Source organism: Carcharodon carcharias, chromosome 22 (assembly GCF_017639515.1).
Source record: "Carcharodon carcharias isolate sCarCar2 chromosome 22, sCarCar2.pri, whole genome shotgun sequence".
In the NCBI taxonomy this organism is placed as follows: domain Eukaryota; kingdom Metazoa; phylum Chordata; class Chondrichthyes; order Lamniformes; family Lamnidae; genus Carcharodon; species Carcharodon carcharias.
The window spans coordinates 44,531,130-44,675,308 of NC_054488.1; the positions used below are offsets into that span (position 1 = coordinate 44,531,130).

Below are 144,179 nucleotides of genomic sequence, written 5' to 3' on the forward strand. Positions count from 1 at the left end.
TCTGTCCTAAAAGGGCGACCCCTAATTTTAAAACAGTGCCCCCTAGTTCTGGACTCACCCACAACAGGAAACATTCATTCCACATCAACCTTGTCAAGGGCATTCAGGATCTTGTATACTTCCATCAAATCACCCCTCACTCTTCTAAACTCGAGTGGAAACAAGCCCAGTCTGTCCAACCTTTCCTCATAAGACAACTCACTCATTCCACGTATCCATCTAGTAAACCTCCTCTGAACTGCCTCCAATGCATCCTGAGAATGATCTGTTTATTCCTACTCTCTGCTTTCGGTCTGTTAACCAATTCTCAATCCATACTAGTGCATTACCCCAATCCCACGAGCTCTAATTTTATTTACAAACCTCCTGTGTGGGATCTTTGAAAATGCTTCTGAAAATCCAAATGCACCACATCCACTGGTTCTCCTTTATCAATATAGTATACATATATGCGCGGTGTTGAGTATGCATGGTATACAATATGCATGATTACACATAGATGCCAAATAACAATGGAATAGAAAGAAATAAAACAAGCAGAATCATTTTCTTATCTGGGTAGCCTAATGATGGGAAAATTAATCAAGACATCAGAAGTTGCATAACACTTGCAAAACAAACCTTCACAAAAATATCAGGCTTCTTTAGAAATAAGAACATCTCCATGGAAAGCAGAATGAGATTACTAAAATCCTACATCTGGTCAACATTACTCTATGGATGTGAAATATGGAATATAAGCAAGATAGTGGGAGTTAAATTAAGGGCAACAGAGATGTGAGGCTGCATATTACAGGGGCGCGGGAACGGCTGGAAGATGACCCGCTTCATGCCAGCTCACTCTACAGCCATAACGCATTGCGGGTGGGCTAAATTGCCTTACAGTGGGACTTCTGCCCCTCACTGGGGAGAAAGAACCACCCCCAGGAGTTGTCAGCCAATTGGATTGGCCGGCAGCTCCAGCGGTGCCAAGATCTCATCAGTGATGCGCTGCCGGGACTGCAACCAGTTCCAAGAAGAAGGCCAAATGGATCCCAGAGTGAGGTAAACCTGAAGTCTGAGAAGGGGAGGGTTTGGCCACCTTAGGGAGGTGGGAAAGGTTGTGGGTTTTGGAGAACAGGCAGGTAGGAAGAAAGTGGGGGTACTATCTTAGAGGGGGGGCGCCCCCCGATGCACCAAGAGCACCCCCCCACCACCCTTTGTTAGTACTCCCCTTCCTTCCCATTCTTTAAAAAACCTCTTAACAGAAATGGCCTGCCCACTCCCCCCTGAATGCCCATGCCAACTGTATTACGGCATGGGCAGTGTATTACCAGAGTCAATTCACTTGTTAACAAGCTCAATTCACCCTTGATTATTTATTTAAATATGGCAGGTAGACTGCCGATTTCGGTGCCCCCCACCTACTTTGTTGTGGGTTTGAGCTCGAGGATGGGCAAGAAACTGGTAGGGTGGGCACCGGCCCAAATTTTATGTGCCCCCCACTGAAAATATGCCCAACATGGGCACATAAAATCCAGCCCGTGGTTTCTGAGACGTATAATGATTAGTTGGACAACACACACAACTAATGAGGCCGCTTTGAGGAAAACAGGCACACAAGAAGAACTTTGGCAGATGATCACCAGGAGACAACTACAATTCTTTGGGAACGCACTTAGGAGAGAGAAACTAGAATACATAGCAGGGACTGGTGAAATTGAGGGTAGCAGAGCAAGAGACAAAGGAGGGAATTTACTGTCAGCTAAAGATGCAGAACAGGATTTGAGAACAACACCAAGATGTTGGCTACAATCAAGGCCAGAATTTTACACAGTGGGATTTTACATTCCCGTTGAAGTCAATGGAATGGCCGCCATGATGGAGCCATAAAATTACGGCCCAATGAACATGAAAGTCGGAGTGCCATGATTGCCGATGTTTAAAACATGGCACATGAAGGAGAAAGATGTTGAAAAATTCAAGCAAAACATGACAATAGCAGAGGGGCCACTGAGTGAAATTCACTCCAGTATGTCACCTGTATGGGATATTATTCCCATAAACTGTTTTACTTTCAAGTCATTTATATACACTCCTATATTATGGGTAAAAATTGTCATTTTATCAGTTCTCAGCCAGACCACTAGATGGTGGTTTCCACTATATGAAAGAGAAAGTAAACTAATTATACAGTAAGGGAAGGATTACAGTGACTGGCCCAGATTTTGCTGGGGGGTTGCTCCACTGAAGTGTGCATCTACAGCACACACAATGCGCATGAAAATAGGAATTGTGGAGTAAGTGACCCCATATTTTCCCAGAACCTTTCAGCCACTCCATCACTATCCTTGTCAAAGTTAGAAGGTGAGTATTTGGTGGTTTATAATTGCTTCTAGCCCCAGGCAGGGATTGTACCTGCAACTTCTGGTTTACAAGACGGATGCCCCCACACTCGGCCATCACATCACACAGGGTTAACACTGGCAACTGGGAGACCATTGCTGACAGCCATGACCTCTGGAGGCTGACTGTCTGGAAGGGCATTGGAACACATGAACAGAAACGATAAGCTCAGCTGGCTGAGAAGAGAGACCAGAGAAACAGAGGCCAGCAATACGTACACCTTCTCAGTCCACCTTCTCCCTCTGCAGTAAATGTGGCAGAGACTGCCACGCTAGAGTGTGGACCCTGAGCCACACCAGGAGATGCTTAACACTGAGATGGAAGACTGCCACCAGTGTAAAGAGGGTCATTAACATTAACACTGTCATGAAAAGCTGATTACCGCCACAAATTACTTACGGCATATTGAACCTTTTAAGGAAGACGGGTGTGTTTTTAAAGACATACAAGGAAGGACGTTGAGCAAAATATGGCTGATAATGTAAAGTTACCACTTTCTGGAAAATTCCTATGTGGATTATACTGACAGACTTGTCCTGAGAGAACATGGAATGTCACACCTGAAAAGGTATCATGGCCTTCTTCAAGCAGCTACACTTGACAGGGAGATAGGAAAGATACAAAAGACTGAACTTTGATCTCCTGTGGTTGTGAAGACAAAAGACTGATTTGCACATCTCTGAAGTCACCCAAAAATCCACCCCCTGTTGATTTATATCTCAGAATGTGTAAATAGTTCTGAGATGGATACAAGATGACTATTTTCCCTTATGGAATACACAGGGAAAATGGACTAAAAGATAGCTGCAGAGAAGTGCACTGTGTGCCGGTGTACTGTGAGAGTGACAGCACAGGAGGACCAAATAGTCACCCCTGCAGTTGCAGGCGAACTCTCTCTTTCTCTCTCTCGCTCACTGTTACTGGAGGCAAGGCTCAGCAGAAGCCACAATCAAAAAGGAAATAGGACAGCCTCTTCAGCTACCTTGCAGAACCGAGCGTCTCCAAACCAACTGCGAAACTGCCAAAGTCAGCTCTATTGGAATCATTCAACTTAACGGCCGCAACATATCCCTCAACGACAAGCCAAAGACTGATTCATATATATTTTTAAACTTTTATTTGGACTCTTAACTTCTTGTTTCTGATTTGTGTGTATGTGTGTTGCGTTTTTATTATTTTTCCCAGGTTTTAGTAACTAATAAACTTAGTATTTCTAAGTCTGGTTAAATTGGTTTCTTTTAAACAAATAAATACATTTGGGCTGGGGAAAGGTATCCAAGGGGAGAAGGGATCCATTTTAAATTAACCTTGTTGTGACCAACAAAAGGGGTTCAATTATGAAAGAGAACCAGCTCATTCCTCCTCATGGGGAGCATAACAAAATTGGGGTCCCATTTGGGAAATTAACAAATTGGGGGACCTCACCCAGGGACTGTCGTAACTGTAAGCCTCTGTTAAAATCAATGACCAGCATGAATTTTTTGCATGTAAGTCAGTTTTCATGCACCTGCTACTGAGAATGAAAAATAACAGCACTGGTCGTAGTCTGGCTGTGGCAGTGTTAAATGTGTTCTCCGATTGCATTTAAATGATGTGCTAATGTATTTGTTGATTGGGACTTGCTGAATGGCAGCTTTGCAAACCATTGCATTGTCACATCAATAAAAAAATGTATTTGCAGTTACTTGAATTTATATATTGCTTTCTCATGTTTCTCAGCAATACATCAAAGCACTTCACTGGCCTGGATCTCTTCCCGATTCACTGACTCTGTCTTGCTGGAAGCCAGAGCGATATTGATGTCCCTTGGTCAGTGATGTTGGTCTCTCTTCCATCGTTCAGTGATGTTAGTCTCTTGTCTGTTATTTAGTGAAGCTGGTTTTTCTCAAGTTGACCAATGATGCTGTTTATTGACTACTGTTGAGTAATTAAACCTGTGACATTCATTCAAGCCATCTAGCTGTAACATCCACTTTGAAAAGAAAAGATGACACCAACAGTAACAGCACTGTGTGAAACCAATATGAAAGCAACTTAAATCTTGAGCAATCATTTTAAAACAATTGCACATGAGCAGTTTCTCTGGCGTTACTAGTGCTGCATGATCCCTGTTGTATAAAAGAAGCAGGTATCATTTCCATGAGATGCAGCTTTGTAATATAAATGCAGCAGATGAATAGGCCATGAGTTGTATTAAATGATGTCTAGTTGCAGAGTCCTCTTGCGGGATATTCTCTTTTTCGTTCTGAGTCAAAAATTGCTTGGGAGCATAGAGCGTTGACTCCAGATGGCCTGCCAGAGGCCAGAAAAAAGCTCAAACAACAAACCATCACCAACAGAATAAAAAAAAATAGAAAGCGGATATAGAAAGGGGTCAAGATGGAGGACAGATTTCCTCCATCTTGTCCCCTTTTTGAATCCAATTTTTATTTATTTATTTATTTAAATTTTATTCTTTTATTTATTTGTCCATTTTTTAAAACCCTTTTTCCCCAACTCCCCTCCCCCACAGGGCCATCTGTCACTTGTTTCTATATTGTGCTTTCACAGAGCACTGACCCTTATTATGCTGTTAACACTTGCTGCTATCTTACCTTTATGCCACCATCAGCACTTTCTTTACTCTTTACTATTACCATTAACACTTCCTTTGTCTGGTGTCCATGACATCTCTGTCAATGTGTTCTTAGCTGTCACTTATCCCTGTCCTTCTATTTTGCTCCACCTGCGCCATCCCCTCTTAAACAGTATAATATCCATCACCTCAGGTTTCTACATTTCTTTGGCTCTGAAGAAGACTCGTATGGACTCGAAACATTAACTCCATTTCTCTCTCCACAGGTGCTGCCAGACCTGCTGAGTTTTACCAGCATTTTCTGTTTTTATATCTGCAGTATTTTGCTTTTATCTAACTATTTTTGTGATGTTGATTGAGGTATAAATATTGGCCAGGACACCAGCGATAGCTACCCTGGTCTTCAAAATAGCATCATGGGATCTTTCACATCTACCTTAGAGGGCCTTGGTTTAATATCTCATCTGAAAGGTGATTACTCCAATAATGCAGCACTCTCACAGTATTACACTGAAGTGTTCATACTTTATCAGGTAGGAAATGCAGTCTTGCACCCACAACCTTCAGATTCAGAGACAAGGGTGTAGCCAACTGACCTAATCACTAATGTTGGTGAACAGATTTCAGCCCATTTACCCCCAGCTCCATTCAAGGTTCTGATATGAGGAAAGCCTCTCATGCCTCCCCTAAGTACCAGGATCTGGTCCAAAATCATTTAAGCCTTTGCAATCACCATGCTAATTATTACTTCAATTAGCTACCTGGCTTTTGACCATTTGTCGCACAAGTATAAACAAACCTTCAATTCAAAATTAAAAACTCTTATTACAGCTGCAAATCTGAATTTCTTATAAGCTCCTTTACCTCACAATGACCACTTTACAACTATTGTCAGCTACTGGCAGTAGAAATGAAGCAATTTTAATAAAATAGCACACAAGGCTTTTGTACTGCAAGGTTTCAATTGAATTAACACATAATCTTAATAATGTCACTCCGAATTGGGAGACTCTGCATGTGGAAAACTAATATCGAGTGGAAGCAGCTTTGAAATGTGCAAAGTTGCTGGGGTTCTGGAATTGACTGTTTGCATTGTGAACGGTTTTTTTGAGCGCTGACGACAGAAAGAACTGCAAGATTACTCTTCCTCCACCTAGATCCAACTGTCTGAATTTTCCTCCCTAAGCCTCTCCACTTTTCTCTCTCCTCTTCAAAGACTGTCCTTATGACTGACCTGTCCTTCTGACCGAGCTGAAATCAGAACAGGCATATCTAGAGAAATTCAACAGGCCAGGCAGTATCCATCGAGAAAAGGGAAGTCAGTTGTTGTTTCAGAAACAAACTATAGTCAGGACAGTTTTGAGGAATGTTAGGAATGAGAAATATGCTGAGAGTAATCATATATTTAGTGGCCAGCTTGAAACAGGTAAAGAAATAGGCTAGTGCTGTAGGTTTCATTTTACTGGAAACTGCTGAAGATTTAATTTCTCTGGCAAGAAATCAGTGGGATGATTATTTATGGCTGATGACAGCTGTACCTAGTTCAGAAAGGGGCCATGGTCAGATAAGGCCTCAGCCATACTGGGAGTGCAACTGGAAAGATACTTAAAAACAAGCATATTACAAAATTGGGTTGGGCTTTTTGTTTAACCTTGCTTAATTGAGGTGCTTGCTAAAATACCTAAATGGAATAGAAGTTATCTTGCAGAACAATAGTCTGATAAGGAATTAGCATACATTGACCAGATAGCCATTATATTTAGCTCATCAACAGGCCTTATCAACAGCCTTAGACATAAAAACTGATGGTGGAACAGATAAATTAATGAGACTTTTTCAAGTTGTTCACGTGGAATGCCCCTTGGGAGGATGAAACTGGTCATGGGAGAACAGTTTGAGATGCGATAAGGACAGGATGAGGTAAGAGTGATTGATCAAGGACGATGCAAAGGCTCAAGAAGCTAATGACAGATGAATGACATGAAAGGAGACCTTTTCTACCCAAATTTTGGACTAAGAGCTCATCACCTTTTAGTGTATTTCATAATAAAGTAAATCTTCACAGGATGAAAAGACCTTGTCAATAATCTGTCCAGGCCAACCTCTGAAAAAGGCTATAGAATAAGAGACATTGGGAGACCTCAGTGAAGTGGGAGGTGGAGAGGAACTAATAAGGGAAGAGTCATGCTGACATTCTTGGGTAGTTTGAGAAATCGTGAAGACATGAGGCACCAAGCAGAGAAGAGGAAATAGAAGAGAAAGAGCTGTTCTCACATGCCAGCCACTCTGCCCGATCTGAACCAGTAAACACTCTTTATCACAGTCGTATGTTTTTGCTGTGTGACTAGCATGTTATGATCTGACATAAACTCTGATTAAACACAACATCCTACCATATTGGTTGCTGTCAATCCCCATTAGATAATTGATAACATGTCATTTTACTTTTTGAAAGATATTTTAACAGGAAGGATTCATAACCAAAATTTCATGTGACTCATATTTTCTTATCTGCTAAGACCTGGCCTAATGAATATCTCTACCAACAGCTTATATTTATGTAGCACCTTTAAGGTAATAAATGTTGCAGGGCAACTTACAGGAGCGCTATGAAACAAAATAATTCAGTTTTCCTGTTTTCATTTCAGAGTTCCAGTCTCTGCAGTGCTTGGCTCGTTGACCAAGTTTTTGATTATCCTTCCTGACCTCTCCTTTGACCTGGTGTCAGCTTTCCACCTGGCTCTTTTGCCAGAAGCAGGGACTGCCAACTTTTCTGGCACCTATCCTCAGGCAGCAACAGCTGTAGCATAAATGCATTGTACCTTTGTGTTAGGAATGTAGAAACAAAAGATCTGAGACTCCACTGTCAGTATAGCAACAAGACACTTAAGGGGAGATTTTCTGGGGCAGCGCCCATCCTCATTAGGTTGCCTGGGGTAAATCAACTAAGTTCTCTCATTGGTATGCACTCCAACCAGCCCAGTTTCCGAATATTAGCTATACTCAAACAACCCCAAGGAAACCTCTCATTAAATTCATGGCAATCCTAAAATTATAGAACATCTGCCAAGCCTATTAAAACTGGCATCTGCGTGCCTGCCCCAAGATGTTTTATCTTTCTAATGTCTTCCCCTCCGTTCCTGAAGGCACTGAGAGTACAATTGCAGAGGGATCATCAACCCTCTTGTACCTAGCTCACTTTGCGAAGTGTCAACAATTTCAGTCAGATCTGAATTGCAATATGCTTACCACGTGCTTTGGTTTCACACAAATGCATACTGATAGCTGCTCATTGTTGCCATCCATTCAGCCGAAGGTAAACTTAAAGACTCTCTTAAGCCCTGCAAAAACACCCTTCACAAGTGACTGCAATACGTCTTCAACCTTCAATAGGGACTGACAACCCTACTCGCGGATGTCTTGAAGTATTGAATCATTTCACATATAGCTGCACTCTTAAAAATTAATCCATTCTATGTTAAACGCTCTGGGATGTTCCTGGGAGAAATGAAAGCATTTTTCCTGACCAGAGTATTAATCTGGCTGGAAATCTTTCCTTGGAGAAGAGAAGACTGAGAAGAGATTTGATTAGAGGTATTCAAAATCATGAGGGGTCTGATCAGAGTAAATAGGGAGACACTGTTCCTATTGGTGGTTGGATCGAGACCAAGAGGAAACAGATTTAAGGTAATTGGCAAATGAAGCAATGGCACCATGAGGGACAGCTTTTTCAGGCAGCGAGTGATTAGGATCTGGACTGCAGTGCCTGAGAATGTGGAGGAGACAGGTTCAATCGAGGCATTCAAGAGGGAATTGGATTGTTATCTGAAAAGGAAGAATAGGCAGGGCTCTGGGGAGAAGGTGGAAGAGTCACCACCAGGTGAACTGCTCCTTTGGGGAGCCAGCACAGATACAACAGGCTGATGGCCTCCATCTGTGCTGTAACCGTTCTGTCATTCCGTGATTCTGTACTTCTGGGATAGGTTGGGCAGCTATGGGTTAAATCTTCACCCCAGGTTTTGAGCACATAATCTGAGGAAACATTGCAGGTTTGTAGCAGAAACTGTCCTTTGGATGAAATTTTAAATCAACAACTTGTTCTGGCGATCAAGAAGGAATGTTAGAAACCCCATGGCACTATTTGAAAAGCAGCAAATTGTTGTGGTTCCTCTCTCTCTTCAACCAAACACAATTAACTGGTTGTTAATTTCATTGCTGACATGACCAATCAGTGCATTTCAAAGTAATTCACTTTATGATGCATGCCTTCAGGACATAGTTAAGGAGTTATTCATCAGGAAGGTTTGGGAGAGGAGTTACATTCAAATGTAATTTAAAGATTTTTGGAATTGGATTTTTTGGAGCAAAGTGTAATCAAACAAGTTTTAAAAAGCACTGTTAACAACCTAGTCATTCTCCAAAGAATGAAAATAATATGCAATTTGTTATAAATAAAAACAGAAAATGCTTGAAAAACTCAGCAGGCCTCACAGCACCTGAGGAGAAAGAAAAGTTAACATTTTGAGTCCGTCTGACTCTTCTACAGAGGAAGCCTATTTGAAAAGAGTTCAGATTTTCAGCATCCATGGTGCCTTATTTTTATTTTAGATACAATTTGTTAGATTAAATTGGTAATTGATAAACCCCTCGGGATGTTTGTGGTCCCCAGTACTTAGCCATCATTGTCTGGCATTCTGGTTATGAACAACAAAGGAGAGAAAGCCTTGCATTTAAACAGCGCCTTTCACAGCTAATGGACATCTTGAAGTGCTTTACTGCCAATGACGTACTTTTGAATTTACTCACTGCTCTGGCATAGGAACCGCAGCCAATGTGGCTCTTAAAGTTGAATGACCGTCCAGGGAGGGAGAGAATGTGGTGAAAGATACTTGGTGCTTACCGATGCTGATTGCAAGGCATCAATAGCAATAGGGTAGTCCTGACAAACTTAATAAAGTTCTTGCGGAGTCTGGGATACAAAAACGGAGGTGCAGCAGAGTTGCCACATAGCAACAATGTGAAAGGGAAATGGTCTGCACCTGATGGACAGCTATGCAGAATGCTCTACGTTAGAAAGACTCCGTTCAAGAAGTAAGGCTCGCTTCGAGGGTATGAGAAATAAACATGGCTGAACTGGTAATGGGTAAACCAGCAGACAAACACCGGGAAGTAGTCAACGAGACATTTGGCACAATGCAAAACCAGTACCAGTACCCTGAAAGACAAAAAATCAATTTGCGCACCATGGTCAACAAATGAGGTAAGAGACAGTAGCCAGCCAAGAGAAAGGGTTTTCACAAATGCAGGAAGAATGGACATCCAGTTGATGCAAAGAGCTATGAAAGAAAGTAACGAGATGTGCAAAAAAATGACTATGAAAAGAAGCTTGCATGCAATATCGCAGTAAAAAGGAGAGGTTTTTATATAGGTGATGAGAATGTATGGTAACAGGGAAGTTGAAGACAGGTATGGCGAAAGTGTAAAGGACAATAAGAGAACTGCAGACTTGGGAAATGAATAGTTTATATCTGTTTTCACAGTAGGTGGGAGGAAAAAGTAAGGGAACCAAATATTATGTCAAGGGGGAGGACTTAACAGATATTTTTTTTTTGAAATTGCATTGAAGAAAATTATGGGACTTAACATAGATGAATTTCCAGGACCTGATGGTTTGCACCAATGTATTAAACGATATAGGTGAATAAATTGCAGATGTGGTAGTCAGAAGTTTCCTAAGCTCTGTAGAGTCAGGAAATGTGTTTCATGATTGGAAAATGACAAATGTTGTTTCATTATTGTTAAGAAGGGAGGGAGGGAGGAACCAGGAAACTACAGACTTGTCAGTATAAGATACTCTGGAGGATGTTACTGGAATCTATCATAAAGAACAGAGTGGATGAACATGAATATCTGAGGAGCAGATCATGTTAATTTTTAAGGTCACTAACATGATAAAAAATGGAGATTTATGGATGTTTTCTATCTGAACTTGCAGAAGGCATTTGTTAAGGGTCCGTCAAGGGATTATTAGCAAAAATAAAGCACACAGAATTTGTGACATGGGCTTCTGATTTGTTCGGAAGTAGGAGGCAATAATGGGAATGTTCCCTAATTAGCAAGATATGACAAGTGGTGTCCTCTAGGAATCTGAACTGGGAGTCTGGGACCTCAGGTTTTCACTAAATATATCAATTGCTTGGATGAAAGAATGAAGATATGTTCATCCAAGTTTGAAGATAGCACTATGTTATGTGGCACAGTAAATTGTGCAGTTGGGTGCAGGAAGTTGTGAAAGAATATAGACAGATCAAGTAAGTGGTAGATGAGAGTTCATTTGAGGTCATTTACTTTGGATGCAGGAACATTTTCTATCTGGCAAGAGATTGTGGAGGAATTAAATGATTGGATGTCCATGTACACAAATCACTAGAAGCTATCACTAACAGGTACAAAAAGGCTAATGCAATGTTGGCCATCTGTCCAGAGAAGCTTAATAAAGTCCGTGTGAAGTCTGGGCAGCTGGAATACAAAGTGGAGGAAATGATGCTTCAATTGTTTCGATCCTCAGTCAGATGCACATCTGGATAACTCCCTTCAACTTTAGGCACTGCACCTATAGTGGAAGGCTATATTAGACCTGGACAGGTTATTGGGCCTTAAAAGGATTTAATTATGAAACCAGATTGCATAAACTTGGCTTGTATTCCCTTGAGTTGAGAAGATTAAGAGATCATCTAATTGAGGGGTTAAAATAAAGGTACTTGATATAATAGATACAGAGAAACAATTCCCTCTGGCATGGGAATCCAGAACTGGGAGCACCATCTTAAAATTAGAGCTAGACCATTTGGAAATGAAATCAGGAAGGATTTTTTCACACAAAGCAAGATGGAAATCTCGAACTCACTCTAACAAAAGGCTCTGGGTCAACTGAAATTTTCAGGTCTGATATTGATAGATATTTGTTAGTTCAGTGTATTAAGGGATATGGATCAATGGCAGGTAATTGGTGTTGAGATACGGATGAGCCATGATCTGAACAAATTACATAACAGGTTTGTGGGGCTGAATGGCCTAATATTGTTTATGTATTCCAATCCCACGTGATTTAAGGTGAAATTGATTGTACCTTGGTGACCCAAGAGTTGTTTTGATACTCCAAAAAAATCTTTGTGCTTATTTGTTCGCAACCACTCTTTGACACGTATGGGTATAGTCCCTCAATTATATCCATTATGAAAGAGAAATCGGGGTTTCTTTGCCGCTGATTTTTGTTCCAATCAAGCTGCAAATCAGTTTGGAAAAATTACCAGTTTCAAGGTAACCAGATTTATTAGAGATCCATAGCAAACCACAGACAACTAGAGGTCCAAGGAGTTCATTACTAGTATTTGTAAAACAGAATGTAGCAGAAATACAAGGTTCTTTTGACTTGCAAATGACAAATGAGAGGAGGCATTGTTTTCTGGCGCTTTGTGCCTGATCTTACATACTGATGAATTCAGGTGTGGGGTTGGGGGATGTTTCAGGAATAACAGCTCAATGCTTCAGACATGTATGCTAAATGTCAGCATCGAAACCAACATCCAACCAATTATATCTCTACACAGGTACAGTCATCAGGTTATATTCTGACTAATAGTTGGGTGATGGAAATGGCAAAGGGGATATAGTTTAGCAGCCAGCTTATTTTCAGGTATGTGCAGTTAAAGCTGGCATTTAATGCGGTCCAAAACCTGACTGAAAAACACAGTCTTCCCTTTTTAGAATTAGCCAATGAACATACATCCCTTTGACAGACAAATAATTTAAAAGAAGCTGGTTTCATTCCAATGCAGTGAAATTTGCTGCTTAACTGGTGATGTCACAATAGCTAAAATAGACCATGTTTCCTTTTTTAGTCTGTCTAGAATTAGGGAAAGTGGTGTCACACTATAATAATAAAATAAAAAATTTATTAGCTTTTTACTTTATAACTTCTGGCATTTGGCATTTATTCTGTCTTCTCTCCTGAACGTGCTAATTCTGCTGGAATAAAGCTCCACATTCCCATTCCTCTCCCACAGGTCCATATGTGTAATGATATTATCAGAACTTTATTGAACTGAAAGAGCATCAACATTGAACCCGATAATGTCCATCTACAGTTTACACCAAAAGGCAGAAATCACTCATCCCTGTGTCTAGCCATTGTACTCCTTGTCAGGTCTGTTATCAGGAGTTTTATCAGGCAATATTTGACACTGAGCCATGTAAACAGACATTAAGGTAGGTGACCAAACGCTTGTTGAAAGAGGTAGGTTTTAAGAAGCATAGCAGAATCTTAAAATAGGCAAGGCAGAGAGGGAGAGGTCTTGAGTTCCAGAGCTTAGTGTCAATACAGCTGAAGGCACAGTTGCCAGTGATAGGGTGAAGGAAATCGGTGACACATGAAAGAGCAAGCTTCACAGATTTCTTGGAGGGTTCTATAGCTGGAGAACGATTCAGAGATAGGGGAGGGGGCAAAGCTGGGAAGTAATTTGAACACAAAGGTGACAATTTTAAAATCGGGGTGTTCCTGGATGGTGAGTCCATGTTGTTGCAGTGAGCACAGGGGCGATGGGTGAATGGGACTTGGTGCAATTTAGGATATAGGGGCAACGGAGTTTCAGATGTGCTCAAAATTAGAGTGGAAGATGGGAGGCCGACCAGAAGAGGAATCGTGGACTATGGAGATAAGAAGAGCATGGATGAGGGTTTTGGCAGCAGACAGACTAATGCACAGGCAAAATCAGGTAATATTACAAAGATGCAATTAGATGGTCTTGGTGAATGAGCGCATTTGGGGTTGAAAATTCAGCTGTCTGAGATTGCAAATAGTTATGATTAAGCTGGCTGAATATGAGTTTTTTTGTGCTTCATCAAGAGGTACAAGTAATAGTCAGAAATCCTGTTCAAAATAGGCCGCTGGCTTTGAAATGCCCAATACACATAGGTCACGCAATGCCACTTATTTCAATAGCTTGTTACTCCAGTAAAAGATTGGCTGGTCCTCCTCCTCTAGCTGATGTCATTGACAGTTTCCTCCTGCAAAACGTGAGAGCCAGAATAAGTGTCTCCTACAAAATGCATGTGTGGGGATTCTGCTTGTATTGGGGAGATGTTGAATGGAAAATAAGTAGTTGGGAGTGTGAAGTGAGGGAAGCGTATTCACAGAAGTTGTGCAAATGCAACCAGAATGTTGTTAGCTGTTGCTGTGAAGGGAGCAAGGAAGAGGTGACTACATTTGAAATGGTAAGTACTGTAATGGATATTGAAGTAATGGAGGGGAGGGAATAGATCAGAGTGCTGGGCCAGGGCGCTGAAGGACTCTTTGCAAATGTCACTGAGAAAGATGGAGAACTAAAGAGCTTTACTCACCCTTGTCATTTTGGGGGGATGGGTGGCCAGAGTCATTGAGGTGCTTCCAGCAGTTGATTTGGGTCCTGGGTTACACTCCTGATGCACATCACGATTGGGAACAGTCCTTCTACTATTAGGGTGTAGGACTTTCCTCTTCGCCCCCACGTTTTCCAACAGCATCTCTGAGAACTTATTTCCACTCCTTCCAGTTTCCAGACAGAATTTCTTCAGTCAGCGGATGATAAATCTTTGGAATTCTCTAACCCAGAAGGCTGTGCAGGTTCAGCATCGAAAATGTTCAAAGAGGTCGATAGATTTCTAGATACCAATGACATCAAAGGATACAGGGATAGTGCAGGAAGATGGTATTGAGGTAGATCAGCCATCATCTAGGTAAATTATGGAACAGGCTCGAGGGGCCAAATGGCCTGCTCGTACTCCTATGTTGCTAGAAGGGATTGCAACCTCCCATTATGTAGGCCCCGGATGGTCTGCTGCAAATTGTGCTTAAAAAGTGGACAGGTTTTCCATTCGGTCTCAAATTGGATGAGAAAACCAAGTATCTGATTTAAATGAGGCTTGGGAGAAAAACAACCAGGGTTTGAAATTTTCAACTGCACTTGCCCCTTGCCCTCTACCTACAGTTAAAATCGGCCTCCTCAAGCAATCCTGTTAATGTAGCACCCAATTATTTCTGTTTAAAACACATTGCGTAAAATACGAGTGTACATCTAACTGGAAAGTGAAGGGTCTTACAAAAGCCCTGTATCTCAGTATTTGTCAGCTGCAGCATATACAAAAATGGAGAGCAATTATTAACATCCCAGGAAGCACTGTCAAGAGCACAAAAAGGGAAAATTGTAAAGTATCCCTCCACAGAAATTCATTTGGCAAGTCTCTTTGCTACCTTTAGGAGGTAAAGCAAATTAGAGTTGAGAGGAGGGCAATGATGAGACCAGATTTAATTATCAAGAAGCTCCACTGTGAAGCTGGACAAAATTATTTAATTATTTGTAAAACATCTGTGAAAATCATATAATCAATGAGTCACTATAAATCTAATCAAATCAGGAAATGCAATTTGTTTTAACGAAGGAGTAGCCTAGCTACTGATGATTCTAAATATAATTTACCTCTGAGAAAGTGTGGGGCTTTGGCAGAGAGATTAAATGAAAATGCCATTTAGTTAAATTAACAGCAACAAAGCAGTCACATTTAGATTACCGTGGATCCAAGAAATTAGACAACTTCAAGCTTCCTACATCAAACACTTGAGAGTCTGTAAATCAGAATCAGATTTACAATCGCCCCATGCTCTTGCCATCTCACTTGGCTGTACTACGAATACCTTAGACAAAGCCATTTCTGATCACTACAGTTTAATCTCTCACCACTCACATCCTCCCAACGCTCCAAGTCCATTTCCTGCTGTCACTCCTTAAAAAGTTGACAACAGTCCTTTCAAACTAAAACAAAAATACCTGGAAAAACTCAGGTCTGGCAGCATCCACAGAGAGGGACACAGTTAATGTTTCGAGTCCATATGACTCTTCAACAGAACGGTCATACGGACTTGAAACGTTAACTGTGTTCCTCTCTGCAGATGCTGCCAGACCTACTGAGTTTTTCCAGGTATTTGTGTTTTGGATTTCCAGCATCCACAGTTTTTTGCTTTTATCTTAGTCCTTTCAGCTGCTTAGCCTTTGGCCCAGCCGTTCAGCATAATTTTACTGCTGTCAAACCATTGTCACCTCTGCCTTTTGTGTTACCTCCACAAAAAGCCTCCCTTGCGCTGGTCTTTGCTGTTAGTATGGCCCCCCCAGCTATAAATCCAAATGGCACAGACTTGAATACATTTAGAGGACAACTGATTTGTCTTTCAAGTGGCTAGACCACATTAAGCACCCTGTACTAAAACAGTTCACTACTCCAGGATCATTCTGGGAAACAAATGCAATTCTTGGGGACTTTCCTCTACTGCCAATATCCTCCTCGAAGCCCAGCCCTCAAGGGCAAAAAGCTTTCCAACTTGTCAGCAAGATTCATGCCACTTAAGAGGTTGCATCACTTCCCCTATCAAAAACCCCTGGCCTAGCCTTTTCACAAGCTTGGTTATTACCCCTCATGCCATGAGTTCACATCCTATTTATTAAGTCTCTTGGCCTGTTAACCCAATTCCCACTAAATTTTCCTTTCCAGATTTTACAAGCCAACCTAAATGGTTCTTGGTCTTAAGAGTGTGAGATGATATCTATGACGACCACCATAATGCCTTTAGGGGAAAAAAACCACCTTAGCCATATTTCACCCCATCTCTAACCTCTAAACAAACTTACAGCCATCTTTTCCAAAAATCCAGGCTCAAATCCTAATTGTGCTTTTGCCCTACCACTGAAACTGCCCCCCCAGTATCACCCTACAACTGAAGCAAATCCTTTTTGACTTGGTTGCAATCTTCGTCACTCAATTATGCAATGGAGTGCATTGGTTCTATGCTTACCTATCCAATCATACCCACAGCATCCTAGCAAGGGGCTCTTGCAGTTGCTCCACAGCAGAGGATGTAATTATCCTAAGGTTCACAGGAAGGTGAATGGCCCCACTATGTTACTTCCCACCAGTGCCTGGGCTCTGCCTCCTTACCTGCCATTCAAAACATTGGTTATTTTCTTCCCTGGCACAAATTCTGCACTCAGCAGATTAAATTTCTCTTCCTCTGTCTCAACTTTCCTTCAGCTTACTCCTGCTCCCCAAACTTTAGCCTCGTCTCACTCTCCTTACTCTACCATTGGCAGCCATGCCTTTCAAATCATTATCTTTAGCAACCTACTTTCCCCACCACCCCTTCTTTAAAAGGGCAGTCTTAAAACCCAGTTTTAACTAAGTGTTAGTCATCCTATTTAATTGGCTCAATTGTTGATTCCAATTACATTTATGAAGCACCTTGAGTGTTTTGACTAACAAGCAATAGGTTACCAATCTTAACTTTAGAAAATTCATTTTACATTAGTCACTATCCTTTATCCACTTCCAGCCATTACTTGGAAAATACCCCATGTAGGAATTACCAATCTACAATTGTAAAACTGAATACCCTACTCCGTTTTGTTAACCAGCAGTTGTTTGGTTGAAGAATGGAAACAGGCAACAAGAAAGACAAGACACTAAGTAGGTTTCTATAGTACTTTACTTGGTTTTCCCTCAAATGAAATGTCAGTTGGGCATTACAATTGTCAACATCCAGATGACTTACAAATTTTGGTTTTCAACTATGTGGAAATGAACATTAAGGCAACGTACAAAAAGAAATTTTACATAAATTAACTCAGATGCATAAATTTACAGGTGTAAATGCAACTTTTTTTTTGCAACTCAAGTTTCAGCCTCATGAACTGCTGAGAAACAATAGAACAGCAGGGTCGTAAGGCCTGAAATGCAATATGTTTCAAACCCTGCAAGAATGGCAGCAAGACAAAGTGATTATTCAACAATCCAACAGTGCTCCTTTCAAAACACTTCATACTAGCTTTCTGAAGGGGTGGTAATTTCTTTACAAGTAGGCTCTTTCTTCCAGTTTCTGAGGCTAGCATGAGGTGTAATTGCCTGGGCAAAAAAAAAAATTATTCTTCCTTTTCAGAGTTATGCATGCAGCAAACGCTATGCATCTGCTTGCAGTCCATTTAGAAGCATTTGCGGTGCACAATGGATGGGCCGGACTCATCGTATTCCTGCTTGCTGATCCACATCTGCTGGAAGGTGGACAGGGAAGCCAAGATGGAACCTCCAATCCAGACAGAGTATTTACGTTCGGGTGGAGCAATGATCTAATAAAAAGGAAACAATTGAAGATCAAATAAGTGAAAACTCCCAAGTATTAGATGCACAGATCCCTACCCCAACCATATAAAATTGCACGAATTAAATGGGAGAAGTAAGCTTTTAGTTTGCTCTCCATGTGTCCGGAATGGTTTGCACATCTTAATTTGCATGGAATTGCAAACAGAGGTATACTGTTCATCGCTTCCTCTCCCATCCAAAGCGAAAAATAAAATTAGTTGAACACAGCAGGCAGAAAAACCTTCAGACATTTACACTGGTGTAGTATTTTTAAATGATGATAAATGACCCTTAAAAACAAGCCACTGTTTGGGACTGCACCAACTACTAAGAGGAACATGTAGAAAACCTACCTTGATTTTCATGGTGCTGGGTGCAAGGGCTGTGATTTCTTTCTGCATTCTGTCAGCAATGCCAGGGTACATGGTGGTACCACCAGACAATACTGTGTTAGCATACAGGTCTTTACGGATATCAACGTCACACTTCATGATGGAGTTGAAAGTAGTTTCATGGATGCCACAAGATTCCATACCTGGAAGGCAAGAAAAATAAATTCTAGTTGAAATCATGTAAGAGTTGGGATCTGACTCAGGGATTCTGCTTATACAATGTTACATCAAAATTCAATTAAACTCATGTCAGCTTACCAATTTATTACAACATGTCAAGAGTGTAACAAGTCCCCATAGATGGCACCTCACTAGAGTTAAATGGTAGTACCAGAGGCCTGGGTTCTGATAGCTAAGTGGTTTGAACATTAAATTTGGCCTTTTAATACCTACCCAAGAAGGATGGCTGGAACAGGGCCTCAGGACATCTGAATCTCTCGTTGCCAATGGTGATGACCTGACCATCAGGCAGCTCGTAGCTCTTCTCCAGGGAAGAGGAGGAAGCAGCAGTGGCCATTTCTTGTTCGAAGTCCAGGGCTACATAGCACAGTTTTTCTTTGATGTCACGGACAATTTCCCTTTCTGCTGTGGTGGTGAAAGAGTACCCTCGCTCTGTCAGAATCTTCATGAGGTAGTCTGTCAGGTCACGACCAGCCAGATCCAGACGCAGAATAGCATGGGGAAGTGCATAACCCTCATAAATGGGCACAGTGTGGGTGACACCATCACCAGAGTCCATAACAATACCTGTGGTACGACCAGAGGCATACAGGGACAGCACAGCCTGAATGGCAACATACATGGCTGGGGTGTTGAAGGTCTCAAACATGATCTAAAAAGAAAGAGAAAAAGTGAATTTCATTGATACAAAGTAATCAACTCTTGCACACACTGAATTTGTTAGCATGCCAACATGCAGAATAAGAATGGAAAAAATGCAACTTAGAAGGTGGCAGACAGAAACCAAACACAAAGATGAAGCAGAAAAGAAACCTGGAGACTTCAGGGGAGAAATTCCAGAAGCAGAGGAGCATCCTGGAAATATTGAAACAATTATTAGGTTCAGGAGAATTTAAAAAGAAAGAAAATATACATGGAAAGGTTTATGAAATATATACACAAGGGTTTATTACTTAAATTACCTGTGTCATCTTTTCTCTGTTGGCTTTGGGGTTCAGGGGAGCTTCTGTGAGCAGGACAGGGTGTTCTTCTGGAGCAACACGGAGTTCATTGTAGAATGTGTGATGCCAAATCTTCTCCATGTCATCCCAATTAGTGACAATACCATGTTCAATGGGGTATTTCAAGGTAAGGATACCTCTCTTGCTCTGAGCCTCATCACCTACATAGCTGTCTTTCTGCCCCATGCCAACCATGACACCCTAGAAGCAGGAACAACCAGTTATCAGCAAGAGAATATCAAATCTAGGAGCTGCATAGCCTGACTATTTAATTGCTGAAGGCAATTCAGCCTAAATATAGGACATGCAAGTTAAAAGCAGAATCTAGTTCACACATTTCTATATCAGTGCATTTAATGCATCGAATGTGCCTTTGTAAAGCTTACCTGATGTCTTGGGCGTCCAACAATGGAGGGGAACACAGCACGGGGAGCATCATCACCAGCAAACCCAGCCTTGCACATACCAGAGCCATTGTCTATGACGAGTGCTGCAATCTCATCATCTGCCATTTTGACTATAATAAAAAGAGAAAAATAATTGTGATTAGTCTCACTGAGATGGAATATGTACAGCAGGCAAACTGGATTCTACAGACCTCTTCCCACAAGTTCAACTCACTAAGAGGTCTTGAAGGGAAAAAAAGTGCACAAAAAGGACTAAAATAGTTGCTTAAAATTTACTTTTATCATGAGTACAGCACAATTAATTTCTGCAAAGCTCATTAGTGGACAAATTTTCCTCATCCAATTCTGTGCCATGGTCTGCTAGATAGAGAACAATGTCATACATGGCTCAGCTAATCAGACTGAACACTTCCATAAAAGGATATGGTTTGAGTCTAGTAAGGATTGACCCCACCCCCTCAAGCAGCCTCAACTTTACTAAGTGTCAGTTAACACATCCCAATTCCAAACCCCTCCCATTCACTGAAGAGATCCCAGTACCTGTCCTTTGTTCCACTGCAGCACTTTCAGACTAGATTCAAATAATGCTGTGCATGGCAAGTGTCCCTTTCTTCTTGCTTATATGCCACACCTTTCTACTCTCATTGCCACTTTCCATTTTCAAGAATAAAGCCCAAGTACCGGCCCCACCCAAGCCACCACACCACTGGTTAAACATGAAGAAGAATTTCACCCCAGCTAAAAATCAAGTTATCCATCTTTTTGGAGAGGCTTTTTCAACATTTTTAAATCAAGAGCTAGCCAAGGCTCGGTACATGAGCACACACAAAGGGAACAACCTAACATACACATATTCGGCAGCTAATAGATTTTAATTCAGGAGCAGAATTCTGAAGAGATGCTCACAAGTTACCACAAAGGGAGTCTTGGCTGCAGGATCAATAGCCCAAGAATATTACCATTTCAATATTAAAAATTCAGCCTCCAGTTATGATTTTAAGCACTATTCTCCCATGACAATAGGTTCTTCCACTGATCCTCACCATTTTAGCCTAGTTTCTCACACAGCCACCATTTTAAATTCTCTCCCCTTCCCAAACTCCCATTTTAAAAAGATCCTCTTACAACACCAGCTACCTTCCTTTTAAAAAAAGTTACAAGCCCAAGAAAGGTCACAACATGCAAAATTAGGGTAAAAAAAATTATTCATTCATCATTAAATTAATTTCCCAGGCTACTTGCAACAATTTAAACACACACATTTCAAGTTAAACATGAAATCACACTAGATACAATTAGATACGTGTAGAATTCAAAATTTTTTAAAAATCTGAAGAAAAAAGCCATATTACTCAAATAAGACTCAAATATTTAAGAGAAATCCCTCCCATTCTGCATAAATAACTTATTTAACGTTTTTGTTCCCCCTTCTAATACCTTACAACATTCCTTTTTACCTGTTAGGTTGTTCTCAGGTCGACCACTGCTAAACACGTCCTCTCCCTGGAGCTGCCGGAGTGACTGTGACCGTCCTCACCCTCGCCCCACTCTCTAATGGAACGAGACCCCGCCCCCCCGAACGGCCGCGCGCACACTGCACAGACATACCCATATTTGGGTATCTTTCACCAGCTCGTGCTGCCATTGGCCGAGACCCCGATGCACGCGCCCTGCCAGCCGAGTGCCGTCGCGCCCCGCCGGCTTCATCACTCAGCCCCTCGCCGCCCCTCATTGGTCAGTCGGCGGCGCTGGCGCGTGCGTCACACGTCGTTCAGGCCCTGCAGTGCGAATACCCAGAGAACGGGTGGTAGGTTTGGTAACGGTCGAAACCAGCGAGCTGCCGTCCCCGCCCCGGAACCTGAATATGTCACACAGTCTGCCCAACGCCGATGTTGAACGTGCTTTCATAAACCACGGTCCGGGGCTCCGCATTTTGGACTCGGCCCGGTAATCTGATTATGAAATAATTGTAATACGTTTGTTAACGTTATGTTATGTGGTATGCAGCCTCTGGGGATCCTGGCATTTTTTTTCTCTGGCTCCCATAGCATTGCTTTTTCAAAAGATATAAGTCCTAGAAAAATGAAATATTGGAAAATCTTTAAGAGTAGGAATCAGACGATGCCAATTATTGTGCCCTGGTTCAATTAGTAATATGGTCCTGACTCCCTGTATTAGCCGGGTAGATAACAGCAGAAGCAGGGAGAGTGGTCACAATCTGCTTTTATCCCTTTGGCATATTGTGGCAAGTGAGGAGCTGTAATTTACCATCGCAGGGACAATGCACACACATATACTTGCCTGAAAAATGAGTGAAAATATCCATAGTGTGGTGAGGCTGAGCAGCAGCTTTTGTGACCATATTTGGACTTTTCCAGAGTATCAGATGGGAGTGTCAACAAAATGAATTTCAGCCCAATACACACACCTAACCTTTAAAACAGCCAGGGCATGCCATTGAAACTAATCTAAGATGTATATCATATAATTTAATAGCCTCGGATGAACATTGATAATGTTCAGTGTGGAAGCTAAATGCTGCAAGCAGTAAAAGCAGAAAGCAAAATGTGTTTTGAAAAACATCCAATAATTACAATCAAATTGAAAACTGACCTCTGTCTCCTGTGTACACACAGTATTATCTTACCTAATTGTAACTCTGAGCTATATTGAAGGCTGAGTCTTTTTTAAAAAAACACATCGAACTTGAATGCAGAAAACTGGGACAAAGCACAATGGCACATTGTGTTCATGTTCAGATGTGCTTTGGTCACAGCACGGTAGGATATAGGTTACACATGTCACCCATTGCTTAGAGCTTCAGGACAACCCCACAAAGATGTAGGGAAGTCCAAACATGGAATACCATGACTAATTAGCAAAGGCATGGAGACAAATCACTTATTTGCTCTTGTAGACAGGGATTGGTGTGGTGCAATAAAATCAAAAGAAAGAAAAGGAAGTCCATATATAAGAGAATTTTTGCCTCATAAAATAAATTTTTGCTGGAGTTTTGGGTAATATACTGCATGGCGTTTTCAAGTGAATCCTGGAAGAGACCAGTCTCCAGGCACACTTGGGTTATAGGAACCAGCAATGAGTATTCAGCAGTAAAATCTAATCTCTGGACCCTAATCCCAAGGCTCAACTAATACTGTATTTTTTAAAATGTGCATACAACTAGATCCCACTCTCTAAACTCCCATTTTATTTAATAAGATTGCTAGCATTACACTCCAGCCATCAGCCATGCACACATGCATTACACTACTATTACACTGCCTGCATTTCACCAATCCAGGTCTCACTCTGTAACAATGTACTGTCCTGTGGGATTCATATCTTCCTAAATGTGTTTACAAGTCTCAACTGAATTTGTTTACTCGTGCTGGTCTAACATAGACTTGCATGAGGACAAATGTGAACACAATGAAAACAGTATGAAAAACTGGTGTTTAATGGGTGTCCACAAGAATTTTGTATGCCAGACATAAGACCCCAGAATATTAATTTTTCACATTTTATTTTCATTTTGACATTCACATTTGCTCACATGCTTTTCATGCATGCAGACTTTCTTAGCTCCTCTTGTGCACCAATACCTATTTGGTGCCTCTTTTTTGCTTACATCTGCCCTCCTTTCTGTTATCTGTTACTTTACGCTCTTGGTTCTTTACGTCTTTCTCAATTTCTGCTATTATTTTCCCCCTTTCCTGCCTCAATAGCTTGCTCACAGTCATTACCCTCACATCTTATCACTTTGACTTACCATTTCATCACCAATATACACAATTAAAGAGACTAGAAGCAAACAAACTACCCATTGGTACAATATAAACATTAACTTTCTCCATAATGATAGTATTACAATCAGCAGTAAACCATAGAAGGCCCATGCTAAATTCACTAATTTTGTATGGTTATGATTGCTGCCTAGGATTGAGCTTTACACTTATTTTATCCATAATCAAAAAGCTTGTCAACATTCTTACATTCAGTATAACTGAGTTGCCAGCCAGTTACCAGAACCTGTGCAATTATAATCCAGAAGAGACTGTCTTTCAGAAGATGAGGAGGGGCGTTGGGCAGAAAAAATGTAAACATATCTAAATATAATTATAAAAGAAAGTGCTTATTCTATAGAAGGCCGGCTAGCACTGTTTTTACACCCCATTCTTTAGTCTTTTTTCAGGTTATGTGGAGGTGAGATCCAGAGTGTTTATCATGCCCATAGTGTTCACACCACTGCTCCAAGGAACTGTTAATCCAGCTAATTAAGAGGCTGTGCCATTTGGTTGTGTTGAGATAAGTGTCACCACAGCAGCATCCCTTTTGTTTCAGAGATGAAAGATCAAAATCTCGCCCTGTGTCATTCTAGTCCATTTGTTCACACACGTGACTTCTTGTTACAAATTTCTTTCAGCTGTACTACAGCATTCAGCCTGGCCAGAATAAATCAAAGGGTCAACAGTGAAACCCAGACTGATAAAATAAGATATTACTTATCTGTGATTCATAGTGTGGGATTTTATTTCAACATTTATTGTTTTATTGTACATGATTTTCAACTTTTCGTAACCATATGGAATAAGACTGCAGTACATCCTGATTTCCCTTGTTTCTTCGCCATATTCTGAACAACTCAGAATCTTCACCTCCCCCCCTCGCTGAGCCACTGCCTTGTCACTGAATTCATCATCCGGCTGTCAGCCTTCAAACTCTGAATTGAAAGAATTCTTTTCTTTGGTGATTTCAACCTCCAACTACTCAGTAACTTCCAGCACAACTGCCTTCCACAGCACCACTGTCCAAACTGACTTTGCCAGCCACCTATTCATGGACAACCCTGTTTGACCATGTAATTCCATGATTTCTAATGTCTCAATCCCAAACAAGGTCTCTGCAATTTCCTCCACTACTTCTTTCTTTTATACATGCCCTAAATCTAAGCACTATCTCTTACTGCGTCAGATAAAACTATTCCCTAACTTCCTCGATCATGCCCTCTCACGTGTCAGTCTCTGCCAATTCTGCCTACTCTCGATCAACACCCTTAGCTGCATGTGTACAAAACCATTGGGACCTGCTGTTCTGACTCCATCTTCGCTGGACCCTCCTGTTTCCCCTGATCAGTCAATCAAAGCCCCCACTTCTCTTTATTTGTTTTTCCTCCACCTGCCTCCCCCAGTAAATTTATCTCATAAAACCCACCACGTTCTCCCTCAATTTCTCCTCTCACAGATCCTGATTAACCAGTTTTCCTTCTCAGTCTATGCTTGTCAAATTCATCAATCTGTCTCTATCCTCTGACATGGCCCCCACTTTCAATCACTTCATTCTGCCCAAATTCTAACCCATCTCCAACCTTCATTTCTACCTGAGGTCCTGGAACAAAGTAATTGCCTTGCATTTACACTCCCACGTCTCCCTGTTTATAGCCCTATAGTCAGCTTTCAATCGCTACTCACAGCAAAGAGATGGCACTGGTTGAAGCTACCACAGCAAGCTGTGGAACTATGATGACAACCCACTGTCCTTTATCATCCCCTACAAACACTCCGCTGCCTTTGAAACATTAAGACTTGGATGAGCCAAAATTTCCTTCTGATAAATGTAGGCAAAATCAAAGACATCCTCTTCAACTCTTATAACACCGACATACTTTCAAGCTCAACTCTATTAACCAACCCTGACTTCTATATTGGGCCAAGCTCAGGGCTGTGACTTATTATGTCCTGCTTTGTTCTTAAACTCTCCTTTCTTCTGCACTTCCAATCTACCACCATGACTTCCTGTGCCCCTGCTTGCCCCATTGCCGTGAAAACCCTAATCCTCACCTTTTGCACTTCAAAGCTGAAGGTTTTTGATTCTTTCCTTGCCAGGCTTCCTGCTTCAATGCCCCCATAAACCACATTTCCTGGACTGATGACATCAGCGGGAATAGATTCTCCATGTATGTATACAAGCTCACATTACAGAGTTCTCTCTCTGAACTCAGAAATGAATTTCTGAAATGGAGCCCTTTGCGGAGTTAAATTTGTTCGAGATCAGAAAATCTTCCCACAAAGGTAAGTATTGGCTTATTTGCAAATATGGGATTGCCATTGGAATTTTGTAAGCAGGTCTTAAAATAACAGACACCGCTTAATATTGTAGTTCCAGCAGCATTCAGTTAGACACAATGGGCCTGAAAATTCACTGGGCATGAACATATCCCAGCACAAGTGCCACCCAGAACTCCTTGCTGAGCATGGCAGACTTTCCAGGATTAAGGGTGTGGTTTCCTGTTTTGTATGAATATCGAAGAAGGCGACTGTACCATTGTGGATGCATCAGTGGTGACCACCCAATTTAAACATTTCCTTTTAAAAAATTGTCCTTCTGGGGGCTGCAGGTCTTAATCTCCGTCTATTCCTACTCCAGTCCTCGTCCCACATCTGTTCCTGTTGATAAAGTTTGCCTGGCCTACCAGACTCAACCTCTGCTGACCATAATCTGAGAGCTTGGGATGTGGGAACTCAGACATTCAGAGACAACTGTGTTCTCCCCGATCCTCCCTCCCTCCCTCTCTCTCTCTCTCTCTCTCTCTCTCTCTCTCTCCCCCCCCCCCCCCCCCCCCCCCACCCACCATCCCGATGACTGTTTTTATAAAACAAATGCACTGCCCTCAGCAGGCTGCTGTGGAAATTTTGGTACAAGGCTGTAATCCAGGATATCAGATTCTGGGTGAAGTTACAGTGAAAGTGTGCTGGAACAGCCACAAATTCTCAGGGCCGGAATCTTGCGGGGGCTTAAATAGAATATCAGCCGCGCATCAGCAGACAAACATAAAGGATAAATCATTACTTCTTCCAACGTACAGAAGCAATCTGTCCTTCACACTTAAGTGGCTGTTGGCGGTTAAAAACTAGAGGATAGCATGTGAACTGTACTTTAAACTGCCTCAAGTAAATCCATACATTTGCAACATCTTCCAACTCTCACTGACTGGGTTAAGCAAATGTAGGTTGCAATTTAAGGAAAATACCAGAGGCTTGCTGGAGCCCACGAACTCTTGCCAGAGTCAGCTACTTGAGGATGTGAAGAAAGAAAATAAAAATCATTCTACATTCCTTTTTCAGGAGTGTCTTTAAACTGAGAAAGACAGAACATGCCCATATTTGTGCCTAAAGTGCCATAAAACGTGTACTAGGGTAGCACACAAGATGACTTCCTTTGCCCAATCTCCAACCTTCAGTACTTCCTAACATTTGTGGACACCAATAATCGCTCCATTTTGATTCATTTTATTTCTCACTTGATCAGTACTTGATTTCCAGGATTCAGGACCAGTCTTGGTATCCAGCTCCCTTAACCTTTCTGTGTAATTTAAATTTCTGATAGCTATAATGATCTCCATTGCTTGCCTCTGCACCTACAGAATCTCAGCATGGTTACAGCACAGCAGGCCATTCAGCCCGTCATTTCTGTGCTAGGTCTCTGAAGGAGCAATTCACCTAGCGCCACACCCCTGTCTTCTCCCCGATTTCTACCTTATATTTCTGCAAGATTTCTTTGAATTTCAATTGTGGTGTAAAATATCCGGTTGCGATACCGAACCAACCATTGCTGAATCTAAAGGCATAATTTTTTTTTATAGGAACGTACCTCAGGTTTGATGATTATAAAAATGGCATGAAAGCAGAACTTACTAATGAAGGGAAAAAAACTTGCCAGGAGGACTGGTTGAAGTTCATATTTAAACAGTGGAAAATTATTTACCATCCTTCTGCTTGTGAAAAAAAACCTCTTCTTCCATTCAGCTGTGATGTACTATCAGAGTTATAAACCTCACAAGGGATGCGGAAAACCTCAAATTAAACTGTTGGAAATCCTCAGCAGGTCAGACAGCATCTGTGAAGAGAGAAAGAGTGAGAGTGTTTCAGGTCAAAGACCTTTCATCAGATCTGACGGGTTGTGCGCTTCCAGCTTTTTCTGTTTTCATTTCACACTTATCTGTGATTCAGGACAGCAACAAAAAAAATCACCAATCTGGGAAAGCAGGGGAACACCATTACACTTTGGTGGGGTCCATCAAGGAGAGTTGATGGCAAGGTCAGTCAGGGTCTAATGTCAATTTGCATCAGAAGGCCACCATATTGCATAGATTATTTTTTTTTTTACCTCTCCTGATTTTCTTGCTGGTGTTTGCCTACATGGATATCAGCAGCTCCCCAGTACCTTGTCAGAGTGGCTATTCTTTTTGGCATTGAGTTACAGTGGGGGATGTGATCATGAGATGAACATTGTCCTGTCCTCATTCATAAGCACTTCCTACATAGGTCAGTAGTTAGCAATTAGTAACTGGATCGCAGACTAATTTTCCTTCCTGTCTAGTCTAAGAGCATTAAAGGCAATTGTCACGCATCCACAGTTTAAAATCTGTGCTGTCTAGCACTTTACCTATACCTTGTGTAGGGCAACATTAATAAATTCTTAAAACACAACTCAATCATTGACTGAGTGGATAAATCAACCACTTAATCTGGTGCTCAGTCACTCAACCTTGCCCCCTTCCCTTTCCTTTTAGCTCATCCCAGCAGGAACACTAATGATAGAGGTGGTGGGCTTCAGTTTTTCTGAATTATGGAGGGGTAAAACAGCATCCTGCTCCTGAATGATATTGCTGGCACTAAATGGGTTTCCAATGGACTTGTCATATATACTACTAATTCTGGAGATGCTGAAAAACAGCAAAGTGAGAAAGAATGGAGTAATGGTTTCTGTCTGTTAAGAACTATATGTAGAGCCTTGACACATTGTCAAAATGTGTCTCAGTACTCTGCACCATGAAATACAGAGACTGTTATGTAGGCCTATGATAGTTTTACACAATTCCATGAATCTGTCAAGATGTCCTGGAGGAATCAAGAATCCTTCAGGTTAATTTTACAATGTTGCATGGGTCCTTGTCAAACGTTAGATGTTACTTCACCTATGAATTTATAAACATCACCCTTCCACATGTATAATATATCTTTTTTCAAGTCAACAACAGACTGGAGCAGAAAGTAGAATCCCTGTGATGCAGTGGAAGATTGTAAACATGTAGAACAAAAACTAAGAAGTCCCATGAGAGGGAAAACCTAACCTAAATACCCAAACTGGAAATCCTTCTTTATTATTTCTAATTACTAAAATGTAGGCTTTCCCTGGTGGTATCGCCAAGGAGGAAGAGGTCACACTGCACACAATCTTTCCATACTTTGTTTGCTCACTTCTGTTTCTTTTTATTAAAATTACAGTTTTGTGACTGAAGCACAAAGGATTAGACAAGTAGCAATTTGGCGTGAAACCTGATGGCCTGGCATTTTCTCTGGGTGGAGATTGTGCCCACATGCTGATAATGGATTAGTGCTGCGTTGGTGGACTAGATACAAAGACATTCTGAAAGTCAACCTCAGAGCCTGTAAGTTGGACCCGACTACATGGGTAAAATCAACCCTGGACAGATCCAAATGGAAAAGAGCTTGTCATTAAGCAATCTCAATATTTGAGGAGAACAGAGTTAGGTCCCTACAAGACAAGCAAGTATGCTGCAAAACAAGTGCCTTCATCCACCACTTCAAAAATGACTTCATATATAATAATTGCAATCAGATCAGCAAATCAAGATTTTGCTAAAAATCACACATGAGACAACACCAACCTAGAAAGTGAACAATTGATCTCCATGCATCGAAGCGATGAGAGAATCCATCAAATCCATCAGGTGGACTAGGATAATCAGAGGCTGCCTGAAGGAATTAGAATCCAATTATTTGCCTCTTAGTCAAATAACTGCAGTTTTGTTAACTCCTAATAAAATATGAATTACATTTTTACAAAATTGCATTCTATTGTCATTTAAAATTGTTTAAAATATATTCAATCTTTCTGTGTTTTTTCAAGGAACATTGGCCTAGAAATTGGATGCTAATATTGACAACGATAATTTCTAGGTGCATATTCTTCATGTGCTGCAGTTTTGGTATTTGTACTATGAGATAAATGGTTACAGGGCAAAATTTTGAGTTGCAGTATTTAAATCGAGGTGACATGAGATAGAGGGAAAGATTGAGACAACCACCAACCAAAGCGTACCACTAAATTGTCCTGGAAATGAAAACCTGTTCGGATGGGATGGAACTGTTTCTCGAGATGAGCAGGTAAGTTTGAAGACAGGATACTGCAGTTCCAATAAGCAACCACTAGACAGCACTGAGAAATTAGCTCTCTATCAGGATAATCTTTGAATACATTACCTTATCTTGGTGCTACCGCAGGGCAGCTTCTTTAGGAGGCAATGGAATTCTTTCTTAAGATTAAGGGCTGCAAAATTAGGCTCTGTACTGCTGTAGTTTCATTGCTACGGGTGCACCTTTGGTTCCAATCTGGCATCTGTACCATGTGTGCGCATTTCTGACATGACCGGCCTCAGATGCAATTTTAGGGAGGTAATTCATTAGGGGTGTGCACCTGAAATATGCAATTTAATTTCCCTGGGAGTGGCCTTAGAGGCTCCGGGGAACGTATAATTGGGCAGAAAGGTGGAGAGCCCATCACCCTCCTGAATCCAGTCAATTTTGTCAGAACAGGAGGAGTCAAGGACGACCTTCCTGCCCAGGGGCCAATTGATGCCCTTAAGTGGCCAATTAAAGGGACCAGGAGCTCTTCAGTCCCAGCAGAGCCACCAGGTGCATCGGCCACTGAATCATAGAATGGTTAGGCACAGAAGAAGGCATTCAGCCTGTCCGGGCCTCTAAAAGAGCTCAGCTAATCCCACTCTCCTGCCTTTTTCCCGTAGCCCTACAAATCTTTTCTCTTCCGATAATTATCCAATTCCATTTTGAACCTACCTCCACCACTCTCAGTGCATTCCAGATCCTAACTACTTTCTGCGTAAAACAAAAGTTTTACCTCATGTCACCCCTGGTTCTTTTATTAGTGCCATCTAATTTTCGACCCTTCCTTGATTAGGAACAGTTACTCTGTCCAGGCCCCTCATAATTCTGAACACCTCTATCAAATTTCCTCTCAACTTTCCCTTCTGTAAAGAGAAAAGTTCCAGCTTTACCAATCTATCCATGTAATTGAAACCTCCAAACCTGGAAACCATTCTCGTGAATCTTGAAGGCACAGCCCTCGCCACCAAAAACATGGCAAGCAGCTCCGGAGTTGGAGGAAGATGAGGATCAAGAGGGAAGGAGAAGGCAACCAACACAACCCCTTTCCAGCCTGGCTATCCGTGATAACATCTTGTTCAGCACTGGGCTGCATGTTACTACTATTTCAATGAGCAGGCAGCATGAGCCATGTTTAGAATCAGTAAAACAAAGCCGTAGTCAAGCTTAAATATTCAGCTTAACAAAGACACAGATCAAAAGCAAAATACTGCAGATGCCAAACGTCTGAAATTAAAACAGAGAATGCCTAAATATTCAGCAAATCAGGCAGTATTTCTAACTTTTGCCAGTTGACTGAAAATGTTAACTCATTCTCCAAAGAGCCAAAAGTCTTGTTTTAACAGATCTTAAGAAATGATATGTTACTGGTCAGCTCTCTGTGCCCAACAGCAGAGCAACTGGTTATTCATCTCATTGTTGTCAGTTGGACTCTGCTGTGTGAAAAATGGCTTCCATATTCGAACAACAGTGCCTACGCTTTAAATTAATTCATTGTATGTACTTGCTTTGCAATGTTTATGATAAGGTGCAGCATTGAAGCAAGTTCTTTTATTTAGTACAACATTCTATTAAAAGGGTTATTTACATTGGAGTTATTCACACGGGTACAAATGCTGCAGTAATCAAATATTTTCTGTATGGTTGATTGAATTTGAATAAAATGTAAAATGTTGTCTTAAAGCATATATTTTATGAGGCAGCCTAGTACAGAACTACAGATCATTGATCATTGTCACGTTTGAACCCATAATCCCCCATTTTACAGAGGGGTAGAGAGTCAAGGAAGGAGTGTATAGTGGGGCATAAACAGTGTGTAAAATAACTCAAATATGGGATGGTTGAAATAAATGAAGAAATAAGTTAAGTTGATGAATTGTCAAAATGTATTTGTGTTATGGGAATTATTGTGACATGGTTAATATAAGTGAGAGTAACATGCTATGTAAATATGATAAATACACCATCAAGCTCAATCTTTTCACATGAACGTTTAAAGATCAGCTGAAAGTGGTAGATCAGCCAGTTGTTTGGGATGACATTTGTGCAAATTGTTTTTTTTTAATTCATTCATGGGATGTGGGCATCGCTGGCTCGACCGGCATTTATTACCCATCCCCAACTGCCCTTGTTCAGAAGGTATTTAAGAATAAACCACATTGCTGTAGGTCTGGAGTCACATGTAGGCCAGGCCAGGTAAGGACGGCAGATTTCCTTCCCTAATGGGCATTAGTGAACCAGATGGTTTTTTTATGACAATCAGCAATGGTTTCATTGTCATCATTAGTTTTTTAATTTCAGATTTTTTTTTTATTGGATTCAAATTCCATCATCTGCCATGGTGGGATTCAAACCCCAGTCCCCAGAGCATTACCCCTAGGTTTCCAAATTACGGGTCCAGTAACAATAGCACCATGCCACCGCTTCCCCTTGCAGGGCTGTGAATCATCCTGAAAAATAGGGAAAGGCTCTATACACATTTGAAAAATGGGATTGTATTATTCATACTATTAGGATGTCTTGACACAAGACCTAACTTGCAGCAGGTCCTGTTCAGCCAGCTCATCTATGCTCGCTGACCTACATTGACTCCCACTCAAACACGATTTTAAAATATGTATCCTTGTTTTCAAGTCACGCCATGACCACGCCTCTCCCTACCTCTGTAATCTCTTCCAGTTACAACCCTCCAAGATCTCTGCACTCCTCCAATTCTTAAGGTTGGTGGGCAGGCCAGGAGCCCCGGCGACAAATAGGAAAAACATGACCTCATCCACTGGCGGGATGAGGTTTCATGTAGGGTTTTAAAAAGTTTTAAAAAGTTATTATGAACATGTCCCATCTCATGTTAGGGAATTTTTTTTTCTAATTTTTCAAACTGTAAGCGATCTCCCTGAGGCAGCACTTAGCCTCAGGGAGATGTGTGCTCTATTATGCATATCGTGAAAGAGCACACTCTCACTTTTGGGGAATCCCCCACCACCCCACCCCCACCCCCACCCGCACAAGGAGCGCATAGCGCTTCCTGCCGGGCGTCACACTGGGTGGGCCTTAATTGGCCTGCCCACATAAAATGGCAGCGGGCCCGCTTCTCCGTTGGGGATTGGCTCCCCGCCCACTGGAGATTGGGACGGGCCCACCCGCTCGACAGGCAGAAAATTCTGCCCATAGCGTGGTAACTGAGGGTATCCCTGCTGTCTTAAAGGGGGTCACACGATGTTCTGCTAAGGCTCCAACCAGTGAGCCCTAAGCGCAGGCAATCCGGGGGTGGAGCTTCCTGACAAGTGTCCTGATCGAGCATGTAGCACCTGAAAAGCTCTCCGTAATAAAGTTTAGTTGTTTCTTGTTGAAACCTGTCCGCCCTGTCAAGTCATTACACGTAGTTTGAAAAAAAATCATATAATAAGGTTAGTAAGGCTGGCTCACGGGCTGCGCTGCATTCAAAATACAGGTAGGGCAGCTCAGGCCAAGCTGGGTTGGGTGGGGTCAAATATCACTCAGACCATTTGGAGTGCAGGGAAAGACTGGCACATGAAGCCAGTGACTAGTCTGGCCTGCCCCCGTGCCAACGTGGCACCTATCCGAATTATCCCAGTAAGTTATTTTACTCATTTAATAAAAATTAAAACTGATGCATGGCAGCTTATAAAAACGTCCAGTTTTCGGACAACTCCAATTTTCAGATAGCCGGATTTGAGACATTCTACTGTACCTGTATTGAGTTAAGAGGAATAAATGCAATAGGTGGAGACAGAAAATGGCTTTCCAATATCAGTTCTGTTCACAACATAAATAATTAGGTACCTAAATGTAGTTCACTTCTCAATCTCTTGCATGGTGTTAAAAGATGCTCTAAAAACTGACCAAAGGACAAAAAAGCAAAATGTGACACTGAGAAAAATAAAGGATTGGAATCTTGGAAGCATCATATTCGGTAATATTCAAGAGAAGTGATCTTCATTTAAAGTTCAAATAATGATTTATATAGGCCTGAATCATGTGATTTTAAATAAAACATAGAAATATTTTGAGTACAGCATGCAGATTGTAGGTTAATGGTAGCAGATTGTTTAGTGCTACTATTATCAAACAATTGATTTAAATTATAACTAACACAGTTAGGATGGTTGAATTATGAATTAGGCATTTTGCTTAAATTCATATAAAAGCTAATCAATTGAAATGAATCCCTAGAGGTAGAGTTGTAACTAATGAATGCCACAGAGGAAATGCAACGGAGGTTCACCAGACTAACTCCTGGGATGGTGAGACTGCCCTAAGAGGAGAGATTGAGGAGAATGGGCCTATACTGTCTAGAGTTTAGGAGAATGAGAGTTGGTCTATTGAAACTTGCAAAATTCTTACAGGGCGTGACATGGTAGATATAGATAGGATGTTTTCCCTAGCTGGGGGTTATAGAACCAGGGAACAGTCTCAGAATAAGGGGCAAGCCATTTAGTACTGAGATGAGGAGGAATTTCTTCACTCAAAGGGTAGTGAATCTTTGGAATTCTTTGCCCCAGAGGGCTATGGAAGCTCAGTCATTGAGTATGTTCAAGACAGAAATCGATAGATTTTTAAATACTAATGCACATAAGGATATGGGGATAGCATGGTAAAGTGGCGTAAAGGTAAATGACCAGTCATGATCTAGTTGCATGGTGGAGCAGACTTGAGGGGCTGAATGGCCTACCCCTGTTCCTATGAATCACGATGGACTTTTTCAATGGAAGCTGGCCATCAACTTAGGTTTCTTGAGGAACCTAGGGAAGAATTAAGGATCTTAATGCAGAACACTATTAAGTCCAAAAGAGGCAGAAGAAAGGCAATGTAAATCAAGAAGTGTTGACTTGATGGGTACATTTTCCTCTGTAGGTAAAAAAGATCGACTATTTCTGGGCAAGTGCCATCCAAAAGTAACAGGGACACTGCACACCACAAAAGTGCTGTGCTTCAGGGAAGGAATTAGCACTCCTATGACGTTTCACTTCTATAATCTAAATAGGATTGCCAGACTGCCTTTCTCAATTCCTCCCATTCATCCGAGAGGGTGTTTGGTGCCCTTCTCCAAGATAAGCCAGTGCCTTCAGGAGAGAAGGGAAAACAATTACTTGTCCTTCTGATTGTAGATGCTTCTGTCAGAGAGTTAAAAGAGTTTCTAATTACCAGGATATAGAGAGACAAGATCGTTTATGTTGCTAAGATTTGTTTTCATGTCCAGTACGTTTTTGAATGAACTATCTCTCGAATTGATTAGGTAATAGATGCCTGACTGTAGTAGGAAAACCAAGTAAAGAAGAGCGCAGTGTGTAAGCAAAACTAATGACATGAGACTAGGTATGAAATAATCATTAGAAACCAATCTACCAAGGCTGAGCACTATAGCATTCATTCCAGCATAGTTGAAACTTAATCTGGGCTGTTAGGAAAATAGGAATGCTACTTGGAAATCAGAGCCTGATCACTGCTGCTTTAAATGGATTAAACACATAAAATTCACAGATCCTTAAGCAGATATAATGCTTATTGGGCCATAGGAGTTCCATTAAAATTATACCGTGTCTTAACTGAAGAAAGACTTGAAGCAGAACTATGATGCCATTAAAAATGAGTTTTATTTTAAAACAATGGAAGTAAGACATTTACAGGTTTTTGGTATTTTATTCCAGGTTTCATTCAGGCAAGAACAGGGAATATCCCATTTAGAAGTTCCTGTCAGCTGATTGGAGACGAGTTAGGGAGGGTCCATCGTGATTTACTCTCAATTTTCCTACTCCCTCTCTCTAAGTGAAAAAACTTAGGCATCTCTTTTTAGTGAAGCAAGAAATGAAATTCCACCTATTGAATAATTTCAGCAGAAAGAAAGTTTTGTACTAGTGCCAATTTATTTAGTAAAATTATTGACGAGAATAATTTCATCCACACAGTGATACAACTAAGATCATGAACTAATTGAATTTATGTATATGAACCTAAATTCTCCATTCTCTGCAGATTCTGTCACCATTTTCAATATTTTACAAGACAAACTATTACACTGGCAACTCTCCATTCGTCTAACAGTTTTTAAGTCAGTGGTTCCCAAATTGTGGGCTGCGACCCAAATTGGAGGTCACAGAAACAGCGATTGGCATCACAAAAACCCTTCCTCTGAGGCCCTGCCCATATTGGCATCAAGGCCCTGGCAGTGTCTGGCCCTGCCCTTGCCCTGTTCATCTCTCAGTCTCTCTCTCCAGGGTCGCTTCACTGAGTCTTCAAGCCCAGCCCCAACCCTGAACTTGATGGCAATGCCTCCACTGCTGAACTGCAGCCTGTTAAGCTCAACACCTTCACCCTGGTGCTGTGGAACGATCCAACATCAGCCACCTCAAGACCCTCAACCTGTGCTTCTGCTGCTTCCTGGAGAAGATCCATGAGCTGAGTGGCTCAAATGAAGGAATGGACTGGTGAGTGCATAAAATAAGAATGTTTTTACAAGGTATTTTAAAAACACTAATTTTCATATTTATATGATGATCTATAATATACATACCTTAATAATTATATACTGTCCTGCTTTATTGCTGTTTTGTTTTATTGGCGCTTGGGGTCATGTTAATTTTCAAGTGTTAAAATGGGCTCATATTGGAAGAAGATTTGGTAAGCACTGCTCTAAAACCTAATCAACTTTAGTATTACTGAAAAAAAGACATGTTGTCGAAGATTTTCGACCTGCGCTCATCAGGGCAATCGCAAGAATACCATGGAAGAATGCGTGTAAGACGAAAAGCTTCAACAAAATGTCTTTTTTTCAGCAATATTCATGTATTGTACTACCAAATGACTAACCAACTTTATTGAAATGTATGCATCTTCATCCATCATGTAGAGTACTGACACGATATGCATGCAGATTCAGCAGTGAATCTGAGACGTTTGAGAATGTTATTTCAATGCTCCTTGCAGTTGAGTGCAGAACCTGATAGAACTCTAGGTCAGAGGATAAACTGGAATCTATTGGAAACCCTCCCTTTCTGAACTGGGCTACAATTCAGTCCTTCAGAGTTTTTCTTTATATTGGATACCAGATGTTTGAATATATTTAGACAACACACTTGTCCATTGACTGAATTGCATCATGCAAATCAGCCTTATGCAGTGACTAAGGTGGGAGCTAACAGATGGAATCCGAGTCCCTCATGAGGGGGTAGAAACTTTAAAGCTAAGAGCTATACCCTAACCCATGCAGTTAGCTAATATCTTACCTGCGGTACAATTGAAACAGTTTCCCTTTCCTAAGGAGATAGTACCCAAGAGTGTTTTTAATCATTTTAATTGGATAATATTGCTTAATTTTAGTCAAAACCATTAATTAATTGTATTACAACCTCTTCCCGACCCCCAAAACCCTGATTTAACAGCTCTTGTAAAAGGATTCTGTGGCTGTTTTCAAAAACAGAACCATCTGGTTTAAATTCCTTCACTAGTTGCCAGCACTTTCTCCCCAGCAGTTCAATGACATTTTTCTCCCATGAAGGTAGTCAATAGAAAAACCTGAAACACACAGAAAAACATTGCTGCCACTGCAATTAACGTAACTTATATTTGCAACAAAATGTTTCTGCTATAAAAGAAATCTCAAAATAACGCTCATGATAAAAATGGGTGAATTGGAAGTAAAAGTCCAGAAGTTTGGCAGGTAAAATTGGTTTTGGCCTGTTTCCGGGCCTATAATGGACAACACATTGCAAGTGAATGCCAGAAGCTGGCAGCCCGAGGCACACACGATACTTGGCCTCAGGCCTCATTTCAGTAATATTTGAGCTACCAGCAATTGTCACTCCTCCAAAAGCAGGTCTCCTAAGTCAGTGATGGCATTTGCATTGCCAACAAAAGCCCCCCCGTTAAGTTCCATGGAGAAGGAAAATAGGAGAGGGGCAGTTGCATGCTGACGTTAGCCTTCAGTAGTGATTTGTGCCTGGGATGGGCACCCAGGCTCCTCCCAGTTTGGTAATAAGGTTAGCTTAAAAAAAACTCCCTTTTTGGTGGCAGATGCTCCTTAGGCTACAGCAATCTCACCAAAACATGAGCCGAGCAGACTGAAAAGCCTACCACTCAATGCTAACCAATGTTGCTAAAAGGTCCTTAAATAGATGTAAGGCTGCTCATTAGCATATACAAGGGGCCTAATGCCTGTTGAAAGTGGCCGCCCCAAATGCCTGAAGTCATTCAATGCTAATATGGTGCCAGGCGTATTTCAGGCATCCTTAAGGCATGGACCTGCGAAATTGATAATTGGTTCTCCCATTTTCCATTTGATGCAATAACAATCAATTTCTGCCACTGGGAATTCTAAGCACTTTATAATGTAACATGGATTGACATTACTTTTTATCTTATGATTTGATTCTCTTTTAGAAATATATAAACATTACAAAACAATTACAAACCCTAAATACTTTTTGATTTAAAAGTGGTCAGTATCTGCTTTGAGTTTTGTAAAGCCCTGTTGGATTTATTCCATTGAAGTGTATAGAAGATGGAAATTGGAAGTAAGAAACAATTGCATCTTTGCATGCACTGTGTCTGAGTTCATTGTTCATTATTGACAACATAAGATTTTAGCACAGGCACTGAATTATAAAATAAGGAAATGTCATATACAGAGGGAAGTACATCTTATGCATAACTGACCAAACTATACCAAGCGTTCAAGGCTCAAAATACCAGCCCCTCTAGCTGTGGACAAGCTGCACTGAGCTTTTAAAGCCTGCCTAACTCATACATGTGGTGAATAATTAAACTCAGAGCTGAGTGCAAGACTCTCATGTCTGCATTTTGGAGATTATTAAAGTCAATCTAATCAATTTTAAAAATATTACCACCAATAATTTTAAAATGCAATGGAAAATTACTAAATAACTATTATATTGGAAAGTTTTCTTATAGTGTGGTGGAAACTTAACTCTTGTGGATTATTAAACCAATTTAGGGAGTACTGGTTAGAAAATTGCAATGCCTGAATTTCCATACATTTATTAAAATTTAGGAAGTACATGATCTAAAAATTGACAAACAACTGTTATAAACCTGAGTGTGTTGGAACTGTCTCTTGAATTCAAGGTAAAATAGAGTGGTGAAGAGAGTGGTGTGATCTGCTCCAAATTTAGGCCGACAACAAGCCTGCATGGCTTGGTTGGTTTAGTTATCATGGGGACAGGGATGCCCAGGTCAAGAGTGATTTAAGAGCAAGGCACAAAATATTCACAGCTGAAACAAAGGCAAGAGCAACTCAGGCAGACTATGGGCAGACTTTCTGTCTCCGGGACAGAAAGCGAGAGAGAGAGAGAGAGAGGGGGAAGTCTCATAGAGGACTGCAGCTAATGTGGTCAGTAGAAAGGAGAGTGTGGCCTTCCTGTGGACTACCAGGCAGAACGTGGAAGGGAAGACAGCCTCTGGTCGAGGAGATGCATCCTGTGGCAATCTAAGGAACCTGGAAGATTGATCCTAGCATGGCCAGGTGGGTGGGTGGGTCGGGTGGTGGGGGTGGGGGGGGTGCGTGGGGAGTGGGGTGGTGGGGCAGGGGAAGGTGAGAATAATTGCTGGAGTTGGCCTTGCTGCTGGTATTCAGTTCGTGACTTCTCTGGAAACTGAGAGAAGTGCCTTTTGATGGTCACTGGACATTAAGACCCAGCACAACAGGGAGCAGCGAACCCATTTGAAGCTGGGAGTAATATTGGACTGGTTCCTGTAAACTTTCAGTTTGGCAGAGAGCAGGCTGTGAAGAATAACCGTGGCATGGAGTTTTTGGTCATGCTAAAGTTAAAGGTGGGGGGATTATCTTTTCTGTAGTTTAGTGTACAGTATTAGTTGCCTACTAAATAGTGTTTAGACAATGTTGATTTTGGTTCATTTGTTACAGCAAAAGTCTTAAAACTTGAAATCTTATCATGCAATTCCTTTAAGTTAGTCACTGGGAATTTAAATCTCTTATTTAAAGTTATTGATTTCTGCAGGGATGGTAACACAACTATCAGAAAATGTTTATATTCATTGTAGTTGAAGCTGAAAGAAAGCCACATTTATATAATGCCTTTCACAACCTCAAGACGTCCCAAAGTGCTCAACAGCCTGTGAAGTACTTTTGATGTGTAGTCACCATTGTTGTGGAAAACATACTTAAAATTGACTGCAAGCTTCTTAGATTTCTCAGTACTTTGTCATATCTTAGCTAAATCTGTAGTAATAGCACAAATTGTCTTATCTTTCTAGTTAGCTCTTTGGCTCTTTATTCTCCCAGAGATAGTGTTTATCTGTTTACTATGCCCTCCATCTGATTCTATATGCTTTTTCATGATCAGCATTTCTCACCACAGAGTCTATATGTATGCATGCTAAACATCAGTACTTTGTAAAAGTTGCCATCTCTACATTTATTTTTGGTTATCTCATTCCAATCCTTATGATATCCATTGTGCTTACTGATATTTTAACATTTTTGTGCCACTTTTCTGATACATGGAGGTGGTATGTACAAAAGTTGATCAATCCTTCAAATAGGATTGATGTTGAAAATTCTCATGTAATTATGTTGTAAATTATTTATTTACACATTCGTTGATTGTACTAATCTCCCAACTCTTTCTCATTCCAGATCATTCACTCTAGCAAATAGAAATTCTTGCTATACAAAACAGCAACAACTGGTAATAATATTAGCATATTTAATATAATAAACTATCCAAAGGCACTTTACAGTAGTGCTATTCATCAAAATTTGGCACCAGGCCATATAAGGTGATATTAGGGCAGATGGCCAAAAGCTTGGTCAAAAAGATAGATTTTAAGGAACATCTTAAAGGAGGAAAGAGAGGTAGAGAGGCTGATACAGTAAGTACTTGCTTAACATGGTAGTTGAATTCCAGAAAAGTGCAACTTAAAGTGAAATGACTTTAAATGAATCACATTTTCTCATTCAAACCAATGTAAAAGCTGTAGTTAGGTTCTGTAGGACCTTCCTCATCGGAGAAAAGATGTTAAAACATTATACCCTGTAAGTTAAAATATTTCACATTGTTAAATTCCTATATCTGTAAATGGAATAATTTTAAAAATGAAATAAATTTTTAAGTATAAAAGAAATATAAAAGCTGACTCTCCTGACCTCAGGTTTGCTGCCTCTCCTGCTCCCCTCCCCTCCGGCTCACTGCCTCTCCCCCTCCCCTACCCTTTGGCTCACTGCCCCTCTCGCTCCCCTACCCTCCAGCTCACTGCCTCTTCCCACTCTCTGACCCTCCAGCTCACTGCCTCTCCCGCTCTCCAGCTCACTGCCTCTTCCCACTCTCTGACCCTCCACCTCACTGCCTCTCCCGCTCTCTACCTCACTGCCTCTTCCCACTCTCTGACCCTCCACCTCACTGCCTCTCCCGCTCTCTACCTCACTGCCTCTTCCCACTCTCTGACCCTCCACCTCACTGCCTCTCCCACTCTCTGACCCTCCACCTCACTGCCTCTCCCACTCTCTGACCCTCCACCTCACTGCCTCTCCCACTCTCTGACCTTCCAGCTCACTGCCACTCCCACTCTCCAGCTAGCTGCTTCTCCTGCTCGCCATCTCTCCTGCTCTCTGACCCTCCAGCTCACTGCCACTCCCACTCTCCAGCCTCTCTACCTCTCTTTCCTCCCACTCTCCAGCTAGCTGCCTCTCCTGCTCGCTATCTCTCCTGCTCTCTGGTTCGCCACCTCTCTCAGTCTCTGACCCCCCAGCTCACTGCCTCTCCTGCTCACTACCTCTCCTGCTCTCTGGTTCGCCACCTCTCTCAGTCTCTGACCCTCCAACTCACTGCCTCTCCTGCTCTCCAGCTCACTGCCACTCCCACTCTCCAGCTAGCTGCCTCTCCTGCTTACCATCTCTCCTGCTCTCTGACTCTCTGGCTTGCTGCCTCCCCTGCTCTCCAGCTCACTGCCTCTCCTACTTTCTGGCCTGCTGCCTTTCCTGCTCCCTGGCTCGCTGTCACTCCGACTCTTTGCCCCTCCGGCTCACCGCCTGTCCCACTCACCGACCTTCCTGGTCACCACCAATCGTGATCACCAACTCTCCCTCTTGCTGACCCTCCATCTCGCCAACCCTCTGGCCAAACCATCATCTCACCAATTACATCTCCCAACCCTCATTGTGAGCGTGGGCTTGTAAGATGGGTGGTAAAAGGCAGGAAGAGTGGCTTTGACTTGCGGAGTTGCAGAGGAAAGCTGTAAGCTGGAGAGTCAGTGAGAGGGATGATCGGCAGCGACCAGGAGGCTCGGTGAGAGGGAGGATCGGCAGTGACCAGGAGGCTCGGTGAGAGGGAGGATCGGCAGTGACCAGGAGGCTCGGTGAGAGGGAGAATCGGCAGCGAGCAGGAGGCTCGGTGAGAGGGATGATCGGCAGCGACCAGGAGGCTCGGTGAGAGGGAGGATCGGCAGTGACCAGGAGGCTCGGTGAGAGGGAGAATCGGCAGCGACCAGGAGGCTCGGTGAGAGGGAGGATCGGCAGCGAGCAGGAGGCTCGGTGAGAGGGAGGATCGGCAGAGACCAGGGGGTCGGTGAGAGGGAGGATCAGCAGAGACCAGGTGGTCGGTGAGAGGGAGGATCAGCAGAGACCAGGAGGGTCGGTGAGAGGGAGGATCGGCAACAACCAGGAGGCTCGGTGAGAGGGAGGATCGGCAGAGACCAGGAGGCTCGGTGAGAGGGAGGATTGGCAGAGACCAGGAGGCTCGGTGAGAGGGAGGATCAGCAGAGACCAGGAGGGTCGGTGAGAGGGAGGATCGGCAACAACCAGGAGGCTCGGTGAGAGGGAGGATCGGCAGAGACCAGGAGGCTCAGTGAGAGGGAGGATCAGCAGCGAGCAGGAGGCTCGGTGAGAGGGAGGATCAGCAGAGACCAGGTGGTCGGTGAGAGGGAGGATCAGCAGAGACCAGGAGGCTCGGTGAGAGGGAGGATCAGCAGCGAGCAGGAGGCTCAGTGAGAGGGAGGATCAGCAGAGACCAGGGGGTCGGTGAGAGGGAGGATCAGCAGAGACCAGGGGGTCGGTGAGAGGGAGGATCAGCAGAGACCAGGAGTTTCGGTGAGAGGGAGGATTGGCAACAACCAGGAGGCTCGGTGAGAGGGAGGATTGGCAACAACCAGGAGGCTCGGTGAGAGGGAGGATCAGCAGAGACCAGGGGGTCGGTGAGAGGGAGGATCAGCAGAGACCAGGGGGTCGGTGAGAGGGAGGATCAGCAGAGACCAGGGGGTCGGTGAGAGGGAGGATCAGCAGAGACCGGGGGTCGGTGAGAGGGAGGATCAGCAGAGACCAGGGGGTCGGTGAGAGGGAGGATCAGCAGAGACCAGGAGGCTCGGTGAGAGGGAGGATTGGCAACAACCAGGAGGCTCGGTGAGAGGGAGGATTGGCAACAACCAGGAGGCTCGGTGAGAGGGAGGATCAGCAGAGACCAGGGGGTCAGTGAGAGGGAGGATCAGCAGAGACCAGGAGGCTCGGTGAGAGGGAGGATCGGCAGAGACCAGGAGGGTCGGTGAGAGGGAGGATCAGCAGACATTAAAGCAGAACAACTTAAAATAGGAAACTTAAACAGGGATTACTGTACCTTTAGGGAGGGAATTCCAGAGCTAAGGGCCTAGGCAGCTGAAGTATGGCCACCAATAGTGAGGCACCACCTTCTCAAAGGTAATTCGGGATGGGCAATAAATGCTGGCATAGCCAGCAATGCCCACATCCCATGAACGAATCATAAAAAAAATTAAAATCGGGGATGCTCGAGATGCCAGAATAGACTGCAGATATCTGGGTGGGTTTTGGGCTGGAAGAGATTGAAGAAATAGGGAGGTCATGGAGGGACTTGAAAACAAGGGTGAGAATTTTAAAATCTTGCTCAGGAGCCAGTGTAGGTCACTGAGTGCAGGGGTGAATGGTCAACGAGTCTTAGTGCAGGTTAGAATATGGGCATCAGAATTCTGCATGAACTCAAGTTTACGGAGGATACAAGATGGGAAGGCCAGCCAGAAGAGTGTCAAAACAGTTGAATCTAGAGGTAACAATGGCATGAATGAGAATTCTTGCAGTGACTAAGCTGAGGCAGAGGCAGAGTTAACTGATGTTATGGAAGTGGAAATAGGCTGTCTTGGTGACGAGGAGGATGTGGGTTGGACACTCATTCACTATCTCTTAATATCCTGGTGTAACAAAAATCTATTGATATCAGATTTGAAATTTTGCATTCATCTAGCCTCAATAGCTTTTTGAGGGACAGCGTCCAAATTTCCAATATGCTTGTTTATCAACTTGAATTGTTTAGGTTCATTGCAAGTGATCTTTAATGATAATTAAATAAATTTTCAGTGTAGCTTTTAGAATTTTATCCTGGCTCTGCTGTCTGGAATTTACTGTGTGTTCATGTTCATTACTGTAATGTATTTATGGATTAGTGTATGTATGTCATAGCTGATTTTACTACAGCTATTCCATTAAGAGACTATTCTTGTACATCAGCACTCAACTCTAATGGTTCTTTATCCTGCAAACATCCGACAAATGACTGATTAAATATTTGAAATAACCTTGAGAATAAATGGTTGCAAATCATTTTGTGTATTAACGATAACAAATATACAACACTTAGACCCAATCTAAAGCCATTCATTACCTCGCTATTACCACGACGTAGCTCTTCCTCAGCACCAGGCTACGGCACTTTTGTTACTGTGGCCCAGTATGTGTCAGCACCATGACCAGGGAAGCGGAGGGTAGAGAAGAGAAAGAAGTTTGAAAATAAAAACAATGAATGCATTCACAGCTTACGTGGTTCCAGTCAAGGTCCCAGAGGAAGCTTTCATATTCTTATTCATTTTGGATTTGAGTGTTTATTCAAATGAACAAAAAGGCATCCTATGCTTTTCTGAAATAAATCTGGTAAATCATTACTCGGTTGGATCATGTACAGTTGTACAAGAGGAAAAACACTTCTGGCTGTACAGCAAACATATTTAGCACGATTTAAAAGAGTGATGCAAAAAAAAAATTGGGATGAATCAATGGGTTGAAAATTAGGCAGGTTCTGCAATATGTGGGTGATCTGCTCCTCCACATTACCACCCAGGCAATGAAGGTGAAAATGATCCCCTTAGTGCCATTGTCACAGGATGAGTGAGTAGGCTTGAATTTTATCTTCATTAATGATCTTGTCACTTGCCAATGTTGGTAATATGAATTTTAACTAGATATATTCCACAGTCACTGAAGGTCCCTCCTTTAACCCATGGACTGTGCTGAATTTGCTGATAGAACTTGCATTTATATTACATCTTTCACGATCCTAAACATTTCACAGTTTAAAACTGGCCTAAGTACTCTTTAATGACTACGTTGTTGTCTTCCTGCTGTTGAATGCATGTTCAGATGTGTACAGTTAAAAGAGGGTATAAGCTGAAACATTGAGTTTGAAACTGACACTGCTATAGTCAAATCAGCACTATATGCTGACTGGCATCACGATCAGCTAACTCTGCATATGTCCATCACAGACTCCTGGTGCTGGCACTACTGACCAACCCAAAATGGAGCCTGGCACAGCCCATACCAGAAATGTGCATGCATGATGGGATTGCCATTTTAGATGAGAATCAAAATACAGGTACAGCATATAGATCCAGATCCACGGCACTTAAATTTCCGCATCATAAGACACAGAAGTAACTGTAATGGAAAAATAAAGGATGTGTTTTAAAAAATTGAGCTTTAGGAAATTTTAAGATGGCTCACTGAAGGAAATGGAATGTTCAAGTCAAAATGAAATCGCCAGCATTCTTAAACAGCAGTAACAGTTCAATCCTCTCCTTGGAATAGAACACCACTTTATATTTCCCCCCTCCCCTTCAGAAATGGAATACTCCATTATCATGCAGCATCCCAATCACAAGCCAGGACTGATAAAATTCATCTTTATTCAACCTGGCAGACTAAAGCATTAGTTATGATAGAGGTTAGAACCTGGAACTACAAAGATGGAAAATGAGCATTTTTACTATTTATGTCACAAGATCAGAAGACAAGTAAATTGAAAATCTGTGGATTGATGGAGAACAGTGATATTCAGTGTATGATGGGCCGTTTGTCTGTGACTAATGCAATAAATAGTCTTCCTCCCTCTTTCTAATCTGGAGAGCGGACTTGTATTTCTCCATTACTGTCTATCATTTGTGGCTCTCTTTAAAAAGTCTGTTTTTCCCTTTGTTTTCAGATCAATAGGTGATCTTACAAGGCTGTTCAATGGTGCATGTTGATGATCTAAGAATGACAGTAGAATGACTCAATTGCAATCAAGCTGAAAGAAAACGCAATATATAGAGTTTCCTTTGCAACTCAAAATATCACCATACTTACTACCATAAACCTGAACAAAATGACTTCTCCACTAACATTGAATTTTATGAATGTATAAGATATCCACTCTTGATTCCTACTATTCTTGGAACAAAAAATAGCAAGATTTTTTAGAGTTCAAATCCTCTTCAAAGTTTGTTAATAGCTTGGAGCTGAAAGCAGAGAACAGGCAGAGTTGGTGTCTATATAACATTCACAACTTGCTATAAACATGCAATTAGTTTTGCACAAAAAATTGTTTGGTGTTTGTCATCCTTTGAAGGTATGCAGAATTTTGAAGGCCTTCAGCCTGCTTTGATGTGCATGGAAATGAAAATTTCATAATTTAGCAGGGTATGGTAGTAAAATACAGAAACACAGAGCAAATTCTGCCAAATTCTTTAATTGAATATCTATCATGTATCTCTTTATGAGTTAATCTTCTGCTTACTTTTGTAATGAGTCTTTCACCAGGGAAATGCACAACTGAAGGTAGAGATAGTGCAGATGGAGGAAGGTATTTTGGAATAAGAAAGGATCAAAGGATTAAAACCGAGAAACAGAGGCCCGGGGATAATGGCAAAGAGGATTAAACAGTAAAACTGGAGAAGGCTGTAGGTGACCGGGGGAGAAGGAATCAGAGAACAGAGTAACTCTACACTTCTGTAAAAAGAAAGAGGACACCTCGACAACCCAACTGCAGGGAAGGCTATCATATGTCACTTGGTTTTTCACCTGAAATACCGTTCAAGAATTCAGAGGGACAGGTAGCTGGTGAGCAAAGCAGAGGGATGTATTTGAGAGGCTGGGCACGCTGGTGTACAAAGGTGAATTGAAAAAAGAAGAAAGGACTTTACAGCCAACAAAGTAAGTCTGAAGAAACGTATCCATTGGAACGCAAAGGAAGGAAACACACAAAAGGACCACTGTTTCACATAAAACACCCTTTGTTGCGCCAAGCTCTGCTATTACTTACAAAGCACTGGCAGTTTATTAAAATCTGTGAGCCTATAATCCTCGGCATGAACAATTAGAGCAGACTGCAGCATCTGAGACAAGTACTTGTTTTTTTCGCAAAAAGTTGTCGTGTACAAAAGCCAATCTGAAGTACGAAGTCTTCATAACGTGAAAATTATTTTCTGAGGTACCCTTCGGATAATTTCAATTAAGGGCTTTATAAAGCATTGTAGATGAGCTAAGAGGTTAGGGAACTGGGCATTTAAGCTGACGTCATTGACTGCTTCTCTAGGATTTAGGTGTTTTAGCTATTTGGTCCACTTTAAATCTCTCAGGAGCAAATCAAAAAGTGCCTGTATTGCTTCTGGCTCTGAGCTCTCACAAAAAAAGCCGTTTGAAAATTTCACAGCAAGAAGGAAACCAACCTGAAAGGAAAGAAATGCCCACTAACGGAACCCATCAAGCTTTAAAGATCCAATTTGGCTTAATCAATTGTAGCAATAAGTACCTAACAGCAGAGGCATTCGGTTTTAAAGTCAATGCATCTGGTGTCAGCCTGAAGAAGAAACAAATCTGGTTGCTGGAACAAGATGAAGGCAACAACTCTGTAGTCTTTTTCAAGAGCCACCTTGGGCGCTACCTGTCGGCTAGTAATGATGGCAATGTGTCATGTGAGGCAGAGAAACCTGACGTTGACTGCAGGTTCATGGTCATTGCACATGCCGATGGCAGATGGACTTTACAGTCGGAACCCCACAAGCGGTACTTTGGCGGATCTGAAGATCGTCTCTCATGTTTTGCACAGACCATTACCGAGTCAGAACTTTGGTCCATCCACCTGGCCAGCCACCCTCAAGCCAATCTTCTAAGCGTCAGTCGAAAAAGATACGCCCATCTCTCAGTCCAAGAAGGTGAGCTGTCGGCTGACAGCAACATTCCCTGGGGCGTGGATGCCCTCATCACCTTGATTTATCAAGATAAGAAGTACAGCATCCAGACCTGTGACAACAGGTTTCTCAGAAATGATGGGAAACTGACTCAGAAGCGTGATCAGGGCACTGGCTACACTTTGGAATTTAAAGCTGGGAAGATCGCTTTCAAAGATCATGAGGGAAAATACCTGAGTGCGATGGGCCCAACTGGTACTCTAAGATCTGGACGAAACTCCAAGCCTGGCAAAGATGACCTCTTTGATTTGGAGCAGAGTCATCCTCAAGTGGTTTTACGGGCTTCTAATGGCCGCCTGGTGTCCATCAGACAAGGTGAGGTACTTAATGCAGGTTTACTTAAACTATTGTTAAAAACTACAATCACTAAGATTGCACCTTTAGAAGGGCACATATTCTTGTTTTGAATATATTGATACTTTTACTGTGAAAGTTAGGGCTTACTAAGTACTCATTGCAGTGTAAGAGGAGAAAAGTAATAAATTCCTCCTTCTGGGAGGCAACAAAAAAGCTTCTGCTAACACCTCAAGAAGGTGGAGTCATTTAATTTCAATTAAATATTTTTTAAAAATGATGCAATATACTTTGCTACATTAACTGCAAGCAAACAAAAAAATCAACAATTTTGGAATGAACTTTTTGTTCATAGAAACCAATACTTTTATATTAATTAAAAATTGCTATTTTGCTTTTGTAGCAGGACTGTTCATCTCACTTTTCTTCTCAATTTGCTAGAACTTACTTGCTTAGGAACTTCAAGGTATGTCTGTGCAATCTGTCCCGAGGTAGACCAGTAAGTGGTCTCGGGAATTGTTCTTATCTGTACCATCGTGAACAGTTTTTGTATATTGCAACTGGTTTTAATGAAGAGAATATTCCAATGACAGCGAAGTTTTAAGAGAACACTGCATTGTGACAGCATAGAAATTGTTGGAGCACTTACTTTGCGCGTTTTCCAGCGTGAGATTATTTCTTTATTTTACCAATTTTATAGATCTCCATTCATTAAAATACACTAGATACTGTGGTGTTGTAACAAGTGCATGATGGGATAGATCAATGCTTGCATCCTGGAGAATCATGGGCGGTCCTCCAATGAAGTGAGGATGATGTGCAGCCACCAGCATGTACCCTTTTCTAATATTCACAAGAAATAGTGGCTGAGACAAGGTTTTGGTGGTGGGTGTGGGGGAGATATACCACAGCATCAACACCTTCACAGACATCTGATTGTACCATTTGTTTAAGGAAATTAACATTGTCTATAATTTAATAAAGACTTCTGCAATGAAAATAGTCATTGAAAGTCAAAGCTCAGCATTTTGAACAGCTTTTCTCTGAGCCCTAGCTGCAGGTTACCCTTCTGAACCAACTTTAACATGACAAAATATTAGGCTGAAAATATATGAGATCGGCATAGGTGCTGAAATGTGACTGACTGGGACCTTGTCCTTGATCCTGCCGAATTTCCTGGGCTCAGGGGGAAGGCCTCTTCATTATTACAGCAATGGCAGACACCAATACCATTAGGAACCCACCTAGAAACTTCACCATAGAAGACAGACCAGAAAGTACAATGGAGGAGTGACCGGACAAGGGTTGCTGGAGACCTCTGGAAAACCCCATTATGCTAACCATTTGAAAAAATCCCAGCCTTTTCTTCAGACCACAATCCTACTTGGTCCCCTAGATGAACTCCATTTCCGACATTCGGATGATGGTCTCACCAAGTGCATCTCCATCAACCTAAGCTGAATTGTTCTGAGATGGGAATGTGATGATTCCTGACATAGGTAGTGCCTAATCTTCTATTATGCTAATGGCCTTGTTTGTTGGCCACAGGGTCTCCACTTCTTCTACAATACCCTGGAAACTGCTATGCAGAGCTACAGCTCTCCTTATCTGGGTGTCAGCCTAATTTCCAGTCCTCCCTGCACATTGCTGACTGGCAGGGCTACAGATTTCTGTCCTCTTTAGGCAGTGGAAATAATGTGGATTCACCTCTGGAATGAATCTTGTGGTATTTATCACCCATACTGTTGTCACACTGGTAGAAATTCTGATCCTTTTCTATTCCCATGCCTTTGAGCTCCAACTGGGTGTATTCTAGCGACTTTTCAATGTAAGCATGAGCCATACTGATGTGATACTCCACCTTTGACCTGTGTAGTTTTGACTTTGGGCTATAGGAGGACTGTACACTCACAGGTTTAACACTTTGCATACTAGGTATAACACAACCAAATACAAAATGAATCTCCTTCTACTTTGCCTCAACAATGTGCCTCAGTTCCAACTTAGAAGAGCATCCCTACAGCACTAGGAGTGATATATCTTCCAAGTAACATTGTCAATCAGTGCTACATACATTAGGGACAGTGCAGTGCTGTAGGCCTTCACGAGTAATTTTGTTGACGGAGGCTGCCCCGATCATCTGATACAGTCCTGGAAGTGTGCACGCACAAATAAATTTTCTATTAAGTTAGAGTGAGATGCTGAAAACATTTCCTAAAAATGCTTAGTGATATCTTCTCTAGTTATTTTTCAATCATTATTGCTGAAATTTTTAATGCCTGAAATATGAAACACTTTTACAATTGCAAAGGTATTTTTTGATAGCCCCATTGTTTTGGACATTTTCAAGGTTGTTATATGAAGGAGCAGCTTTCAGATTAAAGTTACAGCCAAGAGAAAGGCATAACAGGAATAATCTAGGATGCAAATTTCAGACGTTCAGTATAATGAGGAGGTTGTATATTTAAATTATTGACCCATTGCATAGGGGTTTCCCATGCAACATGAAACACGCACCAGTTAAATGCAGAAGTCAGCGGGTTCATGTCGAGTTCCTTATATCTTGACATTTTTTCCCTTTTTTAAACCCCCTACAGGCACCACACCCACTCCCATCTTGCAGATTAAAATTTCCCCCAAAGTGTCCAAGGCAACTGTAATGATTGAACGCAATGATCTCAGCCAGGATAGGAATGGGGATTTTTCAATTGATTCCAGTGATTCTGCACAAGAAAGGGGAAATTCTGTCAGGGTTCCCACTCTGTTGCAGTAGAAAGTGCTCTGCTGAGTTTGGAGTTGAAGCAGATTGTTCGGAGAAGAAAGGAGAGCTTTACTAGGGTTCAAACCATATTGCACTTAACCTGGGATTGCTTGAGGTTGGCATTAGTTGCTCATAATAAAAAGGTTGTATGTTCCAAACAATGACACCCCTCAACTTCATGGGCATGTTTATCTAATTGTTTTGCATGTGGAAAGTGAATTAAACATATTGGTGGACTCATTTTGCTAATCATTTGCATTTCAAGTTGTAAGCTGTTCTGAGAGCATAATCACAGTCAAACCCACTGCTGCCCAAGTTCATAGCCATTTACAATAGGAATCATGAGAGAGGAAGGCCAAGTGTAGCATCGTACTGCCATCCTAATGGAGCCACTCTGCATAGTAAACCTGCTTTTTGTGTGCATCCATCAGTAAAGTGTTGGGGCAAGGAGGAGGTAGTTGTCTACAATGTAGCATTGGTGGATTGTACCAGAGAGCAGATTTGTGGAGCTGAGAGCAACAAAAGGTATTAATAATAAACTCTCCACTCAGTAAGCTGGTGTTCAGAACAGGGTCATAGGTTAACCCGCTGCCTCTGTGAATCAGATTTGTGGTGCACAGCCTTCAATGAAAAAGATTAGCAAAATAATTCTGCTAGAAATTTGAAAACTTAAGCTAAGGTTAAATTGGGAAAAAAAGATTTATACTGAACACAAGCTACTTACTGCTTCTGCGCTGTTTTAACTTTACTTTTCCAAGTCTGCTTTTTGTTTATTGAAAAGTAGGATTGGCATTCTATAATGAGACAGTAAAGAAGCCAGAATTTTTTTAGAAACCATTTTTAATATAAAGTCAGCTTTAATTCATTTGCCTCTGTACCTTTTGATGTGACAATGTTACTTATTCAGATTTTCCGTGATTTTTCATCATTGGCAAATTAATCGGAGCTCAAGCAATGAGTGCATCTATTCTTGGTTGACTTCTGACTTTGGAAAATATGTCAACCTCACAATGAAGTTATTACAAGAATTCATTGCCACATCTCATCAACACTTCCAAATACGTAAAATTTGACTTCCTTGTAGATCAGACATTCTGTCCTTCTCTTTCAAGACATACAGCTTTTGCAGCAGTTAGAAGTGTCAGCCAACAGTTGGGAAAGATTAGATCTTGCCTGCAAGCAAAATCTATCCTTTCATTATCACATTTATCCATTTATTATCACATCTCACCTTTCTGTTTTGCAATTTTATTATTGTTGTTAGCTTTAGAAAAAGACTGTACTTATACAGAATCTCGCCAAAGCTCTGACACATCCCAAATTGCTTTATATATGATTAATTATTTTCCAGTACCACTAGTACTTGGGACCCAGTAGCCATTTTATGGACAGAAAGTCGCCATGAGCAGCGATAAGATGAAAGACCCATTAATCTGTTTTTCATAGTGTCACTTTAGGAAAGAATGTTGACTAAGATATCAGAAAGACTCACTGTTCTTCTTCTTAAAGTAATCTCACGGGGGTTTACCATCTCGGCCGAAAGATGGTACCTCCAACAACGCAACACTCCTCCAGCACTGCACTGAAGTATCTGCCTATATTGTGATGCTAAAGTCCTGGTCTAGGTATGATGGGCCAAATGTGTGTCAATCTACAAGTGAAGCTTGTACCCACCACCTTCTAGTTAGAGCTGCATATGCTACAATCTGCACAAATTGATACTTTTAATTTAATGTTAGTTGATGGTTCCACACTTACGGAGATCAAAAAACCTTCTCTATGAATGAACAATATGTTTAAAGAGGAATGAGCTGATTGCTTCAGAAGACAGGGAAATGGCGTCAGGCTGCTGTTTCACAAATGCTCCTCTGGGTTCCACAAGGAAAGATTAGGACACATCTTCCATGGACTTGACCGCACCCCACTCACTGACCAACTGAGAGACCCCATGGGATGCCTCTGGCAAATGATCCTGCCTTTTAACTGGTTTCTTCAGACAGACTTTGAGCCAGGGCCATGTGATTTTCCAGTACCTCCCACTCAGAGCAACTGGGAAGTTGGCCAAGGGGATTTAAATGAGGCCCAAAAGTTGGAGTACCTGGGACTCACCTTAGCAGCAGCAGGTGAGTTTCTAACTCAAAAATTGGCCTGGTGTTAAAATCAAGGTGATTGCTACTCTGTTTTTCGCTTGTAATTATTTTTTAATCCAGTTTGCTCTTCTTCCCTAGTTTTCCTTAATCTTCTCTAATAATTTTCCAAGTGCTACCTTTTCAAGGACTTTATTAAAGCCCATATATACTATATCGACCGCATTTCCCTTATCTGCTATAAATGTTCCTCCTCAAAGAATTCAGGTTTGTCAAGCACAATCATCTCTTTTGAAACGCAGGCTGACTCCATTTAATTAGTTTCTCTTTATCTAGATACACGATAATTTCATCTTTAATTAAAGACTAAAAGTTTCTCTACCACAGATGTTAAGCTAAGTGGCCTGTAATTAGCTCTATCTTTTCTTAACATTTCTAAAAACTTGACAGCACTCCAGTCCTTCTATAAATATCGGTGCTCAATAGAGCCCTGAAATAATTTCTAGGTCTCATCAATTTACTCCTTCATCCCTCTCAGTATCCTAAGATGTTTCCTGCAAGGTCCTAGAACTTGTCTTCTACCAACTCAACTATCTTATCTAAAATTTTCCTCTATTCACCACAATATCTGCCATCCCATTTCAACCACCTCACGAGTGACTTCCTCTCTAATACTCTTTTGCAAAGCCCAAAGTAGTTATTAAATATGCAATCCTCTTCTCTCAGGCGGTCCATTTTACTTTTAAAAATTCTATTTTTACCTAAAAGTTACCTTACCGTTTCTTTTGATGTCCTTTGAAAAATAATTCTCATTCTCTTACAACCTTCCTTAAGTATCCTACTATTAATCTTTTTTTACTTTTCTCAGTTTCCCCTTTAATTTTTTTGTTGCTATTATTCAGGTAGACCTCAGATGCTCTTCAATTTTAAAAGGTTTCTAACCTTTTTATTTATCCATGGCATATTAAAACTATTAGTGGCTTCCATAATTTTTAATGGCTTATCCTAACTCATAAAAATTCCCATTGCTGCTGTACAGATCTGTGTGCTCAGCTGTCTAACTTTCCTGTGGCTAGCTCACTCTTCAGCCGGGATTTTCCAGACCCGGTGGCAGGTGGGTGCGGAAAATACCGTCTGTCATCTTGTTAAGATCTGCCCTAATCCAATCTGATGTTCTAGCTGTTGTACTGACCTTTTCCCTTTTTAGGTTAAGTCTTAAGCCATGTAAAATTAAGATCACTACTGTTGAGGTGCTCACCCACGTTCAGCTCATCTATCTAATCTGTTTCATTACTCATAACTATATCTAGCCACACTTATGGCCCTGTATTAACATCTTTTAAAATGGTTGATCAGTAATCCAATTTTGTAAAATATGTAACAGGCATTGAGCTATGACAGATCTATCTGTAATATATTATGTCACTAACTACTGTTAGCAACTAGTTATAACTAACGTTAGGAATAACTAGCACATAAAGGAATGGGTCTTTGCTTAACGTTCTGACACAATTATCTTGACAAATGATATTTTATTGAAAAGATCCACCAAAATAAGTACAAATGAAGAAAAATGGAAATCTGAACCAAATCCAGAAAATGCTGGAATACCGAGCAGTTAAGATAACATCTGTAAAGAGAAAAGGCAGGCAAGAACGGAGCAAGAGTCTTACATCCAAAACATTCAGATGTCTTCTCTCCTAACAGATGCTGACCACACTGTGGTTTATTTCCAGCACTTTCATTGTTGTTTCAGGTCAACTGATGTCCTTTACTTTCAATTGTAACATGAAGACAATATATTACATACACAGTAGGTAGGCCAGAAATCAACTGGACAGATGCTGATCATGGGCCAGCAGCAGGGTGGGGCAGGAAATATTGGTGGGTTGGGGCTTGGTGGAGGCGAGTATATGAACGGTACTTCCAGTTGTTCCTTACTATGACTAATGTTCCTTTTAAATAGAGGTGTAAATGGTTACTTCCCAACCTGTACCCTTATAGTCCATGATGGTTTGAGTAAATAGCAGTGGCGGCATTAATTGACATACAAATTGCATTGTAAGTCCTAACAACATGAAGTTGACTCCTATTTTAATATTGTAATTAAAGAATTAATTAGGCCACCATCTGCTTCTGGTGAGAGCACTGGCTATCTAAATCGATCTTTCTGAAAATGGAGGCAACCCCCTAGTGGTAAATTGCCGTGAACCCCCCCTCTCCCCCCTCCCCACACACATACACACACTACTGTTGATATTCATCATGCTACTACCCTGCTTACAACATAAGGATGATGGTATTGAGATTAAAATTTGCCCCTCCGACTGAGAAAACATTTCTGAACAATGCAACAAAAATCTTCCTTTTCATCACAAACAATTCCTCCAAGCAAATTTTGTATGATTAAAATTTTCTGCAATTAATGACTTATTGTCAATACACTGCTTTCAATGAGTCCTACAAATCTTGTCCTTGGTTCCCGTTCCAGCCTTTGACAATCTGTGACATACTCTCAGCAATGTACCCAAGCCTCTGCAGTGCCTCATTTCATTCTAAAGGGATTTTGTTTGGATTCCTTTTCTATTTGAATCCTTCCACTCTCATGCTATGATAATGGGGCTAATTTGTCTCTGCCATGTGCCTACCTGTGTCACTTACCAGGGCTTTAAGAAGAGGAAGAAGGGGCAGGTCATTTGAACTTGCTATGTAGAGAGAAATTTGCAGAATATCATGGCCTGTGTGTCTGCTGAATAATAATTTGATACATTTTTTGAAATAAATTCTTTCTGATTTGTGCAATTGTTTGGCCGGAATTTTCTGCCCCTGTTGGCATCGGGTGTGTGCGGACAATATGACAAGAAGACCAAAATTGGGTTTTATGCCGTTGTGAAACTAGTTTGCGATCGCCCGCTCTGCCCGTTATTGGTGGGCCGCCTTTCCCGCTGTCCAACGTCGAGTGCCTAATTTTGATGTATTTGCATTTCATCATCTTGCCTGCCCGCCAGAATCATCCCCCCCCCACGTCAAATTTACCTCCCATGTCAGCGTGACTCCAGAACGACGTGATTCACAACAGCAGTTAAAAGGCGTGCAAAAGCTGAACTCTGAGGGGAACTGGGAGGTGAGTGCATACATACATAGGGCAGCTTCGGGAGGGTCACCCGTTCGGCTTCAAGGAAGAGGCACTACGCTTTCTGGCGAGGCACAGGCAAGTCGCTTTTTCCCAGCTGGCTGACAGTGTGGGACTGATGCAAGGGCGGCACTGCAGTTGGCGCGAGGTGGGGAGGGGAGCAAGGCAGCACGGTCTGATGGCAATGCACAAGAACACACCGGGGGCGGGGAAGGAAAGCAGCCAACTCATTGGGGAAACTTTGGATAAAATGAGCATTCTTCCACAGCTGATACAGTTCAGGCGCAGCTACATTGATACGCTTGGAGTCGGGCTTATCTGCCGACTGAAGCGATGCAGAGGCATGAAAGTGCCACCAAACACTCCTGAGCTTTCACCCCTCGGCCGCAGACTGCAAATTAATGAGCATTTTAGGGGGCTGCAGAACAATTGGACGACTGGGTGTGTTGTACAACCTCCTTGCCAAAGCTGGGCATGGAGCTGCCACTGGTGGAGGCGCTGACAGCCTCTTGCAAATTCTTTATTCAGGTTTGGACCAGTTTCCCCCATGGTTCAAGCTGACTGCGCAGCCTTGCAGTGCGGGTTAGGAGAATGCCAGCGCCTGAGCTGAGAGCAAAGCATGCAGCCCAGTGGGCAAAGCTGCCAATCAGTCAGCGGAATGGGGCAGAGGTGCATGAGGTTTTGGGCAGTCATGCAGTGCACTAAACTCTGGCCATCTAAGTGGTGGCCAGCACTCGGCATACGTTAAGGGGCCTTGAGACAGTGTTGAAGCCGCACACGTAACCACGAGCGGTCCATAGGAAACCAATGCTAACTCACGTGTCTCTTTCATCCTACAAGAGGAGTACATCAGGAGCATGGAGCCTGGTGACCTAGCTGTGTGCCTCATGGCTTACACAGAGTAGAGACAAAGGAGAAAAGGGTGACAGCGGCACATAGATAGGCAGAGGGAGGAGCAGCAACTTCAAGTAGAAGGTGCGACTGGGGCTCCCACACACACCGCTGAAGAGCCACAGCGAGCCATCATGGGTCGGTGCCTGGCTAGACCCAGGGTCTTCATATGGTGCCTGTCGTTCCTGCAGACAACTGAGAACCAGTGTCGCTGAAGACTGTACTCATAATCAGGGAACTGGTCGGTCACATATGTCACCTCCTGCAGGATTTGGCACCACGAGGACTTGGAAGGCATCCGCTTTCAGTGGCTGTGAAATAGACCATGGCGCTCAATTTTTTTACGCCAGTGACCCCTTCCAGGGCTCCACAGGTGACCTCTGCGGGATCTTGCAATTCTCCACACACAAGTCCATCCAGGAGGTCATGGACACCATCTTTGCAAAGGCACACAATTTTGTACATTTCGCCCGGGATCAGGAAAGCCAGGAAGCAAGAATGCTGGGCTTTCCCCAGATCTCAGGTTTCCCACAGGGTGCCATCGACTGCACTCACATGATGCTTAGATCTCCTTGGCAGCAAGCAGTCCAACTATGCCAACTGCAAGGGCTTCCACTTGCTGAATGTTCAGCTGGTCTGCGACCACCACAAACGCATCCTACAGGTCTGCGCATGGTTACCAGGGAGCATCCGTGACTCCTACATTCTCAGTAGGTCTCAGATCCCTGCCGTCTTCCGGGGTCCACAGTGGATGCAGGGTTGACTCCTCGGGGACAAGGGCTATCCACAGAGCACGTGGCTGATGACTCCCATGCAGCGGCCTCACACTGCAGCAGAGTGAAGGTATAATGAGTCTCGTGCTGCAACTCGCACCTTGGTGGAGCAAACCATTGGGATGTTGAAAATGAGTTTCCAGTACCTGGACCTGTCTGGTAGAGCCGTGCAATACAGTCCACAGAGGGTGTCCGACATCGTCATCACCTGCTGCACCCTTTACAACCTGGCGTTGCAACACGGGGAGGAGCTGGCTGAGGAGGAGATGGAGGAAGTGCACATCTCCTCCGATGAGGAGGGCATCGACGGGGATGAAGGTGATGAGGTCCTCGAAGGTGAGAATGATGGTGATGAGGCCATTGCATTGTCCAGATGAGGCAGGCGTGCTCAAGAGGCCCTCATAGTAGCTAGATTCATGGAGGATGATGATGATGACATGCAGTGAGGGGACTCCATAGATCCTCACATTGCATGTGTCGGGCTGATGGCAGCACACACATCCTCTGTGATAAGGATCCTGTCATGGAGACACAGCAGGTGCCCACAGTCCCTACATTCCAGGAGGATGATGATGACATACAGTGGGGACACTCCATGGACCCTCACATAGCTCGTGTGAATGTCTGACTCCTGTCTGGCTGATGGCAGATTGTTTGCGCTCTGTGAACGAAATCATATCTTGGGGATGCAGCAGGGAAAATTTAACCTCTCCTGATCCTAGGGCATCCTTCAATATCTGGACCCTTCAGGGCCACACTGTCACCGGACACAGATGCTGATGAGATGAAGGCCCAGCCGCAAATCAAAGATGCTGAAAGCACACAGAGAAAATGACAGAGCTCTGTGCCACCCAGGACATTCTGGTAGTAATGATAAACCTCACTGATGTGCAGGCATGACTGATGCGTCCAGTGACTGTGCAGGTGCACCATCAGTGTGTAGGGAAAGGTGCACGAAGCACAGGGAGAATGCCCTGGACTGAGACAGCTGCCTTTATCTTGTGCAGGAACCAAGCTTCCACTTCAGACCTACACAAACACTGTTCATCATAACAAGGAGCCATAGACAGGGTGACATTGTTGGGAGTTTATTGACAACAGTCAACATTATGTACAAGTGACTAATGTCTACACGGTGAAGCTACATTTTTTTAACCTTCTTAAACCCTGCTGTTATAACTTGGTGCTCCCCCGACATCCACAGCAGAGGTGGAGGCATCCTGCTGAATGCTACGCCCTGTCTGTGGTGACCTTGGCGGACGTCCTCTACAGGGCCAAGACATAGAGGGCCACAGCCTGCTTTTGGAGTCCTGCTGTACAGCAGTGGCACCCTCCTCGGCCTGTGGAGCTGGAGCTGCTACTGTCACAGGAAGAGGGAATTTGGATGGCCCAGACACTCTCGGAGTCACCTGGGTGGATGGCTCTGGGGTATGCACCTGCTAATCCTCCTCCCTACGGGTGTCAAAGGGCCCCTGGCTGACTCCTTGAGGAGATGGGGAAGCTGGAGTGAGATCGCATACACACTGTTGGAAGCCAACTATTGCATCAGCGATGGAGTTGAGCCCATGCAACAGTGCAGGACCAAAGTCCTAGACCAAGGTCTCCATGGCAACTGCCATCCTACCAATGTTGACCTTGGTGCGTTGGCATGCAGGTGCTATCACCTCAGACTGAGGGCAGATGGACTCTTCCATTGTGCCTTGCAATCTGATGAGTGCAGCGGACATCCCTTACTGTTGTTCCCGAGCTTGCCTTTGCAGCTCCAGCAACTGAGATATGACCAAGTCCAGAGTCTCGTCATCCAACTGGGACTCAGCGGATTTCAGGTCTCCAGCAGCCCTCCGAGTGCCGGAAACCTGGGAAGTCCCTGCTGCTGTCTGCTGTGGATCAGACAGTGCGATGTGCTCACCAGATTGTGACCCTGAGGCTACTCTAGAGCTAGGTGCCACTGAAGTGTGTGTCTCTGTGCTGGTGGAGGGTGTGGGTGAACACTGTGATGGGTCTTCAATGAGGGTGTCATCAGATTCTTCTTCCAAGGTGTTTTCGGGGCTTGTGTTGAGGCCCTGTCTTGTTGACCCCCTCGGCTGCTTCCCAGATTTGCCTGCAAAAGCAAGGAGAGATAATTAGTGCATGGCAGGGGACTGCAGAACAGGGGAACTCACTCGCAGCGTGGTGGTCTGATGAATGTTGCACTGCTGGATCCTCACTTAGTTGAGCACCGCTGACCCCACTGTCAGCACAGGAATGGTCCAGATTGTCACCGGCCAGCTGGATGACTGTTTCCAAAATCTGTGAGGATCTTGATGTTGGGCATTCCAACACCCGTGTGCGACTTTTCACTGTTGTTGTGTGCCAGCTTGTCCTGCATGAATACAGATGGAGACAGTGTAAGCAGGACACCTGCCAGGCCAGATGATAAGTAAGCCCTGGCATGAGTGGGTGATGACTGGTGCCATGGACGGGATGAGGACGTAATCCGCAGGGCAGATGAAGGTGTGTGAGAGAGAGTGAATGGTGATGTCGCTTGAACAGGCAGTGAGTGAGATCCTTGTGGATGTGTGATGGGTTATTGAGTGTTTGAGTTGGGAGTGATGAGAAGAATGACTTACCCTGGTGGAACAGAGATCATTCATCCTCTTTCAGCGCTGGGTGGCTGTCCTCTTTTGCAGGGTGTTGGTGCTGACCACTGCTGCCATCGCCTCCCATGCTCCTTGGTGACCTTGCTTGCTGGTCTTCGCCCATACCGGGGCTGGAGGACATCGCGGTGGGCCTCCACTGCGTCCAGTATGTGCTTGAGGGAGGCGTCGCCAAATGTGGGGGCAGCAAGTTTCCTTCCCTTGGCAGCCACGACTTTTCAGCAGCTTCCGATGCCTTAGAAAAAGCTAGCTCTGTCCAAGGGCGCCCTTTAGCTATGGTACCCCGATTACTGAAGGCTTGAGATGATGGTGGGGTGGACCAATCAGAGGCCTCCCCGCCAGTGACCCAGTGTGTTTCCCGGGAATGCACTATTAATGAGGCAGGATGTGCCGGGAATGGGACAGTACGGCGCAAAAAGCTGCCATTGCAGCCGGCAGGTAAACCATCCTTTTTCCCACCCATTACTGCACTTAGAAGAAATCTGGGACAATTCCGCCCATTGTGTCATGCAAAGCAGCCTTTTAAAAGGTAACAGGTTTTTGATCTATAAGGAAGTTGAGGCTTAAAAGGGGCAGGCAAGTAAGTGGAGTTAAGGCCGCAAACAGATCAGCCATGATCTTAGTGAATGATGGAGCAGGCACATTGGGCTAAATGGTCTACACCTGCTCTGTTTCTTATGATCTTATGAGCCCTCCCCATTAGGATTCGCAGCAATCCTTGACACCAAATGCATTCTACCCAATGTTACTAAGGTGCAAATGACAGGAAATATGTAAGTGGGAAGACCAGCTCCTGGAAAGCTGTCCACCTCCCTTGTGTGTGCCTCCCACTGCTCCTAATATACAGTCACTTTAAGCTCGAGCGAATGCAACGAATGCCAACACGATCCAGGAACTCACACATCCGGCAAGATTTGTACAGCATGGGGTCGCAACTGCCTTGTCATTATAATGCTTTTAAACTGTGCAAACTATAAAACTGTACACATTTAATATACAGTACAAAGTAAGTCTAACTATTCACCCTGCTGTGTTTGTACAAAAAAGCTGGAAAGGATTTATCAAATACCGTTTGTAATTCTCAACAGGTCCCTTCTATTTCCTCACTTCCTCTTACCAACTTTCCCTACGATGCCTCTATTCTTCATATTCCAATTGTTTAACTGGGAAAGCTAATGACATTTGGGGACTGAAGTCAGAATATTAGATATGGTTCCCTAATCCTTCACTCCCAGCGCGGAGTTCATTTAGTAGGGGTCCTGTATCAGAGAATCAGTCCTACAGTGTTACAATCCTGTCTCCCAATCCTTGTGTGTGTGGTTTAGGTTTGTGTATATTTTAATGGACTTCTGCATCTTTTTGCCATTTTGTTTTGAAACATTCATGTGATGGCGTGACACAGGGATTATTCTTGTTGGTTCTTGCTTTTATGTCTTCACACTGTTTCCTTGGGGAATAGAGTGAGGCAGTGGAAAGGTTTACAGGCTGATTAACAGTCTGCCAGGCCATGTGAGAAACATTCCTTCCAGTGCTGTAACCATCTTTATACCGGCTGCAACCTCTCCAGTCCGGAATGCTTGGGATCAAGTCACTTCTGGGTTTTGGAATTTTCTGGATTATAGGCCGACGTTAGAATGCCTAACCACTGGGTGAATTGGAAAACACCACTGATATAAATATTTACCTGAGGCATAAAATATTGATAAAACATTCTTCTTCTTTACGCTTCCCACACCTAGTGTTGCATGATGCAGACAAAGCATATGCTTACATCCGTTTCCACAGCTAGTTTTTCCTGAAACAGGTAACTAGCCTGTCACCAGAGGCTATAGCTTAAATGGCGCCACTCCACATCAAGCATGGCCAACCAGGAGACTCTCCCATTCTTTCCACCTGCCGCAGGTGTATTTGTTATGGACAGGGTCAGGAGAGAACTGAAACCTTTGGACCCTTTCTCTTACCGTCTATAATCAATGTGTAGTTTGGAAAGGAATGTGTATATGTTTTTCAACCCGGAGTGGATGGTCAATTTTTCAATAATTATCAGCAAGCTTTTGTGGGTTTAAATAAAGAGGATTATTTATTCATGCATTCAACCCAAAAGTCTAAATGCTACATCACTCACTCACACACACACACACACATTTGAGAAAGATATGTTTCAAGATGACAGTACACATTTACAAGTTGTAAACAAAAGAATAGTTCATAGTTCACATGTTTGTTTCATGTAGGGAAAGCATTTGTTGCAGGCCCATTGAAGAAGGCATTTCTATTTCTGTAGGGTAGTCTAGGTAATTTCAATAGCTGGAATTGCACATCAGGATTATTGTGGGATTCCCTTAAGGAGATGGACTTTTCCAGAAGGTCTTGAAATTGGTTACTTGTGGTTTTCTTACCAGGAGGTTAAATTTCTGTATCGATAGACTTGGAATAGGAACCAGACTGGGAGACTTTTAAGATGTAGCAGTCTCCGGGTATAAAAAAGGCTTGGGTCTACTACCTTTTTCTGCTGCTGATGTTCTACAGTTGGTGTTCTATGTAGACTGACCAGTTTCTCTCTGGTTCTTGGGATAAAAAAAATTGTGATCTGAAGTCAGTTTCAGTCACGTGATTAACTGCTTTTGTCCACGAAGGACAGTTTGGAAGTCCGAAGCCATTGCTACACAATGGGCAATAGATAATAGCCATTCACACTTGTGATTAACTGTTTTCTGCAGTTCTCCTTTGTTAAATATCAAGCTTGGAGATAGTGAATCTAGGAGTCTTATATTTTGAGTTTTAGGTAAACCACAAACAATAGCAGGTGAAATCTCACAGTTGAGTTTTGTCTTGTTATGTCCATTCAAATGGGAGGCCCCACCCATGGTTATTCAATCAGGAACTTTCCAGAAACTTGAGGCAGAGATGGCAAAAGTCACCTGACTTTTTCACAGGCATCTTAGCCACCTGTTAATGTCCATTTTTACATAAAACAAAGTTCCAGAAAATTATACACAATTATCTTTTCTTTATTCTTTCATTGGATGTGGGCAGCATAAGCAAGGCCAGCATTTGTTGCCCATTCCTAATTGCCCCTGAATTGAGTAGCTTGCTAAACAATTGGGCTGTTAAGAGTCAGCCACATTGCTGTGGGCCTGGGGTCACATGTAGGCCAGACCAGATAAGGATGGCAGATTTCCTTCCCTAAAGGACATTAGTGAACCAGATGGCCTTTTTTGCAACAATCGGAGATAGTTGTCATGTTCACCATCACTGAGACTAGCTTTATATTCCAGAGTTATTGATTAAATTTAAATTCCACCAGCTACCATGGTCAGATCTGAACCCATGTCCCCAAGCATTAGCCGAGGTTCCTGGATTACTAGTCCAGTGACCTTGCCACCATGTTTGTGTTTAAAGTTATGAAGAAGATATGCCTCTACTGGGCATGACAGTATTGGAAGGATTTACAAATTGATAATAAAGCTATCTGGCCACATTAATGAATTCACCTTCCTTGGCCATCAAGTTTTTTTTTATTAATTCATGTGATGTGGGTGTCACTGGCTAGGCCAATGTTTATTGCCCATCCCTAATTGTCCTTCAAAAGGCTGTGGTGAACTGCCTTCTTGAACCACTACAGTCCATGTGGTGTAAGGGAGGGAGTTCCAGACTTTTGACCCAGCAACAGTGATACATTTCCAAGTCAGAATGGTGAGTGGCTTGGAGGGGAGCTCCTCAGTATGGTGTTCCTGTATGCCTGCTGCCCTTGTCCTTCTAGATGGTAGTAGTCATGGTTTTGGAAGGTGCTATCTAAGGAGGCTTGGTGAGTTTCTGCAGTGCATCTTGTAGATGGTACATACTGCTGCCACTGTACATCGGTGGTGGAGGGAGTGAATGTTTGTGGATGGGGTGCCAATCAAGCAGGCTGCCTTGTCTTGGACCATCACAATCCAGACTTGTAGATGGTGGACAGGCTCTGGGGAGTCAGGAGGTGAGTTACTCACTACAGGATTCCTAGCCTCCAACCCACTCTTGTAGCCACAATATTTATAAGGCTGGACCAGTTCAGTTTCTGGTCAATGGTAACACCCAGGATGTTGATCCTGGATTGGGACTTGAACCCAGAGTTTCTGGCTCAGAGACAGGGACGCTACCACAGTACTACAAGACCTCTTGGTAAAACATTATAAAGTAGTAATAAAAATTGTTTTAGTTCTCCAAATACTGCATTGTCCATGTTTCCACTCCTAAAGTACTGTACGAAAATGATGCTGAGAGTTGCTTGGGTCTGCTCAAAAAAATTCCGAGCAATTAGTGTTTCTGGCTTCCCCAAAGGAGATGTTACATTATACTGAGAAATGTAAAAAATAAAATCCAACAAGAGTGTTATTGTCAACGTATATAAAAGTGTGTTGCTTAACTAATACTTAAAATTATTCCATTTCATGCATGTTAGCACAAAAACAGAGTCCTTCATTATACTGTGTAATTTGCCTAAAAACAGATTTGAAGAGTGAAAATTCACATGACCTTGAAAGATTAGAAATCCATTTGCATCTTATGCAACATTCAATCAGTCCCATTAATGGCTCTAGGTTTCTAATATATTTTTCTGTTTTAGTGTGAAAAATACAAAATCTGGATTCGTCTGTACTTGTAGAGTTGTTCCAACCTAATTTGGGTTATAGCTGTCTCCATGGGACTTTCAAATTTTACTTATAAAGCCATGTTTTGTGAATTACGCCAGAGAATAGGGACTAACCATGGTAACAGCAGTCGTCCACCCAAGTGGCAGGGCCAGAAGACTTTAATTTGTCCCAAAGGACGCTGGTTGAACAAATTAATGGTTTACTAAAATGTGTACTGTTGGCTCATGAAAGATAAAGGATAAAATAAAGGCTTGCAATATATATAGCACTTCCGTGACTAGTGGATGTTAAAGTGTGTTTTGCAGCCACTGAGGTACTATTTTCAAATGCAGTCACTGTTGTAATGTAGGAAATGCAGCAGCCAGTTGGCACAGCAAGCTCCCACAAACGGCAATATGATAATGACCACATAACCTGTTTCTTGTGATGTTGATTGAGAGGTAAATATTGGCCAGGACACTGGGATAGTTCCCCTGCTCTCCTTCGAAATAACATCATGGATTTTTTTACATCCACCTGAGATGTAAAACAAAAGGGAACCTGAGAGTTTAACATTTCCAAAAGCACAACACTCCTTCCATACTGCACTGGAGTATCAGCCTTGACTTTTGTGTTCAAGACCTCTGGGGTGGGACTTGAACCCATAACCTTATACCTCAGAGGTGAGAGCACTGCCCACTGAGCCACAGCAGGTAAGTTATGATGAACGCTGAACCATTTTGTGATCACCTACTATCTTTCGAGAACATGGATTCTGCAGTCCAGTGTCACTGAGTGCTTTTTAAGTAAATGGCACTCCATGTTGCTGATCTTCCATATTCTGCCTGATAGCTTTTAGGGCTATGCTGATTAAATCACAAAAACTGATGATTAAAAAAGGATTGCCTTTTTAGAAATTTATAGAGTGGTTTCTTTTTGCTTCTTTAGAAATCACCACTAGACTTTACAGCATCCTCCTACTCATGTCACACACTGTAATTCATCATGATGCTTCTAGCTAATGGCTGAGCTTGATCTGATGCACAGAGAAACAATTTTTAAAAAGACAGCAATGCCCACATGTACTACTGTGTGATAGATGCAGAGCTTCATCACCTGCTTCTTCACCACAGGATGGCAATAACTCTGTCTAATCTCCACAGATAATAAAAAAATAAGTTTAAAATTCCATTGCCTTTACTTATTGAAGAAGGATGATAATCAAGTACAAATTACTGTCAGTGATGTTCATTGTACAAATGTTTAATGTGCTCATTTGAGCGTCCTCGCTCCAGTATTTTAACCTGCTAATGCCCCTGTTAAAATACCAGGGACAGAAATTTGGTTTACAGTCCAGTAAAAGTCTATTATATAAATATAGAGCACCTCATGTTAATCTCTACCCTAATATGTTAGAATGTGGTTTCAATTTTCCTTTAAACATTGCAAAATTGTCTGTAAGGCAGTGAAGCATGTCAAAAACAAACCACTTTCATTTTAACATGATAAAAATCCCTCCCTATAAGAGTCCGGAAACAGTTACTCTGAGAGAGTATTGTAAAGTAAGCTGGAAGAGCTTCTGAGCAAGAGCAATCCTTTATAAAACACATCAAAATCCTCTGCGTCACCTTACATTGAATAATTTAGCAGTATGACTACTTGATGAAAACTGTTCACATTCCCAAAGCTCTCTCTCTTATACCCAGAGAGAATTGGCTGTGCAACACAGGAACAGGAGTAGGCCACTCAGCCCCTTAATCTGTTCTACTATTCAATTAGATCTTGGCTGATCTCCATTTATCTGCCTTTGCACCACATCCTTTTATATATTTTCCTTACAAAACTCTACCAACATTACAATTGATCTAGCATCCACAGCTTTTTAGGGATAAAATTCCATATTTCCATTGCCTATTGTGTGACAATGTGTGGCCTGATTTTGCTCCTTAAATTGTCTAGCTCTAATTTTAGGATCAAAATCTTTCTTTTTGACTAGAAAATAATTGCTCTGCATTTATCCTGTCAAATCCCTTTATAATTTAAAAAGTCTTGATTAGATCACCCCTCAACCATTTAAATTCAATATAAACTAAACTGATGCAATCTTTCTTCTTAATTTAACCTTTTAAATCCTGGTATAACTCTGTTGACTATACTCTGCTGCCTATATTTCCAGAGGTTCAATGCCCGAAACTGAACAAAGTATTCTAGATGGAGCTTGCCCAAAGTTCTGTACAATTGAAGCATCACTTCCTTGAAATAAAGACCAACATTTGTTTCACATTTTTGATAACTTTGTGAACTTGTGTTCATATGTACATATAGAGACCCAAATTCCTTTGCCCCTAGTCCCTCACCAGTAAGAAAATATTTCAATTTGTCTTTCTCACATCCAAAGTGGATGAACTCCAACTGTCATAGTTGCATCCATTCTCTAATGATTTATTCTAATTAAAGTATGTCTCTTTGTAACCTATGGCTCCCACCTATACAGCTTGCCTCTTCATTGTATAAACAATCCTCTAATCCTTCACCCAAGTCATTAATATATTGCTGAAAGAAGAGACATTTTTGTCAAAGCTTTTTATCTTGCACTCATCAGGACAATTCATAAGAATACCAAATTCAAAGGGAACAACAATTTATACTGTATGAGAAGAGAGTGCTGATTGGTTGGCAAGTGGACTCTAATTGATAGAGGTGTCGCCATGGAGAATGTACCAGTTGAAGGTGACTGCCAAGTTAACTGCCAAGCATTGTCTGAAATTTAAATCAATCTGATTGCTCAAGGCATTGTCCTGAACAATGAACCAGCAAATGCCTGTCAATTACTTTGCGCCTGTTTCAGCTAAACAATGTGTGTACATGTTATTTCTGTCTATAAAGCACAGCGCCCTGTGTATTAGTATACGTAGCTTCCAGTACACACAAAAGCACCACACTGTGAGCCCGAATGACAATCTTAAATTGGTTGTCAGTATAATCCTTAGCACACTGAGGATTACTTAGCAACAGTTGTCCAACTGGAGAATCATATCTAATGTTGGACACTCTGTTTTGAGTTTTACAAGCACCGGTTGGTTGGGTACGATCTGTACTTTGCCCGTTGCGAACAGTGGAAGGGACTTGCTGTTTGTTACGATGCGCCAGCCTTTGGGATGTACGGTCTACATACCTAGCATCACACTGGCACTGAAATTCGTATACCACATTGCTTTATTTAAATCTGCAGCTGCACGTAACAATTTCCTCACATGTCTTAATGGGCTCCAACCTGCGCTCAAATTCACCTTTGAAATGGAGCAGTCAAAATAACTCCCTTTCTTTGACATACTGGTCGAGAAATCTACCAGGGGATTCTCTACCACAGTCTGCCACAAGCCTACCTTCACTGGTCAATATATGCTTTGGGATTCTTACAGTTCCACACTGTAATTATGCTGAATTACGCTGACAACCAATTTAAGATTGTCAGTCAGGTTCACAATGTTGTGCTTTTGCGTTTACTGGAAGCTACATATATTAATACACAGGACGCTATTCTTTGCAAACAGAAAGAACATGTACATATATTACACCTGTTTCAGCTAAACAAAATAAGTGACAGCCATCCGCTGACTCATTCCTCTGGGCAATGCCTTGATCAAACAGAGGCAAGTTGCCTGGTTTAAATTTCAAACAATGCTTGGCAATTAACTGTCAGTCCTGTGCATTATACATGCAAATGCACCACATTGCAAGCCTGACTATCTTAAATTGGTTGTCAGCGTAATTCTTAGCAAACTGAGAATTGTTTAGCAAATATTGTCCAATCACAGAAACACACCTAGTGTTGGACACTCTGTTTTGAGTTTGGCAAGCATGGACTGGTTTCGTATGGTCTGTACCTTGCCTGTTGCGAGTTTTGCGAGTGCCTTCCAATGTTCGCAATGGGTTTAAGTTTCAAATAATGCTTGGCAGTTAACTGTCAGTTACCATTATGTGGCGCATTCTCCATGGCAACACTTCTACCAATAGAGTTCAGTTGCCAACCAATCAACAGTCTCTTCTCATACAGTATAAATTGTTGTTCCCTTAACATTTGGTGTACTTGTGAATTGTCTTGATGAGTGCAAGATGAAAAGCTTCAACAAAAAAATCCTTTTTTCAGCAATACTCAAGTTCTGTACTACCAAACGACTATCACTAATATATATGGTGAAAAGCTGAGGTACCAGTACAGATCTTGTGGAGCACCACTCCTCGTATCCCGTTCCTTTACCTCCACTATCTGTCTCCTACCTCCAAATTAACTAGCAATCCATATCACAAGGTTAGCTCTGATTCCATGAGTTTTCATTTTTGCTAATAATCTCTTTTGCAGCACTTTAGCAAATGCCTTCTAGAAGTCCAGGTAGACCACAGCCAGTGGGGGAAGATGGAGCTCACTGTGCCGACTTCAAGGGGGGTAAAACCAATATGATGAGGCCCAATTTCAGGGGCCAACATCCTACACCTCAAGGGCAATTGAAAAACATACCACCCGAAGATAAATTGGGCTAATTTCCAGATGTTCCTGGCAGCCACCTAAAGCTGATGTTAAGTTCCTTTCATATGTAAATGAGGCCCCTAATATCTGTTTTAGGTCTCCACACAGAAGTTGGACTGTGATGAGCAGCTCAGGCACCTGGCCTAACCTGCTCAGAATTCTTCACCAACCTCTGTGGAATTAGCAGCTGCCGCCAACAAAAAAATAATCTTTTTAAAGCAAAATGTTAAAAGAAAACTTTTTTGCGGAACCAGAAAAAAGAACATCTCTTGATAGCTGCATAACACAGAGGCGCATTCTTGCCAGCTGACCAAATTACAAATCGTTGACCCAAAGCTCCATATTACTTCAGCTTCACAATGCGTCAGTTTGGGCGAAAGACTGCTTTTCTCTTTTCATTCAGTTTCGTTCTTATCCTTAACCACAATAGTTACAAAAGTAACTGTTATGATTCTTGAAACAGAAACAGAGAGGTGTTGTTGCATAGTCAAGGCCGATTGCTTCTGCTGTTTAAGGGGCTTAGAACTGTATTTGCAAATTGCTGAATTTGTAAGTTTGACTACAGGCAAAGCGGCCAACCACACACATGGTGAGTTCTGTCGACACTCAACCAAGGGATAAAGCCAGGATTTAGTTAAGGATGGGAGGAGAACATGGGGAGCAGATCAAGCTAATCGCTGCAGTAGCTTGTCCAGCCCTAATTGCTCAATGTCCTTCTGAATCAGAGTATCTTGAGTAACAGTTTACATTCTCCCTCTTGCTTCAAAGCAACAAGCAAGCTCGCTGTGGGTTTTACAGTAAATCATTTGTTACTCCCCCATTAGGACGCACTTAGCATCCCACTGTTCTCAATCTTCCGCACAATCAGCATGTCTTCCCTCTCCCCTCCTCCAAAAATAATTGCTTCATGACCTGCACCTTGTACCTGTTCACCTGTAGATTATCAAGTTTATTTTCCCTGCAACCATTCTTTCTGTTCCTGCATCCTCTGCAGTTTTGGCTGTGCAGTGCTTATGTTCTATTTTCATCGTAAGTGTGCAGTGGGTTTTCCCGGTGTGTGGCAGATGAGGAAATTAGCTTTCAGATTAGCTAGTCTGTGATTATTTGTGAGATTTCCAGCCTAAAAGGCTTTCCAGCAATATACCGATTTATAGGCCAACTATTTCCATTGTGCCTCCTTTAAGAAAGTGGATAATCTATTCCCATGACGAAGATGATTATAATTTTTGCATTGCACATCAGATTCTGTCTGAAGGTAATGGGCTTATAAAAATTAGCACGCAGATGTTAAAAGAATGAGACTACTCCCTGCTAATAGTATTAATGCAAGGATTAACAACTCTTTACCTCATAAACTATTCACACCATCTCTGCTTAACCCTTAAAAGATTGACAAAAGAAAAATGACCACTGAATCTATCAGAACCAACCGTCATTATTGTACTAACTCAAAGACTTGTGTGAATAAAATAAATTCAGGTTATTACTCTAAAATAAGACAGAAATGTACACCAGAGAATTTAAATGGAAAGTACTGAGCAGTGAATTTGAAGCAGATATTTAACAGTGATAAGTGCTTGAAATCTACCAAGCAAAATAAAAAATTGGGTTTGCCTACAATCCTGTCAAGTCCCAAATTGAAAAAAGATTTGCACTTATATAATGCCTTTCACAACCTCTAGCCAAAGTGCATTAAAGTCAGTGAAGTGATTTTGAAATGTCACTGCTGTAATGTAGGAAAAGTGACAGCCAATTTGCATGCAGTAAACTCCCACAAACAGCAATGTGATAATGACCAGATAATAATCTGTTTTTGTGTTGTTGACTGAGTGATAAACATTGGCCAGGACACCGGGGATAATGCTCCTGCTCTTCTTCAAGGTAGTGCTGTGGAATTTTTTACAGCCACTTGCAAGAGCAGACAGAGCCTTGCTTTAACATTTCATCCAAATGACAACACTTCTGACAGTGCAGCACTCCCTTCAATACTGCTCTGGAGCATCAGCCTAGTTTGCTATGCTCAAGTCCTGGAATGGGACTTGAACCCACAACATCTGATTCAGAAGTATGTGTAATACCAACTGAGCCACAGCTGAATTAAAGAGAAGGCAGGTTGGATTTTTCTCCAGTCCAGTCCCCCTCTGGGAGAAGACCAATGTGTGATTTCTCCACCGCCCAGATCCTGACTCAGACCAATTTTACTGGGTCAGGCTTTATTAAAGAGGCAAGGTGGGTTCCAGCAGCATCCATGCTCAGAAGAGGGAGGCTGTCACTGAACAGAAGAAAATTGCAATGATACTGCAGTAGGACAATCACTGCCGCACGTTGCTGTGGTGGGGTGGGGACAGAATAGCTAACATTAAAGAGTGCACAAGTCCTCTGATTAAAATAAATCTCAGGGAAATGGCATTGAACAACAAATTTCATACAGTTTTGTATGTGCATCGCAGTCAAATCTAGGGGGCAATTTTACAAGTGTGGATTGCTGTCATAGGTGGGCAATTCAAGCATGCACTGCAAACAGTAAATTGAATAATCATGCACCAATCTTGAGTTAGCACTACCACCAAGCAAAACCTCCCAGAGGCAATGCAATCTCATAAAATTATCACCACAAAGTTTCCTTATCATGACCTCGACAACCAGCTGAAAGCTGATATTTTCAGTTAGTTATGACCCAGCTCTATTCAGTTAGTTGTTTCACTGCTTTATGAATTACGTAAAGGAACGATTGGAGCAACAACAATTAATCTTCCCCGGAACAACTGTTTATCAGACTGGTTCCTTTCATTGTTTTCCATGATTCCACTTCCAACAAACTACATTTGAGGAAAGAGCAAGGAAATCATTAGTAATTATTATTAGCACTGGCCTGCCATTTCCACAATACTTAATTGTGCTTTAAGGTACCAGTTTACTAAAAATATAATGATACAATGCACAATGATATATATTTTTTAAAATGATTTTGAATTGTAAATTGCTGGAACTCTGAATCTAATCTCCACTGAGATAGATTAGAACCAAAATCAGAATGCAGCGCTCCTTTTTTACACTGGGCTTCACTCCCTTTTGCCACTGTTCTTCTTAAATACACAACAAATCACTTGTTTTCGCCCTTGCACATTATACTGGGTTGGGATGGTACAGTGAAGGGGCCACAGATACCTGCACCGACAATAAGTGTTCTTTTGGGATTGGTTAGGAAGAAGATTCAAGGCAGGGTGCAAATAGAGAGTTTTCCAAACCAGGCAGACATAAGTGTTAAGACCTTGGAGTGAAATTTGCAATGTGTGTAGTGGAAGTTGGCCGGATTGCTGTCTGCCCCGAGTTCGTTGATTGTTTTAAAAACAATCTTTGATTTTCTCCCCCAAACTTTCTTCCGTTCCTACCTGCGGCAGAATTTTATGTCAGCCGGATTTGACGGTCCCACCAAAGTCGATGGATTTTTGAATGGCTCGCCGCATTTTACGGCTCGGTCCCTCCCTCAACAGCTCCATAAAATTCCATCCCTGGAGTCCTGAAGGTGTTGACTCACTGTCAGGTTACAGCTCCATAGAAAGTTCTTGACATCTAGTACCTCACCCAGGTGGCAAGTACTCATGCAAAGCATTCAACCACAAGGGAAAATGGCTGTGGTCTTCTGCACGTACACCCCCAGACACAAACACACACACAGATACACACACACACACACACACACACCCCCGACACAAACACACACACAAATACACACACACACACCCAGACACAAACACACACACAGATACACACACACACCCACACACACACACACACCCAGACAAAAACACACACACAGATACACACACACACCCAGACACAAACACACACACAGATACACACACACACACACACACACACCCAGACACAAACACACACACAGATACACACACACACACCCAGACACAAACACACACACCCACACACAAACACACACACAGATACACACACACACCCACACACAAACACACAAACACCCACACTTACTTCCAGCAGAGGTCACTGGATAAATTGGGAATAAGGTGCCCTTCACGTAGGGTTGCCAACCCTCCAGGATTGGACTAGATTCTCCAGGAATTGAAGCTCAAACTCCGGGACACTGCCGTGTGCAACCTTTAGAGAAAAATCATCAGGACATTGAAAAAGATTGTTTTTCTTTGAACATTTTTCTTTATCAGATATAAAAATATTGAAAATAGAGAACAAAAGGCTGTTTGGCTGACAGTCAAGCATCATCCAATTGGGTAATGAGTCTTTTTGGCTTTCCAATTGCCGTGGGAAGGCAGTGTGTCACAAGGAAGGATGTAAAAACAGAAAATGCTGGAAAAACTCAGCACATAGAGCAGCAGCTCTGGAGAGAGAAACAAAGTTAGCATTTCGAGTCCGTATGACTCTTCTTTGGATGTGTTGGTCAATGAATGGCTGGATTGTGGGGTAAAGTCATGTGATAAAACCGCCCCCCAGGAATACATTTAGTCACAGCTGGCAACCATACTTTCATGACCTCATGACTTTCCAAAGCACTTCACAGTTAATGAAGGACTTTTGAAGTGTAGCCACTGTTGGGATGTAGAGGAATGTGCCAGTCAATTTGTACACCGGAAAGTTCCACAGGCAGCAATGAGATAATGAGCAGAGAATCTATTTTCGTGATGTTGACCAGGAAACTGCCTCTTCTTCAAACGGGAAGTTTTATATCCGCCTGGGAGGGCTCCGGTTTAACATTGCGCAGTATCTCAAAGACAGCACCGCCAACAGTGCTGGCACTCCTTCAGTGCCACCGTGTCAGTCTGGAATATGAGTGGAATTTTGTGCTCTCGCTGGTGGCGAGCTTGGAGGCAGGAAGGGCATGTACCGGTGGGACAGTGATGTACCAGAACCCCGTTTCCTTCCTGCCTCCACCAGAATTAAGTGCTGGGTAGGAAGACACATGGTCAACTTTCCCGCCCTACCACTTATTGAGGCCTTTATGTGGCCGATTAATGACCACTTGAGAGCCTCATTCCATCACTGCTGGTGTTAACCCAGCTGCAGATGGGCCTGCCACCATGTGGCGTGCACAACAGGTAAAACTGTCACCTCCAAGGGGACGTGGGGGGTGTCCCTCGATCAAAGGCACTCAGCATTGGCACTCAACATTGGGAAGTGGTAGGGTGGGGGGGTTGGGGGCGGTTGAGAGCCATGCTCCTACCCTTGCTGCCGACCCAAAATATACCCCACTTTCAGCAGCCCCTACCCTATGAAACAAACTCTGCCATGCCAAAACATTACTTACCTGTGGCCTGGAGTCACACCGCGATCCTGGGACTCAAGTAGGTGTCTTTCCTGCAGCAGCCACCGCCTCCCCTGTGCGCTGATGAGCACAAGAGCTGCCAGCCTCTGATTGGCCAGCAGCTTTTGGTAGGCGAGACTTCCGCCCTGAAGGTCTTGTTTCCAGGGGAAGGCCCGCAGTTGGCCCCGCCACTGCCTGACTGGCTTGTGGTTAAGCGGGCCTTCCCGAAAACAGGCAGCATGGGTCTCACACCGGCTTTCCAGCCAGCAGCCAAGGTCCCTGACCCCCTCAACTGGATTCTGCTGATTCGGAAGACTGCGGAGTAGGACTTGTACCTACAACTTTCTGACTCAGAGATAACAGTGCTACAACTGAGCCAGCGCTGGTGTAGAGGGGCAGTATCACATCACCCACTCACACTTGGGTCAATATTCAGTTCCAGTGAAGTTGATGCATTTAAATCCCGGGTGCACAGTATGATGGGTGGCCAATCTGATACTGTTTGTTTTATGCTAAAATCCAAGGTGATTTTCTACTCCTCTGTGTTTCTTTTTAAAATAATTATTTCTCTGCAAAAAGTTTCACCCAGTCCCTGCGAATTAACAATCTCTTTCGGTATATCCGAAATCATGCGATTTGATGATTTTCTTTACCCCCAGGTATCGCAATCTAAGATAATGAGGAGGATTTTCCCCTCGTCATTGCAATATTTAAACCAGTTGGACTTTGGAGGACTGCGCAAAGGTCCACTATCAGGCCCTGACCACGATTTCACGCTGGCTGGCCAATTAACGGTCAGCCAGCGTGAATCACATGCTGAAATACTCAGCACTGCCTTGGGAGGGCAGGTGTGGGAGAAGGGCGAGCGCGGAAGTCAGCTCAGGCACGGGGAAGCGAGCAGTGAAAGCTCCCTGAGGGCACAGGGCTGCCTCAGGGAGCCGAAGATTTCTAACATTAAAAGTAAAAATTTTAAAATTACGGTAAACATATCCCCTCATGTAACTCTGCCACATGAGCAGGGACATGGTCAAAATGAGTTTTAAGCATTTTTATTTTATTTTTAATTAACATCGGAAACCTCATCCTGCCCATGGATGAGGTTTCCTCAAAAATCCAAAGGCCGCTTGGCCTCTTTACCCGCCCGCCAACCGTAAGGTTGGACGAGCAGGGAAAAATTCACTTTAATAATTGATTAATGGGCTTAGCAGCCCTCTTCATTGTAGGCGGGCGCGCTGCCGACTCCCGTGCGCGCCTGCCGACCGAAATATCGGGCGAGTGCGTGATGATGTCAGGATGCTCGCCCAACGTCATCGCGCACTATTTCACGCTTAGCGTGTGTGGGGCGCGCGCCCACACGCTGAGCTGAAAATCCAGCCCGATGCCTTCAGTAAGGTGTTGAACTGATGAGCGCAGGCAGTACAACAAATCACAGCTTCAACAGCAGATGAGTTGCAGTTAACACTTTTCCCAATGTCCGTTGAACAGGTTGAACGAGATCCAATTTATCACCGATTGAAACCTCCTCAAAAGTGTTTTCTACTCAACCATTGTTGGATCAAATTGCTCTGCTCTTGATCCTGTAACCCAGACCTACAGGTAGAAGTAGATAAGTTTTTTGTGACAAAGGGTACAAAAAAAATCATTTCATTATTTAATCTTTGATGCGTGTGTTGATATTTCTGTATCAAAATAAATACTAACAATTTTGATATTCCTGACATGTATTCCTGGCATGGACCTTCAGCCATCAAGAGTGAAATCAGGAAATTCCTGCCATACCCCCTCTATGATTTTCTATCTGTTATTGTTACGGAGGTAGAAGTAAACACTCTTGGTGGGATGCTAAGATGTTGATTTGAAGCTGAGCTCTGGTCCAGCAAGATACCAAGATGGATTTACACACACTCTGGTACAGCCTCATTGACCAGTTGGGGAGGCAGAAAGAATCATTGCCAAGAGGACAGAGTTCTTCGTGATAGCCGAAAGCGATGAATTCAGTCATCCAATGCTCAACCAGTTGCCTCATCCATGACACAGGCCCCAGGAATAGGACCATAATGATTCTTCAGATGTGACTATACAAGGGTGGGAAGAAATGCCCATGCTAGAGATGTGCCGGATACATGAGGATGGGAGGGGGTGGTTAACTCAGCTATGCTGATAATCTCAATTCTTTAAATGAAAATGTTTGTAGGGTTTCTCATTTTTTGTGTTGGAGCTGGAAACGGAGGCATTGAGGGAATGGAGTTGGAGGAGACAGTTTTCCACTGAAAAAAGGGAGTTTGGGATTGTCTTTGCCCTCCAGGATGATAGTGGAACAGTGGGAAAGTTTAATTGTAGATATTAATATTGCTTGGGATGATCAGGATATATTTGGCACTGGATTGCAAGGTGGGTTTGCATCTACAACATTCTGACTTGGGGCTGCAAAGGTGGGTGTGCCTTGGGGGAACAGTTGGGGCAATAGACTATGAAGTTTGGTGGGGACAAGGACAGTACTATGTAACAACTGACAACATTAACAATCACTTGGGTTTTATAGGAGGGAGAGTTAGAAAATGTAGTCATGAGGGAGCAGGCCAGAAGTTTCCCCAAAAGCATATCCAGTGAATGAAGCTTGGCCTGATCATCACTCTAGACCCCTGAACAAGATTGTAATGGTGGTTCCTTCCTATCCTTACCCAACCCCAGCACTGTGAATCCATTCCTGGTGTCCCGGGTGCCTCTCGATATCTCTCTCAGGATTCTCAGTTAGTTCGAGGCCCTGCTAATCCGGTAACTTGTCCTTTCCCAGGGATGCCTTGGTCCCGTGTCTCACTGTACGAGTGCACCAGGCCCCTAGGGCTGACACCAAACTTCCCAGCGTGTGAACTCTCAGCTGCGCTATGTTAACAGACAAAGGAAATCAAAATAATGGCCAAAAATATGCATCCGACTTGCTCCATTGTAGCATCTGGGCTCATTCACATTATTTTGTGGACTTCTTGGAAAGTGTCTCCAGACCCCCAGCTTCATAACCACTCAATAAGGCACAGAAACTGAACTGGACCAGCCATATAAATACTGTGGCTACAAGAACAGGTCAGGGGCTAGGAATCCTGCAGCAAGTAACTCACCTCCTGACTCCACAAAGCCTGTCCACCATTTACAAAGCACAGATCAGGAGTGTGATGGAATACTCCCCACTTGCCTGGCTGAGTGCAGCTCCAGCAACACTCAAGAAACTTGACACCATCCAGGTCAAAGCAGCCCACTTGATTGGCACCCCATCCACAAACATTCACCCCCTCCACACTGTCGCACGGTAGCAGCAGTATGTACCATTTACAAAATGCACTGTAGGAACTCACCAAAGTTCCTTCGACAGTACCTCCGAAACTCACAAGCGCTACCATCTGGAAGGACAAGCCCACCACCTTCTGCCCAGCCCCAAGCTGTACCCCCATAATATGGTAGTTGGGCAGGGGCTGATATTGGCAGCCCACCCACCCATTTTTAAGTAAATAATTAATAGTCAATCGAGCTTGTTACGAAGCCAATCGGCCCGAATATTTCGCTGACCCATCATAATATGGTTGACGTGGGCAGGCGGGCGAGATTGGGCAGGTTTTAAAACGTGTGGTTAAAAAGTTGTGAAGGAAGGAGGAGGAACATCAGCGGGGGGAGGTGGGGTACCCTGTGCGTGTTGGGGTTACCCCTCCCAAGATATTAACACCCCATTTTGTTCCTCTCTGCCTGGCCCCTGAACCCCCCACCGTCAAAAACATCTCCCTAGACTGCCTGATCCCTCCCAGCCCTAAAAGCATGGAACTTACCTTGCCCCGGGATCCATCGATGTTCTATGTGGGCCTGCTTGCAGTCCCAGTGGTGGCTACTACTCAGTTCTGGTACTACTGGGACTGCTACAGCTGCCGGCCAGTCAGATTGTCCATCAGCTCTCAAGGGAGGGTTTTCCTGCCACTGACGGACAGAAGTCCAACCCTTTGCCGTAGCCCACCCAGCAGCGCATTATGGCTTCTGGACGGGCATTCTTGAATGCGTCAGTTGCTAGCCTACTTGCAATGGCGAGCAATACAGCCCACCCCTCCCCCATGAAATCCAGCCCCTGTAAACTGCACTCAGTCCTGACCCCAATGAGCACTGTCAAGGGAGATCGATTATTAATATTTGAAAATCTTTTGTTTTTTCTTTCGGAAAACTGAAACTACATTCAGTATGTTGAAACAAATAACTCGCATCATAAAAACAACCTACAAATGTGACCTCAGCCATAGATTTAAAATGAACCCCTCTTGTGTATGTGTGTGGCAGGGACAGTGCGGGGGTGGCAATGAAGGGAGTTAGTGCCACACTATTTCCCAATCTCAGAATTCAGATACAGATTTGTCTTCCTTACCTGGCCTTTTGTTATAACAATGCCATGGAATTCCTAATGTTAATCTGATACAAAGGGAAACAGTCAGAACCCAGTTCTCTCAGAAGCCTATTTTCTAGTAATGAATGTTCTGAGATGACCCTTCTTACCTGTGGACTGTAGGGATGGTATCTGATTACTGGACAGACTGCAGTTATACTCTGGTACTTGCCTAACACTTGTTTAACCGTACTACATCTAAACAGGTTACAAATAGTCATTTGGTAGTACAGAACTTGAGTATTGCTGAAAAAAGAGACATGTCGAAGCTTTTCGTATTGCACCCGTCAGGACACTTCACCAGAATACCAATGTAAGAAGAAAACAACAATTTATACTGGATGAGAAGAGAGTGCTGATTAGTTGGCAAGTGGACTTTGATTGGTAAGGGCATTGCCATGGAGAATGCACCAGTGATGATGACTGATATTAATACACAGGGCGCTGTTCTTTGCAGACAGAAAGAACATGTATACACATAGCACCTGTTTCAGCTAAACAAAATAAGTGACAGCCATTCACTGAGTCATTCCTCAGGGCAATGCTTTGACCAGTCAGGGTCAAGCTGCCATGTTTAAATTTCAAACAATGCTTGTCAGTTAACCATTTGTCACCATCACTGATGCATTCTTCATGGCAATGCCTCTATCAATCTGACTCCACTTGGCAACTAATCAGCACTCTCTTCTCATACAGTATAAATTGTTGTCCCCTTATATTGGTATCTTTGTGAATTGGCCTGATGAGTACAAGGTGAAAAGCTTCAATATGTCTCTATTTTCAGCAAAATTAAACAGGTTACAGAGTAGGCATGTTGCTCCTGAGCAAGGTGTTCCAACCTCCCTCTCTCTCGAGTGCAACACATGAATGACTGATGTCAGCCATACATCATCATATACGTCATACATGAGCACATCCCATCTGTTAATCCTTTATTACTACAATGAACAATCACTGAATGGCACTGACAGCCATTAGTGTGAAAATTGGCCTCTAGGCTGACCCTTCCACCTGGATGTTTGAAGATATCTGAGAGCTAAGGAGGGTGCGGCTTACCAAAGGAGGATACAAAAAAGAGAGAAAGTATATATTTGTAATTCATGAGCCAGGGTTTGTATTTTCAAGCCTGTCACTACTACTGTCACTTCGAAGAATGCAAATAAAAATGTTTTGAGAATCAATTATTGGATCTTTTACATAGAACTTTATAGCACAGGAACAAATTATTTGAACCTACAGGCTTTTGCCAGTGTTTAAGCCCCAAATGAGCCTCCTCCCACCTTATTTTAACTTGCCCTTTCAACATACTCTTCTATACCTTTCTCCCTCATGTATCTACCTAATTTCTCCTTAAATGTATCTATACTAATTGCCTCTTGTTAGATATGATCACACAACACTGAATAGCTGGGACTGCATTGATGCCCAGAGGAAAGTTAGACATTTTCTCAAAAGTAAATTTTGCAAGTTTCTGACCCGATGATTATTTTAATCCCATTGTTCTTTTTTTTTGGTCAGGTATGAATATCTCAGCCAATCAGGATGAAGAAACAGATCAGGAAACATTTCAAATGGAAATTGACAAAGAAACTAAGAAATGCATCTTACGGACGCACACAGGGAACTTCTGGACATTGGTGACTCATGGGGGGATCCAATCTACTGCTTCTGAAATGCAAGTTACCCTAATCATTCAAAAAACAGCTTTTCCATAGTGGAAATGATTATAAAGCTGGACTGGTTATCATTTTACTGCTAAGTTAGCTAACAAAGCCCGTTGATAGTATCTGTCCCGACATACGTACCAGCCATTCACTTATCAGTCCAAATACTGATTCTCAAAGCCAGGTCAGTAGTTTTCTGCTCAGAAACACTGGCCGGAATATTTACTGGAACCAGTTCTGTAACTGGGAAGCCTGAGTTTCCTTGCATGTTGTGGAATTTCAAAACTCTGTGTCATCACTGGAGCTTTAACTGATCCTAGTGAGCACTGCCACCGGAGACCGATTAGTAATAATTGAAATTTCAGAACACTGAAACTGTATGCAGCATGCTGAACACCTAACATATACCTTCCATCATAAAAACAGCCAACAAATGTCACCTCAGCCTTATATTTAAAATAACCCCTTTTTGGGAGACTTTTGGCCCTGACAGGTTCCCACTAGGTGATCTGCTCTGGGGGAGGGGTCCAACTGAGGCGAGAGCTAAGTCTACCCTGGGGGTCTACCCTGGGAGGGGGCACTCCCGCTCCTCCTGATTCACAAGCAGTGCTCCAACTTACCTCCTCCACAAAGCTGCCCTGGCCTTGCTTCATTAACATTTTTAAAATACCAACTCACCTCCTAGTAGCAGGTTGCCTGTCCCTTGTCCCACTTTGCTAAAACCTGGAAGTTAACAGGTTGGAGTCAGCTTCCTGGCACACTCGGAATTTTTTCTAATTTAAACTGCACCTCCCACCCCCACCCACACTCACACCGAATCCCAAGCACTCACCAACATTAAAATTGTCCCTTCTGTTACCACGGCTTGTACTAATCTGCCGTATGATCAATGAACTTCATTTTTAGGTGTTTGAAATCAGGACAAAAGTCCAAATGGCTGAGGGACATGTCTCAAGAGGGCAGGACTGTAGTGATTAAATGATCAACCTCCACAGATGGAGCAGATAAAGAGGGGAACAAGCAATCATCTAGAGTTACAGGAGGGGAGTGTAAGCCGAGTCACATAGCTGAAGAAGCTTAACTCTGATCCAGTGGAGTCAGGATGGGGATTTAGAGGTGGTTTTGCTGGAATATAGATAGAGCTCAGCAAAGAATGGGCACATAATATGCAGGAGTCTGCACAGTAGTGGACGTGGGCCATGGAATCCTGGTGTAGCCTTGGTTTACGAAGGGCACAGGAAGCAAGGCTGGTATGGAGAGAGTTGGAAAAATCAATCCTGACAGCTCATCAATATCATGCTATTACCATTCCCATTACCTCACCAGGATCATGTCACTTGATTTTGATGGTCTTACGTTTATGACATGTGTAACCCTATGTACAACTCTCAACTGAACTGGTAACAAATTGAAATATGTAACCTATACCTCACCTAATGGTACTGAACACTATCAACACACACACAAATCGAATAGACAGAAGTAACATACATCACACACATAAGGACCCGTTCTCTGTAAACAAAAGGAACATGTTCAAGCTGTGCACCTTTTTTTGAATTACCTGGGAGCTTGGGGAGCCTATAGCTCCCAGTTGTTTTCTCTATGGCAATGCCTCAGCCAATCGGTGTCGACTGCCAACCAATCAGTACCCTTCTCTCCTAAATTGTTCTGATTGTTTGAAATTTGGAATTCTTGCAGTTGTCCTGATGAGTGCAAGATGAACATGTCTCTCTTCTCAACAATATTAAAGATCAGTACTACCAAATATCTGTTTGTACACAGAAGTGGAGCATATTGCAGCTTCAGTGTCTAGGCAATTTTAAGGCAGTTGCCTGGATGGGAACTGGTGAGAGATGACTGTTGGGAAGATAACCAGTTTTCTGAGCCAATTTTTTCTCTTTCTAATCCAGAGATGCTAACTGTATGTTTGAAATTGAATGGCGTGAACAAAGAATAGCAATCAAGGCTAACAATGGCAAATACATTTGTACAAAGAAAAATGGGCAGCTTGCATCCGTGAGTGATTCAGCAGGTGAGTTAACCCAGAGAGAAAGAAGCTTTAAAAAGATGGGTTATAGGGATGGGTTTAATCGTCTTATTTTCAATAACTACTATCTATCAATTCCAATTCCCAGCCTCGCCTACTGGAATTATACTATTCACATTAACAGGGATATTGTTTTCAATGTTAGAAAGGTTATGGCATGCAACAGGTTAATTTCCTCATTCAAATGACAGGCAAGAAATTCATGAATATGCGAATACACACTTGGACAATTGCAATTTCAAGGGGGAAAAAAGCACAAGATTTAATGAGGAGTTTCAATAAGATTCTAAATCAAATTCAAACTCACCAACTCATCTCTTGTTATAAGAACAAAAAGCTGCATATCATTCACAATCTTGGAATCTGGAAGAAATAGGTTCCTGGTTGGTGAGCAAGGTACACTGACCACATCTAACCTACATGTACTTGTTAACTATTCATCTAACATTCACAATTAGTGAATTTGTGTGAGTTACTGTTTACTGTTAATTAAGTTTCAGTATCATCACCTTAAATTTCTTATTCAAGACAATGAAGACAAGAATCCCATTAACCTAAATGTTTTAGGAAGTGACTTATACTTGATCACATCCCATTTTACTCTAGAATTGTTCATGCAGAAGCAAAGGAACAAGAAATGTAACTGGGTTCTTTGTACAATAAATTGATATACAAGTTACTCACATTAAATGTATACAATATAAACACCATTGGAGGTTTCACTGCCAGGGAACTAAAAAAATATATTCAGGGAGATTTTGATTATTAAAAGTGCTTTCTAAATCTGGTGCTTGAACACTTTTGGCTTCAAATTGCACTGTGCGATATTTAACAAATACGTTTGTGCTTTCATCTGAATTTCTTGCCTGGTATTTTAATAAAGACATGAGATCATTTTAACGCCTTTGCTGAAATACTTAACTGAAGATTTTCAAACAACTGTTAATAATAAACAGCACAAATTGGCACCCTTTACATTCCTACTAAGGTTCTGAAATTGGTCAATGATGAAAAGACAAAGGGTAAGATAATTTCTCCCAGAATGATTGATTGTATGTCATTGCAGCAGAAGCTGTGGTCAAAATCAAGGTAACGTTTCTATCTTGATGTTGCTTCAGGTGAAGATGAAGAGTTTACATTGAGGCTCATTAATAGGCCTATCCTGGTACTACGAGGAGACCATGGATTCGTCAGTTACCACAAAAGCTCAAGCACTCTCGATGCCAATCGGTCAGTTTATGATGTCTTTCAACTCATTTTTGAAAATGGAGCCTATCATATTAAAGGTGAGAGCCTGGACTCTAAGCAACACTTGCACAGACCGTCACATTTACAGATATTTCAGTATTAAAACATTGAGATAACTCATTTTTCTAGGAGCCTCTCGACCCTTTTGTCTGGCTTCAAGAGCAATAATTATAGCATAGTTCAATGTGCTAACATAGTTAGGAGGAATTTCATCAGCCCTCAGGTAAGTTGTTGGGTATGACATCCATTGCCTCAGAGCATCTCACCTAAACAAAGATAAACTGGCGTTTCACTGGTATTTCACTATGTAGGCTGTTACTGTGAATCTTAAAGGACCTTTTGCATTATGGCTTGGTGCAGTCAAGATACAGAGATTTGCTTCAAAAGGACTTCCCAATGGTACTTGAAGAATCCTGCTTCAGACACCATGAAGTAAGCTTTGCAGTCTTGAGTATATTAACAACAAGTCTGTATTAACAACTCATAACTATATACATGCATACAATGGAGGGTACAGGTGTGGAGCTGACTCCATCCTAGATCTTTACACATCTCTGTCCATCTCTAGATTAACCCCAGGATCTGAGTCATGTCCCTTCATACATGACTGTGCAGGCGGTACTGTACTCAGTCCCACATTAACCCTATAAGTACCAGACTCTACTACTACAGCACTTTCCCATTTTTACGTTTGAGTCATAATATTGCAATTCTGACAAAAATCTGTGCCAGAATTGGCTGAATGTCAGTGCAAGCAAAAGTGCAATGAGCTGACTGTGTGTTATTTTACAGGTACAGGTAATTTAAATAGCTAGCGTAAACACCCACCACCATTTTGGTCTTGCATCAACAGTGAACTTAATTATTGCAGAATATCTGTCCAACACCTCAAATTTAAAGGGATGTAGCACTTTTTAGTTAAGGTGATTTTGCATGTATGTGTATTTAAAAGATTCAAAATACATTTCTAATATTCTCGTGACTTTTGGATGTGACGTTATATCAAGGCCCCATCTGCCTGCTCGGGTGGATGGAAAAGATCTCATGGCATTATTTTGAAGAAGAGCAGGGGAGTTATCCCCAGTGTCCTAGCCAATAATTATCCCTCAATCAACATCAAAAAAACAGATTATCTGGTCATTATCACATTGCTGTTTGTGGGAGTTTGCTGTGTACAAATTGGCTGTTTTGTTTCCTATATCATGACAGTGACTACAATTTAAAAGTGCCTCATTGGCTGTAAAGCACTTTGAGTTGTCCCATAGTTGTGAAAAGAACCAAATAAACCAAATAAATGCAAGCCTTTCTTTTTTCCAGTCTTCTCTCTTTTCCACAGGGAAAGTGATGAATGTGTTAACCCTTGTAAACCTCCATCACTTATTTGCTACATCTGTGGACAGCTAACTGACTGATTTGTTACCATACTACTAATGGATTGGAAGGATTGAGTGGTGTAAACTTCTAATGCTGATCTTCATGTCTGCAGGTTGACCTCTATAAGGTGGCATAGCTAGATGACAGTCACATCAGTGAAGTGGTGGCACCAAAGATAGGTCTCCTCTTATGAACTCAGGGGGGACTGAGCCACTAATTATGAGTCATTGGAAAAGGAGAGGTGCATATTTAACATATAAGATAAAATCACACTTCCACCCCTGAGGCAGAAAGTTGATGGTTTCAACCCCTGTCCAGGACTTGAGTACATTATCTGGCCAACAGTGCAATACTGATGGGGTGCTGCACCATCCAAAATGCTGGTTTAGAGCAGACATTAAACAGAGTCCCTGATGTGGATTTTAATTTGGAGCAAGTTGGTTTCTCACCGGCCTATTGCAGAGAACAGGGTGATTCAAACGGGAAGGTTTCATTCAAATGTCGGACAGGGAGATGTGCAGAGCTACAGCCAGCAGATAAATATTGAGCAAGCCCAGGAACACCTTCCAGCTTCTGGGAAAGTGGCAGGGAGGGGGTTTTGGCAAGTCTCATGGGAGGGAGAGAGGGGAATCTAGGGCAGAGAAGGTCATGACTTTCCTTGTGGGGCTTGGAGGAGCACTCAATGTGGCAGCTTTCCTGCTCAGGCTCCACTTAAACTGTAATCAGGGTGTTTTTGCATTATTTCATGAGGCCTCTATTTGTAGGTTACAATTCAAAATGGTGCAAAAGAATTGCATCATGAGAGGGTAGATAAATCGCCCTGTTTTGACTGCCCACTCACCTGGTTTCCACTGTGCAAGTTGAGTTAAAATCAGTGCCCATCTGTTCATCATTTCACGTGGACATAATTAATCCAATTGCACTATTTAATGAATTACAAGGAGTTTTCCTAGTGTGCTGGTCAACCCGCAATCCTTAGACCAATTATTCACATATCTCACTGGGTTTGCCAATCTTTGCTGTGTACAAATTGGCTGTCACTTCTACCTGCAGAATAATTACGTCTACACTTTGGAACAAAAAAGAAATTCATTGCATAGGAATTACTTCAAAACATCTTGAGGACAAGATAAGGTTCTATATGAATGTGAATCCTTCCTTCCTTGTCAGAATTTGAAAAGCTTTCTGCCATCATTTAGCTTTGCACATTCATTTTAAATACACAATAACACCAACAAAACCATGGGGAATTCATGCCTAGTCCAGCCTCCCATCCAAATGAGATGTTATAAACCCAATCCTGGGAGGATGATGAGAAACTGAAATAAGTTGCTGCAAATTATATGAAACCACATTATATATTGTGCAATTTATGAATTGTTCTACCCTTGATTAATTAGATCACGGCCTTTACTAAACACAAGGGTGCACAGAGATCATTCATGTTACTTTGTGATTCAGAATGGCTGTATAACTTTCAAAATCCTGAAAGGTCACAATATTTTAAAAAATGAACATAAAACAATTAATAAAGTCACTGGCCACGAGTACTACAAAATATTATCCAACAACTTATGGCCTATTTATGGCAGTGAAATCATTAATGTAATTGATGGCTCCTGGACATACTCACTTCCCAATGTGAACTGTTTAGACCAGATTAAAATAGAGATATAGATTTACATATATAAATATATATATATGTATGTTATGGAAAGGAGTAGGATTTATTTAAACAGCCCTGGTTTCTCCAATCATTATCCATCCATAAACAGAAAGGTTTCTTTGATTTCTGACTTCCCCCTTAAAAATGTTTGTGTGTTTTCCTCAACCCTTCTGTTCTGGAGTGATCCAATCCTCTATTAATAACCCCACAGCAAACTTGAGATCAGGTGAAATAAGAGGGGTAGTTTATTTCACACACACGCTCACAAACCGTGGGAAGGGGTTTTGCAACATCCACCTCTTTTACATTCATACGATAAAAGAGGGAGAAGGGAAAGAAAGGGGTTCAGGGCAAAGGCCACGATAAAAATAAGAATTATAGTTTCACGAGTCCAGAGTCCAGAATCAAGGAAGGTTCTTTTAGGTGGCTTTGTCTGGCAGAATTCCTGGTCTTGGCCCTAGGAACTTGGTTGCAGGTTGAGTCCATTGAAGGTGCAGCAAAGTATTCTTGTGTCCTGGGTTTAAGTTCACTTTATAGGTGAAATACAGGTTTCTTTCTAGAAATCAGATTTGGAGAGAGATTGAGGTCAAAGGCATGATGCCAGCCTGGAGTCCAGTTCCTTTTGTAGGTTAAACCCACAACTGAAGATAAAATGCAAAAGTTATAAACTTAAAGGAATTCAGGTAGCTCAAGTCACTGTCATGTGACAGGTGGTTTCAGGTTGAGCTATTCAGCTAACGAGCCCCTGGTTGAAGCCCATTGTGTTTTGGAGCAAGTAACGGTGGGGCCATTAGCACAACACTGGAGATTAGGAGTCAAAAATAGCTCTACCTTTGTCCATAGCTGGCTGGTGCAAACCTATCATTTATGAATCCTTTGTGTTGGCTTGGCTGGAATGTTTAGACAATACAAGTCATATTCCAGGAGGATGATGAGATAGCCTTGGACCATTGGAACAGCTTAGAATCTTCCAGAACTATGACCATGTGGTCAGCCTGTGGCCATTTTATCAGTCCAGGCATTGGTCCATTTTTAAAAAAGTAGTAAGTTTATAAAGTAGCCATGATGATGTAGAGATATATATATATATACATACACATATATATACTTTCATTCCTGTTTGGCCAGGATGTATATTTAATATAGATTAAAATTCCAACTTTAATCTGAGGCAGATAGTTTGACAGAAGAATAAAGAATTTGCAGTTCCAGTTAGGAGTGCTACAGCTAGTCTTAGTACCTCAAGAGGCCTGTCTGGACCCAGAATAGTCCAGAAAACGTGAGTTCAAATCCCATCATGGCAGTTTAAGAATTTGAATTTTGTTTAAAGAATATAGTTGATACCAGTAAGAAATGACCATGAAAGCTGTTGGATCATCATCAAAACTCCAAGTGGTTCAGTAATGCCTTCAGAGAAGGAAACTTGCTGTCCTTACCCAGTCCCATGTATATATCATCCATGGCAACAATCGAAGGTGATGAGCCACCATCAGATTTTCAAGACAACTAGATGTCCTAATTGTCAACAATGCCCATACCCTGAGAATTGTTATTTTTTTAAAAATCAACTAAGGATTCTACTGGCTTGGCTGGCAAAGGACTGGAAAACTGTAGGCATCTATGGTACTAAGCAGTTGCATGAATGATAGCTGTTAAAAAGGAAAAGTTAAAGGAAATAAATCTGGAGAAATGTTAAACTACAAATGGAGGCCACCATCCCTGTACCAGTAAATTTGCTAAGGAAAGAAATCACGATGAAGAGCAATGCTATCCAATGAATTAGGAAATTAAGCCTGGTCACAAACTTAAGGGATAACTGTGTGTGGTTGTTTTTAAATTTTTGATTAATGGACACTAGCTTTGTACTCTCATATTCCTGAGTGCATACGTTCTTTCTTCATAGGCTCTGATGGAAAGTTCTGGTATATATCCAGCACCGGGACAATCTGTACTGACAGTGTCATCCCTGAAGATTTTTACCTAGAATTCCGAGATCATGGTCGACTGGCTATCAAAGGGAAGAACAAAAAGTATTTACGAGGAAACCAAGCAGGCACACTTAGGGCAGATGCAGATGAAGTGGACAGTTCAACACTATGGGAATATTAAAGGAGCCTCGGGAGATAATATGAACTTCAACTGTATCCCTTATCAAAAATCTGAAGGACATATAGAGCAAAATTGGAGGACTATCTGCAGAGGTTAAAATTAAAATGTTAATTCATGCCCTGTGATAAGAATCCAGCATTTCAACTCATAATCTGAAATATGGTGCCCCTTTAAATCTTATGATATCAATGTTTGGACAGTTGATTAGATATTGATTTGTTGACATGCTTGACACCACTGTCTCATTCAACAACGTATATACGATTTTTAATGTATTGTGGGCTTTATTTTCCGATTTTTTTAATACAGGATAAGCACCAGTTAGGTGCTAACTGATTGTTTTGTAGTTATCAGAAGGATTTGAGATACTTTTATTTGACCCCTGAATAGATATTACTTTGTTGTACCAATGTTGTACAGAAGCTGAGAATATTGTGATGAATATTACAGGTTCTATACAGGTAATACACTGTGACCAACAGAGAGGACAGTTTTATTTAATAATGATGGCAAATAGATCAAGTCCAGGACGAATAGAATTTTGAATTATTTCAAAGGTGTGATTTTCATGTCAACATGCATTTACTGCACTCAGCTGTGGAGGCAGAATAGGTTTGCAACAAGGGATTCAGTCAGGATTCCCAATACTGATCTTGAGTGCTGGAGACTGCATGTGTGTGGATCTCAGGCTCACAGTCATCCATCTCTCATATTCACACAGGCTAAAATGCCCACTTCAGTCAGGTACTGGAGGATAGTCAGTGTAAATAGAACCATACCATGTTAAGAATCAGAAAAGCAGTGACCAAAATGGGAGAAAACTAGCAGGAGGCGAATAAAGAATCTCTTGGGATGAACCAAAATCTAATCAGAAACCGATGAAATAACTTGGATCTAGCACACATTTCTTGCATGTCTCATGCTTACTTCCTACAACACTGACTTGGTTGCATTAAGTTGATAACATCCTATTATTAGGAAATAATTTATCCTCTAATCACTAGGAGCAATGCCACAGGAGATTACTCAGTGTAATGAGCAATGCCAGGGGACATTACTCAGTGTTGTGACAGCTCAGAGCAACCTTTGATTATACTAAGCAGGTTTGTCTGTTTAGCTCTTCGCATACACATATATGTGCACAGAAGATTTTGTATATTTTCATCTGTAATTGGATATATGAATTGTTCACATAGTGAACCTAGTTTGATTTGCTTTGTGTTATAAATAACATTGTAAGTTGAATCTGTATTATCTGGTTAACAGCTTTTTCCTGTTGAATTTTAATGTAAGTTAGTGCATACTATTGTTGAAATCCAGGCACTATCCTGCTTAATAGTGAATGAGTACAATGTACCTACCTGTCATCCTGTGGAATGTTCCATTATTACTTTGGAGTTGCTTCAGTTTTTGGAGTAATTTGGAACACAAAAATCAAATCATAAAAAAGATAAATTTATAACCATATTTATAATAAAATAGTTACAAATGTGGTGACTGAAGTTTTAATAAAGGGGCTGTCTGGATCATTTTAACGCGTTTACAACATAAACCTAAAGGTAGGTTTGGTGTGATTTGTATTGTCCCAGGCTATCACACTTGTCTGCAGCTCCTTCCAGGCTGCCTGGACATCTTCGAAACCAGGAAATCAGCAGTGCATAAATGCACCAAGAAGGTCACTGATGGTTTGTTCACTAAGAAAAGCACCTGGGTCCCTTTCTATTGAGAAATGCAACAGCAGAATTTAAAGACCTGGCAATTCTTGCATCTTGCAGGTTCCCCAATGTCTGAGGCAAAATGAATGGCCATGTAATCATTTAGACCTCCAGATATAATGAAATGGCCTTTATGAGCTACAATGTTGCACTCTTATCAATATCCAGTGGACAGCGCCTGCACCTCATTATGCAGGTCAAGTTTATTTTAAGGCAATCCTGTGCCTGGGAAGGAAGCAAAAAAAGGATGGCCCCTAGGAAATGCAGACTGGCAGCAGCTTAATGTCATCCAGCTGAAAACCAGATACAACAAACGCAGTGCATCTATGATAGAATAGGTGAAATCTCAGGATGTTTTAGTACCTTAAAGGCAGCGTTCTTGTATTCCTGATATTTGAGGGAGCATATTAGATCCATAATCTGTACCAACATCAGCAGCTTCCCTTTGGGCTTGAATAACCTCAAATGACAAATGGAACAACTTTCTATCCTCCACCTCATGAATTGGCACCTCCACTCCTGCATCTGAAAGCCTGGGAGGTCCTCCTAAATGCCTATCCGTAATTGTTCCAAGTGATGGATGAAATGGCTTCTGCTCTCAAGCCTTTTTTTAATTCATTCATGGGCTATGGGTGTCGCTGGCTGGGCCAGCATTTATTGCCCATTCCTAATTGCCTTTGAAAAGGTGGGGTGAGCTGCCTTCTTGAACTGCTGCAGTCCCCGTGGTGTAGGTACACCCAGAGTGCTGTTACAGGTCCCCTGGATTTTGACCCAGCAACAGTGAAGGAACAACGATATATTCCCAAGTCAGGACGGTGTGTGGCTTGGAGGGGAACTTCCAGGTGGTGATGTTCCCATGTGTCTGCTGCTCTTGTCCTTCTAGATGGTAGTGGTTGTAGGTTTGGGAGGTTCTGTCGAAGGAGCCTTACTGAGTTCCTGCAGTGCTGGCACTGTGTGTCAGTGGTGGAGGGAGTGAATGTTTGTAGATGGGGTGCCAATCAAGCGGTCTGCTTTATCCTGGATGGTGTCAAGCTTCTTGAGTGTTATTGGAGCTGCACTCATCCAAGCAAGTGGAGAGTATTCCATCACATTCCTGACCTATGCTTTATAGATGGTGGTCAGACTTTGGTGAGTCAGGATGTGAGTTACTCGCCACAGGATTCCTAGCCTCTGACCTGTTCTTGTAGCCACAGTATTTATATGGTTAGTCCAGTTCATTTTCTGGTCAATGGTAACCCCTAAGATGTTGATCATGGGGGATTCTGTGATTTTAAATGCCATTGAATGTCAAGAGGCGATTGTTGGATTCTCTCTTGTTGGAGATGGTCATTGCCTGACACTTGTCAGCTCAAGCCTGGATATTGTCCAAGCCTTGCTGCATTTGGACATGGACTGCTTTTTACACCAAGGATGGCATCAGAGATCACATGATTATGGCAAGCCTAAGGTCATATTGCACAAAGGCACTTCTCCAAACATATTCCTTTACATAAAAATACCAATCTGCAGATACTATCATTTGCATCTGCAAGTAAGGCACATTCGTTGTCTACAAAGAAAATCACCATGTATGTACAGAAAACTGGTGATTCTAGTCTGACTCACTTTCATCTGTCCCTATGCACACATTGCACACACTATCCTTAAAATGTTCAGGTCTTCTGATGGTACTTGTGAGGGTTGTTATTGGCTGTTTGTCTGGTGTCTGCTTGGTCCTGGGGTGATGTTGCCTCTCTGGGGAATTTTAGTGCCGAGGTGATTGTTTGCTGCTGTGGTAATTGTTTCTGTTGATCTTGTTGCCTTTGTTGGGGAATGGTTGATCTCTGGAATGGATAGTTGTTTTGTTTCTTGTTCAGTTGGTGAATCTTCCGCATCAGCTGTCTGCCATAAGGGAGCAGTTTCTCCAGCTGTATATATATATTTGCAGTTACCACAATATATTTGGTCATTCACTTTACCATGTACAATCGAGGTGCCTACTTCTCTACACAGGTCCCAAGTTTCCAAGTGGGCTGACTTTTGTTGAGTGCATTGAATGTTCGCGCTCTAACCGCCTCTCCAACTCTCAGCTCTGGCAACAATTTGGTTGTTTTACTGAAGTGAAATTTGGTTTTCTGGTGTTTCCCTTTAATTTTGTCACCCACTCCTGTTCCTACCTCTGGCTTCAGCAGTGTTTTTGCGGTTGGAAGAATAGCTTGGATATTAGTCATTGGACTGGACTATTTTCCATGCCTTCTGTAGGTGTGTTTCTCCACCCTAAGATTGCCTTGCGCACATCTATGCTGGATTAACTTGATTTTTTGATTATCCCTTTGGCAATTTCCATCACTACCTCAGCCTTTCCATTTCCCAACAGGTACGGATTAAAATTTTCACAAGCAAAGAGAAAAACCAAGCGCTCTTTCCCAATCTGTGCGTAGCGTCATTCAGTTTGTGTTAACACTCTGGATGCAAATGCAACTGGTTGTCCTTGCTACATGAGGGGTGCTCCAAGTCCTGTTTTGCTGACATCACACACTGCAGGGTGATTTTGTTGTTGACACCCTAGAACCTCAGCACTGGCATTGTCTCATAGTTGTTTGATGCAAGTGAAAGCTGCTTCTTGTCCTGTGTCCCAATACCACTGAACATCATTTGCAGTGAGCTTGCATAGAGGTTCACACCCTGATGACAAATTGGGCAAGAACTTTGCTAGATAGTTCACAAACTCAACAAACTGTTGCACCTTCTTCACATCTGTTGGTTGCAGCATCTCTGCTACAGCTTGCACCTTATCATGATAAGGGAGAACTCCTTTTGCTGTCAGTACTTATGTGCTTGACTTCAGTCACCTTCAGTTGCCGTTTCTTCTTTTTCAGCTTCAGGTTCATCTGGTGCACTCTGTCCAGCAGTCTCACTAGATTCTGGTTGTGGTCTGCAATGGCTCGTCCATCAGATCTCCACACCAATAGACCAGCAGATCATTCACGATCGCTTCCGCTCCTGGAGGATTATTGACTATCTCATGCTGTTGACGTTGATACTCTTCCAGAGCAGTAGAAATGCCAAATGGCCTGCACAACCATCTGTGCCTCCTAAATGGCATCCAGAACGTAGTAAGGAAACTGTTGCTTTCATCCACCTTCACTTTCCAGTATCCATCCTTCTCATTTAAAGGTTATAAAGACCTTTGCCTCGGAAAGCTGTGGCAAAATTTCTTCAATGGTTGGCATGGCATAGTGAGACCTCTTCAAAGCTTTATTGAGGTCCTTTGGATCTATGCACACTCTCAGTTTTTTTTTAACATGCTGCGAATTCAACCTGTAGGAATTATCCCTTTCTTGATTATTCTCATCTTTTCAAATTCCTCTACCTTGTCTTTCAGACTGGACATGAAGGCAGCTGGAATTCTCCTCAGAAGGTGCTGAAATAGTCGCAAAACCTCATCTACTTCAAGATAATATTTGCCAGGAAGACTTCCAAGGCCCACGAAAACATCTTTGTACTTTTTGGGGATTTGTTCAGCAGTCAATGGCTTGGTGTCTTGTGAAAAACTGCGAATCTCCTCTGGTGCATGGAGGTTACCAGTCCAAGCTTCAGACTTGTTTCAGCTGTGATGAGTGGATTTTGCTTAGTGTCTATTATTTAGAACTGCAAATCTTCTGCACTGGGCTCTCAGCTTAGTTTGCCCTCTTGGGTGAGAATTGTTCCATCTTTTGGCCTCAACTTTACCTTCATTGGCTTCATTTTTGGGTCACCACCTTGAGTAACTTCACACAGGTCTGTGAAGCTCATGATATTGTACATTGCACCAGTGTCTAACTGACCCTTCGTAGTAACTTGATGCTCTCCTTCTGTAGTCAGCATTCCAATAATGACAAAGAATTTTTTTCCTTAAGACTCGAGGGTTCCAACCTGTTCTGGGATATAGAGTGACTTGTCAGGTTCATTGTCCAACATCTCTGCAGCAACCATCTTTATGGCTTGCTTTTCTTCTTTCCAGCGAAACACCTGCGTGCCAAAGTGATTCAGCTTCTTGCAGTTAGAGCACTGCTCTCCCTATGCTGGACATTGGGAGTCATTAGGGTCAGCCGTGTGCTTCACTGGTAAGTGAGGAATCCTTTACCATAACTTCCCATCCTGATCTCCAACCAACATGAAAAATTTACTTCACCCTCTCTATGCATGTCACCTGGGTTATTTGGGAGAAAATTGCAGAATATTGATGCTGCTGGACTTGTAAATACTAAGATTCACTTTTTATGCACAGATGATCACTGATTCACTTGAGTTATTGTGCACTTCAAAATAACAGATGATGTCCAAATATTTGCTGAAAATTATACTTTGGATACAGGACTGTACCACATCTCTAAGGCTGCAGAAGAGAGCTGAAAGCTCTCACTATCTGCTCAGGCTACACTATCATCCTGCTTTAACTGCTTTACAGTTTAGAAAAATGACATCCATAATCACAGGCACACTAAAAAGCATAGCTTGTGAAAGAGTATTTACTGGCAACTTTCTCCACGTAAATCTTGTTTTCAAAAGCAGCTCTGTTAATGGTGCAGGAAAACGGTATGAAAGCAAGTGTATGTTCACTATGTCAGTAAAAAAATAGATCTGAGCTATTTACTCTTCTGATGTTCCCTGGCCCACTCTAGTGTTATGACCACAGCCGGCGTTAATTGCTGGACAAACCAAATTCCAGAGGGAAACTTGGCTTAGGGGCCAGCACCTTTTTTTTTGTATTCTAGCAATGAGAAGAAGTTATATCAATCTCAGCAGTAAGAGACCCAGTCACACATCTGGGTTTTTAAAAAAATAAAAGTAAAAGTTTTATTAACAAAAAGAAAGAAAACTTAAGCACACAAACATACAGTTACACAATTAAGGCTAGTCTTACAAAACATTCCTCCAAAAACTCGCTACTTGGTCAAACCCGCAAGTAAACACTTTCCAGGCAACATTCCCTAATAGTTATTTAAATAGGGAAACCAGTAACATCACACAAGGCAAACTGCTGTAGCTTCAGTAAAGGTGTACCACACAACCTGTACCCTCTTCCATTTTGCTATGGAATTCACTTCAGAATAAAACTACTTGCTGCAGCCCCAAGACGTCTCAACAGCTCAAACAGCTCTAGCTATCTGCAGCTTAATGTCTCGACAGCTATCCAGCTCAATAGCTCTCTCTACCTCAATAGCTACCCACAGTAACTCTAATAAACCTTTTCTTCCCTTTCACCTCAGTCCCATTGTTCTTGCACCCCTTTGAAACTATATATTTGAAAATATAAGATCTTTCAAGTTTCCATCTTGTCTTTGCTTTAGGGTCAATAAAAATATCCCTGATACTATTTACCTACAGACTCCTGCAAGATGCAAACATTTTCCTTTCTACCTCTGAATCCCCTTTGAAATTCAAATAACCTCTCAACTTATCTAAAAATACAAATGTTAGATCTAACCTATTTACTTGTACCTCAAACTTAACACCTTTAATCTTTTCATGTTTCCAAACACCCAGACAGCCTCTTGCCCAGCTTAAATAAATCACACACATACACCCACACACATGCACACCCAGACTTCTTTACAGAATTACACTATATTCCGCCAAAAATATTTTAAAAATAACATCCATTCTCACAATAGGATGGAGCAAGTTTGCCCACAGGCTTGCTTGCATGTCTACAACTATTGCCAATACTTTTGCAGAATAACTGGAATGTCATTTATCACAGAGGAATTCTTCCAGACTGAATCTGAGAGGAACCCAGAAAGGGACCGTAGTGGTGGAAGCCAGTATGTAACTGAGCCATGCAGCCCAAGGCTCACTTTGTGGACTGTGCTGAGTTAGTTGATTGATGGTTCTCTGCCTGAAGCTCCTCTGAGGCTTCCTGTGAAGTTTCAAAAGCATCAGTAAACATCAGAGACAGCTTGGACACCAGCAGCAAAAGTGAATCAAAAAGAGCAGAGGCGGCATCTAAATCAGCAACAATGTGAACTGCTCTTTCGGGCCAACGCTAGCAGAGCCCCTGACTCCCCAAAGATGAGGTTTCAGCAAGCGGGTAGGGTAACGGGAGCAGGGAGGCTACATGCAGCAGTAACTTGAGGTATCTTCTTAAAGACATGCACAGGCAGGAGATTAGAAGAAAAAAAGCTAAAGAGGTTAATAAGAGCTTAATGGTGCAGTGGAGAAGAATTAAGCTGAAAGCAAACAACTGTGTGGAGCCGATGATAAAGAAAACCACCCAGAACAAGCCAAATCAAATAACACCCGGAAGAAGTAGGAAGTAAAAGGAAATATTAGGCAGAAGTAACAATTAAAAGAAGGCACCAGATAAAAGTAAAATCAAAAGAGAGTACGTGGGTTGAAAGTAAGTTAAAACAAAAGGACCACAGGAGAAATATAAAAAGGAAGGGAAATAGATGTGAGAAAGTAACTAAGATGGAGACCTCGAGGAGCATTTACTGTGGGATGTTGACAAATGTGAGAGACAGGTAGAAAGAAGGGTGAAGAGATATGGAAACTGACTGTTAATCACTGAGCTTAAAGAAGGAGTTATGACCTTAGAGAGGAAGGGACTCACAAGGACAGACGGAAGTGAGGGAATTTTGAGGGTGACTTTAATTATAGTATCGGATTCAGTTAGTGAGTCATTTCATGGAATCAGAGAATCATACAGCACAGATCTCTTGGGCCCTCACAAGAACACAGGAACATAAGAACACAAGAGGTGGAGCAGGAGTATACCAGTGTTATAATCCCAGCTGATATTACTACTGAGAAGCCAAATCCCAGGGTGGAACCCGGCTTGATAGATCCTAACTTTTATATTTTTTGTTTAGATACGTGGCGAGTGGCTACTGAAGAGTCACAGGAGTCGGCTGATGGACTTTTAAAAAAAGAATAAAACATTTATTAAACAAGGAAATATGAACTATATTACATTGCTCTTTCACCCATAACTATACCTTAGCAGATATATACAGATTTGTAGGGATAACACAAGTTACAAAAAACTACCTTATACTCTGATATTCACAGTAAGTACACAGTCCATGTAAACCAATAGGTGACCTGTGGTCAGGCACATCACATTGTGAAACCACGTGACAGATGGCACTCCAACCAGATGCTACAAATCTCTCATCAACTCCCCAGGCACTTGTCACACTGTGAGCCAACCAGTTTCACTGAACTCCGTCTTTCACACGAGGTTTCCAATCTCCACTCTCCAAGAACTCCCTTTGGAATCTTGTTTCAAACCAACGCTTTCTTTCAGATGCCTTTCGCAAGGGTCCACCTCCAGGGTTTCAAACTCTCCTTCCAATGTTCCTCTCCCCTAGGTCACCACAGGCATTCAAACTTTCTTCCATGCACTCTTTCTTACTGACTCAGCCATCAATGATACATCACTGCTTCACATGCCCATAGCAAAGAGTTACAGACCTTCAACCATCTCTTTGGACCTTCTGTCCTCTCGCTTTAAATCTGCTTCCTGCAGCTTTTCTTCCTTTAAGCTTGGAGCCTTCCTCTGTTCCTCACTCTTTAACTTCACTGAACAGGATCTTGTCCAGGTTCCCGTCTTCCCTTTGACAAGTCTTCTTGGGACTTTCTCCTATTTCTGTCTCACTCCTTGGCCTTGGGTCCTTTCTTCTTTAGCTTGGAACTTGCTATCTGCCCCATTTCATGTCCTGCCTGTTCTGACACTTTCTTCTAACTGCACTCAAACTGCTGTTTTTCCTGTGTGTGTGTGTGTGTGTGTATGTGTGGTGTATATGTGTGTGTGTGTGTGTGTGTGTGTGTGTGGTGGTGGAGGGGGGTGGTGCAAGGGGTGGGGAGCGGTAGGTCCTGTCTCTCTGGACTCTGTTGCCAGGCAACGGTACCTTTCTTTCTACCCTTGTTTTAACTTCTCCCCTAGAGTTGTAAAACTCATTAGAAATGCAGGTATACAAACAGCTTTACACCTGCTGTCTCCCTAAAAAATGAAACTAAATCCCAGGTTTCACCTTTTAAGATGAAACTAAAACTCAACTTGACCTTTTCTTAACACACAATACAGAAATATAAATCAAACTGAAAATTTAAAACTAAAACTCATTCCTAACACCCACAAATACAAATATAACTTACTTAAACTGTCTTTATTTCCTAACACCAGACAACCCACCGAGTGCCCTGTCATTCAGTTTGATCATGGCTGATCTTGGGCCTTAACTTCACTTCTTTCCCTCATCCCCATTTACTTAGACAGATCAACAATCTGTCTATCTCAGCCTTAAATATAGTCAATGTTGGAGCATACGCAATCCTCTAGGGTAGAGAATTCCATAGATTTACAACTCCTTGAGTGAAGAAATTTCTCCTCATCTCAATCCTAAATGATTGACTCCTTATCCTGAGACTGTACTTCCGCGTTCTAGACTCCCCAACCTGGGGAAACAATCTTTCAATGTCTCCCCTGTCAAGCACTTTCAGAACCTTTAATGTTTCAGTGAGATCACCACTCATTCTACTAAACTCCAGCGAATATAGGCCCAATTTACTCAGCCTCTCATCCAAGGACAACCCTCTCATCCCAGGGACCAATCTAGTGAACCTTCACTGTACCACCTCCAGTGCAAATATATCCTTCCTTAAATACGGACACCAAAACTACACACAGTACTCCAGGTGTGGTCTCACCAAAGCCCGGTACAATTGTAGCAAGACTTTTTTATTTCTGTGCTCCAATCCTCTTGCAATAAAGGCCATTTGCCTTCCTAGTTGGTTGCTGCATGCTAACTGTTCGAATTCCTTGTGCGAGTAAACCCAAGACTCTCTGAACATAAACTTGTAAACCTAAAACATAGACTTTCACACCTTTTAATTCTGCTTTTCTACTCTAATAACCAAAGTGAATAGCCTCACACTTCCACACATTATAATCTCTGTTGCCTATTCACTTAACCTGTCTATACTTTTGCAGCCTCTTGTGTCCTTCTCACAACTTACATTTCCATCTAGATTTGTATCATCAGTAAACATAGATACATTACTCCGTGTCTCTTTGTCTGAGTCACTACTATAGGTTGTAAATAGCTGAGGCTCCAGCACTGATCCTTGTGGCATTCCACTAAGCACAGCCTGCCAACTTGAGAATGCCCCATTTATGCCTACTCTTTGCTTTCTATCCAGTAACCAATCCCCCATCCATGCTAATATATTACCCCCAACTCCATGAGCCCTCAGCTTGCCTATTAATCTTTTATGTGGCATCTCATCGAATGCCTTTCAGAAATCCAGATATACCAGATCCACTGGTTCTCCGTCCTCAAAAAGGTCTATTAAATTTGTCCAAGGGGATTTCTCTTTTGTAAAGTCAGGTTGACTTTTTCTAAGTGCATTGTTAAGATTTCCTTAATAATATATTCCTGGGGCAGAATTTTCCATCTGGCGAGGTGGGGAGGGAGTGGGCGGAGTGGGAGCTGGTGTGGGGGCGCATGTGGACCTGATCAACGCCGGTGACCGAGTCTGCACCGCCATTTTACACAGGTCGGCCAATTAAGGCCCGTCCAGCATGTTTTGGGGCTCCTGGGGATGGCGGGAGTGGACGGGCAGCGGCGAATCAGTAATCGCCACCGGGTCCAATGGCGGCCCGGCGGCCTGTTTAAAGGGCAAGCTGCAGCCGCTCCAAGGCCAGAGGTCAGGGCCAACGCAGAGCCAGGCTGGCCATGCAGGAGGGTAGGGCGGGTGGTCAATGTATGGCCCAGTTTTCAGATGAGTGCCTTCCTGCCCTCCTCAAGGAGGTGGCAGCACGATGGGAGGTGCTCGTCCCCCAGGACAGGAGGAGGAGGCCCCCCCCCTCCGACTTGACCAAACGTGCGTGGGAGGAGATAGCGGAGGTCGTGAGCTCCCATGACGTGGGGAAGCGCACATGGATCCAGTGCCGCAAGCGCTTCAACAACCTGCTGCGCACGGAAAGGGTGAGAAGCATGTTGGAATCGTTCACTTCACCCATCATGTAAGCTTCTCACCCCTGCCGGCGCCCCACCTATGTCTGAGTGGCCTGAGTGCAATGAGTCATTGACGACATGTGTCCTTAGCTGGGCGGCCCATCAGATATTCCGCAGCACATGGTGGACTGAGACCCACATGACTGTGGTGGGGGTAACCTGGAGGATCTGCACCCAGGCACACTGCTCGAACTCCAGGACATGTCGAAGTCAGGGTGATGACATGGTGGGAGAGGAGTCTTCAAGGTGGCGTGGCACAGATAGACCTGCTGCCCTCTGCACTCCACGTCATTGTGCATCCTTGCTACAACAGTTTAAACTGTGTGCTCCCAAATGTGATGAAGGCAGCATGTGGCTAAGGTGGAGAGGGGGGGGAGGTGGGGGAAGGACACACCTGGCATATTTGTGTGAGTGTTCAGCAGCAACAGGGTAAGGATGCATTGGACCCCTGCAATGGCCAACTGGGCTTGGGGTAGGCCGACCACGAGGAGATTCACAGTACAAGTATCACTTACCAATGCTCTTTTCTCATTTCCAGGAGAAGAATTCTCAAAACACTGCCAAGCAGATGAGGACTGGTGGTGGGCCAGCCCAGGCAGTGCTGCTTAGCCGTTTCGAGCAGGAGGCCCTCGAACTGGTGAGGCGCCATGTGCCCAGGTCCACCGGAGCCAGAGAGGCTGGGGTTCCATGGGCAGGTATGTGTGGCCAGTACTCATGTCACCACTGGTCTCCCAACAGCCATGGCAGTGCTGATTGTTGAGTGAGAGATATTACCAACATGGCTTGCCCATTGCGTGTGGAATGATAACCGCATGATGATCCAGGGACAGGCATGTAGATTGACATTTTCCTCACGCTAACTGATCAAATTTCCTTACTCTTCCTTTCAGCATCAGCGGTGCACAGCCGGGACCCAGAGCAGCAGGGCCCCCTCTGATACCTGAGGGCCATGAAGTGTCAACATCACCAGCGTCACACCATCTCTGCCAGGCAGGCACCAGCACAGTTACTGGCACCCCAGTGGGCATCTGATCTTTGCCTAGTGTCCCAGGGCACAGCAAAGAGGGCACTTCACAGTCGCTGGAGGAGCTGGTGGAGACAGAGAGTGCCCATGATGCCAGCAGTTGGAGGACTGCAGGGGCCCAGGCACATGCTCAGTCCATGGCTGATGATGTGCCTCTGGAGTTGTCCGCGATGCAGCCAACTCATGAGATGCGGCCAGGTGTGAGGGACCATCTGGTCGAGATACATGAGGCTGTGCTTGGCTTGGTGTCAGTGGTGAAGTCTATGCGGACTGTAGCCAATGCATTGAGCCTCATGCATGAGCGCCAAGCTCATGGAGAGGCAGCTCCAGGGACAGGATCAGGAATTCCTGGGGTTGTGCTCGGACCTGCAATCCCCCACAGGGGCATTGACCTCATATGGTCAGAGCAGCTGCCTGTCGTCTCTGTGGGTTTCTCTCAGGCGCTCCGGATGAGGGCAGCAGCTCCTCCACCCCTCTGCCAGTGACCGCAGCATCCAATGAGACTGCGGCGACTGGAGAGATGCCAGCTGTGGAACTGGCAGCTCCGTCCCAGCCAGGGCCAGCACAGACTCCACAGGCCAGAGGATGTCTGCCAAGGTCATCGAGGCCAACAGGACATCATAGAGAGCAGGCTGTCTCAGATGCCAATGCCTGCGAGGAGGCACCACAAAGGCGTAGCACCCAGAGATGTAAAATTAAGGCACCTTAGACACAACCCGGGTTCATCACTGGTGGGTTTTTGTTGGCCCCCCCTATGAGTTCCTTCTGATTGTGTTTGCAATGCGATACCATTTTATTTGTGTTATGTTAAGAGACTTTTGTGAAAGTGTTAAATTAAGATCGTCTAACATGGCTGGGGGTGCCTCTTTTCTTGGATAGGTGGATGGATTCCTGAGATGTTATGAGTGATTTGTGTGTCATTGACTGAGCCCGTCGTTAATGCTCCTATCCTGACAGATTTGGCACTAATGTCTCCAGTATGGAGGCTGCAGCCCAGGCTTGTGTTGGAGGTCCTTATGTGGTGTGCTAACTGAAGGTTCGTGGACTAAAGCCTCCAAGATGTTCCTGCTTCCCTGGAGTATGCCCGGGTCAGCATCTACCCCCTCAGCATTCCCCTGTGTGCTCATCCTTGGACTCACTGTTGGACTCATCATGTGCAGCCACAGCCAATGTGTTTACGTCTTCATCGTCCACAGCGTCCCCCCTTTCCAGTGTCAGATTGTGGTGAGCGCAGCATACAACCACTATCAGTGACACATGATCTGGGAGGTACTGAAGTGCACTCCCGGGAATGGCCCAGGCATCAGAAGCGCATCTTGAGCAGACCGATGGCTCTCTCCACCACAGCCCTTGTGGTGCCCTGGCTCCTATTGTACCGCTGCTCAGCTTCTGTTCTTGGATGGTGGAGAGGCTTCATGGGCCACCTTCTGAGGGGATAGCCCTTGTCACCCAGCAACCATCCATCAAGCTGGGCTGGAGCACTGAAGAACCCCGGCACCTGGGAGTGTCTGTGGATGTAGGTGTCGTGGGAGCTGCCTGGGTACCTTGCACAGACTTGTAGAATCAGCATCCTGTGATCATACACTATCTGTACGTTCATGGCGTGGAAACCCTTCTCTGTTGATGAAAGCACCGGCCTCACCTGCTGGCGCCTTGATGGCCACATGTGTACAGTCTATAGCACCCTGGACACAGGGGAAGCCAGCAATGGCTGCAAAGCCTCTGGCTCGCTCTGTCTGACTGGCCTCGTCCCAGCGGTAGTAGATGAAGGTCAATGCACACCTGAACAGAGCATCTGTCACCTGCTTGACATAAATGTGGACAAATGAGTACTGATTTCAAAGGTCAAATGCCCATTGAAGAGGAATTTCTCCTTGACTAATGGTGCGCATTCATGTCAGAATCCATCAAATTTTGGGGCTACATTTAAGTTAGCGTGATTGTCCATCTGTTCCTGATAGATGCATGCAAAAGGGATGGAGGATAAAACAATCAAGGGCCAGAAGCAGCATGCCCACTCCAAGCCTCAATATTGCCAGTTTAATGGTCATGACTTACAAGGCACAATGCCTAAAGTCAACACTTTAGTGAAAGGCTAGTGCCTCTATTGTGAGTGTTTAGCTCATGGAGGCAAGCAGACTGATGGAGAGTTATCAAAAATGGTTGTGTTCACTCTGATCAAGACCCTCTTTGTGAGTGCGTAGTCATGTCTAAAGGGGAAGATCAGCCAACTGTGGACCTCCAGGATGTGCTTCACCTGCAAGGGGTGGTGTGGGGATGCCATGTCTGGACGGAGGGCAGGGCAAGGGCTTTGCACTGGCTCCCTGGCTTGAAGATGGAGGGAGACCAGACAAGGGGAATTTGCAATGAATTCTCACATCTATTCATTCACAGCTACAAAGAAGAGTGAAGAATGCAGGCTGCAGGCAACCCTGCCCTGTTTATAGCTGTAATTCGAATGGGGAGTAGATTGGCGCAGGTCCAGGAGGAGCAGCAGCCTGAGCAGCAAGAGTAAGCAAGGCCCCAAGAAGTCTCAGATGCTCCCAGAGAGGGGCAAAATCAATGAAGACCAGGGGCACAACCAAGGGTGTGTAGAAGATGCTGCTCATATGTGGAGATCAGCACCTTCACTTGTCTAAGGATGTGGTAGATCACATTTGACACCTTCTCCATGTAGAACTAATGCCGCATGGACTTGGAGGGCATCCCACACTGGAGGCTTTGAAGGTGAATGCCACACTGAACTTTTTTGCCAGAGGCTCCTTCCAGAGCTCCATTTGGGACCTTTACAGCATCTCCCCATCGGCGACACACAAATGCTTTAGGGAGGTGACAGATGTCCTTTTCAATAAAGCTCACCAGTATGTCCAGTTTTGCATGGATGCCGGAAGCCAGGTTGCCAGGGCTGTTGGATTCATTGTGATATACGGTTTTCTGCAAGTGTGGGGCACCATCGACTGCACACATGTGGTCTTGAGAGCTCCCTGGCAGCAGTCACTGACTCCCATCAATCGGAAAATCTCACAATCATAACTTTCTTCAGCCTTTGCTGGACGGAATGCCCCATCATTTTCAATCTCCGTGAGAAATTCCCCAAAAGGTCCAATGTTCTCATAATGATTATGGAAATATCAATACTCACTGTGTGTCCTAATGATGGGGATCATCCTTGGAAAGGCTTAAACCACTGCTAACTGAGTAACCTTGGCAACATATGGCTTCTGTAGAGCCTGAACAGCACTCGCCTCTCACACATCCTTAAGCAATTCCACATAGCATAGCACCTTCACACATGGCTTCACCAAATCAGTGTGCATGGCAGCTTAGAAGCAGCTGGAATTGCAAATGACACAGGAATGCTCTCAAGTCAGCCTGACACCTACACATTAAGGCATCACAACCACACATATCACTCTTTCAGGCATTACCGGCTGGATAGTTCAGCAGGGAGCAGCGTCATGAGAGATCATATGTCCCGTCCCCAGTTCTCTTCAATGCAGAAAGTTAAGGCATCATCTTGCTTAAGGCTCCAATCGCCATTCGCATATCAAGAAGAAACCATTAACATCTAGATCATGCAGTGAAGATTCGAGGCTTGTTTGCATTGTCCTCACTGACAGTACCTCACCAGGACAATGTTTTGCTGAGGTGCAACCACTTGGGACCCTACAATTGTCGGAAGCCTGAAAAGTCTCTGTCCAAGAGGGCGAAACCTTGAGCAGTCATTATCAACACGACAGCCAATGAGTAATTCTTTCTTCATGGACCCTCCTGAGGCCTAAAGAGAGTTGGATTTGCATCACATTGAGAGCGACAGTTCTTGAGATGCTATAGCTCACAAGGCCATTCCTGTCTCTTAATCCTAACTCAATGAGAGCCCTGTCATGCAATGAATTCCACATCAACATGAGTGCTGTACCTTTACCCAAGGACCATTTAAAGCCTTGCTAAGCAGCCAAGCAGTTCCAAATAAAGATCGTGGGAGGTCAGGAGACGGCTTCACCAAGAGGAACTCACACTTCTTACATCACCCACTCTAACCCATCTTGCAGTCAAGTCTAAGGCACCTGTTGGATCCTTCCTTGCCTAGTTCAACGTCTTGTGTGCAGAGAATGAGAAATCGCCAAAGAGGGGCATTCAGCCCTAAACACAGACACTACTTCAGAGAAGCCTAGAGGCCAATGGGCTTCGAACGTTTACAGCACATTTTATAAAAACAGGTTCTTCCACAGTAAAAGACAATCTAAACAACATGTTGGACATTCAAATCTAACGTAAGTCACAACAACTACTCATGCCATCCAGAAGCAACAGTGCATCAGCAGCAGTTAAAATCAATAACCTCGATGAGCACTTCCCTCAAGCCCAAAGCATGGTTACTTGCAAAAGCTGGCTGACAGATGGGTCGGCCAGACCGCAGTGTCACAAATGATGTGCACTGCCTGATGCTGTGGATGTGAAATTATACACACTGTGGGGAAAATGTGTGAGAATTCACACAACTGAAGATCCTGATGAGACTACATTGATGGGGTGGGGGTGGGGCAACATTCTGGATCCTTCAATGATCGTGATACGCTGAAGCAAATTTTAAAAAATGGAATCCATGAAACTTGGAGATAGATAGATTCAACATATAGTTACAAAAGTGAAAACTACACACAATGGGCGGAATTTTCCATGTCCGTTGGTGTCGGGCGTACTCAGTAGCGTGAGGGGACAATATGGCAAGAAGGCCAGAAATCAGTTTCACAAAACCAGTTTGTGATCGTCTGCCTAGCCCGTCGATGTCGGGCTGTGTTTCCTACCATTGGATGTCAGGAACCACACTGTAATACATCTGCATATCAATAGAAGGCCAACCCACCAGAATCATCCCATCCCCCCCCCCGCCCCCCCCCACTGCTGGAACGTCCACCCACATCAATGTGATTGCTTGCCGACTTGTTTGACAACAGCATATATAAGGCGTGCACTTGGCGGGCTGCACTTTGAGGGGAACTCGGAGGTGAGTGCACAGTAACATAGCGCAGCGCTCGCCCGGGTCACCTGTTGGACTTCAAGGTTGAGGCGTGTTGCGGGAGGGGTAAGGGCTGCCCTGTAGTTGTAGCACAAGGACGTGCAGGGTGTGGGTGAGGGAAGCAGCCACGCTTTAGGGAAACCTTGTATGAAGTGACCATTCTTCTTCAGCTGAGACAGTTCAGGCGCAGCCACATTAACATGCACGGAGTCAGGCCTCTAGCTCACCTACCCACTCAAGCAACACAGAGGCATGAAAGTGCCACCAAGTTCTCCAGAGCTTTTCACTCCTTGGGCACAGACTGCAAACTAATGAGCATTTTAGTGGACTGCAGAGCAGTTGGACAGCAGGATGAGTTGTACAATCTCCTTGCTAAAGCTGGCCGGGGAGCAGTCACTGCTGGAGGTGCTCACAGCCCCTTGCAATATCATCATCCTGGTTTGGACCAGCCTCCCCCATGGTTCAAGCTAACAGTGCAGCTTTGCAGTGTGGGTCAGGAGAATGCCTGCACCTGAGCTGAGAGCACAACATGCAGTCCAATGGGCAAGACTGCAGCCAATCGGCCAGGCGGAGTGAGGCGGAGGTGGTTGGGGTTTCGGGCAGCCATGCAGCACACTAAACTCTGGCCATCCAAGTGGTAGCCAGCCGGGATGTGTTAAGGCCTACAGACTTAACCAAGAGGGGTTCTTAGTACACCCATGCTAACCCATGTGTCTCTCTCTTTCATCCTGCAGGAGGAGTACATCAGGAATATAGAGCATGGTGTATAGCTGTGTGCCTCGTGGTGTGCAGAGAGCAGGGACGAAGGGGATGAGAGTGATGGAGGTGCCTGGCTGCGCAGGGGGAGGAGCAGCACCCTGAAGAAGAAGGGGCGGCTGGGGCTCCTGCTCACACCGCTGAAGAGCCACAGTAAGCCATTGCTGGTCAGTGCCTAGCTAGACCCAGGTCCATAAACACTGCCTTTCATTCCTGAAGATGACCGAGAACCAGTGTCGCCAAAGACTGCAAATATCCAGGGAACTGGTTGGTCATATCCGCCAGCTTCTGCAGGATGGGGAGATGGAGGGCATCCACTGTCAGTGGCCGTTAAAGTGACTGCACTGCTAATTTTTACGCATGCGGCTCCTTTCAGGGCTCCACAGGTGACCCCTATGGGATATCATAAGCCTGCACCCACAAATGCATCAATGAGGTCATAGATGCCACCTTCGTGAGGGCACACAACACAGTGCAGTTTGCCCGGGACCAGGACAGCAAGAGCGATTGGATTTGCCCAGATCTCGGGCTTCCACAGGTGCAGGGTCTGATCGACTGCATTCATGTGGCGCTCAGATCTTCATCACAACGAGCGGTCAACTATGTCAACCGCAAGGGCTTCCATTCGTTGAACGTGCAGCTGGTGTGCGACCACCAGAAACACACTGTGCAGGCGTGTGCACTGTTTCCAAGGACTGTGCATGATTCCTGCATTCTCAGCCAATCACAGATCCCTGGAGTCTTCCAGGGTCCACAGAGGCTGCAGTGATGGTTCCTCAGGGACAAGGGCTACCTGCAGAGGACATGGCTGATGACACACGTGTGGTGGCCTCAGACTGCAGTAAAGCAAAGGTATAATGAGGCTCATGCTGCAACTCCCACCTTGGTGGATGCTGAAAATGAGGTTCCGGTGCCTGGGCCGGTCTGGTGGAGCCCTGCAATACAGTCCGCAGAGGGTGTCACGCATCATCGTCGCCTGCTGCACCCTTTACAACCTGGCACTGCAATGGGGAGAGGAGCTGGCGGAGGAGGAGATGCAGGAGCTGGAGGCCTCCTCCAATGAGGAGATGTCAACGGTGATGAGGGTAAGGAGGCCCTCGAAGGCAACGATGATGGGGATGAGGCCCTCACACTGGCCAGACAAGGCAGGTGCACTCAGGAGGCCCTCATAACTGCTAGAGTTGTGCAGGGTGATGACATGTGTGATGGGTTTATGAGTGTGTTTGTTGAGAGTGATGAGAAGAGTGACTTACCCTGGCAGAACAGAGGAGATGGTTCATCCTCTCTCTGCACTCGGTGGCTGTCCTCTTTTGCAGGGCATTGCCACTAACCACTGCTCCCACCACCTCCTAAGCCAGACTGGTGATGCCGCTGCTTCTCCTGCGACCAGAGCAGGGGTAGAGGACATCACAGTGAGCCTCCACCGGGTCGAGGGATGCATCACTAGACCAAGGGGCTGCAGTATTTTTGCCTTTCGGGGCCGTGCTGTCTTCCATGCGACAGCCCTGGGCTGGAAGCACTGAGAGGTGCGCACGCAGCTAAACTTTAAATATGGTGCCTGGCATGATGAAGTGGTGAGATGATGGTGTGGCGGGCGAATGAGAGCTTGCCCACCAACAAAACAGTGTGTTTCCCGGGAGTGCATAATTAATGTGGCGGGTTTGGGACGATAGAGTGTGAGAAGCCGCCATTGCAGCAGGGGGGGTAAAACATCATTTCCCTGTCCGCTACTGTACTTAGTGTAAATCTGAGATGATTCTGCCCAATGAATGAACACCCATGCCACAGTGTGCATTCATTACTGTATAATCTTCCTAACCGTACCACTACGTCTAAGTGTAGCCCTGACATCTGCAGCTGAGGTGGAGGAAGTCTGCTGTCTGCTCTGTCCTGTTATCTGAGATGACGTTAGTGGGTGTCCTCTGGTGGCCCAAGGCCTGGAGGTCTCCAGCCTGCTCAGGTTCTCCAGCAGAGGTGCAGGTGCACCATCCTTGGATTCACCTGCTGGAGCTGATGGGGTCACTGGCAGAGGGGAGTTGGAGAGGCAGGGCACCCTTGGAGTGTCCTGGGTGGATGACTCTGGGGTGTCTGGCTGGGGCACATCCTCCCTTTGGGTGCCCAATAGTCCCCCTCTAACTCTTTGAGGAGGATGAGCGCTTGGAAGGTGGGTGAGCTGTCCTATCCCCTTCTTGCCTGGCCATTGCTGAAATGCACCCATGGCTAGAGCATGGACGTAGATGTCCGAGTGCAAAGCTGGCAGAAACTGCTGGACCTGGGTCTCCAAGGTGACCACCACCCTTCCCATGGAGACTTTGATGTGCTCACATGCTGGAGACATGACTGCAGGTCATAGAAGGACCCCTCCAGCCTTCAGTCCCACCTGCAGACGACCCCTGACAACTCTGCCTGATGTTCCCCTGCCTGTCTCTGCATCTTCAAGAGGTCCCTTAGGGCCAAATCCAGAGACTCATCACCAGATTCAAACTTAGCAGGGGCCTGGTCCTCGAAGTGTCACTGCCTCTGCCAGGTGTGGACCCGTTTCTGTGAGGCGATCAGCAGATTGTGAACCCAAGCCTACTCTAGAACTAGGCCCCACCGAGGCGTGTGTACCTGCACAGGTGGAGGGTGCAGGTGAACACAGGGACGCTGCCTCCCCTGTGGATTCTGGGGCTTCCCTCCTCAGAGGTGGCATGGGGACTGGGGCGGCAGCACCTGGAGGATAACATCCTCCCTCTTTTCTTGCTGGTACCTAGAGAAAAGAGGGAAATAGTTATCAACTAAGTAGGCTCATACATTAAAGATCACTTGCGGTCATTGCCTGCACCTTGTCCATGTACACTGGATGGATCCTCACTCGCTTGTTGGGGGAGGCTGATCTTGCCTTGCATGCGGGCGCAATCTCTCTCCTGCCAGCTCTGCAGCCTGTCCTTCGAAACTTGAGAGGGTACGGATTTCAGGGTGCCACCTCTGGTCTTGGCACACCCTCTCTTGTTGTAGGCAATCTTGTCCTGCAGAAAGACAGAAGGGTTGACTGTGATCCCAATGGCTGAATGACCACTACAGAAGCATGCATGCCTATTGTTGCTGCTACTCCCTCCCCAGTAAGAGATTAAAAAGCTGTTTGTCCAGGAGCTAATATTAGATGGTGACCTTAAAGTGCCTGGCACAAATTCAGTGCTGATGTGTGTGACATCCCTGTGGACTCTAACCCTTAGACTGCCTGATGCCCTCTTAAGAGTGTGAGTTTGCAGTGAGTAGACAGTGCACTTACCCTGGCAGAGCACTGCAGATCATTCATCCATTTCCTGCACTGCAGGGCGGTCCTTTTTTGGGCCTGACGAGTGCTGACCTCCCGGCGACCTCCTCCCAGGCCAGTGTGGTCAGGTCGGAGGGCCTCCTGCTCCCACCCCTTGGAAAGAGGGCCTCCTCTCTCTCCTGGATGGCCTGGGGGAGAATCTCCAGAGAGGATTTGCTGAAACGTGGGGAGGAAGTTTGCTTTTGTTTAGCCTGGGGCACCAGGCCTGCAGTCTGAGTGCTGTTTAAATATAGTGCCAGGACCTTCAACCCCATGAGGTAACAGCAGGGCGGCTGACTTCCTACCCACTCCACCATGAAATTCACAAACTCCTTGCTGATGCATTATGAATGAACTGAAAAGTGGAAGATTGTACATGTTCAACCATCCCAACACCCAGCTGGAATCATGTCAACTTTCCTGCCCACTGCCCCGGACTTAGTCCCCAGAACGAAAGATTCTGCCCTGAGTCACTAACAATCATTATGAAGGTGGCATTATTCATTAAGAAGGTATCAATAGATCGAAATAGACTAATGTGTCCGTACTTAAAAAGGGTGACAAAATGGAAACAGGCACTTAGAGACCCACTGGTCTTACTTACATTCCATGTAAAATAATAGAATTGTTTTATCAGGAATAAACTTGAAGATTATCCTATATCCTTGTTAACTGCAGTCAATATGGAAAGGGAAGATTCTGTCTGACCAACATCCTCCACTTCTTAGAGGAAGCGGTAACCCAAGTAGACTGTAGGAAGGTCTATGACGTGGTGAACCTTAGCATCCAAAAAGCTTTTGACAAAACTTCCCCTGAAAGGCTATTGATTAACTTGAAAGTTGTGGGTATACAGGGTAAACCCTGGGACTGGATAAGAAATTGTAAGGACACGGCAATCATTGAGGGCAATTTGCAAGTGGAATTTACCTTTTTTTGCACAGGCAAGATAATGAATATCCATTTGGTATTTCCCCTAACATTCCATCTGAAATGTAGAAAACTCAGGTTACAGTCATTGGTACATCAGTGCATTCAGACTGCTGTTGGACAATCTAAGAACACTATAATAGCAGAAGCGAACACTTCATATTTAAGGATGTAAATTGATTGATTAAAACATCGTTTGTACGCAATATTTTTAATATCATCGATAATACATTGCCACTGTCACAGACAGTTCATTTGGTATTTACTGAGCTGCCTCCTCTGATTCCCTCCTGGATTTGTATCATTTGGTAAATCTGATCACTTTACCTTGAGTTTCTGAATTGAACTTATCTAAGTAAATTAGAAACTTTAGTTATACAAACATCAAGCCTTGAGGGAAACCATACAGTGCTCTCTTCCACTCAGACATAAATCTTCTAACAAGTTATTTTCAACCCTTCAGCCTATTACTTATCTATCCCCATGGTATATCCTGAATTGCCACAGCTTTAACTAATAGCCTTTTGGAAGTCTAAGTGCACTAAGAAATACTCCACCCAGGGTGACTGTTACAACGCCATGCTTTGTTAAAAATTTACCATGTATCTGCTGGCAGAAAATCACTGAATAAGTTTTAAAAGCACTAAAACAACAAGTTACTAAGAAGGCCGCTGAGAGTCAGGTGACTTTTAAGATTCAGAATTGCCTCGAGTTGCCGGAAAGTTCTTAAGCCCTCCCTGAATGGACATGCTGAGATGACACCATCTGCGGAACTTACAACTTTTATTGTCTACAGACGTGTCAAAACACAAAATCTATGTACTTCCAGACTCACTGTCTCTGAACTTGAAATTTAACAAGGTGATCTGTAGAGAAACCAGTTCATCACAAGTAGGTGTGAATAGCCACCATCTATTCACCATTATGTAGCAATTGTTTCTAACTTCAACTCATTTATGTGAAACCAACTTCAGATAACAAATCCCACTTATGCCAAGAGCCAGGGAGAGACAAGCCAGTCTGGAAATGAACAGCACAGAAAATCCTTGTGTGGGTTTCTCTCGCCACCTATTTCAACAAGCTTGAACCCTGTTTGCTGTTTTTACCTATTCATGTGCTGCAGACAGAGATCTTAAAGAACTCAAACCAGCAGCTGCTGTCTCCAAAAGAACTGATATATCTTTAAACTGCCTCGACACTGAAACTAGAAGGACCACCAAGCTCAGCCTGGATCCACTCAAGTCATCAACCTATGAGAACCGTATCACTTTAATGTTTACTAGACTTCAAAACATCACTTAATCTACTCTCCTACTCTGTAACTTATTGGTGTGTGTGTGTGTCAACTCCAAGTGTGGATGTGTGTGAAAGTTGGAGCATTTATATTATTTTCCTTAAACCAGGTTAAGTACAATAAAAACTATCCTCTTTTAAAAAATGAAGCAAACTTGTCTGTTTGTGTATTTTATAGCATATCATGTAAATAGTTAAACACTTACTCAATTGGCAAGTATATGCTTTCTACACTCAAATGAGAAGTGGGGAGAGAGGGGCAGCCATCCCACCCCTCCTCATAACAATGAGACTTGACCAACAAGGTTGAAGTGATTCATCACATTGATTAATATTTACTTGATTATTTTGCTGACAATCACCATATTTATTCATAACATTCGATGCTATTATTTTATGCAGAACAGTAATACTTGCCTGGGCTCACTCCATTTCCTTTTATAAAGATGGAAACTGCATTCCTGCCTGTTTCCAATCTGTTGGTAGGTAGCTCCTCACTATTCAGTGATTCCCTCAATGATTTTCAACACCTCACCAATGTTCTCTCAAAGCTTATTTCAGCAGCGTGGAATAGTTACTATCTATCACTGGCAGTTTATTTGTTTTGAACCTGCAAGGCCTGTCTAAGACTTCCATCTCATTTATTTTACTGGCATTCATTTTACTTTGGTTATCTCTGTTTGGGGGAGATGGAGGAAATAGTCATTCAGAATATTTACTATTTTTTGTATTCGCTTCCAATTTCAAGCTTGTTTGCATCTTTAAGAGATTTTATTGCAATAGCGCTGACATTTTATTTTACTTTTCTCTTAGATCTCTGCTGCCAGTTTTTCTCTCAGTCTCTCTTTGGCTTTTGGATCAATGTTTAAGGTGTTTCTGTAATTCTTAAAATGATTCCAATGGACCATCTCTTCCAAAGATTTTTTTGTTCATTCATGGTAAGTGGACGTCCTTGGCTGGGCCAGCATTTATTGCCCGTCCCTAATTGCCCTTGAGAACTGAATGGCTTGCTAGACTATTTCAGAGGGCATTTAAGAGTCAACCACATTGCTGTGGGTCTGGATCACATGTAGGCCAGACCAGGTAAGGATGGCAGACTTCCTTCCCTAAAGGATATTAATGAACCATTTGGGTTTTATGACAATCGATTCATGGTCATCATTAGACTTTTAATTCCACATTTTTTATTGAATTCAAATTTCATCATCTGCCGTGTTGGGTTTCGAACCCTGGTCCCCAGACCATTACCCTGGGTATCTGGATCTCTCAGCCGAGCATTTCAGCTCTAGCACTGTACAGTGGTACAGCAACTCATTGCAGCATTCTGGGGATTCTCAGCATGGAGCTGGAGTGATGCGATCAGGCAGTCCAAGCAGCCAATCAAATTGAAGGAATTTTATAGACCCCGCATCTGCAAACAGGAAGCTAGAAGCATATAAATAAACACATTTTTGAAAAGTTTTACATGGAGTAAAGTGAATGTTGGGAGATACTTGTGGGGTGTAAGTAGCAGGTATTCTGAAAAATGATTAATTTAAAATTATTTTTAAAAGTTAACAAGAATCAACTAATCAGTCATGTAATGGCACTCCACCATTATAAAATTACTTTTTTAAGGATCAGTTCCATGGTCACCAAATTTTATTAAACACATTGCCATTAAAAGCCCTCCTACACATGATAGGACAAGGTGTAACTTTTTAAGGGATTTCAACAGCGATGTGGGAGAAGGAAAGTTAAAGTTCTCACTGATTTCAGTGATTCTACCTGTGTTGCATCACTGAGTGATTGCCTGATGGACCTTCAACAGCACCTTCCAAACCCGTGACCTCTACCACCTAGAAGGACAAGGGCAGACCATAAGACCATAAGATGTAGGAGCAGAAGTAGGCCATACAGCTCCACCACTCAATGAGATCATGGCTGATCTAATAATCCTCAACTCCACTTTCCTGCTTTTTCTTCATAGCCCTTGATTCCCTTACTGATTAAAAATCTGCCTATCTCAACTTTGAATATAGTTAACGACCCAACCTCCACAGCCCTCTGTGATAAAGAATTCCACAGATTCACCACCCTTTGAGAGAAGAAATTCCTCCTCATCTCTGTCTTAAATGGGTGACCCCTTACTTTGTGATTATACCCTCTGGTCCTAGACTCTCACAGAAAGGGAAACAGCCTCTCAACATCTGCTACGTCAAGCCCCCTAAAAATCTTATATGTTTCAATAAGGTCACCTGTCATTCCCCTAAACTCCAATGAGCACAGGTCCAACTTACTCAACCTAACCTCTCCTCATAAGAAAATTCCTCCATAATCGGGATCAACCTAGTGAACCTTCTCTGGACTGCCTTCAATGTCAGTATATCGTTCCTTAGATAAGGTGATCAAAACAGTTCACAGTATTCTAGGTGTGGTCTAATTAGTTCCTTGTATAGTTTTAGCAAGGCTTCGCTATTTTCATACTCCACTCCTTTTGAAATAAGGGCCAACATTCCATTTGTGTTACCTATTACCTGCTGAACTTGTATGCTAGCTTTTTGTGATTCATGCATAAGGACTCCCAAATCCCTTTCTGCTGCAGCTTTCTGTAGTCTTTGTCCATTTAAATAATATTCAGCTCCTCTATTCTTCCTGCCAAAGGGCATAACCTCACATTTTCCCACATTATATTCGACTTGTCAAGTTTTTGCCCACACACTTAACCTGTCTACATACCTCTGTAGACTCTTTGTGTCATCCCCACCACTTGTCTTCCCATCTATTTTGCAAACTTGGTGATAGTACATTCACTTCCCTCATCCAAGTCATAATATATACAGTAAATAATTGTGGCCTCAGCACGGATCCTCATGGCACTGTACTAGTTAGAGGTTGTCATACTGAAAATGCCCCCTTTTTCCCAACCCTCTGTCTTCTATCTGTTAGTAAAGCCTCTATCCATGCTAATATACTATCCACACACATATCCAATGCGTTCGTTATTCAACTCTCATCTATGAAGCCCAGCCAGACATACAGAAGAATCTCTCTCAAATTTGGCTGCAATCAGAATCCTCACAAAACTGCAACAGCAATCAATGTAGATAGTGCATCAAATAATTCATAGTAACTTTACCAGAAATCAGTACATCTGGTATGTTTTGTGGAGGTTGAACAACTTTATAAGATGCCTTTCTTTTACTTATTCACTATTTGTTGTCACTTGTTGGCTGGTTTACATCAAATGTAGCAATGCAACAATTCTCTGTGGTCCCTTGTTGTTGAATTTGGCACATTGTTTGCATACTTTCCCTCAGATTAACTGGATTCATTGAACAGGAACAAATCTTCTGCAAGCAAAGTCCAAATAAGGAAAACTGCTTCTGTAGTTTGTACAATCACAGAGTGAGTTAATTGGGTTGTACATTCATAGGAAATTACTAATCCAATTCGTATGTCATACATCTGTTAAAGGGTCACCAAGATTAATAAAGCTATTACAAACTGTAGCATTTCTGCACCAAATGTGCACATTGTGAGACTCCTCTTTAACTTACTTACAGTAGAAACAAACAGAATGGGTGTTGTGGTGGACCAAGAGCTTCTGCAATACCCTGAACAAAATATATCCATTTCTGCTCAGCCCTCTGGAAAACTGTGTCAGGCAGAGGTCAAATGGTCGGATGCTTCATTACTGGGTGGGGCAGGCACAGGGGTTGGCATTAAATAACTAAAATATCAGGAATCCAAGGGTTCAACAACCAACCCACACCCCAACACCACCCAACTTGCTAATATGGCATCAATGGCACAAATTGGCAGCAGGCCACATACCACCATCCCAAGGGGGATGCTGCAGAACACAGAATAAAATCTGCAAAAGGCACAATGAGGATGGCTGCAGATGACTCCAGAATGGGCACAGGCAGAAGTGGGCAAATAAGCGGCCAATGCAAAGTAATGTGGAGATATTTGCGGAAATATACTTGGGAAGTAAAAAAAGAAACAGTTTAAACTGCCCGGAAAGACACTGAAAGAGAAATGGAGAGAACTGGGGTGTAAATACATTATTGCTTGAATGCAAGTGCAGGTAGGAAAAACCATAAAAAGTTAAGTACCACATTGGGTTTAACAAATAGATGCATAGTGTAGAGGAGTGAAGAACTATAATCAATTTGTGCCCATGCGGCAATAGTTGGACTATGGTTAGATTTCTGCATGCAGAATGGATATTAAAGTCATATGGGGAAGTGGTGGCATAGTGGTATTGTCACTGGACTAATATTCCAGAGATTCTGGGGACATATGTTTGAATCCCACCATGGCAGATGGTGAAATCTGAGTTCAATAAAAATCTGGAATTAAAAGTCTAATGATGACCATGAAACCATTGTTGATTGTTGTAAAAAACACATCTGGTTCACTAATGTCCTTTAGGGAAGGAAATCTGCCATCCTTTCCTGGCCTAGCTTACATGTGACTCCAGATCTACAGCAATGTGGTTGACTCTTAAATGCCCTCTGAACAAGGGCAATGAGGAATGGGCAATAAATGCTGGCCTAGCCAGTGATGCAAACATCCCACAAATGAATTTAAAAAAGCATACCAAATAGATTAACCAGGATGATGACAGTACTGAGAACATACAGTTTACAAGAGAGATATTGAGCCTATTTCCTATGAAACAGAGAAAGCCTAGAGGGTTTTTTTGAAAATATATAAGTTTGTTAAAGTGTGAATTGACACTCTTTGGTTGGGGAGTCAGTGATGAGGGGTCATCAATTTAAAAGTATCACCAAGTGAGCGGGGAAAGAGATTATGAAAAATGTCTTTCTGCCACACTGTATGCAGACGGCACCAGCAATGCTTGTTTACTGGCTTACCTCCAATAATGTCTTGCCATTGGAGAAATACAGTACACTAAGTGGAGAACAATCAGAAGTGACAGCTTTCGGCTTTTATGCTTTCTTAGTGCCAGATCTCGGTGTTTCTGCATTTGGCTCAGCTTCAGAGCCAAAGCAGGTGCAATACAAAAGTTGGTACAAATTAGAAGGAAGTTTAACAATAAAGCTAGGTAAATAATAGAAGCTGGATATAATAGAGAAGCTGGTGTGACATGGAACAGGTGTAATTCAGAATCAGGTGTAAACTTTGAGAGGGTGGATAAAAGAATTATTTTAGGTTATACCAGGCTTTAGTACTGAGGAGAGACTAGAGGAACTGGGGCTCGTTTCTCAACAAAGGTTGAGAAATGTAAAAGAGGTGTTCAAAGCTACAGGATTTTTTGATGATGTAATCTGGGAAAATCTATTCCCAGATGGTCAGTGAGTCAGTACTTAGAGAGCATGAAATTTAAAATCATCACCAGTTAGAATAAAGGGAGAAGTTAAAATAATTTATTTACATGGAGGCCTGAAACAACAGTGGAATCAGAATCTACCACAGCTTAAAAGGAAATGGAGAAATATTCAAAATATTCAAATTTAAAAGGTTATGTGAGGAGAACATGGAAATGAGATGAGGTGAAAAGTTCTTTCAGGGAGCAGGCAAGTGTGATGGGCCAAATGGCCCCTTCCTGTGTTGCATAGGAAGCTAGCAGCCAAATGAACCCAACAGGCAGGACGATTTTCCTTCACTCTCCTAAATATGTTTCCCGAAGGAAAGCAGAAACCTAAGGGTTAGTCTAGGAACCTGTGCAGCAGTGCTGAGGGCACCTCACAAACCAGACATTTTTTTTTTAAACTCATATTTTGCTCCAGTTTTTCTTTACTGGAACATGTGGTTTGTTCCTTTGGGCATTTGGGCATTCCTCATTATCAGATTTGTTGTACACTTCTTTTTTTCCAAATAGAATCAGTGGGAATGCCAAAGCCATGCTGACTGCTGTATAGATGACCACACTTCAGCACTGAACAAGGCCATCACAAGAAATATCTGTCAGCATTTAAACCACTCTTAGCAACCCAGGATTATATATATGTCAGTGTGACATATGGGGCAGCTGCTGCATGTGCTTTAAAAAAAAATCACAGAAAAAGGAAGTTACTCAGCGACGATGGCCTCATTAAATTAAAACATTTTCAGCTTCTTACAGTGAGACTTTGAGAAAACAGTTGCAGATAGACGCGGAGCTAAATTTGATTGCACATGCACACTGTTTTAGCACGGTGCAAATAGTTTAACTCTTGCCTTTTCCGTTTTCTGTAGCAGTTTTTGTGGTTGCATACCTCCTCCCTTTTCCACTTTCTTACACGCATCCCTTGAGGAAACAGGCCTATGCTGATGTGTGGGTGCCAGCAGAGCCTGTGGTACCTTCCCTACTGAAGGCACTGACATTTACCAGGATATGGTTCTGCCTGTACCTTACAGGTGTCCATTCTTCAAGTGTGAGCTCAGTTGGTGAGGCCCAGTATCCTATTCAGCTCTTGAAAGCATCACTCCAAGCCTGGCACTGCCTTCACCACTCCTCATACCCACATTGTCCAGCAAGTATCACTACAGAGCAATCATCAGGATCCCAGGGAAGTTTTCCCTCTTAAAGCCCGAAGGTACCAAGGCTGATTCTTGCACCCAGCTGGGGCCTCAACCGACATCAGCTAAAAAAAAAGTGGCATGGTGCACGTATAGAAATCATGGCCAAAAGATGAAATGCAGCACCAAAGCATCCTGGAGAGCCTTGTGTATAAGGGACAATCAAAAGAGGGACCTTTCTGATGAACTATCAAATTTGATGGAATAATTTGGGGGAGGCGGTGGTGTAGTGATATTGTCACTGGACTAGTGCTTCACATACCCAGGGTAATGCTCTGGGGACCTGGGTTTGAATCCCACCACACCAGATGGTGAAAGTTGAATTCAATAAAAAATCTGCAATCATATGTTGACTATGAAATGATTGTTGCAAAAATCCATGTGGTTCATTAATGTCCTTTTAGGGAAGGAAATCTGCTGCCCTTACCTGGCCTGGCCTACATGTGACTCCAGACCCACAGCAATGTGGTTGACTCTTAAATGGCCTAACAAGCCACTCAGTTCCCAAGGTCAGTTAAGGATAGGTAATAAAAGCTGGCCCAGCTAGTGATGCCCACATCCTATAAAAGAAAACCCAATATATTTTTATTCTTTCGTGAAATATAGGCCAGCATTTGATGCCCATTCCTAATTACCCTTGAGAAGGGCTGAGCTGAGCTGATACTGCACAAGACCTAATGAAGCCAAATCTCAACATGTGGATCTCAAATGGCCAACAACAACTGCAAGCTAAACTAACTGCATTCCCTAAGGCCAGCTATCACGAAAGCCTGGTTAAAAAAAACCCTTTCTGCACTGGCTGAACGTGGTATGTTTACTTTCAGGTTACCGCTGGCCTGCACAGTAAAATCCAACAGCACTAACTCAGTGCCATGTAATAAGGAGTGGTGGTACAACCAGCTAATGCTGTAGACACATCACTGGGACATACACGTAATAAACTTCTGATCCACTTTCACAGACAGTTGGATGACACAACGATACATTCAAAAGTACTGTGAAGTTGCTGAGGTGCCAAGACAGATGGGCAGGCTGGCAGACTGACAATACCATGCTGTCATTACAGTACTGCTTCCAGGGGCACTGGAGCGATCAAAGAAGATTACAATGTGGGATGTTGTGTCCTTAAAGCTGTTAGGCTCATCTACGGAGGCAGTAATTTCCAAACATGTTTCAACAAGCTTGCAAATGAGCAATCAATTGTTTACCAAGTTCCATAACCTAATAGGGATTACAGTGACAGCCTGGCCTACTTTAATTGTTGCTTATTGCTAGCCTAAAGTCAGTGCCTGCTGCTTGTTACTTTGTTGTTGGTTCTTACAGCACAGTAGTGTAAGGAGCACATGCGAATGCTATGTCAATTGATATCACTTGGCTTACGCTGTGTCATCTGATCGGCTGCATTAAATGTTGCATTGTGAAAGAAAAAATGTTCACTCTGACAGCGCGCTGAGTCAAGGATCCATTCACCTCAATTAATTGTGGTGCGGTTTACCCATTATTCTTTCGCTCGCCAAAAAAAATTGTTTAAAATATTTCAGCATGCTTAAAAATATAAATGACATAAGCCCAAATGACGACAGGCTTGAGAATTAGGAATGTTGGAGTAAAAACACGGTGAAAGATTATTAAAACGAAAGATTACAATTGTCAGTTTGTAGCACCATATATGATGAATTTGAATTTCCTGTGTACTTGGGCTCCAAGGCACGTGCAATGTAAGGAAATACCCAGCATACAAATCAAGGAAACATAGGTAATTATGCTACTGCACAATTTCCTCACTATTCTACACTTGGCTTATAATAAAGATCTGTCCCCAGGCTAAAGTGCTGTACACCAAAATTTCCTGCACGCATCCTGGTTCGAAACAGGTGTAAAATTAAGAGCAGAATTTTACAAGAAGCAGGAAACGAAACCATTTTTCCGGTTTTTATTTTGAACATTTTTTCCTATTTATCCTCACTGAGATCCGCTTTCTAACTTCTGCTTCTTTAATTGCATTTTTATGGCAGCAGTATAATTCACATTAAAATTGGAAAATTTTCCACGATTGCAGGTTGTTGAACATGCTCGTTTTCACTTGGGACGCAATCAGCAATCTGGGCACAAATTGTGCTCAAAATGGAGCCAGTGTTCCATGTGAAGTTAACGGTTCGAATTTTCCTCAAACTTATTTGCTTAATCACAAATAATCACGATAAAAATTCCCATCAACCAGCACAGCAATGGGGCAATGTTTTAGAACGTTATAGTTTATTTCTCTTCCCTTACATTGAAAAATATTCATTTATTTGTTAAAGGTTGGTAACCTGGTAAAGTTCTATTAATCCAGCAGAAAGTGGGTGGGCTTATCACAAAAATATAAGCATTTTTAAAAAGAGTCTCTTGCAAATCTCCTGTGAGTAAGCTGTTTTTAAATAACCAAAAATGGCATTGAGAAAAACTATACAGGAGCATTTATTAGTTTCATCGGTATGTATTAGTCACTTTCTTAGTTATTTAAATATCTTTTCATAGTCAAAAACTTTTAAATCCTGTCTATTAGCTCATCAAAAAAAACAACTTAGACAATGTCTTCAACAGGCCACAGATGGTGCCATTATTAAAAACTCTTAATTAATTCGATCTGGGGGAATAGACAGTTTGGTGGGCAGAACCTGTTTCCAGCAGGATGCTTTTTAAACCAGTGCAAAAGATCACTGAAACTTGATTTGCACTGGATGTAACTTGCGTTTCAAATTCCTTGACCTTTTGTGCTAGATTGGATAATTTCGGATGAATTGCACTGAAATAACCAGTAGAAACTCACCCACTGTACCTAATGTGCACAGATGACAATTAAATGCCTTGAAAGTTTAATGTTCAGGTATAAAAAGGACTATGCAGTGCTTTCCTTGTACCCTAATTGTTTATGTTCATTTTTATGCTTAGGCATATGTTAATGCAATTGGCAGGAAATTTGGGTGTAAATAGGCATTGACAAAATAGATGCTAAAATGGGCATAATTTCAGGTGTAACTTCTCAATTACTTTGTCACAGGGAATTACATCCTAATTGTCAATTACATTACCCCACAATCCTATAATAAACTATTAAAAGATACATAGAAGGGTTGGGAACTGAATTACCCTGAGAGTCATCAACATTGTTAAGTCCAAGTGTCATGAGAGAAACAGTGTAATTAAGGCAAACTATAAAAAATATACTCTACCTTAATTACACTGTTCCTCTCATGACGTATGAAAGAATGTTGATGGCTCTCAGTGTATTTCAGTTCCCACCCCTCCTGTGTCACAGCAATGTGGCCTGATGGAGTTATCAGCAGTTATCAGCTCATGATAATGCACCCTTAGAATCTGAATAGTGACTTAGGAATGCTGACACATCAGAGTGAGGCCACAATTTAAGGGTAGGGAAAGGCAGAACTTGATTCTGTATTACATGATCAGTTATGCCAAGGCCACTGCATTCCAAAGTTAAGCTGTCAGACCGTTCTTCAGCTTCTGCTGCGTACTTTGCAAATCACAGGTATAAAGTGGCGTTGCATAATGCTTGGGCAACACCTTATAGCACAAGAGGCTCCAGAGAACACTGGAGACCGAGTAATATGCATCACTGCAAAGCAATGATTAGAAACCAGCTGAAAAAAGGGATTGGGTGTAGGTCTCCGCAGTAAATGTTGGCACACAAAACCAGATGGGAAAGCAACACGGTTAGCTCTCTCCACCATGACATGGCATAAACACATAGCTTTCTCTTCCCTGCTTGCATAATTGTACACATTGTACATGATCTAGGTACAGTTGCTATATACATTTGACTCACATCAATCTAAAATTGAAAGTAATTAAATATGAATAACATTTAGAAGCCCAATGCTGTGAAAATGAGGGAGGTGGGAATAATCCTGGTATGAGTCGCCACTGAAGGTATATCCCTCCTAAACTGGTCAGACGTGCTGGGTCTCTGCTCATTAGTGAAGGGACTCACCTTCGGGTCGAGATTCCTCTCTCCATCACCTTGCCAATCAACCATAACAAACATATATGTGTACTACACTTTATTTAATGTAATGGACATATGGCCCATGAACCCATGGCCCTTTCCTTTACCTGGTCAACAAGCTATTGGGCAGGAAGCCCACCCAAGACTGAAATATCCCTGCTGTGGCATAGCTGGTAGCTCATTGGATAGATATCTGATGTGAACTGAAACATACAGTCTTAAGAAATGCCAGGTTTTGCCTTGGTCTTTGCAAAGCAACAGCAGTGTTGAGAAGCATTACAAGTGTCTGCAGCACCTTCAAGTCAACATTCTTATCAAATAGAAAAGAGGAGACAGCTTCAAATTAGCAAAAGGCACATTTAGGTCCAAGTGGAATTGTTCTCCCAGATCTTTGCGAGATCAATTTAGGCTAAATTTATACCTTCTCATTACTACATTTTTCCCATTTCTCTTTTTGACCAGAAAGCTTCTTCCATGGAACTCACAACAAGAGTCTGACTGCTCTTCACTCATCCTTTGTTTGCCTCCTGCAGCTGGATATCAACAGCTAGATCTTGACAGTTCAAAGGCTGGGGTTGAACAATCTGCACATGGTTCTGCTTTCATATGAGATTGAAAAACTGAGAACGGTGGCGCGGGGGGAATACCTCTCCTTTTCAGTTATCAGCAATCTGACTGCAAGTCATTACAACACTGAAAGGACTGAACTTCTACCACCGTCCCCTCCACAAATAAACCCACCGTCAAATGGGAACTTGTTTGAAATATGAGTCAATATCTGTGTCACTGTCCCAAAGCTGGCTACTGACTCACGAACCAACTCAGTCATGAAAATTTGCTCTTCTGCTTTCTCATTTCGGTATGATGTGGGTTTATTTTATTCTCAGTTGCTCATGCTTTCTTTTGTCAACACAATGATTGTCAGAAAATCATTTTATCAGAAGTCTTTAACACTGCCAGCTTTAATATATTTTGAATAGTAGACAATAGCCTCAACAATAGTTTAACAGCACAAAATAAGCCTGTAAGATTTGTGGATCTGAATAAAGAGAATATGCAGGCTTAATATGTGGTTGCTATTGTTTCTGTATTGACATACTTTAGTGCGAAGCAATGGCTGATTCATCTGATAGGCCGCATCACGACCTTTCCTTTAAGGCCAACCTTATAGTTAGTGCTGGGTTTCCACAGCCCATATGCTAAGGTAAGGACACCCACACCCATCAGATGCAAGAATCTCACTGGATATCAAGCCAGAGTTCAGGGCTGGCTCTCCAGTCTCCACCCACTGGGAGTGTAGTTGCCCTCCTAAAGTCCTTTGCTTTCTCCTTTCAGACATGTTGATGTGTGGAAGTGTAAGTATTTGCTTTTTGATTGCCATAGTTTCATGTCTCCCTTACCACAAGATAAGTACGCTGACAGCTACTCAAGTAAAGTGACCAAAAATTGCACAAAGGAGGCTAATTGATCAGAAGTTTTCTTTCAAACACTAATGGGAAACTCAAGGTAATAATTAAATGACTCGTAAAAGTAAAATAAATATGCTCTATTTAGCCTGAAAAGCCATTTGCTCAGATTAGGTTAAACTTTGGCTTAATTTGCGTATCTTTTCATTTGCCCTCCAGGCACAAGGGGAAAATTTGTGATGAGACATATTCTCCTTTGCCTCCCCCAAGAAAAAAAAGGTTGCATTTACATAGCACCTTGCATGACCATGTCCAAAAGTGCTTTACATCATATGCAGTTCTTTTGGAATTGTTGCCACTGTGGTAATGTAGAAAACACAGCAACCAATTTATACACAACAAGCTCGAAAGCAATATACAATAGTGACTGGATATCTGTTTTAATGATGTTAACTGATGGATAAATATTGGTCAGAGCACCAAGGGCAACTCTGTTGAAGGGTCATTCGGACTCGAAACGTTAACTGTGTTCCTCTCCGCAGATGCTGCCAGACCTGCTGATTTTTTCTAGGTATTTTTGTTTTTGTTTTGGATTTCCAGCATCCGCAGTTTTTTGCTTTTACCAGGGGTAACTCCCCTGCTCTTCCTCAAAATAGTGTCGTGGGATCTTTTAAGTCCACCTGAGAGAGGAGTTGGGGCTTTGATTTAATTTCTCAGACAAAAGGCAACATTTTCACCTCCTGGAGTGTCAGCCTGGATTTTTGGTGCTCAATTCTGAAGTGGATCTTGAACCCACAGCCTTCTCGCTCAGAGGCAGGAATGCCACCAACTGAGGCATGGCTGTTTATTTTATTCATTCACAGGATATGGGGGGAGTCGCTAGCAAGGCCAGGCATTTATTGTCCATCCCTTATTGCCCTTGAGAACATGGTGGCAAGCCACCAACTGGGTGGTTTGCTAGGTGATTTCAGAACACAGTTAAGAGTCAACTATATTGCTGTCTGTCTGGAATCACATATAAGTCCAACCAGGTAAGGATAAAAGCAAAAGGTAAGGATATTGCCTTCCTTAAAGGGCACTGCTGAACTAGATGGGTTCTACAATCATCCAGTAGTTTCATGGTCACCATTACTTATACAAGTATTTCATTTAGATTTATTTAAATTAACTTCCCCAGATACTACAGTGGAGTTTGAACTCATATCTCCACATCATTACTCCAAGCTGCTAGATCACAAGTCCAGTGACCTAACCATTACACTAAAATTACACTTTCAAGAGGCCATTTTTCAGTTGTGACCCTGGACCATGAGCGAAAACACTTGCTGATTTTTTTTGTATGTGCTTTCAAAAGCACTGCAATAAAAGCTGAATAAAAGCTAATCATTTTGTGGTTACCACTGGGTGTGTTGTCACAGAATAAACTGTGCAGACTCCTTAATAGATTTAACTACAACTGGGACCATTGGCCTAAAAACAAGGGTCAGAGGACATGAAAAAATGGAATGGGAAACAAAAAAAAAAATCGGCAGATTCAGTTCCCCGAGCTGAAAAATCTTTCACTTCAGGAAAGCAAAACTGCCGTTGGCACATCCTACAGATCAGTGATCACAACAGCAACCAATGACTTTCTTTTCCATTCCTGTGAGACATGAGGTAGCCTGTATTGGAATCCAAGGCAAAAACACATTCCAGCAGAAATCTGGTTAGGATTATGAATTTTCCTCCTAACATTTGTTGTTCCTCTGCACCTCACGCCACCCAATAAAAAGTAAATATGGGACACACATGAGGCAGCTTCCTGTTTTATTTCAATTCTCTCTCCTTTTCAAAGTCCTATATCCAGGGTTTGCCTTCACAAGATTCAACAGCCCTCTTATGCCTCATCCAAGTGATGTGAGGGATGAGCCAAGGTATTAAGTATTGGCTTGCTGGTCAACCTGAGACAACATCGCTTCCAAACTTGGTCCTTCCCTTAAACATGTGGACACTTTTCAGAAGGAACCACCGGCTACTGAGACCGAGTGCAGCACCCCAATTCCTGCCCTGGGATCAGCACATATGGACATATGAATCGGTAGCAGAAGTAGGCTATTCGGCCCCTAGGGACTGCTGCACCGTTCAACAAGATCATGGCTGATCTGATTGTGGCCTCAACTCAACATTCCACCTGGCCCTGATAACCTTTGACTCCCTAGTTAGTCAAGAGTCTATCAATCTGTGTCTTAAAAAATATTCATTGACCCTGCCTCCACCACTCTCTGGGAAGAGAGTTCCAAAGATTCATGACCCTCTGAGAGAAAACATTTCTTCTTATCTCCATCTTAATTGGGAGACCCTTTATTTTAAAAATGTATTCCCTAGTTCTAGTAAAGAACTAGCATAGGCCAGGGAGTGCATCTGGGGCTTTCTGTATTCATGATTCAATACCACATTGGCTTTTTTTTACCCACTATCAGGAAAACCAAATAGTTCTATTCAATGGAACTTTGAGACAGGCCTCTGACAAGACCGCAAGAGACCTGTGGGAAACAGTCAGCTGTTAGTGCGCCGCTGAGAGAAAACCTGGACAGTCATGTAGGCAAATCGGGCTGTCAATATGTGCAGAGCTAGATTGCACCAACAGTAAATGACCAGCTAATGTTTATTTTGGCACTTAGCCTGAGGGACAAATTTTGACCTGGTCAGTAGATACACAGTGTAAGTGTGTTCTTGAAATAATCACGTTAAGGTGGAAACTGTCTTTCCTTTAATATATGCTAAAATGGAGACATTGGCTGCAAAACATAGGCAAGTCCTTTGATCTGTTAGATGTTTGAGGTGCTCATCAAAATATACATTGGTCAAATCTTTTAATAGCTATGCAAGGCTGAATGAGGCAAAAAGATCTCATCAAGTCCTTTATGTGCATAGACAAATCAATAATAGGTTTTGAAAGGGAAGTGGATAACAAAGCCTGCACAGATGTGGTGAGTCAAAAGGCCTGCTTCTGTACAACACCAACTCTTTTCCTCAGACAGCCAATGGCTGATGGAGGCAATGATGAACTTAGTCATCTATGTCTGTCCTCATCGAGAAGAGGCTCTCAAGATATGGAAAATGGTTCATATTTTCCAGGATTTGGCCATTGATCTTATTCAATGGGGAGAGGTGTTAATTGTGCTTTGGGAGCTGGTTGGAAGAGGACCTTAGTTTTCCGAGTGTTAAGTAAAAGGCCCATTTTCTCACATGCTTTGGAGAAGGAATTGACAATAACATGGAGCTCAGTTTCTGAGTGCGTGCACACACAAGCATCATCTGCATTCTGAAGCTCTATGACCGAGGTTGGAGTAGTTTTGGTTTTGGATTGAGGGTGACACAGGTTGAACAGTTTCCCATCTGTTCTGTAGATTATCTCCATGCCTGTGGGTAATTTGCTGGAGGTGAGGTGCAGTATTGCAGTGAGGAAAATAGTGGAAGAGGCTTGGTGCAAAGACACAGACTTGTTTGACCCCAGTTTTCACTGAGATAGAGTTTGCGCCATTGGTGCAGGATGATGACAAATTTCTGTGGGCAGCCATATTTGAGGAGGATACTCCATAAACCTTCACAGTTGACAGAGTCAAAAGTTTTTGTGAGGCCATAAAAGGCCACTACAGCAGTTGGTGCTGTTACTTATACTTCTCTCGAATTTCCACACAGTGAAGATAATGGCAGGGATTTTCCGGTCCTGAGAGTGACGGCCATCGTCATGGGCAGGATGGGAAAATTTGGAGAGCAGCCAAAGCCAATCGACTTTCGACCGCTCTCCAAATGTTCCCGTCCTGCCCATCATGATGCCCGCCGCTGGCAGGACCAGAAACACCTGCTGCATGTCTGAGGTGCCTCTTGTTGGGCCACTGGGAGGAGGCAGTTGAGGAGGATCTTTGCAATAACCTTCCCTGTGGCAGACAGGAGGGAGACTCCTCCATTGTTACCGCAATCGGACTTGTCTCCCTTCTTGAATATAATCAGGATCACAGCATTCCTGAGATACCCCTGGCATGCGTTCTTCTTCCCAAATGAGGACTATGAGGTTGAGTATTTGAGGACCAGGATCTGAAACCAGATTCTTCCTGGTGTACCACGCAGCAGTGGATTTCCACGCTCCTCTATGCTTGGGAGATGTGGACAACATCGCATCTCAAAGCACTGGAGAAGTATCCCCAACGGCACCTTCACAAGATTCTCCAAGACCAATGGCAAGAAAAGTGATCCAATGGCAGCATCATCTCTCAAGCCAACTTGGCCACATCGAGCACTCAAAATCAGCTCCACCGAACGGGACATATACTTCGTATCCTGACATCAGATTCCCAAAGCAACAGCTCTACTTGGGACTTGGTTGGTGCAGCAGACTCCCAGGAAAACAGCAGAAATGGTTTAGGAATGTCCTCTAAGCATCCCTGAAGAGATCAAACATCCCCATCAACTCATGGGAGTCCCTGTCTTGTGACCAACCAAAATGGAGAAGGTTCGTTCAAGAAGGCACGGAACACATCGCGAGACTTCATTGGGGATGTGTAGAGGCGAAGTTGAGATATTGGAGGGAACGCACAAACCTCCAACAAACCTGTCCGGCCAACCCTTCAAGCACCATCGGCTCCACACGTGGCAGAGTCTGCAGATCACATATTGGATTCATCAGCCATTTTAGAACCAATGGAACCAGAATGGAAGCAAGTCATCCTCAATCCCAAGGAACTGTGGTGCATCACAGGAGTGTTACGAAGCAAAATTTGACACTGAGGCACATACAGCGATATTAAAGCAGCTACCTCAATGAGGTAGGTTATAAAGGGGAAAAGAGAAGTAGAGAGGCAGAGAGGTTTAGGGAGGGGACTCCAGAACACAGGGCATGACCACCAATGATGGGGAGATTAAAATCGATGCTACTAAATTTCTGTGGTTTGATTACCCTTTTTTTTGAGCTCGTTCCATTGGCAGCATTTTATGCAGGTGAATTTGGTCCCAGTACTGCAATCTTTCCTCAATATATTTTATTCTTCACTCAGTTTAGTTCTGTTACTTTGGCTCTGGAACTTTATGTGCTCATCAAGGATGAGCTGCTTAACAAACATGCTATTGCAAAGTCTGAAAGATTGTTTCTGCCAAAGGTCTTGCTGAATATTGTCCTGAAGGAGATTAAACCACTGGAGACTGCTTTTAAACCGTTGTTTTCTAAGTGTTTGTACCAGCAGTATTTTGATGTATATTGCTATGTCTGTGTGATCATTATACTGGTATATAATTTGTTGGTTAGTTTTAGCTGCAACAGCACCATCTAATAGTGATGTGTTTATCTCCTTTTTGCGTAGGCATAATGGGTATGCTCATAGTCTTCAATTAAACCATGGACAAAGTGATCCTTAGACCCAATAGACCCAAGGCACACTCAGACCCCCTCACAACATACAGCTTTTGGTTTAAAGGACAGGCCATTTGCTTACCTAAACTATCTCCTTGCTGTGAACACAGGTTTGGGAAAAATGCCCAAGTTGCAACAATATGTGTTTAAGGGGTAAATCGGTCCTACGTTTGCAGAAACCAATTCATAAGCTTTAAAAAAAATCCTCGGCTTTTCCTGTTCAGATTAACCAGTTGCTTCTTTCTCTTGCCAGGTTTTCTTTTCCAGCTGCTCAGCCAAGAGCCCCTGCCAGTTCAGGTCACTGGGGCAGCCAATTGCACTCACCCTCCAAATTTTAGGAAGAAGCAAATCTTGTCCATCAAATCACTGATGTTTTTGCTAATTTTAGCCAACAGCATCAAAGTCATTTCCATGTAGCAATTTTCCATCATGGTTTCTCATGTTCTTGGAATACACATTCACTTCCTCACAGCCCACCTCTGTTGGCACCAAGTCAAGCCAAACTCCCAAACAGCCTCATTTTAATAACAAGCTAAAAAAAATAGAAACTGCTATGTAATTCAGCTTTAACATTCCGAAATCAAAGCATATGTGACGGAAGGAAGCTGCCTTCGGCTCTTTTAATTGTAGAATGATTTTAGCCATTTGAAATGGGAAGGCTTGGTTAACAAAAAAACCCCTAGAAACAAGTTAGTCACTCATGCTAAATAAACTAGCGCTCGACACAGTTGGTGCAGTAAATGGTAGTATTTATAGCCCTGTATAAAACTAACTGTTCTTTGTCTAAACACTGCTCCTACCCAACCACATTTGCAGCCCTCAGCTATCAGCAACATGAGAGAAACATTAACTATGTTTACAATGGAAGCATCACATTTTCTGGTCAGATTTTGTGTCAGTTTAATCTCTCGCGGGGTTTAGAATTTAGGGTTAATATTAGTTACTGATTTAAGCCAATTTGTGCAGTTCCCTTCCTGATCCAAATATGCTACACATTTTTTTGAAAAACACAAAGGAAAATATCTAATCTCTGACCTCTTCCTCATTTACCATATGATTCTGTTCTGGAGGCTAATGACTCACTTAACCTCCGATAATCAATGCTGGCTCTTGATTGGATGAAAACCAAGCATCCCCTTATATGGAAAAGCTTTTGCTGCCTGGCTGTGTCAGAAGCGTCCTTGATACTAGAGGTACTAGGAGGAGATACAAATAATTAAAAGCAGAATGGCAGCTTTGCAAAGTTCCTTATCTGCAGTTACTCACAAGTCAAAGAAACAACACTCATGACATTGTTTTAAAGCCAGCTTTTTCATCCATTTTCTTCCTCCCACTCCTTTCACACTTTCAGTCGGGGTGATTCCACAAGCATCAGTCACCTTTCCAATACTTTGCCCAAGTGACCATTGCTCACACCTGATCCTCAACAGGCTATCTGATGGTGGTGCGCATCATAGATGCACCTATAGTGCCCAAACACGTACTTTCTGTGGAGGGTGTCACTGGATAGTACTCTATAGTGAGATTCTTGTCCACGTTCCTTCCCTTTAATGTGGAGCTGCTGATGCCAACTGCAGTGTCTTACTGCCGTCTTGGCTGAGATCAGTTCATTCAGGATAAAGGAGGAATTGAACCTGCAGCAAGCTTTCTTGGTCAGTGCAGCTCAATTACTCAGTGGCAAAACCTGCTGAGCTAGTGAGGTCTTTTAAAAAGGATTCATCATTTAAATTTAATGCAAAACACAGGTGAGGTTAAGAGCTGCATAGACAATTCAGCAGCATGCTTTATGGTTTTGTGCAAATTCCAATATCTGTGTGGCCGACAGTGAAAAGTTCAAACTTTATTTCTGATAACATTTTGCAGTGACTGGCATCCTATGAAGCAATCAGGCTGGTAAGTCACCTGAGTTCCCCCATCTTTAGTGGGAGTATTGGTACAGGGCTATAAAGTATTCCAAAACTCTTGCCTTATTTTTAATTCTCATCGGTGAGATCAGTAATGAGGCTACTTTGAATTCTGAAATATTCTGTTCTTGAAGAGATTCTCTGCACAGTACCTTTGCTCCTTTATACACTTTTTCCAAAAACTCACATCCTTTCCCATATAACGTTCAAAGTGAGTTCAGTGAAAGGAATTGCCCAGTAGATACCGTTGTAGTATATGAGGGTTTTCCTGTGGTGGTGTATAGATTATATCGATTATATGCTTTCTTGTAAAGAAAATACGGAATGTATTATTCTGTTACCAAGGTGAAGTTGGGATCTCTTCAAATCGCAAAGTCAAATTGTTGTTGAGTAAACACTGAGTGAGGTTGGTTGCTGTTCAGACTGCAGATCAGAACCCTGGCTTTTTCCTTTTCTAAGTGTGATTGGCAAGGATACTCAGAGGGTACATCACAGTAGCTCCTGTGTCAAATGGCTGTTTTTGTTAGTTTATAGTTTGATACAGAAGATTCAGCGCTAAACTTGAAATGTGATAGAAAGGAACCTGCACTAGCATAGCACACTTATTCCGAGAACATGTCCTGTGGCAATTTTCACAATGTTTCAGAAGATGTTCTGAGATGTCTGAGGTTTTAAACACAACATAATTGTAGTGATTGTAGGTAAAACTTTTCCTACTGCATTTTAGGGTCATGTGATAGCACAGATGAATCAGCCCTAAGCGCAGGTAATCTTAAGGGCTGAGCTTTCTAGTCGTGGACCTGGTTCAAGCATGTAGCTTCTACAAAAGCTCTGTAAATAAAACTACATGTTTCAAGCAAGAAATCTGTCCAGTACATCAAGTTTATTACAATTGGCGACAAAGATAAGTGGCTCCAATGTTGCACCTCGCCCTTGTGAATTACTTCTTAAGAAAAAAAAGAAAAGTATACTCACCAGTCATGCCACTCTTCAGCAGAATCGACCCTTAGGACTCATCCATGGAAGACTGGAGCCAGTACATAGAGCACATAGATTTTTATTTTGTGGTGAAGGAAATAACAGCGGATGAGAAGCAGAAAGCAATTCTTTTAAGTGTCTGCAGGAGCAGGACATATAACCTCATCTGTAGCCTGATGGCCCCGAATGCGCCCAATTCTAAATCTTTTAACAAGCTGGTAGGCCTTGTGAAGATGCATTTTCAGCCAAAGCCATCAGTAATTATGCAGATATTTAAGTTCAACTCCAGAATAAGGACCCCGGGTAAGTCAATCGTAACTTATATCATGTAGTTGAAATAGTTGACTGAGCACCGAGACTTCGGAGATACACTCAATGATATGTTGAGTGATCGGTTGATTTGTGCTGTACATGATGACGCCATTCAGCACTGTTTAATTGCAGAGGTTAATATTGATTTGAAGCGCGCTATGGAAATAGCACTAGCAATGGAGATTCCTGAGAGGGACTCGTAGGCTTTGCAGAGTGTACAACATGGCGCCGTTCTTCAGTTGAGGCGGGAACCTACTGACAGGCATGGCACAAAAACCAGGGAGACAGCCGTCAAGTGGGAGACAGTCTCTACTGCTTGAAAAACAGAAAGGAATACTGGAAGCATCTCACCAGTGATTCAGAAATTATTTTGTTACTGAAGTTGGGATAACCATGTACCAGAAACCTGCAGATTTAAAGAGGCAGAATGTCTCTACTGTCACAAAAAAGGGCATGTTATAAAGCAATGTAGGGTGAAATCGAAACAGCCAATCAGACAGCAGACCAAGATGATTGAAATGCACAATATAACTGAACCAGAAGCTGTTGATACTGATAGCTATTCCCTATACAATGTCAAGACAGTGAAAACTGAACCAATCACCATCACCCTTCAAGTGAATGGGAAGCCTCTAGTCATGGAGGTAGACATGGGAGCATCGCTCACAGTGGTGGGAGAACACATATTTAAATATGTAAGTGAAGGTATCCAGCCACTGAATCTGGAACAAACCAGGGTTCAGCTGAAAACATACATAGGAGAGGAAATACAGGTAAAAGGCATCGTCACTGTACCTGTGTCCTATAGGCAACAGACAACCCAGCTTCCAGTGATCATTGTAACAGGTGAAGAACCTAGTCTTCTGGGCTACAATTGGTTAAAAGAAATTAAGCTCAGAAATATTTCAAGTGAGGACAGGAGCAATTCCTGAACTGTTAAGGAAGTACGAAAGCATATTTTGTGAAAATTGGGAAAGATAAAAGGACTATAAGCAAAAATATATATAGATTCGGAGGCAGCTCCCCACTTCTTTAAGGCCAGACCTGTGCCTTATGCCCTCAAGGAGAAGGTGGATGCAGAATTATGCCCCTTAGAGAAGCTCAGCATCATCCAGCCAGTCCAATTTTTGGAATAGGCAGCGCCCATAATCCCTATGATGAAACCAGATCAAACTATTCGCATTTGCAGAGTATGCAAATTAACTGTGAACCTGGCTGCTAAATTAGATAAATATTCAACTCTGAAGATTAAAGATTTGTGTCCTAAGCTTGCTGGGGGAAAATCCTACACCAAACTGGACATGAGCCATGCATACCAACAGCTAGAGCTGGAAAACACATCTAGAGGGTATGTAACCATCAAGACACACAAAGGCCTGTATCAATATACACACCTACCCTTTGGTCTATCATCTGCATGTGCAATTTTCCAAAGAACCATGGAAAGCCTATTGCAAGGACTTCCCCAAGTTGGAGTGTACCTGGATGACGTCCTGATCACAGGGTCAACGGAAGCTGAACATTTGGTGAACCTAGAAGAGGTTTTAGGGAGATTTCTGGAAGCTGATGTACAATTGAGGAAAGAGAAGTGTACTTTTCAAGTGACTGAAGTCACTTATTTGGTTCATCGAGTGGGTGCCCAGGGCAATCAAAAAGGCATCCTCTCCTACCAGTGTCGCTGAACTCAGATCTTTTTTGGGCATGATAAATTATTACAGCCACTTCTTGCCAAACTTGTCAACAGTGTTAACCTCTTTACACCTATTATTGAAAAAGAACCATTGCTGGTTATGGAATGTGCAGCAAGGAGAAGCCTTTGTAAAAGTCAAGAAGCTATAACACTCATCATATCTACCAGAACATTATGACCCATCGAATGAATTGATATTAACATGTAATACATCTCCCTACAGAGTGGGAGTGGTATTGTCACAAAAGATGGAAGATGGTTCCAAAAGGCCAATAAGGTATGTCTCCAGAGCCCTCTTTGTTGAGAAGGGTTATTCACAACTTGAAAAAGAAGCTTTATCTGTAATATCTGGAGTACAGAAATTCCATCAATATTTTCATGGTCGACATTTCACCATAGTGACAGATCACAAGCCACTTATTGGTTTATTTAATGAAGACAAAGCAATTCTGCCGATAGCCTCAGCCAGAATTCAATGGTGGGCTTTGATTTTGCCCGCGTATGAGTACACTTTTTTGCACTAACCAGGTGCGAATATTGCAAATGTAGATGCACTCAGTTGTCTTCTGTTACCAGGCAGCATTGTACATGCTCCAGTGCCACAAGAAGTTGTACTTGTCTTGAATTTCTTGGACTCTTCGCTAGTCTGTGCAAAGCAAATAAGGAATTGGATAAACCCGTATCCAATTTTGTCAGAAGTCCGAGACCAGGTATTGTAAGGATGGTCGACTGCACCATGAAGAGATAAGACCATCCTATGCCTGTAAAACTGAGTTAAATTGTCAAGATGGAATCTTGTTGTGGGTATCAAGAGTTGTCTTTTCGCAAGGAAGAGAACCACTCTTGACAGAGCTTCACAGTGCACATCAAGGCCTTTCAAAGATGAAGATGTTTGTGCAAAGCTGTGTCTGGTGGCCAGGTATAGACAGTGATATGGAAAATATGGTTAAACACTGTCTCCAGTATCAGCAACAACAGAAGTTGCCCATTTCAGCTTCACTGATTCCATGGGAGTGGCCTGGTCGACCCTGAGTTAGACTACATATAGACTATGTAGGTCCATTTTTAGGTACCATGTTTTTATTGATCGTCAACATGCATTCTAAGTGGATGGGATGAAGTTAGATCACCGACATTGTGTACAACTGTTGAAAAGCTGTACCAATGCTCTGGTGTACATGGGGAGGCAATAGTGTAGTGGTATAGTCACTAAATCAGAGACCCAGGGTAATGCTTTGGGGACCTGGGTTCAAATCCTGCCACAGCAAATGGTTGAATTTAGTTTCAATTTAATTGAAAGTCTAATGTTGACCATGAAACCATTGTTGATTGTTGTAAAAAGCCATCTTTAGGGAAGGAAATCTGCCTGCCATCCTCACCTGGTCTGGCCTACAGCCCCACAGCAATGTGGTTGACTCTTAAATGTCCCCTGAGCAAGAGCAATTTGCGATGGGTAATAAATGCTGGCTGAGCCAGTGATGCCCACATCCCATGAATGATTTTTTTTTTAAATGGCCTACCAGAGGTCATTGTTTCAAATAACAGTAAGGCCTTCACTAGCACAGAATTCCAGTGATTCATGAGGTCAAATGGAATTAAACATATTAAAACAGCACCATAACATCCCTCATTCAATGAGTTAGCAGAAAGAGCAGTACAAACTTTTAAAACAGGAATGAAGAAATTATCCGAAGGGACGTTAAAAACTTGAATTTCATGTTTTCTTCTCAATTATCATTTGACTCCTCATGCAACTACGGGTTCAACACCATCTAAATTACTGATGAAACATCACCTTCATACGAGGTTAAGTTTGGTGTTTCCAAACTTAGAGGGGAAGGTAGAGAAGAACCAGGGTAGTCAGAAAGTGAATCATGATATTCATAGCAAAGCACAAAGATTTACTGTGGGAGAGTCAATTTTTTGTGTGAAATTTTGGAAATGGTCCTAGTTGGGTTCCTGGTATGATTGTCTCTAAAACTGGACCTTTGTCATACCAAGTGGAAGTGGAAGACCACATTGTTCAAAAACATATGGATCACCTATAGAGAGACACTCCAACAACCAGCTATTCCACCTGTATTTGATGTCAAACCTTTAATCCCGGAAGTGCAAAATCGACATACCTCATGTCTCTGTTGAATTACCTAATTCTGAACTGCTGCTGTCTAAGGATGTTCCTGATGCTGCAGTTCCTGATCATGTTGATCCGGTGGGAGAGTCTCAAGTCTTAGAGCTATGTCGCTCTTAACCGAATTAGAAAACCATCTCAGAGGCTTAATCTATAATCGCATGATCTCTCTATATCTGTATATGTTGTGGATTAATATATACCTGTAAGTAAGAAATGTAAAAAATTTAAAGGGGAGAGAAATGTAGTGTTTGTAGGTAAAACTTTTCCTATTGCTTTTAGGGGTCAGTTGATTGTACAGACGAATCAGCCCTAAGTGCGGGTAATCTTAGGAGTGGAGCTTTCTAGTTGTGGACCTGGTTCAAGCACGTAACTTCTACAAGAGCTCTGTAAATAAAGTTATCTGTTTCAAGTAAGAAACCGGTCTGGTACACCAAGTTTATTGTACTAATATTCTCCTGCTAACGTCAAAGTGGCTATAGTAAACTACAAAATATAAATGCGTGTAAGTAGACACCGGGTAAATTGGTATGGTGGTCAATTAAGAGGTAGGCATTCCAGTTCTTGGGGAGTTCCTTTGTTTCAATTTTAAAAAATTTTAACACAAAAATTTGAGTGAGGCACTTTAATGATGCACAGAAAAACCATGTTAGATATCCTGGGTGTGAAACTGGACTTGGACAGCAGTCTATAAAACAGGTAATAGCAAACCAGCAGCACTTTTTACATCCCACCCAATTTTATCTTTCCTCTTCTGATAGATCCAAATAAAATAGCTAGATAGCTGTTTGTGTATATGTATTTGCGTGTATATGTTTGCGTGTCCGTTTTCTGTTGCCCACCCTAGCATTACTGTGCAGACCCTGAGAATGTACTGTAGTCTCAAAGAGTAGAAATGGAAACTTAGCTTCACTTCCTAACTCTGTCCTTAATGCCTCTCTGGGTGATTTTTCTTTTAATTTATTCATTCATGGGATGTGAGTGCTGGCTAGGCCAGCACTTACTGCCCATTCCTAGTTGCACTTGAGCAGGTGTTGATGAGTCACCACCTTGAACCACTGCAGTCCATTTGGTGTAGGTGCACCCACAGTGCTGTTAGGGAGGGCGTTCCAGGATTTTGACCCAGCGACAGTGAAAGAACGGTGATATATTTCCAAGCCAGGATGGTGTGTGGATTGGAAGGGAACTTGCAGGCGATGGTGTTCACATGCATCTGCTGCCTTTGTCATAGAGGTCATGGGTTTGAAGGAGGCTTGGAGAGTTGCTGCAGTGCATCTTGTACATGGTATACACTGTAGATCAGTGGTGAAGGGAGTGAATGTTTAAGGTGGTGGATGGGGATATTATGCTAATGTGTAAGCTGTCCATTTCATGAACCTTTGACATCTGAAGTAGGCAGACCTTATATGTGTTGGATTTGAGCCGGCCAGGATCTTGGCAGGCCAACGAGGTGGGAGTAGAGGTGGGTGGGCATAGAATTTTGCACTGTCAGCTGCTGTGCCAGCTTGCCACTTTCCAGATGGTCTGCAGGCCCCCAGCTGTTGAGAAGAAATGACAAAACCTCTTCCCTAAACCATTGCTGATACAATGCAAAGAAATTCTGACTGTGGGTGATACATTTAATGGCAATACTACTACCGTGAGACTGAAAAACTATAAAATGTACCGCCATAGCAACAAGAATAACAAATAATATCGCAGTAGCTGTAAGTAAGGTCTTCCCTTTCTCCCCTTCAGCAATGCCACAGTCATTCATGGAGAAATTACATTAAAGTGGCAGAGTCTCCGAGACTTTTCTTTCCACATAAAGTCAAATTTACACAATTTTCATTTGAAGATCCCCTATTATTATTGCAAGAAAAGCATCAGCACTATTTATTCACCTATAAAAGAACGAGTCTTGTCAGGCTGAGCAAAGGTTTTAGCCTTCTCCTTAAAGCATTTTTATTTGCAACGGTTCGAGTGCCACTAATGAGATTTTCTTTAAGTACATGAGTGCTTGCTATTATGTGAGGGATGTTAGTGAAGAGGAACAGAACTTCTTGTCTCTTTGCAACCAAGGCAGGGTGGGGGGTAGCAGGCATAGAATTATAGAATGTTACAATATGGAAGGAGGCCATTCAGCCCATTGCAGGCTATCTGAAAGAGATGTCGACTTAGATCAATTCCCCTTTTCATTTTTTTTCATTTTTCTAATACTTATCCCTTACCCTTTGGAAAGCTATTATGTATTCTGCTACCAGCACTATTTCTGGTAAGGCGTTCTATGTTTTTTTTAATTTGTTCATGAGAAGTGGGCCTAGCTGGCTTGGCCAGCATTTATTGCCCATCCCTAATTGCCCTTGTTCAAAATTCTTTTTAAAAAAGCACACAAAACATACCTGTTTGGGCAGGTCTCTTTTTTCCTCAATACTTCCTGTGGAAATACTTCATAAGGTGAAGAAATTTCATACAACCTTTTATTTCTCCCCCAAAGAAGAGTAAAGAACTTACTGAAGATATTGATAGAATCATGGTCCACCATGCCAATCCGATTTGTCTCACCCACTCCTCAGGCCCACTTTTATAAAATAGCTGCACATCACCAGCCAATTATACCAAATATTGTTCCATTTGTAGCCATCTTAGCCCACTCATTCACAGATTAGTAAATCAAGCCCTGAAGGGATAAACATGAAAAAAATGTATTCTAAACCCCGGGGGAGATTGATATGCATCCTTGATTTATTTCCTGTTCTTCTAGATCCTGGTAAACAAAGAACCTAATCAGTAAACCCATCTGCGAGCCACCTGCAGACTGCTTTGCAAGCGTCGGCCTTGGTTATGCATTCCAAAATATATCAGCTTCTGGACGATGTGTTCAATTAGCACTCTACTGAAATCACTGGAAAAAGAGTTGGGCCTATCTGAATTCTATTCTTGTTGCTAGCTTCTGTTTAATCCAAAGGTGTTGGCTTCTACTGGAGATTGTTCCTAATGCTTCTCATCCTTCTGCTAACTTCAAACAATGGAATCATTTATCAATGAAACCATGGCTGACCTAACTCCAGGTACACGCCTATGCCTCATATCCCTTAATATCTTATATTACCAGAGAACATCCTTCCTAACAACACTGTGGGTGTACCTACACCAGATGGACTGCAGCGGTTTTGGAAGGCAGCTCACTAAAACCCTCTTAAGGGCAATTAGGGATCGGCAATAAATGCTAGTCTTGCCATCCAATGAAAGAATTTTTAAAAATTTAACACCTTATAAATGAAGTGATCATTTACTTGCATTGGTCTCCACTGTTGCAGTATGAACCTCTCCCTGACTTAAAGGTACTCAGGTTAATTGTAGCACCTGTGCTGCCATCCAGAGTTAGGAATGTGATAGAATAATCTCCACTTGCTTGGATGAGTGCAGCTCCAACAACTCAAGAGGCTCGACACCATCCAGGACAAAGCAACCTTCTTGATTAAGCATCAAACTTAAGGAAAAAGCATACAACACTGCAAAGATGAGTGGCAGGACAGATGATCAGTCAGAAGATAAAGAACAACAGTGAATGACTGAAAGGTTAACCAGGAGAAAGAAAAGAGTACAAGAGGAAGCTAGCTAGAAATGTAAAAATGGATAGCAAGAGTTTCTACAGGTATTTAAAAAGGAAAAGAGTAAGTAAAGTGACTGTTGGTTCTCTAGAGAGTGACAGTGGGGAGTTAATAGTAGATAATAAGGAAATGGGGGAAGAAATGAAGAAATATTTTACTTCTGTGTTCACTACAGAGGATACAAAAAACATTCCAGTAATAGCTGCAAATCAGGAAAAGAAAGGGAGAGAGGAACTTGGTGAAATTGAAATCACGAGGGAAAAGGTACTGAGCAAATAGATGGAGCTGTGGGCCGGCAAGTCTCTGGGTCCCGATGGACAACATCCTAGGGTCTTAAAAGAGGTAACTAATGAGGTAGTCATGCACTGGGGTTAATTTTCCAAAATTCACTAGATTCTGGAAAGGTTCCATCAGACTGGAAAGTAGCAAATATAACCCTTCTATTCAAAAAGGGAGGGAGGAAGAAAACAGGAAACAATAGGCCAGTTAGCCTGACATCTGTCTTTGGGAAGTTGTTAGAATCGATCATTAAGGAGATTATAATTGGGCACTTAGAAGGGCTCAAGGCAATTGGGAAGAGTCAACATGTTTTGTGAAAGGAAAATCATGTTAAACCAATTTATTGGAGCTTATTGAAGGAGTAACATGTGCTGTGGATAAAGGGGAGCTGGTAGATGTACTGGACTTGGATTTCCAGAAGGCATTTGATAAAGTGCCACATCAAAGGTTATTACAGAAAATAAAAGTGCATTGTGTAGGGGGTAAAATATAAGCATGGATAGAAGATTGGCTGGCTGGCAGAAAACAGAGCGTATGCATAAATGGGTATTTTTCTGATTGGCAAGATGTGACGAGTGAGGTCCTGCAGAGGTCTATGCTGGGGCCTCATTGTTTTACAATTTACATCAATGATTTAGATGAGGGGAGAAAAGACATGGTAGCTAAATTTGCAGATGACACAAAGATAGGTAGGAAAGCATGTTGTGAAGTGGACATGAGGGGGTTGCAGATGGATATAGATAGGTTGAGTGAGTGGGCAAAGATCTGGCAAATGGAGTTTAATGTGGGAAAATGTGAAGTTGTTCACTTTGGCAGGAAGAACAAACAAGCAGAATATTACTTAAATGGAGAACAGCTGCATAATCCTGAGGTGCAGAGGGATCTAGGGGCTGAATCTTACCTATATCTGGCGGGCTGGATGTGACTGGGCAGGGATGAGTGTGGAACCAATCACCGCCTGCGATTGGCTGCGCACCGCCATTTTACGCGGGCAGGCCAATTAAGACCCGCCCAGCATAATACGCAATACACATTCCGTCGCACTAAGCACCACCTGTGCGGGTGGGGGCAAGAGGCCGAGTCGGGGCATGCACACGAAAGAATGCAGCAATTTCCCTGAGGCATGGAGCTGCCTCAGGGAGATGAAGTACATCACAAAAGTTTTAAAATAATAAAGTTAAAATGATTTAAGCATGTCCCCTCATTGTGCCAGTGTCACATGAGCTGGGACATGTTTGTGAAGTCACGAAAAATTATTTATTTATTTCATGCGAGCTTCAGGAAACCTCATCCCGCCCATGGATGAGGTTTCCTGAAAAATGTGAAGGCCGCTTGGGCACTTTGACCACCACCACCACCACCACCCCCACCACCCCCCCCCACCCCCCCCCAACCTTAAGGTTAAATAGGCAGTGTTGTAAATGACTTTAATTGTTTTTTTAATGGTCTAAATAGGCCGTTGACAGTTCGATGGGTGCGCAGCCGGCTCCGGTGTGCACCCGCCGAACAAAATATGGAAATGATGCGCAATGATGTCAGGACTCACGCTCAACGTCATCGCACATCATTTTACATGATGGCGTGTCGGGCCCACCCCCATACGCCAACGGCAATATCCTGCCCTAGGTGTTCTAGTACATGAGTCACAAAAAGTTAGTATGCAGGTACAGTGAGTAATTCAGAAGGCGAATGGAATACTATCCTTTATTACGAGAGGGATTGAACATAAGAATAAGGATGTTATGCTTCATTTATACAGGGCATTGGTGAGACCACACCTCGATTACTGTGTGCT

At 42.8% G+C, this 144,179-nt stretch overlaps 2 protein-coding genes and 1 long non-coding RNA gene across 4 annotated transcripts; 2 read left to right on the forward strand and 1 right to left on the reverse strand.

The window, feature by feature from the left end:
* Positions 1-17,510: 17,510 nt before the first annotated feature.
* LOC121293628 (actin, cytoplasmic type 5) lies at positions 17,511-21,719 on the reverse strand. Its single transcript, XM_041216766.1, has 6 exons — positions 21,616-21,719; positions 20,138-20,268; positions 19,713-19,952; positions 18,964-19,402; positions 18,532-18,713; positions 17,511-18,165 (listed from the first exon to the last, which is right to left on the reverse strand). The coding sequence occupies exons 2-6, from the start codon at positions 20,261-20,263 to the stop codon at positions 18,022-18,024; spliced, it is 1,131 nt and encodes a 376-aa protein (XP_041072700.1). The 5' UTR covers positions 20,264-20,268; positions 21,616-21,719; the 3' UTR covers positions 17,511-18,021.
* A 183-nt stretch (positions 21,720-21,902) lies between these two features.
* On the forward strand, positions 21,903-30,021 carry LOC121293791. The gene is made up of 2 exons (XR_005946598.1): positions 21,903-22,105; positions 29,443-30,021. It is a non-coding gene; the product is annotated as an uncharacterized LOC121293791 (long non-coding RNA).
* Positions 30,022-48,128: 18,107 nt separating this feature from the next.
* On the forward strand, positions 48,129-90,170 carry fscn2b (fascin actin-bundling protein 2b, retinal). Of its 2 annotated transcripts, none has more exons than XM_041217359.1 (5): positions 48,129-48,951; positions 81,578-81,734; positions 83,637-83,797; positions 84,892-85,059; positions 89,965-90,170. In XM_041217359.1, exons 1-5 carry the CDS (start codon positions 48,129-48,131, stop codon positions 90,168-90,170), a joined length of 1,515 nt encoding a protein of 504 aa, XP_041073293.1. The 2 variants fall into 2 exon arrangements, with proteins under 2 accessions (XP_041073293.1, XP_041073294.1); XM_041217360.1 differs by having other exon boundaries at positions 83,637-83,758.
* Positions 90,171-144,179: the final 54,009 nt, after the last annotated feature.

Coding starts and splice junctions, on each gene's coding strand:
- LOC121293628 (XM_041216766.1), bottom strand. CDS start 20,263: ATGGCAGATGATGAGATTGCAGCACTCGTCATAGACAATGGCTCTGGT. Junction 19,953..20,137: donor TTGGACGCCCAAGACATCAG/GTAAGCTTTACA, acceptor TCCTGCTTCTAG/GGTGTCATGGTTGGCATGGG. Junction 19,403..19,712: donor ACAGAGAAAAGATGACACAG/GTAATTTAAGTA, acceptor CTTTCTTTTTAG/ATCATGTTTGAGACCTTCAA.
- fscn2b (XM_041217359.1), top strand. CDS start 48,129: ATGCCCACTAACGGAACCCATCAAGCTTTAAAGATCCAATTTGGCTTA. Junction 81,735..83,636: donor CAATCTACTGCTTCTGAAAT/GCAAGTTACCCT, acceptor TTTCTAATCCAG/AGATGCTAACTGTATGTTTG. Junction 85,060..89,964: donor TGGAGCCTATCATATTAAAG/GTGAGAGCCTGG, acceptor CTTTCTTCATAG/GCTCTGATGGAAAGTTCTGG.